This window comes from Muntiacus reevesi, chromosome 1 (assembly GCF_963930625.1).
Source record: "Muntiacus reevesi chromosome 1, mMunRee1.1, whole genome shotgun sequence".
Lineage (NCBI taxonomy): Eukaryota > Metazoa > Chordata > Mammalia > Artiodactyla > Cervidae > Muntiacus > Muntiacus reevesi.
This window is the reverse complement of record NC_089249.1, coordinates 56,439,065-56,579,055: the sequence shown is the minus strand read 5'-3', so window position 1 is coordinate 56,579,055 and position 139,991 is coordinate 56,439,065. Positions and strand designations below refer to the sequence as shown.

The 139,991-nt window shown below is 48.5% G+C and overlaps 8 protein-coding genes and 1 pseudogene across 22 annotated transcripts in view; 4 read left to right on the top strand and 5 right to left on the bottom strand.

Annotated features, from left to right (window-relative positions):
* Positions 1-1,863, top strand: part of CYP2D6 (cytochrome P450 family 2 subfamily D member 6) — an 8,746-nt gene extending 6,883 nt beyond the window's left edge. For all 5 annotated transcript variants that reach the window (XM_065944932.1, XM_065944910.1, XM_065944924.1 and 2 more), the window contains 5 exons: positions 42-218; positions 379-520; positions 731-918; positions 1,358-1,499; positions 1,598-1,863. In XM_065944932.1, coding sequence (XP_065801004.1) covers positions 42-218; positions 379-520; positions 731-918; positions 1,358-1,499; positions 1,598-1,776 — 828 coding nt within the window. In that variant the 3' untranslated portion in view covers positions 1,777-1,863. The remainder of the gene's footprint in view (positions 1-41; positions 219-378; positions 521-730; positions 919-1,357; positions 1,500-1,597) is intronic.
* Positions 1,864-19,544: 17,681 nt separating this feature from the next.
* On the top strand, positions 19,545-19,901 carry LOC136160430 (V-type proton ATPase subunit G 1 pseudogene; annotated as a pseudogene).
* Positions 19,902-30,606: 10,705 nt separating this feature from the next.
* Positions 30,607-38,939, top strand: NDUFA6 (NADH:ubiquinone oxidoreductase subunit A6). The gene is made up of 3 exons (XM_065944882.1): positions 30,607-30,776; positions 37,901-38,016; positions 38,733-38,939. The coding sequence occupies exons 1-3, from the start codon at positions 30,638-30,640 to the stop codon at positions 38,862-38,864; spliced, it is 387 nt and encodes a 128-aa protein (XP_065800954.1). The 5' UTR covers positions 30,607-30,637; the 3' UTR covers positions 38,865-38,939.
* Positions 38,940-39,972: 1,033 nt separating this feature from the next.
* On the bottom strand, positions 39,973-43,451 carry SMDT1 (single-pass membrane protein with aspartate rich tail 1). Its single transcript, XM_065944891.1, has 3 exons — positions 43,177-43,451; positions 41,532-41,672; positions 39,973-40,223 (listed from the first exon to the last, which is right to left on the bottom strand). The coding sequence occupies exons 1-2, from the start codon at positions 43,360-43,362 to the stop codon at positions 41,535-41,537; spliced, it is 324 nt and encodes a 107-aa protein (XP_065800963.1). The 5' UTR covers positions 43,363-43,451; the 3' UTR covers positions 39,973-40,223; positions 41,532-41,534.
* Positions 43,452-43,758: 307 nt separating this feature from the next.
* PHETA2 (PH domain containing endocytic trafficking adaptor 2) lies at positions 43,759-48,927 on the bottom strand. Of its 3 annotated transcripts, none has more exons than XM_065944855.1 (3): positions 48,707-48,927; positions 47,166-47,249; positions 43,759-46,152 (listed from the first exon to the last, which is right to left on the bottom strand). In XM_065944855.1, the coding sequence occupies exon 3, from the start codon at positions 46,145-46,147 to the stop codon at positions 45,359-45,361; it is 789 nt and encodes a 262-aa protein (XP_065800927.1). In that variant the 5' UTR covers positions 46,148-46,152; positions 47,166-47,249; positions 48,707-48,927; the 3' UTR covers positions 43,759-45,358. The 3 variants fall into 3 exon arrangements, with proteins under 3 accessions (XP_065800927.1, XP_065800935.1, XP_065800944.1); XM_065944863.1 differs by lacking the exon at positions 48,707-48,927 and adding an exon at positions 48,536-48,699; XM_065944872.1 differs by lacking the exon at positions 48,707-48,927 and adding an exon at positions 48,391-48,485.
* Positions 48,928-51,628: 2,701 nt separating this feature from the next.
* On the top strand, positions 51,629-60,466 carry NAGA (alpha-N-acetylgalactosaminidase). 4 transcript variants are annotated; one of them, XM_065944833.1, is made up of 10 exons: positions 51,629-51,730; positions 52,169-52,283; positions 53,029-53,164; positions 53,657-53,828; positions 54,319-54,496; positions 54,804-54,898; positions 55,622-55,783; positions 57,298-57,495; positions 59,267-59,410; positions 59,831-60,466. In XM_065944833.1, exons 2-10 carry the CDS (start codon positions 52,268-52,270, stop codon positions 59,963-59,965), a joined length of 1,236 nt encoding a protein of 411 aa, XP_065800905.1. In that variant the 5' UTR covers positions 51,629-51,730; positions 52,169-52,267; the 3' UTR covers positions 59,966-60,466. The 4 variants fall into 4 exon arrangements, with proteins under 4 accessions (XP_065800905.1, XP_065800900.1, XP_065800911.1 ...); XM_065944828.1 differs by having other exon boundaries at positions 51,633-51,734; XM_065944839.1 differs by lacking the exon at positions 51,629-51,730 and adding an exon at positions 51,763-51,967.
* On the bottom strand, positions 60,197-96,139 carry WBP2NL (WBP2 N-terminal like). The gene is made up of 7 exons (XM_065937566.1): positions 96,078-96,139; positions 88,148-88,256; positions 87,435-87,576; positions 87,193-87,285; positions 84,175-84,285; positions 79,924-80,187; positions 60,197-60,231 (listed from the first exon to the last, which is right to left on the bottom strand). Exons 1-7 carry the CDS (start codon positions 96,137-96,139, stop codon positions 60,197-60,199), a joined length of 816 nt encoding a protein of 271 aa, XP_065793638.1.
* Positions 96,140-98,569: 2,430 nt separating this feature from the next.
* Positions 98,570-121,714, bottom strand: SEPTIN3 (septin 3). Of its 6 annotated transcripts, none has more exons than XM_065923991.1 (11): positions 120,361-121,714; positions 112,707-112,898; positions 110,775-110,903; positions 110,043-110,124; positions 107,763-107,900; positions 106,386-106,503; positions 105,425-105,520; positions 103,338-103,437; positions 102,066-102,117; positions 101,689-101,782; positions 98,570-99,487 (listed from the first exon to the last, which is right to left on the bottom strand). In XM_065923991.1, the coding sequence occupies exons 1-11, from the start codon at positions 121,712-121,714 to the stop codon at positions 99,422-99,424; spliced, it is 2,421 nt and encodes an 806-aa protein (XP_065780063.1). In that variant the 3' UTR covers positions 98,570-99,421. The 6 variants fall into 6 exon arrangements, with proteins under 6 accessions (XP_065780063.1, XP_065780099.1, XP_065780108.1 ...); XM_065924027.1 differs by lacking the exon at positions 120,361-121,714 and adding an exon at positions 117,722-117,852; XM_065924036.1 differs by lacking the exon at positions 120,361-121,714 and adding an exon at positions 117,722-117,852 and having other exon boundaries at positions 103,338-103,434.
* A 13,401-nt stretch (positions 121,715-135,115) lies between these two features.
* SMIM45 (small integral membrane protein 45) lies at positions 135,116-135,322 on the bottom strand. The gene has a single exon (XM_065937041.1). The coding sequence runs from the start codon at positions 135,320-135,322 to the stop codon at positions 135,116-135,118; it is 207 nt and encodes a 68-aa protein (XP_065793113.1).
* Positions 135,323-139,991: the final 4,669 nt, after the last annotated feature.

The window sequence follows — 139,991 nt, the reverse complement described above, 5'->3', positions numbered from 1 at the left end:
GCACCAGGCGGTCCCAGGCCCCACGGCTGTGACCCGCACAGGTGGTGGAAGCTGTGCCAGCGCTCCTGCGCATCCCAGGGCTGGCCGCCAAGGTCTTCCCGGGGCAGAAGGCCTTCATGGCCCTGATTGATGAGCTGATCGCTGAGCAGAAGATGACCCGGGACCCGACCCAGCCACCCCGACACCTGACCGACGCCTTCCTGGATGAGGTGAAGGAGGTAAGGTGATCAGGACAGGGATGTGTGTTGAGGGCCCAGGAGGCAAACTCAGGCCTGTGTATCACCCAGGGATCAGACAGCTGGGCTGACTGGAGCAGAGTGGGAGGCCATGTGGGGACTTCACCTCTGTCCCTGGGCTTACCTTCCCGGTGTGACCCAGGCCAAGGGGAACCCCGAGAGCAGCTTCAATGATGCGAACCTGCGCCTGGTGGTGGCCGACCTGTTCTCCGCCGGGATGATCACCACCTCGACCACACTGGCCTGGGCCCTCCTCCTCATGATCCTGCACCCAGACGTGCAACGTGAGTCTAGGCCGGAGTGGGGGGTGGAGGGGTGAGGTAGGACGGGGCCACCCCGAGGCCCCTGAGCTCAGCTGGTTTGGCCACAGCCAGCAGTTCTGCGCAGAGGCTGAGCCCCAGCGCAGACGTCACAGCACCCTCCTCGAAGTGGCGTCCGGAGGAGGTGGGAGCCCAGCCCTTGGGTCTGACCACATGAGGACGCTTGTTTTCCAGGACGGGTCCAGCAGGAAATCGATGAGGTGATAGGGCAGGTGAGGCGACCAGAGATGGGGGATCAGGCCCTCATGCCCTTCACCATGGCCGTGGTCCATGAGGTGCAACGCTTTGCGGACATCATCCCCCTGGGAGTGCCCCACATGACATCCCGTGACATCGAGGTGCAGGGCTTCCACATCCCGAAGGTAGGCCTGCGGATCTCCCAACCCTGGCTCCGCACCACCTTCCACCTGATATCCCCAGTGTGAGTGTTGCCAGCTGTGGCCAGGACTGGAATCCGAGCCACCCCGTCCTCATGGCCGCGGGTGCCGAATGTCCCAGCCTGGGTGGGCGTGGAGAGGAGAGTGGAGCAGGGCTGGCTCTGTCCCTCTGATTCCCTGGCCGGGCAGGGAAGACAAACTAGACCATGTCACAGTGATGGCGGAGCCCGTGCAGAGGGGCAGTAAGGGCACCTGCCACGGGGACGGGGACGGTGCTGAGAAACCTTTGGGCTGCGGTTACTTGAAGAGTCCAGGTGTGTGCCAGGCATGTGTGTGCGCCCACGTGTCTTTGGTGGCAGGGGTCTGGGCACCCCCCTCCCCGCCCCCGATCGAGACCTCAGCCATGCCAGACATTTGTCACCAGGGGACGACACTCATCACCAACCTGTCGTCAGTGCTGAAGGATGAGACCATCTGGGAGAAGCCCTTCCGCTTCCACCCGGAGCACTTCCTGGATGCCCAGGGCCGCTTCGTCAAGCAGGAAGCCTTCATACCCTTCTCCGCAGGTACCTTGGGGGTGGGGAGTGCTCGGTTTGCTTGCCCTTCCTGAGGGGGTCTTGGAGGGGTAGAGCCCAGGCTCACAGAGACCCGTGCCCACCCACAGGCCGCCGCGCGTGCCTCGGGGAGCCCCTGGCCCGCATGGAGCTCTTCCTCTTCTTCACCAGCCTCCTGCAGCGCTTCAGCTTCTCCGTGCCTGCCGGGCAGCCCCCGCCCAGCGACCGCGGTGTCTTTGCCTTCCTGGTGACCCCAGGCCCGTACCAGCTGTGTGCCGTGTCCCGCTAGAGGCAGGCCCCCAGCCCCCAACCTCAGCGGCAGCCCTGATGTTCAATAAACCACTGCCTGGGAGCTCCATCCTGACTTGAGTCCCACCTGGGGCCCCTGACCATACCCTGGCAGACATGTAGCCTCAGCAGTCTCCCCAAAACCAGGCCCCACCCCCCAGACTGATTCATCCTCACCTGGCATTTGACCCCGTTTAACAGATGGGTGTCCTGAGGCTCTGAAGGTGTAGCAGGGTATACTGTGAGATGGGTGTACTGAGGCTTACACCAGACACCCTGGGAGACCCAACCTCGGTTGCTGGGTGTAGTGACCGCGCCTGTGTAAACAACTCCTGGCTTTTGCAGGGGCGAGCTCACGTAGGCTGGGGAGAGATTTCAAGCCCCATGCAATAAGGGGCCCCAACAGCTCTCACACACACATTTCAGGCCTAGTCACAGCAGCTTTGCTCTAGAGGCCTCAGGTCAGCCAGCACCTCAAGTCTGCGGGCCCAGAAGGTGGGGTGGGACAGGGAAGATATGCCGGGTGAGCCCAGAGCGCTCAGTCTCTTGAGGCCGGAGCTCTTCCCAGGAGGGAGCCACCTCCCTGGGCCTCTTTACAGGATTGACCCCCTTTCCCTGCCCCTTAGGACACTGATCCCCCAGCCCCTGCCCAGGCGGAGTTGCCGCTCACGGCCACGCTAAAGCTCGGCTCCAACCCAGGGCTCCATCCTCTGAGTGGCCAGGTGAGGCCGGGCTCTTGGGAGGCTAGGCAGGGGCCGGGAATGAGCCCCTGTGGACCGCAGGTGTGCCCTGGGGACAGGGTCAACCTTGGGTCCTGTGAACAGCGGGATGGCAGAGCTGAAGGAGGCCCTGCAGAGCTCAGAGGAGGACACCCTGGCCCTCATCCTTGCTGTGCTCTGCCACCATGTGGCCTTGCGCTTCTGTTTCCCCTTTGGCCAGGAGGAGGTTTGCCTCTGATGGCTGCCGGGTCCTGTCTTCCTGCGCCGACTCAGAGGCTGAGATCTTCTAAGCCTGGAGCCCCGGCCAAGGGCAGGGACACCCATCCTCCACCTCCAGCCCCCAGTCTGGTCTGGACTGAGCTCACACAGACACCACCCAAGGGCTCTAATGACTGTCTGCTCACCTGAGTCTCAGGCAGACTCCCTGACACATAGAGGTTAGGAGCTGGGAGATCCCAGACAGGTCAGAAGCACCAGCCGCTAATCAAGCCAGTTGTGCCTTCATGACAGTCAGCTCTCCACATTCAGGGAACCTGGTCTGTCCCTTGGCACTGACTCAGAAGACCAGCCAGGGCCCCCGTGAGTCTCCAGCATCCCCACATCTGCACCTAGTAGCAGGAGGCGGTGCTCCAGCGGCGCGTTGGGACAGCGGCTGTGGACAAAGCCACACTGAGTTTGCAGAAACCTGAGGGCCCTGAAAGGAGGTAGCCGGGCCTGCAGAAGCATCAACTGTGGTTTTATTGGACACAGTGTCACTCGTGGCTCTGAGTCTTCGGGATGTCAGAGGCGGGGAACCAGCCCAGCCAGAGCTTCCTCAAGAGCTGGGGGACCCAGCCCCCGGGCCTTTCCTCCACGATGTCCACCTCGGAAGCCTCTAAAAAGCACACACAGACATGCCCTGTGAGCACCCTGCTGGAAGGAACCTTGCCCAGGGCTAGGGTATGCTCTGTTGCCAGGAGAACGGGTCAGCATTGCTAAAAAGGAGGAAACCTTCCTCCAGCCCAAGGGGAGTGGCCAAGAAGGAAGAAGGATGCAGGGGTCTCCTTCAGGAAAGGCTGGGCATCGGGCCACCTGGGCTTCGTCCCCACCCCCTCCCTGGGCCAGGAGGGCCGGGGAGCTCAGCTATCTGTGACCTCTGGGTCCCTGAGATGAGGGAGCAGGGCAGTCCTGCTGCACAGGATGGGGTCTGCTTCTTACCAGAAACATACACAGCTGTTCTCTTTCGGGCCTTCTTGTTCTCCTAGGAAGGGAGAAGGGGCACGGGGTGGGATGAGGCAGGTTCTCCATTGTGCAGCTGGGGAGATGGGCCTCAGGTCACGAGAAATCGGGGGAGGCCGGGGTTCAGATCCCCTCGCCACTCAGACCGTGTCTGCACCTCTCAGCCGCACGCAGAGCTGCTGCTCCGCCGGGATGGCAGTTTGACTCCATGGTCTTGGGGTGCCCCGGCCTCCCCCAACCGCTGCCACGGTGGCATGGGCCTGGCCTCTCCCCTCCACCCTGCAGAGCCCGGGGGCTTCCCAGTAGAACCCACTCGGTGACTGTGTTCCAGCTGAGCCCCAGGCTTCCTTACCTGCCATCCTGGGGTCCCTGCCACCTCTTCCTTCTCAGTCACCCCCTTCGCACCAGGAATGAGGTTGGCTGCTTCCTCCCCCAGGGGCCCCACCTCGCCCTCTTCCCTAGACAAGACAGCCGTCTCCTCCTTGGGGACAGCATCGTTCGGTCCTCCCGTGGCCTTGGGGGTCATGGCCTGCAGAGGGGCACGAGGGCGGTATGTGGGCAGCGAGGCCGTCTGATGCCCTCCCCCGCGCCTCCTGCTGTGCAGACTTGGAGTCTATAGTTCTTTGTTTCTCCAAGGAAGCCCCTCCCTTCTCAGCTCGAGGTGTGGTAGGGTTGTAGGTTTCCTAAAGGAGCCCCCCGCTATCCCTGGGGCCCTGACCATGCGCTGGACGGACTTCCTGTCTCGGGGAACACGGACGGGGGCAGCCCCCAGCCCCGGGCCCTTCCTGGCCAGGCCTCACTTACCTCAGAGTCGTGCTTCTTCCCACTCCTGACTCTGCGTCTCTACAGAGGGAAACAGAGGCTGTCACATACAGCTGAGAGTGCCCGGGAGCCCGTCCCTGCCTGGCCCATCCTCTTTCCGTGTGTGCCCACCGAGGAGGCCCAGGACAGTGACCCCACTCCAGGGGAGGAGGAGTGCCCAGCCCTCACCCACCTGAGTGGTCACGGGGTAGCACTTATCCATCGGCCCCCACACTGGCCTTAAGGTCTCCCCGATGGGCTGTTTGAGAAGGAGGAAGAGAGAAGGCTGAGGTGACTTGTCAAGGGCTCAGTCATGCATTGGTCCACTGTCAATGCATGCTGCAGACACTGTGGACTACGGGGTTTAAGGACGCGCCATACTAACAAATGATCGCTATCATTAAACATAAAACGCTGCATTCACAAAACAAGGACAAGTGCTAAAATAAAAATGTTCCAACAATAATCTCTAATTCTTTCTTTCCTTTTTTTAAATTTCATTTTGGCTGCACTGGGTCTGTTGAGGTGCATGGGCTCTTCATTTTGGCGCTTGAGCTTTTTCTTTCTCTCTCTAGCTCAGTGCACAGGCTTCTCTCTAGTTGCTGGCCATGGGCTTTGTTGCCCCACAGCATGTGGGATCTCACTTCCCTGACCAGGAATTGAACTGGCATCCCCTGAATTAGAAGATGGATTCTTAACCATTGGACCACCAGGACTCCCTACAACATCTAATTCTTCAAAAACAGAAATATGATCATGGGAATTAAAAATCCAATCAGAGTGTAGAAGATAAAATTGAAAAAGAGTTTCTCCCAGAATAGAGAGATCAGGAGGTCCAGCAGCTAAATCACAGATCTTTCTAAAAAAGGAACAGAGTCAACAAACTAGGGGGGGCAGGGAAAGATCCCAAATAAATACCAGTCTTGTGTTTTTGAGAGTTTTCCCAAAGATACAGGACCTGCGTTTGTAGAGGAGAAGGAATCGCCAAGTGTCCAGGAACATGGATGAAGGAGACCCACCCCAGATGATGTCATCAGTAAATATTGAAATACCTAGGATAGAAAGAAGAACCTAAAAACTTCCAGAGATATGAAGAAAGAAGTCTATTAAGTGTCATCAGACTTTTCAACACCAACCTTTGAAGCCAGAAGAAAATGAGGATCTTCAAAATCTGTGAGAAAATTATTTCCAAAATTCTGTACCTCGCCACACTGAGTTAAATACGCAGTAAGACCTTTTCGAACAGGTAATATCTCAGGACTACCCCTCAAGAATATCTGAGGACTACCCCTCAGCACATCTGCAGGTTGTGCTGCCCCCAAATAAAAGATAACATGTGGTGCACACGTGAAAGAAGTGACGTACTCAGCAGAAAGAGAGTAAAGAGAGATCCCAGGACGGCTGAGCCTCCAGCCTCAAGGACGTCCGTCCATGTGGGAAAAGGGTGGAGGGCTCCATGAAATATGTCCCCAGGGAAATGATCATATTGATAAACCACCTAACTCGTCTTAAGTGTATAGCAAGGAGATTAATTGTTTTTAATAGAGAGTTTAGATGTATTAATTATAGGTACAGGGACAACTAAACTTTAAAAAAGAGGAAAAAGGCAAAAATCATGCACAAAGCCTGATTATAGTATACTACATGACTCAGGAATACTGTTTGCATAGTTTTAAAATGTAAACCCTCAATATTGAGCTAAACAAAATGACGACACACACCTATTAGAATGACTTTTTAAAAGGAAAATCCTGGAACTGATACGGGTCAAACGGATCCTTTCATTCACTGCTGGTGAGAATGCAAAGTGGATACCAGCCACTTTGGAAAGTTTCACAGTTTCCTAGAAAACTAAGTACACATTACCACATGACCCCACAACTCCCCGCGAGGTGTTTACCTAAAAGGAAAACCTTTGTTCACACAAAACTTGTACTAGAACATTATAGTGGTTTTATCTGAAACTGCCAAAAACCAGAAAGAATCCAAATGCTGCTTGTCTGCTCGGTGGATAGACTGTGGTACCTCCAAACAGGGGACAACTACGCGGTAACGAGAAGGTACAACTACCACGACACACAAGTAGGTGTCCTGTGCTCAATGAAAGATTCAAAACTACATATTGGGGACTTCCCTGTGGTCCAGTGGTTAGGACCCTGTGCTTCCACTGCAGGGGGCCCGGGGTTGATCCCTGGTCAGGGAACTGAGATCCCGCAAGCCTGCTGCATGGGCAAATAATGACAGACTACGTACTGGGATGTTTCCAGTTCTATGACCATCTTGCAAAGGCAAAACTCTGGGGCCAGAAAACCATTCACTGGAGGCCAGGGGCTGGGAGCTGGGGAAGGGTTGAGTATGGGGGAATTTTCTGAACTGACTGGACCTGTTCTGTATCTTGGCTATACTGGCAATTTCACAGTTGTATACATCTGTCAAAACTCACAGAACTGTATGCTAAAAAGAATGGATTTCACTCTATTTAAGTAGTTTCCTAATTAAAAAACAATTGTATTCAAAGGAGCCCACTGTGTGGGAGAGGGATTTAAAACCCAAACTGATGTAATTGTTTTGTTGTTATGAGAGCTAAATCTTCACCTTTTGTTGTAATAATTCATTAGATAATGTTTAAATCTGAACAATCAAGACAAAGCAAGATAAGGTTTTAATTTAGAACTGCAGAGGGAAAACCAATGGCTTCAGCTAGAAAGTTGGAAGCTAGAAAGATTTCCACCCTGGGCTGTGGGAATTGTGGGTGAAGAGGATCGGGAGAAACAGCAGACTTTTTCCAGGTCTTAAACCTTTGACTCATCAAACTATGTATACACATTCCTTTGATGACAATAAAGTTTTTTAAATGAAAGTTTGGTTAGTTAAAACACACACACACACACACACACAGGACGCAACATATACGCTGTCTCCGAAAGTGAAATTTGCTCAGTGGTGTCCGACTCCTTGCAAACCTATACAGTCCATGGAATTCTCCAGGCCAGAATACTGCAGTGGCTAGCCCTTCCCTTCTCCAGGGGATCTTCCCAACCCAGGGATCGAACCTAGGTCTCCCGCATTGCGGGTGGATTCCTTACCAGCTGAGTCACAAGGGAAGCCCAAGAGTCCTGGAGTGGGTAGCCTATCCCTTCTCCAGGGGCTCTTCCTGACCCAGGAATCAAACCGGGGTCTTCTGCATTGCAGGCAGATTCTTTACCCACTGAGCTATCAGGGAAGCCCTATGGCACCTGCCCACCTGGGCCTTCTTAGGGGCTCTCCAACCTCTGCCAGTCACTCCCTAACTACGTAGCCCACACGTCTCCATGTTGCTGGGTCACAGAGAAGCTTGTCCCTGTGAAAATCCTCTCTTCCCTGTAACACTAGAGGGGGAGTAGGAGGTCTCCAGAGACCAGGCATGTGACTCTAGCGTGTCATCTTGGGCAGCCTGGGTCCAGTCACTGTCCCTCTGGGAGCCTAAGTTTCCTCGTCTACAAAGTGAGAGCTGCTGGTGGGAGGCGGGGAGAATGGATACATGTGCATGCATGGCTGAGTCCCTTCACCGGTTCACCTGAAACTGTCACATGTTAATTGGCTATACCCCAATACAAAATACAAAGCTTCCCTTCACCGTTCACCTGAAACTGTCACCTGTTAACTGGCTAAACCCCAATACAAAATACAAAGCTTCCCTTCACCATTCACCTGAAACTGTCACATGTCCCCTGGCTGTACTCCAGCACACACACACAACGCCCTGGGGTGCTGCGAGGTTTCACCAGAGGGGCAACCCCTCATCCGGCACGTGGCTCTCAGTGGAAATCCCGCTTCCATGTGTGTTTTCCTGACAGAGGGCTGGGAGTAGGGGCTTCAGTCACAGGTTCCTGGACCTGGAGTGTCCGAGAGGACATGTGACCCCAGGCAGCTGTCCTGCTCACCACCACCCCCTTCAGGTATGAATGTGGAACCATGTTCCAAGACTACTCACACATTAGGGGTCATCTGTTCCTGTCGGTTCGTCTAGGCTCCTGCCACAGAGCCCTGAGCTGAGCTGACGCCACAGAGTCCTGAGGTGACCAGCCAGCCAGCCCGGGGCGGGGGGTGGCAATTGGGGGTGGTAAAGGGGGGCTTTGTTTGACACTTTGCCGAGAACACAGGGAATTTCACCAGAATCCTCTTACACACAGACACAGTTGGTCACCCATTTCTGATCAAGCAGTATGACCGCTCTTTGTGCTACATGACGGTCCCCTTAGCCCCTGACAGAGGTCCCCACCTGTGATGACTCCACAGCAATCTCATGGACAGGGGCTGTTTTCCCCACAGACCCCTGAAAATAGTAGTACACCACGCCTGCAGGGAGATGAAGACAAACTAGTTAAAACATAAAAAGTAACAATTATTTTTAAATGTCTGTATGTACAATATGGCAATAATGGTATATTTTTAAACTATTTTGATGTGTGATGAAAGACTTTAAACATTAACTTACAAATGTGTGAGGGGACAGCTATTCAAAAGTGAAAGTGAAAGAAAAGTAAGTGAAGTCACTCCGTAATGTCCGACTCTTTGCGACCCCATGGACAGTAGCCTACAGGCTCCTCCATCAATGGGATTCTCCATGCAAGAGTACTGGAGTGGGTTGCCATTTCCTACTTCAAGGGACCTTCCCAACCCAGGGATCTAACTCTGGTCTCCTGCATTTTAGGCAGACGTTTTTTACCATCTGAATCACCAGGGAGGTGGTGTTATTCAAAAGGTATAAGTAAATATTTGAAGATCACTGCTCTAGGGTATGACTTGGTTATATGTGTTTTGAGGGGCTGGTTTGTGAGTTTTTGGGGAGGATGCATGGGTTTTAGATCAGACACAGGTTCAAATCCCACTTCTCCACGGAGGTACAGAGGGAGGAAAAGGAGAAAGAAGGCCAGCCCTGGTTCTGAGCAGTGTGACCAGCCCTGGGGAGCCAGGCACATGGCGATCTCAGGAGGGGGCCTCTGGGAGTCTTGGGGAGTAGCTGGAGATTGAAGTGGCTCAGAGATGAGCACCGATTCCCTGGGTCCTGCCATCACTCCCCCAACCACCCCAGCACCCAGGCCCTCACCTGTAAGAATGAAGATTTCTATTGCGTAGAGGAGACTATAGAGCCTGGAAGGAAAGCATAGCAGTGTATGAGGCTGGGGTCTCGAGCCCTCACAGTTTTTCTCTCCCGTCCAAGTCCCAGCACCTATTCCACCAGGATGTGTCCAATCAACAGTGTGGATGAATAAATCCACAGCTGTAACAGGGCTCAGCCCAGGCTCCCTGCTGACTGGCCGTCATGACTGTGCCTCTGCTTATTCAGAAAGCCAGACTTGGAGCCTGGAGCCCACACGGCCCCTCTGACTCACTCCCTTTTCCTTTCCTTCTTGTTTACACAGGTCCATCTTGCCTTTCCAGTCTGAACACAGGGGCTTAGCCTTGGCTCAGCATTCATAGCTGTTCGTTCAAGGGTTGTATTAGCTCTTTGGCCCACAGCCCCCCAAAGCCCTCCCTCTCTCCTCTGGACTGACAAGTCCTTCAGCCTGGATTAGAAATAATATCCCATTGTCCATCTTGCTCTTCTAGAACACCTCCCTTGGGAGAAACAGAGTTTTTTCTGGCCATTCTGAATAGCACATGGGATGGTTTCCCAACCAGGGATCGAGCTTCCACAGTGAAAGTGCTGAATCCTAACCATTTGGCCACCTGAGAACCCCCTTGAACACAGCATCTTGGCACTGCCAGAATGCTGGCACCCTGTCTATACACACACACACATGCACACACAAACACACACACACAGAGGCACGTCCCATTTGTCTGTACCAGGCTCTCCACTCTGACCCTGAGTCCCAGAGACACTGTAACAGCCAAGAAAAGGGCCATACAAAACCCCGTCCTCTTGGGACCCAGTGAGAGGGTCCCCTTTCCTGGTTGATGAGGGTATGATAACAGGGCCCATGTAAACTTTACCTCTCTCTCTGGCTGCACAGACCAAACACCATTTTCAGTCTAAGGAGAGAAGATGGGTATCAGTCAGCGAATCATGTTGCCCCAGGGGCCTGATATTCCTTTACTTTATGGCTGGCGGGGACTGCAATGGGCCAGAGGCAGCTGGGGGAATGGCAGGACCCCCGCCAGCAGGGTTCATCCAAGGGAAAGCCTGCCGGTTTCAGTTTGAGGCTAAACTCAGGACGATGGAATGGGTTAGTACTCGGAGCTTGGAAAATGCTGAGGAATTTCTCCCAAGACCTCAGACCTCCCACTGGAAAAGTAGGGGTCAGGATGGGGAGGGTGGGTTGGGAGAGGATTAAGGGGAAAAGTACAGCTCTACTGATCATCTGATGTAAAATGACCGCAGGGGGTAGGCGGCTAATTATAATAGTGAATAAAAATGATTAAAAACTACCACCAGTTTAAAGTATTTTTGGTGTTATGCAGCAGATTTGGAATAATCTTGGGAGGACAGGGGGAGATTCCCTAGCCTTTCGAAATCACCCTCTCTGTCTAGAATCCCACCTTCAGCGTTGAGCTGCATATAAAGTGACACCAGGGTAAGTCAAGGTCTCCAGGGTGAGGTGGACCTCAGCGTGGCCTGGGGAGCTTCTGTTCCCTTTGAGTCCCCCATTCTCCACAGGAATTGTCAGGGAATCTCTCTGTTAACCTCCAGCCCCTTGTCCGCCTTGCTCACTCTTACTCAGGCCCACAGGCTCTATCAGACGGGTGTTCCCAGACTTTCTGCCACTAGACTCATCCATTCTCTGCTTCTCACAGGTCATTTCCTCTTCAGGGGAGGAGACTGCACCCCTTTCTCTGGGGCTCACCCCCTCCTGTACTCCATTCGTCTGGTCTTCTCACAACCTGGTGTTTGGGGGTCCCCTCTCTCACTTGTCTTTCCTTCTCTTCCCATCCGTATGTAATCACATCACCCAGCTCTTGTCCCTTCAGCCCACATCCTTTCTCCAGGTGCCATCCTAATTGTCCCCTTCCCTTCACACCATCTCCTTGGGAGACTCTGCCGTGCATGTCTCCGCTTCGCTCCACCACTCCCTCACTCCACAACCCACTTCAGGCTCTGTGTTCCCATCAGTCTCTGAGACCTCTCTCACCAAAGTCATCAATAAGCTCCTAGTCCCCAAACCCAGGGGGCCTTTCTGGGGCCTCAGCTCATTTCGTCTCTCTCCGGGGCACTACCAAACCTCCCTTCCTACTGAACCACCTTCTCTGAGAATACTGAGAAGGTGCTGAGAATACTGAGAATACTGTTGAACATACTCAACAGTAAGCTTTCGGTAAGCTTTCAAAAAGTAAGATATCAGACTTTTTCTGAACGAAGGTTTGAAGGAGAGAAAATGAGTCCTGAGTCAGAGAAGAAGAGGAGGGAAGAGAGAACACCACATGGGAAGGGAGGCAGAACAGTCAGGCTAGGAGTCAAGAGAATTATCACCTGCTTGGGTGGTTTACTGAGGGCGGCCTTTTGAAACTGCTTACCAGATCTACCAACCTTGAGGATGTTAGCGATCTGCAGAGTATCCTTTGACCGTATCAGTGCGCAGGCAGCCTGTTCACCTCCCCTCAGGCTCCCACACTGAGAAGGGCACTGAAGCTACGCCCGGGAGCCCAGCACACAGCCCCTCCCTTTCACAACTGGTGTCTGTGTGTGACATCATGTCTTTGGGGGCTTTATGACAGGACAACCTCTCCAGCCCTGACCAGAGGAGCTTGTCACCGCCTCGGGGTGGATGTCAATCCCCACCAGTCAGAGGCGGCGCCTTTGTAGGTGTCTCTTCGGGTCCGTTCAGTGCCATCAATGCTGCTTGGGCGCCCACGATGTGCCAAGCACCACACAGAATCCTGCGGGGACACAAAGGTGCATGAGACTCACTCACATGACTCAGTAATCTGGTTTTTTAAATAAAAAGCCAGAACACAACTGGACCGTTTCTAAGTGTCATCCATTTATTCAACCAATGTCTGCTGAGCTTTCAGTTTGAGCCGGGAATATGGTGAGGGTCCCAGGTGGCTCAGTGCTAAAGAATCCGACTGCCAATACAGAGACATAAGGAGATGCAGGTTCGACCCCTGGGTCGGGAAAATGCCCTGGAGAAGGAAATGGCAACCCACTCCAGTACTCTTGCCTGGAGAATCCCATGGACAGAGAAGCCTGGCGGGCAACAGTCTATGAGGTCGCAAAGAGTCAGACACGACTGAGCGACTGAGCACACAGAAAGGTAAACGAGACGGAGACTGCCCTTGGAGCTTGAAGACATCAAACAGACATCTTCTGAGTCAAGACAATAGCTTTTCCACCCTCTCCAAATTACTACAACTGTAACTAAATAATAATTACAAAACCACGGTGGTTAAAACAGAACAATACCTTTGTTCCACATATGTATGAAATATTTACCATGGAACACCATATTCTCGACCACAAAACAAGCCTCTATCACTTAAAAGTTTTAAGTAATTGCAAGTATGTTCTTGGACCACATAGAATTAAATGATAAATCAGTAACAGAAAGATCCCTGAAAAATCCCCAAATATTTGGAAACTAAACAACACACTTTAAAGAATATATGTGTGGGGGCTTCCATGGTGATCCAGTGGTTAAGACCCAGTGGTTCACACTCCCAGTGCAGATTTCCTATTCCTGACCAGAGAACTAGATCCCACGTGCCACAACTAAGACCCAGTGCAGTCAAACAAATTTAAAAATAATAACAATAAGACTTCCCTGGCAGTGCAGTGGATAAGAATCTGTCTGCCAATGCAGGGGACATGGGTTCAATCCCTGGTCTGGGAAGATTGCATATGCCATGGAGCATCCAAGTCCTCCAGCTGCAATTACTGAGCCTGCGTGCTGCAACTATAGAACCCCTCTCGCCCAGAGCCTGTACTCTGCAACAGGAGAAGCCCCTGCACCACAGTGTAGAGTAGCCCTCACTCACAGCAACTAGAGAAAGTCAAGCAAAGCACTGAAGACCTGTGCAGACAAAAACAAATAAATACACACGTGCGTGTGTGTGAAATAGATAATTCCCTGGCTGTCCAGTGGTTAGAACTCTGCACTTTCACTGTTAAGGGCCCAAGTTCGATCCTTGGAAGCTTTGCAGTGCAGCCTTAAAAGAAAAAATTCATGTATGTTTATAAAATAAAAAGATAAGAAAGAATGTTAAACAAAAAGAAAAGAAAAAAAAAAAATATATATATATATATATATATCAGGGACTTCCCTGATGGTCCAGAAGTTGGAAGCCTGCCATGCAGTGCAGGGGACATGGGTTCAATTCCAGGTCAGAGAGCTAAGAACCTGAATACTGGGGAGCAACAAAGCCCACTGCCACAACTGAAGAGACCGTGCACTGCAAGGATCCCACAAGCTGCAACTAGGACTCAACACAGCCAAGTAAGTAAATATTTTTTAAAATATATCAAAATGTGTGGGCTGCAGCTAAAGCAGCACATAGAGGGAAATTTACAGCACTAAAATGCCCATATTAGAAAATAATAAACGTCTGTAGAAAACAAACTTACGGTTACCAGAGGGGGAAAGAGAGTGGGGGAGGGATAAATTAGGAGTTAGGGATCCGTAGATATAAACTGCTATACATATAATAGATCAACAACAAGGGCCTACTGTAGAGCACAGGGAACTGTATTCACTGTCCTGTAAAAAGCGATAATGGAAAAGAATATAAAAAGGCATATGTGTACATATACATGTATAACTGACTCACTTTGCTGGGCACAGGAAACTAACGCAACATTGTAAACCAACTATATTTCAATAAATAATTAATTAAAAAAGAAAATAAAAAATGTCTCAAATCAATGACCTCAGTTTCTACTTTAAGAAAGTAGAAATGGAAGAGCAAACCAAAGTGAGCACAAGAAATTTTAAAGATCAGAGTGAAAAGAAATGAAACAGAAAACAGAAAAAGAGGGACTCCCCTGGTGGTCCAGTGGCTAAGACACTGCACTCCCAGAGCAGGGGACTCAGGTTCAATCCCTGATCAGGGGACTAGATCCCACATGCTTCAGCTAAAATCAATAAAATCAGAAGATCAACAAAATGTACAATCCTCTAGATAGAACAGATCAGGGAAAAAAATAAAATGCAAATGATCAATATCAAGAATGATAAAGGTGGAGTTTCCCTGGTGGCTCAGTGGTAAAGAATCCACATGCCAATGCAGGAGACACAGGTTGGATCCCTGGTCTGGGAGGATCCCACATGTCACGTACTGACAAGCCCAGCTGAGCCTATGCTCTAGAACCTGTGCTCCAAAACAAGAGAAGTCACGTCAATGGGATGCCCAAGCATCACAACTAAAGAGTAGCCCCTGCTCACTGCAACTAGAGAAGAAAAAAAAAAAGCCCAGGCAGTGACGAAGACCCAGCACAATCAAAAATAACAAATAGATGAATAAAACTATTTTTAAAAAAGAATGGTGAAGGTGGCTGATGTGGAGAAGATGCTATGCCAATAAGTTTGACAATGTAGATGAAATGGACAATATTTTTAAAAGACACTGAGTACTAAAGCTCAAAAAGAAACATATAACCTGGAATAATTCTATATTTATTAAAGACAATGAATTTACTTAACTTTCCCACAAAGAAAACTTCAGGTCCACATGGCTTCACTAGTAAGTTCTACCAAACTTTGAAGGAAGAAATAATACCAATTCTACACAAACTCTTCCAAAAAAAAAGGAGGAAGTGTTTCCCATCTCATTCTCTGAATGCAGCATCAGCATTATTGGATATACTAAAACCATGCAAAGATAACCCCAGAAAACTACAAAACAGCATCTCTCATAAACATTGAGGCAAATATTTTTTTTGGAGGCAAATATTATTAACAATATCTTATCAAATTGAAACCAGCAACATATAAAAAGATAATACATTACCCTTAGGAATGCAGGGCTGTTTCAACATTCCAAAACCAATCAATATAGTTTACCATATTAATAGACTAAGAAACAAAAATCATAAGATTATCTCAACAAATTTATAAAAAACATTTGCCAAAATGAACATCTCTTCCTGAAACAAAAAAAAGTCTCCTAGCAAACTAGGAGTAGTTGAAACATTCTCAACTTGACGAAGGACATCTATGAAAAACAGAGCTACCAAATATACCTGATGGTAAAATACTGAATGTTTTCTCCTTAAATTCAGGAAAAAGGTAAGGATATCAGCCCTCTTTGCTTCTATACAACACAGTACTGGAGGTTTTAGACTGTAAACTAAGTCAAGAAAGAGAAGTTATCTTCCCTTAACCCATCAGTAAACCTACCACACTCCTGAATGGAGCAATGATGTCAGATAAGAAGCATAACACCAGACTTCCCTTCCCAAGCCTCAGTTCAGTTCAGTTCAGTTGCTCAGTCGTGTCCAACTCCTTGAGACCCCATGGACTGCAGCACGCCAGGCCTCCCTGTCCATCACCAACTCCTGGAGTTTATTCAGACTCATGTCCTTTGAGTCAGTGATGCCATCCAACTATCTCATCCTCTGTTGTCCCCTTATCCTCCCACCTTCAATCTTTCCCAGCAACAGGGTCTTTTCAGATGAGTCAGTTCTTCGCCTCACGTGGCCAAAGTATTGGAGTTTCACCTTCAACAATAGTCTTTCCAAATAATATTCAGGACCGATTTCCTTTAGGATGGACTGGTTGGGTCTCCTTACAGTCCAAGGGACTCTCAAGAGTCTTCTCCAACACCACAGTTCAAAAGCATCCATTCTTCGGTGCTCAGCTTTCATGGTCCAACTCTTATATCCTACATGACTACAGGAAAAACCATAGCTTTGACTAGACAGCCCTTTGTTGGCAAAGTAATGTCTCTGCTTTTTAATATGCTGTCTAGGTTGGTCATAACTTTTATTCCAAGGAGCAAGTGTCTTTTAATTTCATGACTGCAGTCACTATCTGCAGTGATTTTGGAGCCCAAGAAGATAAAAATCTGCCACTGTTTCCCCATCTATTTGCCATGAAGTGATGGGACCAGATGCCATGATCTTAGTTTTCTGAATGTTGAGCTTCAAGCCAACTTTTTCACTCTCTTCTTTCACTTTCATCAGGAGGCTCTTTTAGTTCTTCTTTGCTTTCTGCCATAAGGGTGGTGTTATCTGCATATCTGAGGTTATTGATAATTCTCCTGGCAATCTTGATTCCAGCTTGTGTTTCATCCAGCCCAGCGTTTCTCATGATGTACTCTGCATATAAGTTAAATAAGCAGGGTGACAATATACAGCATTGACATACTCCTTTCCCTATTTGGAACCAGTCTATTGTTTCACGTACAGTTCTAACTGTTGCTTCCTGGCCTACATACAGATTTCTCAGGAAGCAGGTCAGGTGGTCTAGTGTTCCCATCTCTTTAAGAATTTTCTACAGTTTGCTGTGATCCAAACAGTCAAAGGCTTTGGCATAATCAATAAAGCAGAAGTAGATGTTTTTCTGGAACTCTCTTGCTTTTTCTATGATCCAACGGATGTTGGTAATCTGATCTCTGGTTCCTCTGACTTTTCTAAATCCAGCTTGAACAACTGGAAGTTCACGATTCACTTAAGTGTGACTTCCCTTCCCAGGCCTAGTCTAGTCCAGAAATCAACCTAACATTTGAAACTCTGATTTATTATCATTTGTTTATCTTTTTCCTGAAGTCAAACTGTATACTTTGAGTAACCAATTTCTAGAGTCAGAACCACAATTAAAAAAATATATATATGGGGGGTACTTCCCGGACAGTCTAGTTGTCATGACTTCACATTTCCAATGCAGAGGTGAGAGGTCAGTCCCTGGTCAAGGAACTAAGATCTCACATGCCCCACGGAGAGGCCAACAACAACAACAACAAAAATAGAACCTCATGATTGCAGTGATTCAGCCCTTTACATATAAAATTTACAAAACTATTGGTGTTAATTTTATAAGTTATAGCATTTTCTCCATTAATTTATGCTGCAAATTGCAAATGAGACAAAACTTTTCACTTGTATCCATATCATAAGCTTACTTATTGATTACACTAATGTTTTACAAATTTGACACAGTCATTAAATAATAATCACTTCTTTCAATGAACTAAAGATTAAAAATAAAAAATAGGGACTTCCCTGGTGGTCCATTAGCTAAGACTCTGAGCTCCCAACGCAAGGCGCCCAAGTTCAATCCCTGAACAAGGAACTAGATCCCAGATGCCGCAACTAAAAGTTCACATGACACAACTAAGGATCCTGTGTACAGCAACTAAGACACAGTGCAGTCAAAGAGATAAAAAAGAGAGAAGGAAAAAGTAACTATATTGGAAAGGAAGAAGTACAGCTACCTTTATTTGTAGACAACATGATCATATATAAAATCCAAAAAGTTACTAGAGTTTAGCAAAGTGAAGGATATATGATCAATATATAAAAGTCAACTGCATTTGCTGTGACCCTAAAACTGCTCTAAAAATGTATTAAAATCAATTATATTTCTATATAATAGCAATGAACAATTAGAAATAGAAAATTTTTAAATGTATTATGGTGTCAAAAATATGAAATACTCTGACAAAATATATGTGGAAGATCTGTACACTAAAAACTACAAAACACTGTTAAAAGAAATTAAAGACCTAACCAAGTGAAGAGATATACCATGGTTATGAATCAGAAGATTCAAAATTATTAAAATGTGAATTCTACCCTCAAATTAATCTCAATAAAAATTTCAGCAAATTTTCTTGGTTGTTGAAATGGATATGCTATTCCTAAATTTGATATGGAAGCACCAAGGACCTAGAATTTTGAAAAAGCAAAGTTGGACAATATATTGTATAATCAATACAGTATAGGATTACTGACATCAAGACAGATGGGACAGAATAAAGTTTGGATGTAGACTCATGTACTGTTAATTGATTTCAGACAATTAATTAATTTTTCCTTGAAGTGAAGGAAGCCTTAACTCTCGAATCACATAATTTTAAGTTAATTTAAAGAGGCAAAAGTAACACAAAAGTTTCCATACGTATACATATCCTGGTAAGATTTTTTAATATAAAGAACAAGAAAACATTACGATAGGGGGAAATAAAAACACAGGTTACCTAAAAAGAATGAGTCAGAAATCAGAACATCAGAATTATCACAAGAAGAACTAAATGTTAAAGCACAGTGGGATACTGTTCTATAGAGTTTTGAGGGAAAATGATTGTGACTCAGGAATTCCATGCTGAGCCAAGTCAGCTTTCAGCATCAGGACAACAGAAAGGTTCTCAGGAGTCACTAAGTCCAAGATGTCAGACTGCCACCTGTGTACACTGCTTCTGTCTCCTACCTCAAACAACAGGGGTAAAATAAAACAAATCTTTAAATAAATTCACAATAGTTCCAGAAAGCAAAAAATAATACCCTGTTGAATCAGAAGCCATAAGGAATCTCTCAAAAGTGGAAGTCAGGAAGGATGAGGTCGACACAGGAAACCAAAGGACAAAATACAGGCAGGAGAACATCACTGTGAGAGGTAGACAGTCCCTGGGTGTCTCTGTCTATCAAAGTGACAGATCTGGGGAGTGGGAGAGAAACTTATCAGGATGATTGGTTTGGGGATTCATGTGAAGCAAAAAGATGACCAACTTCCTCTCTTTCCACCCGAGGCAAGCAGACAAGATAGATGTATCAAGCACCAGGTAAGAACAGTGATTGTAAGACTCCTTGACCAGAGAAGTGCTGGATGGTTGGTAACACCAGCAGAAACAGGAGCCCCAGTGCCCCAAACTAACCACAAAGTATACCCTGACTAGCAATGTCTTATCCTGGCTCCACAGAGAATAATACTCAGTAAATAAAAACATTCAAGAAGGATCCATCAGAGACTCTCAAAGACAGACCTGAACATTTGAGCAGAACTTGCCAAATACTTAAAGAAAACCAACACTAGAAAAGAGAGGCACAACACTGTACAAAGAAACAAACAAACAAAAACAACCCTAGGTCGCAGCCGCCAGCGCCATCGCCATACCCATGGCCAGTCAGTCGCAGGGCATCCAGCGACTGCTCCAGGCGGAGAAGCGGGCCGCCAAGAAGGTGTCCGAGGCCTGCAAGTGAAAGAACCGGAGGTTGAAGCAGGCCAAAGAAGAAGCCCAGGCTGAAATTGAACAGTACCGCCTGCAGAGGGAGAAGGAGTTCAAGGCCAAGGAAGCTTCGGCTCTGGGATCCCATGGCAGTTGCAGCACTGAAGTAGAGAAGGACACTCAGGAGAAGATGACCATCCTTCAGACCTACTTCCGGCAGAATACGGATGAAGTCTTGGATAATCTCTTGGCCTTTGTCTGCGACATCCGGCCAGAAATCCATGAGAACTACCGCATAAGTGGATAGAGGGAGAAAAAAAGTGCCTGTTCCATGGACTGGCGTTTTGAATGCCTTCATGGAACATGAGGCTTCATTTAGCAAGGCTTGAGTTATATCTTATGAAAAGGCATTAAATTATTTCTGTACATTATATAGTAGGTCCCTTCACTTTTTGCAGAATCGCAAAGGTAGATTCTTTGTACAGGCTTAGAGCTTATCCAAAGAGTGTATCTTTTTACCTCATATTTCTTAGAAATTTAATGGATATATGTTGTGTGTTTTCTATGCCTTTTCACTCAAGCAGCATATTATCAACACCGACTTTTTCTCTCTTAGATAGTTTTTAAAAACCCAATTTTCTTAAGAAAGGGATTAAAATGTTTTTTTCCCTAAATCTTTCTTGAAGGTCAGCGACTTTATCTATGAAAAAGTAGTAAATAGTTATTTGTAACCCACATGAAACAGCAGCCAGCCTTAAAATAGTCCTTTTCAGCCAAGGATTAGAATAATGGGTCCTAGTGTTGGGCTGCTCTTAGTTTCTCTTACTCAAACTTGCTAGATGGTAGAGTTCACTAACTCGTTACATGTTACTACTTGGTGTACTGATATTGTACTGCTAATCACTTAAAAGTAAAGACTGTCATGCATTTCCCTCAAAAAAAAAAAAAAAAAAAAAAACCCTAATGACTAGGAAAAGAGTGAATAGAGAAAATCACAAGAAACTTTAAACATTATTAAAATTCTCAAAAAGATAAGAAAGGATGTGGCACCCCTAGAAAGTGACTTGTCTATTGGGGAAAATAAACAGCCATTGTGGAAATAAAAATAAAGCTGGTAAAATATTGGCTTCCCATTACACTTACACTTTTTGAGGACTTAAAAGTTTCAACCATGAGGGAGTGGCTCATGTTAGATTTACCCTCCCACAATAAACAAATATAAAAGGGGACAAAATACATTCAACTACTTATAGGAATGCATGCTCAGTTGCATTCAACTCTTCGTGACCCCATGGACTATAGCCCACTAGGCTCCTCTGTCCATGGAATTCTCCAGGCAAGGATACTGGAGTGGGTTGCCATTTCCTTCTCCAGGGGCTCTTCCCGACCTAGGGATCGAACACACCTGCTGGATGACACTGGAGACTGGGCCTGGCCAAAGTGAAGAGATTTTGGTGCATGTTCCAGGCATCAGTTAAGGTTCCAGAAAAGCATTGCCCTAGGAATAAGGACTACACCTATAAGTACAGGCAGAATTAAAACAGCTCCAATCAACTGGAGCCTAAATTCAAGCCTCAAAGCCCGTCAAAACAAAACTTGACATTCTTTTTTATCTTTTGTGGTTGGTTTTATTTTGGATTGGAGTATTGTTGATTTACAATGTTGTATTAATTTCAGGTGTAGAGCAAAGTGATTAAATTATTCATATACATACATCCTTTTTCTTGATACTCCTTTAGAGAAAAATTAACATAATCTACAACATATCCATGATGTCAAGCTTACAATAAAAAGTAACTAAACTTACAAAGAAACAGGAAAATTTAACTGATAATTAAGAGATAAATAGTCAGAGAAGTTGACCCAATGATAATTTAGATATTGGAGTTACCAGATAAGGACTTTAAAAATGGCTATGATTAGTATGTTAAAGAAAATAGATGAAAAGATAGACAAAATGGATGAATAGTTAGAGTAACTCAACAGAGAATTCAAGCCTGTAAAAAAAAAAAAAACAATCAAATAGACATTGTGGTAGGATAATCTCTAAGACAGTCCCTAATAATCTCAACCTCCTACTATTCATTTGAATGTGGCCTGGATTTATTGAATAAATTTGGTAGAAGTGAGATGTCACTTCCCAAATAAGTTTACAAAAAAAAGGACCATGGCTTCCATCTTGAATACTCACTCACTCTCTGAACACTTACCATGGTGGGGGAAGACAGTTGCCTTTTAATAAGGAATCCTGTGGAGAGGTCCAAGTGATGAGGGACCAAGGCCTGCTGACAACCATGATGTGGGTGCCAGCTCACACTCTCTTCCCTGGCTCAGGTGAGCCCTCAATGATACCACAGTGCCAGCTGATTGATGCCACCTCCTGAGGGACCTCGAGACAGAGGCACACAAATAAGCCTCACCTGGATTCCTGGTCCACAGGAAACTGTGAGATAATAAATATTTATTGTTTTAGCTGAGAGTTTTGAGGTAATTTGTTCATAGCAATAGATAAAATAGACATTCTAGAACACAAAATACAATATCTGACATTAAGAATTCTCTATACTTACGGGTTAACAGCAGATACAGCTGAAAATAGAGTTAATGTGGGGAATAAGTACAAGATGCTTTGTGAGTAATAAATACTCTATTCTCTGATCCCTATCCAAACGTCTTGAGTTTCTCTAGAGTGTGAACATACACACACACACTATGTATAAAATATGCTGTGTTTCCTGTTTGGAAAACTCAGCAGTATAAAGATGTCACTTCTATTTTTTTTTTTTTAGCCACACCACACGGCTGGTGGGTCCTTAGGAATTAAACCCACCAGGGATTGAACCCACACCCTTGACTGTGAAAGAATGGAATCCTAACCACTGGACCACAAGATGTCATTTCTATATTCGATTTCAATCCATATTCAATGCAATCTCAATCAAAATCCTGATTATATCATTTTTATTTAGTTTTTTAAGTTGTATTGAGAAATAACTGACATATATCACTGTAAAACTTAAACATATATAGCATGATGGTTTTATTTATGTAAAATGTGAAATAATTACCACAATAGGTTCAGTTAACATCCATCTTCTCATACAGATAAAATAAAAAATTCTCCTTGTTATGAGAACTATTAGAATTTACTTTTTAAAAGTTATTCACTATGATTTTTGGCTGTGCTGGGTCGTCATTGCTGCTTGCAGGCTTCCTCTGGGTGCAGGGAGCAGGGGCTACTCTCCAGCCGGACTGCTTGGGTTTTTCATTGTGGTGGCTTCTCTTGCTGGGCACAGGCTCTAGGCATGCAGGCTTCAGCAGTTGCAGCACATAAGACTCACTGGCTGTGGCTAGTAGGCCCTAGAGTTCAGGCTAGGAGTTAGGGTCCATGGGCTGAGTTGCTCCTTGGCATACATGTGGAATCTTCCTGCACCAGGGATCAAACCCACGTCCCCTGCATTGGCAAATGGATTATTTACCACTGGACCACCAGGGAAGTCCTGATTATTGTAGCTTTTAACTGAATTTTGGTAAAGGTACAAAAGCAATTCAGTGGAGAAAAGCTGGGTTTTCCACAAATGGTTCTGGAGTAATCGGACATCCATCAGCAAAAACAAAACAAAAATCCCTCAATCTAAGTTAATGCCCCATATGAAAATTAACTCAAAACGAACCATGTACTTAAATGTAAAACATAAAACTCTTAGGAAAACAGTCAAAGAAAATCTACTGAAACTACAGGTAGGGTTCTTTAATTTGACACCAAAAACACAATCCATAAAAGGGAAAAAAAATCTGCTTTCATCAAAATTAAACACTCCTGTTCTGTGAAAGATCCTGCTGAAAAGACAGAAAATCAAGCTACAGTGTGGGAGAAAATATTTGCAAATCATGTATCTGACAAAGGACTAGCACCTAGAACATAGAAAGAACTTTCAAAACTCAACAAGTAAACAATCTGATTAGAATACTGTCACAGACTTCCCTGGTGGTCCAGTAGTTGAGAATACGCCTTGCAATGCAGAGGATGCAGGTTTCATCCCTGGTTGGGGAACTAAGATCCCACATGCCATTAAGCAGCTAAGCCTGAGAGTAGCAACTACTAAAGCTGTCTTGTTCTGGAGCCCACAAGTCACTACTGAGGTGTGACGCCACAACTAGACAGTCTGTGTTGCAAAAAAAGATCCTGTGAGACACAGTGAAGACCTAAAAAAATAAATAAACAAAAAAAATTTTTTTTTAATTGGGGAAAAAGACATGAAAATCCATTTCACTAGAGAGAACATAAGATGGGAAATAAGAACATAAGATGGGAAAAAAGCATATGAAAGGATGCTTATCACTAGCCATAATGTAAATTAAAGCAATAATGAGATATCCCTACACATCTATCAAATGGCTAAATTAAAAAGTTGCTGCACCAAAAGTAGAACATGAACTGGGTCACTCATATATCACTAAATGGAATGCAAAATGGTACAGTTGCTCTGGAAAACAATTTAGTAGTTTCCTACACAACTAAATATTCAACAAATACATGACTCAACAATTGCATTCCAGGGCATTTATACTAGAGAAATGAAGTCTTGCATTAACACAAAGCTGTACACAAGTATGTACAGTTTTATTTATAATAGCCCCAAACTGGAAACAACCCAGATGCCCTTTAAGGGTGAATGATTAACTTGTGATAAATCCATACCATGGAATACTACTCAGAATAAAAAAAGGAAATAAACTACTGATACACAAAACAAGCTGGATAAATCTCAAGGGAATTATGTTGAGGGAAAGCAAAACAAAACTAAATCCTATCTAAAAGGTTACATATTGTATGATTTCATTTATATAATATTCTAGAGATTAACAAAATTATCAAAGTGGAGTCCCATGATTAGGGAGGGGATAAGTAAGGAGAAGGCTTCCCAGGGGGTTCAGTGGTAAAGAATCCCCCTGTCAATACAGGAGACATGGGTTCTATCACTGACTTGTGAAGATCCCCTGGAGAAAGAAATGGCAACCCACTCCAGTATTCTTGCCTGGGAAACCCCATGAACAGAGGAGCCTGGTGGGCTACAGTTCATGGGGCCACAAAAAAGTTGAACATGACAGCAACTGAACAACAGAGGAGAAGGGTAGCACGAGGGATCCTTGTGGTGAGGATAAGGTTCTGTATTTTGATTATATCAGTGTCAGTATCCTTGTGATACGGTAGTATTGTTTTACAATATGTTACCATTGGGAAAAACTGAGTAAAATGTGCATCTGACCTTTCTCTCTTATTTCTATACATATGAATCTATAATTGTCATATAAATTTAATTTAAAATGTGCAGTATGGGACTTCCCTGGTGGTCCAGTGGTTAAGAATCTTCCTGCCAATGCAGAGGACATGGGTTCAATCCCTGGTCTGGAAAGACTCCACATGTCTTGGAGCAACTAAGCCCATGAGTGCGCTACAGCTACTGAGTCTCTGCTATCTAGGGCCCATAAGGAGCAACTACTGAAGCCCACACACCCTAGAGCCTGTGCTCAGCAACGAGAAGCCAAAACAATGAGAAAACTGCGCACTACAACTGGAGAGTAGTCCCTGCTCGCTACAATTAGAGAAAAGTCCATGGAGCAACGAAGCCCCAACACAGCCAAAAATAAATAAAATGTGTAGTATATAACACAGTGCATGCTAGAAAATTATAAAAGCTTCTTTCTGGTCCCTATAGAGGCCAGAAAAATAATGGAGGCCAGAAAGAAAAGGGTCTAAGGCAATGTGTGGCTGTGTATCTCAGCCCTCATGAATCAGTTCCTGATACCTCCCCTTATTTTTGCTTTCATCTTGGGACCCCATGACCTCATATACCACTGGAAACCAAAGGACCCTCTGCTTGAATCTCTGATTGTAATGTGGTCTCCGGAAGAAGGACGCAACCATCTTAGACGAGCTTCAAATCAAGGCCAAGAGGTGAGAGGAGGTGAGAGGAGGGTGAGAGGAGGGATGGAGTAAAAGAAAAACATCAGGCCCAGGTAAAAAAGTTCTGGGATCTAGTTCTCACTCCACTACCAACAGCACAAGTCTCTCACATGCTGAAGTCTTCAATTCAACCCAATTTAACATTCACTAGGCACCAACGACAGTGGCAAGATGGGGGACAGAAAAGCAGTTATTTCTTAACCTGTATCAATATCCCCCACCAAAAAAAATATATTCTAGTGGGTGAGAAATGGTATCTTCTTATTTTCATTTGCCTTTCAGTCAGTTCAGTTCAGTCACTCAGTCACATCCAACTCTTTGCGATCTCATGGACTGCAGCATGCCAGGCCTCCCTGTCATCACCAACTCCCAGAGTATACTCAAATTCATGCCCATTGAGTTGGTGATGTCATCCAACCATCTCATCCTCTGTCGTCTCTTTCTCCTCCTGCCATCAATCTTTCCCAGCATCCGGGTCTTTACAAATGAGCCAGCTCTTCGCATCAGGTGGCCAAAGTATCGGAGTTTCAGCTTCAGCATCAGTCCTTCCAATGAATATTCAGGACTGATTTCCTTTAGGATGGACTGGTTGGATCTCCTTGCAGTCCAAGGGACTCTCAAGAGTCTTCTCCAACACCACAGTTCAAAAGCATCAATTCTTCAGTGCTCAGCTTTTTTTATAGTCCAACTCTCACACTCATACATGACTACTGGAAAAAGTATAGCCTTGACTAGATGGACCTTTGTTGGCAAAGTAATGTCTCTGCTTTTTAAATATGCATTTACATATGACTAATAATGTTGAGTGTCTTTTCATGTATTACTGCTCATTTGTATAACTTCTTGGCAGAAACAGCTACTCAAAGCCTTTGCCCATTAAAAAAAAAAAAGACTTTTTGTGTTTTTTTTGTTTTATTTATTTATTTATTAAAAAAAATTTTTTTATTAGTTGGAGGCTAATTACTTCACAACATTTCAGTGGGTTTTGTCATACATTGACATGAATCAGCCATAGAGTTACACGTATTCCCCATCCCGATCCCCCCTCCCACCTCCCTCTCCACCCGACTCCTCTGGGTCCTCCCAGTGCACCAGGCCTGAGCACTTGTCTCATGCATCCCACCTGGGCTGGTGATCTGTTTCACCATAGATAATATACATGCTGTTCTTTCAAAACATCCCACCCTCACCTTCTCCCACAGAGTTCAAAAGTCTGTTCTGTACTTCTGTGTCTCTTTTTCTTTTTTGCATATAGGGTTATCGTTACCATCTTTCTAAATTCCATATATATTTGTTAGTATGCTGTAATGTTCTTTATCTCTCTGGCTTACTTCACTCTGTATAATGGGCTCCAGTTTCATCCATCTCATTAGAACTGATTCAAATGAATTCTTTTTAACGGCTGAGTAATATTCCGTGGTGTATATGTACCACAGCTTCCTTATCCATTCATCTGCTGATGGGCATCTAGGTTGCTTCCATGTCCTGGCTATTATAAACAGTGCTGTGATGAACATTGGGGTGCACGTGTCTCTTTCAGATCTGGTTTCCTCAGTGTGTATGCCCAGAAGTGGTATTGCTGGGTCATACGGCAGTTCTATTTCCAGTTTTTTAAGAAATCTCCACACTGTTTTCCATAGTGGCTGTACTAGTTTGCATTCCCACCAACAGTGTAAGAGGGTTCCCTTTTCTCCACACCCTCTCCAGCATTTATTGCTTGTAGACTTTTGGATAGCAGCCATCCTGACTGGCGTGTAATGGTACCTCATTGTGGTAAAAAAAAGACTTTTTAAAGAGCAGTTTTAGGTTCACAGAAAAACTGATTGGAGTACAGTTTCCACATACCCCTTGCCATGCCCTCTCCAGCTTCCCTCACTATCAACATCCCCCATCAGAGTGGTACAACTTGTTAAAATGGAAGAACCTATATTGACACATCATTGCCATTCAAAGTGCATAGTTTACATTAGGGTTCAATCTGTGGATTTGGACAAATATATATGATATATATTCACCATTACAGTATCATTCAGAATGGGTTCACTGCCCTAAAATCTCTCTGTACTGCACTTATTCCTCTCTCCCTCCACCCTAGTCCCTGACAATGATCTTTTGCCTCCATGGTTTTGCCTTTTTCCAGTCTGTCATATAGCTAGAATCATAAAGGTAGCCTTTTCGGATTGACTTCTTGCACTTAGTAATATCCATTAAAGTTTCCTCCACATCTTCTCAAGGCTCATTTCTTTCTACTGCTCCAGAATATTCCATTGTCTGAATGTATCACAGTTTATTTATTCATTCACCTCCTGGAGGACTTCTTTGTGGCTTCCAAGTTTTGACAAGTATAAATAAAGCTGGTATAAATATCCATGTTCAAATTTTTGTGTGGACATAATTTTTCAACTCATTTAGGTAAATACCAAGGTGTGTGATTCCTGACCTGTATAGTAAAAGTATACTAGTTTTTTGTGTTTGGGTGATGCCTTGTGGCACGTGGGATCTTAAAGTTTCCCAACCAGGGATCAAATCTGAGCCCCGTGAAGTGAAAGATTGAAGTCTTAACCACTGGACCACCGGCAAGTCCAGAGTATGCTAGTTTTGTAAGAAAATACCAAGCTGTTTCCTACACTGGCTGTATTCTCACCAACAATGTGAGTTCCTGCAGCTCCGCATTCTCATTAGCATTTGTTGGTGTCACCTTTGCCTATTTTCAAATAGGGCCTTTTAAAAAATTGAGTTTTACCTTAGATAGATAGATAGATATATCTTAGACAGAAGTCCCTTATGGAACAGATGATTTGCAAATATTCTCCCTCTAGTTGTGAGCTGTTTTAGAGACTTTTTTTCCCAACAGACTTTATTTATTTCTGCCTGCATTGGGTCTTCATTGCTGCATGTGAGCTTTCCTCCCGTTGTGGTACATGGGCTTCTCATAGCACCGGCTTCTCTTGCAGCAGAGCACAGGCTCTAGCCACACAGGCTTTAGTAGTTGTGGCTTGCAGGTGCTAGGGCACAGTGGCTTAGATGCCTAGAAAGAAAAGTGAAAGTCGCTCAGTCATTTCTGACTCTTTGCGACCTCATGGACTATACAGTCCATGGAATTCTTCAAGCCAGAATACTGGACTGGGTGACTGTTCCCTCTTCCAGTGCATCTTCCCAACCCAGGGATTGAACCCAGGTCTCCTGCATTGCAGGTGGATTCTTTACCAGCTGAGCCACAAGGGAAGCCCCAGATGCCTGGAGGGATCAAATCCATTTGCAAGCAGGTTCTTAACCACTGGGCCACCACGGAAGTCCAGATCTTACTTTTTTTTTCAATGGATAAGAATATTAAACACTAAATTCATGATAGTGGTTACTCCTAGAGGTCAGCTAGGTCTGGGTCAGCTACCTGGGTCTCAATCCAATATTGTCAAGTAACTTGGCCACTGTGTTTCAATTTTCTCATCTGTAAAGTGGGTATAACAGCATTATCTCATAGGTGTGTCGGGAAGCTTCAACAAGTTAATGTGCCTGAAAAATGTAACACAGTGGTTAATAGGAGCACCGTACACTTTAAATGCAAGCTCTGGGAGTTGGTGATGGACAGGGAGGCCTGGCCTGCTGCAGTCCATGGGGTGGCAAAGAGTTGGACATGACTGAGCAACTGAACTCAACACATAAATCTTAACTGTACTACAACTTTTTGAGGCAGGTACTAAAGTTCAAAAGTTCCCATTCTGGTATCCCTTATAACTTACACATGTTATGTGCTTTCTTTAAATGCACGACTCATTTAAATGTACATTAAAAAAATAACACAAGGGGAAAAATCCAATTTTTTACCCTTTAAAATGGGAAAGACTGGGCTAGATGCAAGTCCATCCCCTATGGTGGCTGAGGTCTCAAAGCTAAGTTCAGCCCTGACTTCTCCTTCCCTAACACTCATAAGGTGTTGGTCAACTGCATTTTCAGAAGAGACAGACAGACTCCAGACAGCAGTCAGTCTGGGGCGGAACCTAAAATGGCAAGCTGCACCATCTCAGCTTCCTCACCTGTAACATGGGGGTGCTAACAGAACCTACCTGATCTAAGAGATGAAGGAAGACTAACAGTATCTACCCACCGCCTGACATGTTGTTAGCTGTTATTTTTCCTTTTACCCTTCCAGGCTCCCCCCACTGACGTTCAGAGATAGATAGCCTCAGTAGATAAATGTCAGGAAAGGGGCTTCCCCAGCAGTCTAGCGGTTAAGACTCTAAGCTTCCACTACAGGGGCCATGGATTCAATCCTTGGTAGGGGAACTGAGACCCCACATGCCACGCAGGCGTGGCTGAAAACTAAATAAATAAAAGAAAAATACCAGGAAAAAGAGAGGTGCCCAGAATGGACGACCTAAAGTTCCTTCCAGGTACAAAATTCTGGGTTGTTTTCACAGTTGGGGATGAAAACGTCCCCGTCTAAAATAGGAACAGATGATATAAACTACCTCCCTGGGCTGTGGAGAAGCGCAGAGAAACTCAAGGCCAGGGGAGCGCGTGCACATCTATACCGAGCTTCGAAAGAGTTGGTTTAAAGGTGGGGAAAAACAGTTGCAGAAAATCTGCAGAGGGGCCAGGCCGATGAAACAGCAGCCCAGGCGCCATTATCTACCTCAGGAGGGCCCGTGACCCGAGCGCGGGGAGCTGATATAGAAGCTCCAATAAGTGCGCGCCGCTGTACGTTACCACACCAGGGGCCGGGGCGGCTCGCGGGCGTGTTGCAGTGGACGCCAGTCAGCAGCCAGGGGGCCAGCTCGCTGCACTGCCGCCAGTCTGGGCCCGAGCGCCCCCTGTCAGCGCGGTCGGGCGACAGTTAGGATGCCCAACGGTCGACCTTACGATTCCGCAGGTGAGCATGCGCAGCCTACACCTGCCTATCTCCTCCCAGAGAGTGGCTTCTCAGCCAATCAGAGAGCCCCGTAGCCCTTCTCCCGCCCACCAGTGGCATTTCGGGGCGGGACTTTAAGTTCTAGCCAATGAGAAAAAAGATTCGTCCCTCGGCCGCACTTACAGGTCGAAACGGGGTGGAGTTGGGAAGTGATTTTCTCAGCAAGATGGCGGCGAGCGGACTCCGCCAGGCTGCTGTTGCAGCCAGCACCTCGGTGAAGCCCATTTTCAGTCGGGACATGAACGAGGCCAAGCGGAGGGTGCGCGAGCTCTACCGAGCCTGGTATCGGGAGGTGCCGAACACTGGTGAGAGGCAGCGGCTCACGCGGGGCCCGGGAGGCAACTTCCCAAGGTCGCAGCCGTCCCGGCCTCCCGTTTCTGCCGGGCCGAGCTGAGGTCACCAACTTGAGCAGAGATGATTCCGAGCGCTTCAGGCGAGTAGGGTCACACGAACCTTGGTGGACCTGACCTGGCGGCGGCGCGGGGGTCAGACCAGCCGTGCTGTGCGTCGGAGCCGCGCTTCTAGGCGCCCTCGCTGATTGGCCCCCAAATTCTTCCTGAACCCTTGGGAGGGAGAGCCGGGACTGTCAGTGACACAGTTCGTTTTGTAGATGAAGCATTCGAGGCACTTAGAGTCGAAGTGATCTGTGCAAGGCCGAGGGCCCGCCCCTGGTGGATCTGGAACCCAACTCGAGTTCCTGAATGTATTTACAGACTCTTCATTAGGTTATATAGATAAGGGGTTGTGGGGTTTCAGCGATCACCTGGTTCCCACATCCACCGCAGAGAAGCAGTACCGGAGAAGGGAAGTGAGTTTCCCAAGGTCGTCCAGTAAGACGGTGGTGCCTTTTCCAGTCCCTCCGGGTGAGGTGGCCTCCTGCAATCTCCCAGGTCTTTTTACCTAGCTCCACAGGCCCCTAATATTCCTTAGGAACTCCTTTCCTTGCGCCCCCCAGAACCGCTGTCTTCATTTAGATGTCAGAAAGCCAGTCTGTCCTCCTGAAGGATTAAAACATAAGTCCCTTGGTTCAGAGAGATTTTGTCTTGGCATCTCCATCAGTGCTGCTGCCCAATGTCCCTGACCAAAGAAAAGTTGGGCAGACTGTCAAGGGCAGTACAAATATCAGGCACTGTTGATACTTTGTAATTGTCCAATCTGACTTGGTGTGTTTTAGGGCTTCCTTACTAGCTCTGTGGTAAAGAATCTGCCTGCAGTGCTGGAGACCAGGGTTCGATCCCTGGGTTGGAAAGATCCCCTGGAGAAGTGTGTTTTAATGGAGGCCACCACTGGTGGTCTGAGAGGAGTTGTGTTTTTAAGTGACCTGAGCACCATAGCTCTCAGCGCTGCCACTTCCGTACCTGTGTGTGAGAAGCAGTAGAATGTAGTTATGTGGACTTGCCTCCAAACCCTGGCCCTTACTAGCTGTGTTACCATGAGCAAGCTATTTCATCTCACTATGCCTCAGTTTCCTCATCTGTAGAATGATAATAATAGTACCTTCAGAGAGTTGCTCTATTAAATAAGTTTATGCATCTAAAGTACTTGGCATAGGGTCTGACATTTAGACACTCATTAAATGCTGCTCCTCTTGCTGCTTGTTATTGGTACTGTTATTTATAGGGCTTACTGTCCATGCAGAACCCAGGTCTTTACTGTATGAGAGCTGTGTCTGCTCCACAGTGTCATTGCCCTCAGGTTGACTTTTTAAGAGGTTATCAAGGATCAGAATTTAAACTTGAAACCCAGAGGATACAAGGAAGGGAGAAACCTGAGTGATCCCTGGGGACTACAAATTCACGGACATCCAGGGAACAGATGGATAAGTGTAGGGCAGTGAGAGTAGCTAATGTGTGAGGTGGTGTGTGTATTCAAATGCAGATTTTAAAAATAGGTTTGCCTGGCAGAACACTTCGTGGGTGCCCAAGAATGTTTTCTTGTTACAGGGAGGACAGGAGGTGGGGGACAAGACCCAGATGACAGGAAGAATACTTTGCAAAGGGTAAAACATCAATGGCTGAGCTGAGACTAGAACCCAGATATTGAGTTAATTCAGAACCAACACCCTCCAAGACTGTCCCTCAAATACTGTTTGAGAAAAGCCCAGAGTCAGGAGGGTCCTGAGAAGAGGAGGAGAAACCAGGAGATTATAGGAACCTGTAGAGCAGTGGAGATTCCAGGTAGGGGGGGCTCCAGGGGGTGCAACACCTTTGTGGGGAGGACTGGTGATCTGTAGCTTGTTTGCTCAGGCCTGTGTACACTGGTGTCATGATATCCATCACAGGATTTCAGCTGAGGATCCAAACTGGGAATAAGTAAAAGTATTGATAATAACTAACATTCATTCATATCTGACATTCATCATTGTAATTATTATGTTCAGTTCAGTCGCTCAGTAGTGTTCAACTCTTTGTAATCCCATGGACTGCAGCACGCCAGGCTTCCCTGTCCATCACCAACTCCCAGAGCTTACTCAAACTCATGTCCATTGTGTCAGTGATGCCATTCAACCATCTCATCCTCTGTCGTCCCCTTCTCCTCCTGCCTTCATCTTTCCCAGCATCAGGGTCTTTTCACATGAGTCAGTTCTTGCTTCAGGTGGCCAAAGTACTGGAGTTTCAGCTTCAACATCAGTCCTTCCAATGAATATTCAGGACTGATTTCCTTTAAGATAGACTGGTTGGATCTCTTTGCAGTCCAAGGGACTTTCAAGAGTCTTCTCTAACACCACAGTTCAAAAGCATCAATTCTTCGGTGCTCAGCTTTCTTTATAGTCCAACTCTCACATCCATACATGACTACTGGAAAAACCAGACCTTTGACTAGATGGACCTTTGTTGGCAAAGTAACGTCTCTGCTTTTTAATATGCCATCTAGGTTGATCATAGCTTTCCTTCCAGGGAGCAAGCATCTTAATTTCATGGCTGCAGTCACCACCTGCAGTGATTTTGGAGCCCCCAAAAATAAAGTCTGTCACTGTTTCCATTGTTTCCCATCTATTTGCCATGAAGTGATGGAACCAGATGTCATGATCTTAGTTTTCTGAATGTCGAGTTTTAAGCCGGCTTTTTCACACTCCTCTTTCACTTTCATCAAGAGGCTGTTAGGTTCTTCTTCACTTTCTGCCATAAAGGTAGTGTCAATCTGCATATCTGAGGTTATTGATATTTCTCCCTGCAATCTTGATTCCAGCTTGTGCTTCATGTGTAGAGTTGTCTCTTGTGTTGTTGGAAGAGAGTGTATGCCATGGCCAGTGCATTCTCTTGACAAAACTCTGTTAGTCTTTGCCCTGCTTCATTTTGTACTCCAAGGCCAAACTTGCCTGTGGTGTTAGTTCTAGAAGGTCTTGTGGGTCTTCACAAAACTATTCAACGTCAGCTTCTTTGGCATTAGTGGTTGGGACATAGACTTGGATTACTGTGGTATTGAATGGTTTGCCTTAGAAATGAACCAAGATCATGCTGTCGTTTTTGAGATTGCACAATTGCATAATAATTATTATGTTAGTTATTAGCAATACTATACTTTTACTTATTCCCAGTCCTTAGTTTGGATCCTCAGCTGAAATCCCATGATGGATATCGTGACACCAGCGTACACAGTGGCCTGAGCAACATTCATTGGGGCTTCCCAGGTGGCTCAGTGGTAAAGAATCCACCTACCAATGCAAGGAGATGCAGGAAACCCGGGTTCAATCCCTGGGCTGGAAAGATATCCTGGAAGAGGAAATGGCAGCTCACTCCAGTATTTTTGCTCGGGGAATTCCGTGGACAGAGGATCCTGGTGGGCTGCAGTCTGTGGGGCTGCAGAGATTCGGACACGACTGAGTAACGGAACACACACGCACAGCGTTCATTGAAATGCAAACATGTGGCCCAGCACTGTGCCAGATGCCTCACTGTGGTGTGGGTTCCAGTTGTTTCCCCGTCTTACAGATGAGAAAACTGAGGCACATAAGCTTGTCTCACATCACACCATCAGACCCTGATTGTCTGCTCAGCTCCTGCTGCAGTTTTCCCTGAATCTCACAGGGCCCAGTTGTGCTGCACACTTGGAACAGACTGCCATTTGCCTGTGTGGTTGCCTCTGCATGGAAGCACAGAACAAAACCTCCCCAGATTCCCTCCTTTGAAAAAAATAATACATGCTGCTTGCTGGTTACAGTGTGACAGGAGACTTTCTATAGAAACTATTCATTTAATTTCCATTTTACTGGGTACTTCTTGTACTACAGGGTCAGTACTAGATGCCTAGAGAGATAGAAAAGTGATTAAAACACAACCCTGCCTTCAAGAGTCTTATGGTCTACTCAGGAAAATAGGCATATAACCAGATCATTAAAACCCCAAACATAATAGAGGTATGGGAAATAAGTGCTGAAATTTGTAAGTTAACATCTGTATCAGTGCGTTACTGTTAATAAGATGTTGTCACTTGATTTTTACCACATTCCTGTAAAGGAGTTAGATCAGAGGTTATTTTCTCTCCTATGTTTTAGATGAGGAAGCAGACTGAGGAGTTGTACCCCAGCCAAGGTCATCGTTCATGATGGTGTGGAGACCTTACCCAGCTCATTTGACCCCAGATCCCATGCTCTTTTTCATCACACCATGCTACCTTCCCATCTAAGGATCTCCTAGCACTTGGTATAAATGCTCCCAAAATGAATTGGAGCAAATGACTGAGAACCGTACCATTGTCATCCTTCCTCATGTGTCGAGCCTTCCTGACTCAGAAAAGCCTTAACAGTAACTTGAGGAAAACACACACCGTGGAAGTCACCTTCATCCAGAAGGGGCACTTTCATATCTCCTTTTTGAGCCTCGCAGATGCTTTTAAAATTGAAATTAAAATATTCAGGATTCAAAGAGTAAGCCAGGAATCTGTGAGTTGAGAAGGAACAGTTGGAATTGGTTTACACCAGGGCTTCTCGACAGCAACATCTGTGCTGGATAGTTCCTTGTTGTGGAGACTGCCCTGTGCCTTGTAGGATGTTTAGCATCATGCTGTCCTCCACCCAGTGATGCCATTAGCACTCTTCCCCCTCACTCTGACCGTCAAAAATGCCTCCAGACGTTGCCAAGTGTTCTGGTGGGCAGAATCATCACGGGTTTAACGGCCACCGATTTAGACCAAAGAACAGTTCGGCAGACTGTTGCTTAGCTGTTCCTGATTGCCTTCCCACAGCCTGTCTCAAGGGTGAAGGGGTGTGTTCAGGGGGGTGGGATAGGAGGACAGCTGGGACAAAGCTATGGAATTTGTCTCTTTAGAAACAAGGATTCTCAACCTGACAGGAGGGACTTTCAGGGATCTTTGAACAACACTATAAGCAAAACTTTGCCTTTGTGCCTGTGAACATTTTCCTGAGAAGATTCATACGCCCAGTGCACTGGTGTGTGGTTCGGGAGACCCTGGGGAATGGGAGTCAGGTGGACACCAGCTCCACTCGTGTGCATAGAGGCACCTTGGTTTTTTTCTCCTGAGGTTGGACCGAATTCTAGTATGAAAATGTAGGAAAGGTGAGCACTGATAGCAGGGGAAAGATTCCTCATACTCCTTTCCCTTGTAAATTAAAGAACCAACAGCCTGGATTCTTGGCCTCTGTTTGCCAGGATCAGTTGTCTGACTTCAGGCAAGTCCCCACAGCGCTCTAGTGGTAAGATTCCAACGTTCAGGATCCATGTTGGTTTGCAGTAATTTGTGTCTCTGTCTTATTGTCTCTTTTCTAAAATTCCTAGTGTGACACTGTGGTGTGTTTTTGGCTGTGCCGGGTCTTTGTGGCTGCTCAGACGTTCCCTAGTCGCCGAGAGAGGGCTGAGCTGCTCTTCTTCGTGGTTCCCCGGGCTTCTCTCACCCCAGAAGCTCGGGCTCTCGGCGCGTGGGCTCAGTAGTCGTGGCGCAAGGACTTAGTTGCCCCAGTGTGCGAGATCTCCCCGAAGCAGGGATCAGACCTGTGTCCCCTTCATTGGCAGGCGGATTCTTAACCACTGGACCGCCAGGAAAGCCCCTGCCATTTTCAGTGCCGTGAACACTGCCCCCAGGGTTGATTTTAGGCTCTCAGTGAAGTCGCTGACGGCACATTTGGGCAGAGCTGTGTATAACTGGCTCATCATGGCAGGCTGCTCCAGCACTCCACTGGAGACAAGTTCTTTAACACTTTCCTGTAAAGCTGGGGTGCAGTTTCTCCTGTTAGATTCTGCTGTTGCTTATTCTTTGGTTGAGTCAGCCTGGCATGCTCTTTCCCTCAGCAGAGCTTTATTTTTCTATTGCTGTCACTAAGCTACCTGTATAATTAAAGATTCACGCTTTGTTGTTGGTTAATTCAGTCATGAGATGGCCCTCGTGGTTTTCAGAGCTGGCTGTGATAGCTCCATAGACTAGAGTGGACCTGTCACAGGAATGGCCATACTGCAGGGTATTCTCACCAATGAGCCCACTGGTCTCCTCAACCACAGTGCTCATTCTAGCCTATGAGCCTGGTTATGCTTTCTGCTTAGCCTCATGTGCCCCTTTCTTCCCTCCTTATCCCATCTACCTACATACAAGACTCCGTTCATGTCCTTGTCATCAGCAAATCCACTGAAGGGCAACTGCCAGAGATGAGAATGAAATGACTGAAACCTAATTTTCAAAGACATATGTATGTTTTGTCGAACTCCCAGGTCACTGAGTCTGTCCCACTGTTTTAGCACTTAATCAGGGATTACTGAATATTGTGATTTTTGCAGTGTTTGCACTGGTGGATTTAAGACCTAGAAAGCAGGAGCTGTTAGATCTTAAATTTCCCTCTCCTTCCCCCTGGTAAACCTAATATGGTAGTAACTGTCTGCTGGATTGACACCTTTCCCTATCTGCACACTCAGCAGCCTCCCTCAGCTCTTAAGTTTGCGTGGTACACAAACCTATACCGTATCGTTGTACGTTAATGTCAGCCCTGCATCTCTTGCCCGTTGTTCTGTGTAACAATAATGCTGACATTTATTGAGAGCTTGTTCCATGCCAGGCACTGGCCTAAGCATCTTTCCTTCTCTCATAGAATCCTCACAGCAGCTCTGGAGTTAGTATGTGCTGCTGTCCTCCTCATTTCACCAGTAAATAAATACCCTCAGGCATAGAGAAGTTTAACGTATACAGAATCATATAGCTGATAGACGACAAAGCTGGGATTTGAACCCACGTTATTCATACTCTTGAGCTGTGCTGTGCTGCCTCTTCAAATGCAGTGGGCTTGTTTCCCCAAACAGAATGTAAGCTCTTGAGACAGTACCACCTCTCACGCTTCTTCACATCCTCAAGTACCGAGCTTAGGCTCAGGCTAATATTTGGTGAATGGAGTGAATGGGCAACCTGTGTATTCAGTGAGTAGACATTGACTCAATTTTTAAAAAACACATTTTAACCATCTCTACCCTGAATCATGTTTTCTCTCTAGTGCATTTATTCCAGCTAGACATCTCTGTGAAACAGGGACGGGATAAAGTCCGGGAAATGTTTAAGAAGAATGCGCACGTCACAGACCCCAGGGTGGTTGATCTTCTGGTAATTAAGGTAACTGACTCTCCCTGACTGATTTAAAAGAGAAGCCAACTTGTCCAGAGCTTTCCAGATGAATATTTTATCACCCAAATTTAAAAGCAACAACTGGGTCAGCAACTGTTATCTATTATAGTGTTTCAAAGGAATAATTGATTGGAGGTTCTCACCTGGTTAAATAGATTATAAGATTATTCAAGGGAAAATTCACTGGGACTTGCATTTTAAAACTAAAAAAAGAAAGAGGGAAGTTTGAATTCTTGAACCTCATCCATGCAAGTTACCACTTCACCACGTTGCCAGTTTACAGCCAGAGCAGGCCAGTTGGCTGAGTGAGTGGGGTCAGATCCTGGGCTTGATTCTGTCTCTCTGGTCTGTCTCACTAGCATCAGTGGCAGCTTCAGCACGGGCCAGTAAGTAACGTGGAAAGAATGGTACGTGTTAAGCCAGTCAGGTTAGGCAGTCATGGGGCAGAGGCCTGGTGACCAAAAGTTATCCCCTTGGAACCAGTCAGCCAGAGGGTTAAAAATATATATATTTGACAGGCCTCAGAGATTATTTAGTCCACCACCTCATTTTCCAGATGCAGAAACTATGGTCTGGACAGGCCATATTACTTGCCCAAGGTCACTCAACAAGTCAGTGCAAGAGATGATCTAACTCTGGCCTTCAGTGTTGTATTCCTTCCACCCAGCCACCCTTGACTGAGCCCTGTCCCCTCACTTGTACAGGGAAAGATGGAGTTGGAAGAAACTATTAAAGTGTGGAAGCAGCGGACACATGTTATGCGATTTTTCCATGAAACAGAAGCACCAAGGCCAAAGGATTTCCTGTCCAAGTTCTATGTTGGGCACGACCCGTGAAATCACTCAATGGAAAAGGTGCATGTTGATATTTAAATATTTTAAAGCAAAAATAAACTCAACGTATGACGGTCATTTCAAGATATTCCATTGGTTCCCCAGTGGGAAGCTCTACTTCTGTAGTCTCTCACTTTTTGTCTGAACAAGTTGGGTCCGGTATACACACCACCTGTTCTTTTCCTTTTCCTCAAGTGTGGTGTTTCCAGTAAATTAGATTCTCTTTTCTCTGAGCCTTGCATGTCGGTAAACAGAAGGAAGAGGCCATCTGCTCAGAAACTGTCATTCTGGGTATGGTGCTGGATGGCTTCGTTAACTTCGCTGTTTCTACAGCCACCAGGAGTGGAAAGCTTGGTATAATGGCACAGATTATCCAAAATTAACCAGCTCTTACTATTGGAAAGGGTTAGAGCAGCACTAAGAGGCTGAGAGGTGGAGCTGACAAGCTGGGCTCTTTCCCTGGGTTCTGAAGAAAATGTCTGCTCAGCAGCCTAGCCATCTACTTGCAACAATGCTGGTCCTTAAAATGAAGTTAACTTCCTTCTCAGGCATTCTGCTAGAGACACAGCTGTTCAGTGCACACACGGAACAGAAATATTCCCTTTGTAAACTGAGGTGTAGCTCAAGTGACAGGAGTACATTTTGACCCCACTTAAAGAACTGTTGGCTCTGGATGGTGGTGGTCTAAATCCCTGGACAGTCTAAATGTTGGAAAATTGGCTTCAGTATCTATAGATACAATCACCCTGAGGAGTCCCAAATTTTTCAGCACCAACAACCCCTTTATTATTTTTTCAGCTAAGGAACCCATGTTTTGCTAAAAAGTGGTATTTCTCAAGGACTTACTTAAACACTCAGAGCTGCTTCTGATTGCGTGTGATAGCCAGCCAGTGTCACTCAGCACAAGAGCTTCAGCCCTGAGTTAGCCTGTGCAACTGTTAAGCTTTTATAAATAATGAAAATTTGTCCCAGGTTCCCCAAATTACTTTGTGGATCCACAGGGGCCTGAAGACCCTGGGTTGTAAATCAACCTATTTGTTCAGCGGACAGAGACAGGACAGCAGGGACAAGAAACTGCAGCTACAGCCAACTTGAGAGACTTCAGCCATCATTCAGTGACACAGAGTTGATGTTTATTATGGTTTTTCATAACCTGATTATGCTCAGTGGACAGCACATCTCCGGGAACCTCCCAGAGCCTGGGGATTTGAGCTGTGGTCACAGACCGTGTAGGGGTCTTCACTGGAGTTGGGAGGCTGAGGGCTTTCCCCGGGCCCATCTACTGATGGGAAAGGAGGAGAGGCTGCAAGCATCACCATTTCTTAAGTTAGGGCTTTCTCTTTTCTGTCCTTTCTCCATGCCCTGCAAAAAAGGAAAGCAGGAATGAGCTGGCTGACAGAACAGACCTCTAACCATATACTGAGAGAGAATTCCACAGAGGTTCTACCAAACATGGCAGGAGAAAGGCGGTTTTGAGTACATTCAATTATTCATTCATAAATTTACATTCACCAGAGACTGGGCACTGGGGCCCCAAAGATTTTTAAAAAAAAGAAAAAAAAAAGTTTCCTGCAGCAAGAATGTAGTCGAGTAGAGTTTAGGATGTATCTTAAGCGTATAATACTGAATACCACAAGCGGTACTGATCAGTAAGGGGGCACAACAGTCACTTTCAAGTGGAGGAAAGACTTCATCAAAGATAATGAAGAACTGGTAGAAATAAGCACAGTGTGAAACAGTCTTTTGGTTGGGAGGGATAATGGGCTACTGCCTGGGAGTGGGTAAGAGTGTGGGGAATTCAAGAAATAGTGAATAACTGGGGATAGGTATGTGGTTGGGAATATGAAAGATGAGGCTGGAATAACAGGTGTAACCAGATCATGGCAAGCCTTAAAAACCAGACCAAAGAGTCAGGAGGGTTCTTATTTACAGAAGTAATACAGCCAATCAGCACTTACTGGGGCAGTCAACACAAGAAAGCTGAATGGAACTGGCCCTGGGGCAAGCTGTGTGAGCAGTGTGTGAGCCAGGCTGCAGTGCCTGTGCACAGACTGCACTGCTAACCGGAGCTCACCGATAAGGGCCTGTAGTTTCTAAATTTCAATGTGGAGCTGATGAAATGAAGCTGTGGTGGGTGTGTAAAGCATATTAAATTGTCTACAAAGTTCGTGGGTTGAGAGAATTGAAGGTACATAAGGGGCAATTGGGCTTCCCTAGAGGCTTAAACTGCAAAGAATCTGCCTGCAATGCAGGAGACCAGCATTCAATCCCTGGGTCAGAACGGAAGATCCCGTGGAGAAGGGAATGGCTACCCACTTCAGTAGTCTTGCCTGGAGAATTTCACGGACAGAGGAGCCTCAAGGGCTACAGTTCATCAGGGTCACAAAGAAATCAGACACGACTGAGCGACTAACACTTTAAAGGGCAAACAGAAAAGGGTGGTTGGGATTCAACCTGGTTGGAAGGGACCCCAGTGAATTTTGTAAGTCAATAAGATAGTTTCCTTCATCCAACATAGAGAAAAGGTGACATAAAAGATGTTAGTCAGCAAGTGTGTAAATTCATTAAAAGTCTGTGCTCCTGCGTGGAGTGTCCAAACCACATCACAGTTCAGATGCTCCACCCCACTTCGCGCTCCTGGTCCATGTAGGGGTGAGAAGCAAATCTTACCTGTTAATCATCATCATCGTCGTCCTCTGGAACAAAAATGTCATGTTCCTCAAGTAGAGCAGCAAAGTTCTTGCTAATGAGTGTCCCGACATAGAGAAAGGGGATCACAATGGAGAACACGCGAAGAAGGCCAAAGGACATCTGCAGAGGGTCAGAGTGGTGGCTGTGAGTTCCAGTGCCCACTCTAGCAAGACCACAGGCCTGGCCCTCTCGGGGGCATTCCCTCCTGTGGACCTCAGATTCATCATAAGCAACCTGATTTTAAACTCCTTGAAAAAATTCGGAGCAAGAAAAATGATTAGAAGAAGAGAGAAAGTGATTCTATGGCCACCAAACTGTACATCAGAAAGAAAAATACAAGGCACTCTTACATCTAAAAATTAGGGCTGCTGCTGCTAAGTCGCTTCAGTTGTGTCCAAATTAGGGCAAGAGCTATTAATTACTTGCAGATGCTTTTAAACATGTGAGAAGGTACTAGGAGGTGGACTAGGGAAATAAGAGTTCAGTTTTGCTTCAGTAAGTCACTAAATACATGCAAGCAGATTACAAAATTATGAACATGTACAGTGGAGATAATCTGTGCAGTTCTTTAACTGGTTCCCTGGTGCCTGACCAATTTAACTTCACTATATTACATTTTAGAAACGTGTATTTTAAAAACTGAGTATGTCTTTATAGTAAAAGGCTAGCTATTTAAATAGACTTGAGAAGTTTCAATAAAATCTCAACATTTCCTCTCATTATTTCTCTACAGGGGTTCCCCCCCCAAAGAAATTTTTTTTTCAATCGTGCCTATTTATAAAGGCAGCTCTTTCCTAACATGGACCCGGTTTCTTGCTGTGAAACAGGCTTGAATTCACTCTATGTAAGCTTGCGTTGGCCACACTAGCTTTAAAAGAATTTGTTTTTGTTTTGTAACTCTCACACAGCCCTGGAATTAAAAAAAAAGCAAACTTATTCTGTATAAGGGATTGTTCTTATTTTACTGAAAAAACTCCAAGGGTACTGAGGGCATGTAATAACACTCAGTAGTGGGAAAACAGGACGTGGTGGGGGCTGTACCAACAGGAAATCTGAATTCCAGAACCTAACTCAGCTGCGAGCTTTGCACACTGGCTTCACTACTCTGGCCCCTCATTTTTCACTTGTAAAAACACTGATTGTAATAATTCCCTGCACACCTAGTTACATGAATTAAATACTAGGTCCAAACTCACAAAAAGATAAGGTCTGTCCCACGACCCGTTTATTTACCCCTGCGTTTTTCATCCCATCAACTACGAAGTAGTTAAGTTACAAGACTTGTCTATACTGTATGCATAAAGCAGATTCCTTTGGCTCCAAACAGCCAGGGCACTGCGCTCCTCTGGATGAGCTAGTGCAAAGTGCCGTCTTTTTCCGCTCTCGACCCCCATCTTCTATCTCCCTGTACCCAGCTCAACAACGACCACTAACTAAACCGGCCACTTCCTCCCATTTGTCAAAACTAGCAGTGCATCAGCGCAAAACTTTGTCCTTGATCCGGCTTCCGGTCTAAGGCAGTCATTCGACTGGCCTTTGCACCTGTCAATCAGCGTCAACCTGCACACACTCCCCACAATGATTGGCCTCGGCCCCTTCGCCCCGCCTCCAGGCAGACACTCACTTTCACCGGTTTGGGCAAAATGGCGCCGCTGCGAGTAACGATGACTGACCTCGACGGTACCAGACTCCGACCTGAGCAGCTCCGTCCGGCAGAGACATCACCACCTTTCCTCAGGATCAGCCCGCTCCGGGAAGCCCCAGATCCGACGCGTACCAGTGCGAGCCACCGAGCTGCTCCGGACGCCATCTCCCAGCTCCGCCCCTAGTTCGGGTCCCAGAACCCCAGTGCCCGGCCCCAGTGACGCCCTCGGGAAGAACGCCGCCCTAAGCCTCGCGAGACTGTAGAGATCGGACGATTCGGCTCACAGACTTGCGCAGTGCGCCTAGTTCCTGCTGCGGCTCATGGTGACGTCACGAGGATGACGCCAAGGCCCGGGTACACGCCTCATTCCAGGCTTGGTGGGCGGGACCATCTGACTGGGGTAGTTTTTGTGAAACTTGCAGATTTCTATTATTGTTCTGGCACCCAGGACAGCCAAGGCTTGTTCGAGCAGAGAGTTACTGAAATGAAAGACCACTTTAATTGAACTTCAAACTATCGTATTTTTTTAAACATTTTAAAAATACAATTCAAATTTATTACTTGTGCTTCTTAAATGATTTTGGAATTTTATTTCATGTCACGGTATATGTTATGTACAACAAAGTGGAAAATATATCTGAAAAGGGGGGAAATATATCTGAAAGGGGGGGAAATGGGGCCTTTCACACAAACTGCTAAAAAAGGAACCAATACGAGTAATAAACACGGTGTTTTTAATCGTATAAAAAGCACTGTAACAATAAGAAATACAACCAAAAAACCTATAATATCTGTGTATAAAACAAGAGACACAGGCTGTGGGACTCCCGTACAGGGCTAGGAAGGTAGCCCCTCTTCTTAGGAAACAAACAACAAACCTAGCTTCCTCGGAGCAGGTCCTGGACCCTGAGCAGCATCGCAGCCTCCTGGACTGAAAGAGGCTCTTAAGCTGAAGCCAAAGGCTCTAGGTCTAGCTGGCCCCTCGTCAGACCTCATAAGACCCCATAAGACCCCAGTGAGGGAGAGAATCTAAGAAGGGAGAGACTGTATATACTGGACGAGGCTCTGAATCTTCCATCCAGTCGCTGCCACCAGAATCCTTAGGGTGCCAGGCTGATCGGCCTCTGGCCCTGTCTACCCAGTCACTTTGCCTCTGAGAACAACTGGTAAAGAAAATGCTTGGCACCATGCTTGTGAGAGTAGGAACCAGAGGGTCTTGGCAGATACACACTGGGTAATAAGAAAGACTGAAGGAGTTCCTAGGGGTGTCTGGATCAGGAATACCTTTAGGGGCCCAGTCAAGAAAGAAGAGTTTATCACAGGGTGCCAGGAATCCTATGTCCAAGCTCCTAGAATGCCCAGGACTGAAATTCAACGTCACTGACTTTCCCAGGGAGCCCACTTCAGCTTCCCACTTGGCAGCTGAGGACAGAGTTTCTGCTAACAGAAAAGCTACTGACCCCTCCTGGGGCAGTGACCAGCACCATCTGTTGACAGGGCAGTCAGGGAAAGAAGAGGGGCCCTAACACTTTCTAATCAGGATAAATCCCTCTTTGCTACCTAAAGGCCCTCTCCCTCCAAAGAGCCCTGTCTTCACTGCAGGATAGGGGTCCCACGTTCAATCTTCTCACCACTCAGGAGGAGCCAGGCCCCAGAAACCCCTGTGACATAGTAAATCCACTTTTTCTGACAATGTCAGTCCCTCAAGCCAACTTGAGGTATTTACTTCGGGTATTTACACAAGATTCCCCATGTTGGAAACTGTAGAATTGTATAGGTGAAGGCGGAGTGGCCTGTGGTCATGTGATATTACCCACTTCATTAATATCCCCTGAGAGAGGGGCAGTCCAGTGCAGAGTCAGCAGACCTGAGTCTTGCTCTGAGACTGCTGAACAAGCCATGTCTCCTCTCTGGGCCTCAGGAAATAAATGGGTTGAAAGTTAATGATTTCTCAGTTCCCTCTAGGCATGAAGGTGGACTTGGTTTTTCCCTGACAGAAAAACCTAAAAAGCAGGAAGGAGAGAGCTCACTTCAAAAGCAACTTCAGAAACCAGTTTAAAAAAAAAAAAAAAAAAAGAACCTGTAAAACCTTAAACTCCTGAAAAAGCACTGGCCCTGGCGTCCTGACCAGCAGGACAAGGACCCCCCAAAGGGCCCAGGATCAGGGTCTGTCCTGGTCCTTGCATTCTGGCTGGTTCTCCTGGGCCCTCTGCAGCCAGGCCCGCCTCAGCTCCATAATCTCCCGGCCGTACCACTCATGCAGGGTAGAGAAGCAGGAGGTCTCAGGGGACACGGGGCTCTGCCCCCTGCCTAGGAGGAGGCTGGCAGGGCCCTGCAGCTCCCACTCGGCCAAGCCCCGCCCTGCTGACCGGCTGCCCCCTTCTTCCACCAAGCCCATTGGGCTGCAATCTCTGGAGAGGGAGTGGCCGTTCTCCAGGCCAGGAGACCAGCGGTCAGGAGCCTGGGGCTTGCAGCGGCTGGAAACGGCCTTCCAGGATGAACGGCGGTGCAGGTCCAGGCTGTGGCGGGCTTCACGCAACTGGCTCTCCAGCTCGCGCACCACCAGGCGCATGTAGCCAAAGCTTGCCCGAGACAGCGCCTTCACCCAGGCCTCCTGGGCCGCCGGCCCATCTGCCGCGAGCAGGTGTGGGCGCACCCCAGGAGCATCGAAGCGGATGGCGAAGGCAAACTCTTCAGGCACGGGAGCCTCAGCCAGCTCCACCGTGCAGCCCTCCAGCACCACCAGGCTCAGAGGGGCCCGGCCCTCTCGACTCTCAAAGGAGAACAGCAGGTTGCCCTTGAGGACAAACCAGCACCTTCGGCCAGCGCCACTGGGGGTGGGTGGCATACCTGCGCCTCCCCAAGTGCGCAGGAAGCCTGTGTGATCTGCGGGGGAGTCGCTCAGTGCGTAGTGGGCCACACTTCTCTCGTTCAGCTTCATGGCTCCCATGAGAACTGTGAGATGACAGAGGCGAACAGCGATTAGAGGGAGGCAGCCCTTGAACCCAGTGGGAAAAAGAGTCCTGGCTCTGGAGAAGACCTGGGCCCCAGCCCCGTAGCCTCTTCTTACTTTCTGTGCCCCAAGGTTCTCAGTGTCTCTATCTCTGAAATGGGCTAGTCTCCCTGCCTTTGCTCTCTAAGGGTTGTGAGGATCATGCAAAACAAAAAAACAAAAAAAACTGGATATCAGAGGACTCAGAGAAAAGGAAAATGTCATTTGTGTCAGACCAGGAAGTATGGCAGGGCTGTGAACAGCTTTTTAAAACCCAAAGGAAAAGGCATCAGCTGGGCTGAAATGGACCGCAAACTCATAAAAACCATTGTGCTTACGTCACCCCTTAATCTGAGGGCCCCTTAGCTCCAACCCTGAAGCCAACCATCCAGGGTTTCCATGGGTCCCTGCTGGCCTTTCATTTGATAATGGCACAGTTGTCCTTTTGCTGCCTGCAGGGCCAGATAAGGCTGGAGTGGGGCAGGCCTGCCTCATTCCTCGATCAGTGTGGGTTCAGATAGGGACCTTCTCGGTAACAAGTACAAACATAGGGCGTGGTGGAGTAAGATCAACCTCAGCTACCAAGTGTTGATGCCCCATATGTGTGTGCTAAGTCACTTCAGTTGTGTCCAACTCTTTGTGACCCTATGGACTGTAGCCCACCAGGCTCCTCTGTCCATGGGATTCTCCAGGCAAGAATACTGGAGTGGGTTGCCACTTCCTTCTCCAGAGGATCTTCCCGACCCAGGGATCGAACCCAGGTCTCTCATGCTGCAGGCAGATTCTTTACCATCTGAGCCACCAAGGAAGCCCACACAAGTGGCATATAATCCAACTGTTCTCCTGACTCACAGAAAACTGAGACCAGAATGGTGAAGGTGAACTTCCCAGGGTCACGTGGCCAATGAGAAGCAGAGCTTGGTCTCCTGATTCCCTCACCTCTTTGGGGGGCAAGTCCTGGCAGTGACCCACTTACCCGCAGAGCTCCCTGGGCAGGGGTGGGGGCCTCTCTTGTCTGGCCACACGGCTCAGCCCTTCGACTGTGTGGTTTCCAGGACACCTGCAAAAGAATTCTCAAATACAGTCAATCCATCCTAAAGGATTGGATTTACTCCTACTCAGCCTCCTACTCCGCCTCAGGTCAAATGAAACCACCACCTCCTCCAGGAAGCCTTCCCTGACCCCTGATAATCTACTGCCCTGCCCAAAACACACATATACACACACAGGTCCACCCAGGCCCAGCACTTAAAAGCAATTTAAGGATCTGAGTCCCATTGTCCTGATCATCACTCTTTGGACCTCAGCGCCCTGCCCTCTAAGGCTAGGTCAGAGTTAAGTGCCCACATAGCTTGTTACTTTTCCCTTTTATTACTTGCCACATAGTTTATCTGTGGTCTTTAAGTAACCTAATTTGAGAGGCCTGCCCTGATCACTATATGTAAGGTGGTCCTGATTAGGAAGGTGGTCTGATCTAAGGGGACCCAACAGCAGCCTTCATCCCACAATGATCTCCTTTGTGTTTACAGCGCTGTCCCCAGCCCCAGAATGTCTAGAACCAACCAACTGGACTTGGTTCCAGCCCCTTGCAGGGCTTGGGGAGGCCCTCAGAAAGTATTTATTAAAATAACTGAATACAATAGTGGACAAAATAAAGCCCCTCCTTCCTAGACCCTACATTTCCGAAGGAGAGGCAAACTGTAAAAAAAAAAAGAAAAAAGGACAAAAATAAATAATAATTAATGTCTTTTAAAATCAATTCAAAAATAAATAAATAAATAAAATCAATTCAATAACGTGAAGACCCGTCTTGATAAGAGCTATGGAGAAGCAAGCAGGGTCCTGAGATGGGGGCAGGGCCGGTCTCCGATGGTGGTCGGAGGAGAAGGAAGAGAAAAACACGGTTGGTTGGTTCCTTGAGCAGTGGCCTCACCTCCCGGCCGTCCAGCACTGGGGCGCGGAGAGGAGATCCTGAGCCGAGCTAACTGTCTCCCCTCCCCGGGGAAGGGCGTCTCCTCCCCACCCGGTTGCCGGGTTAACGGGGCCCGCATTTCAACCCCGGCGGGAATCCGCTGCACCGCATTTTTCTAGATTCTTTTGTTAGAGGAGCGGCGGGCTGGGGCGTGGGACGCACTGGCCATGCCACCGCGGGGGGTTGGGGGTGTCTGACCCGCTGTCGCCCAGAAACGGGGTGGCCTCACCGGGAACTCCGCGGCCAGAGCCGCAGACTCAGGGCGCGGCTGCCACCTCGGTTTCCCCATCGCGCGGGGAGCGGCCCAGCCACGTCCCCGCGGGCCACGCCTTCCCGGGGCCGCCTCCTCCCGAGCCCGCCGGGCCCGCTCTCACCTCCACGCCCCCGAAGCCCCGGAACGCGGCCCGCGGGGTGGTCCGGGGCCATTTCGACTCCGGACCCCACGCCTCCGTCCGTCCGGGTCGCCAAACGTGGCCGCGGGAGCCGAGAGACCCCGCCTGGGCGGCTCGAGTTACCGCCCGCACCCCTCCCCGCCCACGACTCACTAGGCCCCGCGATCCACGCCGGGGGGAAACTGAGGCCCGGACGGCCGTGCCCGGCGTGAGGCCCAGTGCTGGTCGGCGGTGGCCGGCCTCGAACCCGGAGTCCCTCCTCGGGCCATCCGGGGGCCTCGGACCCAGGCCACCTCCCAAGAACTTCGAGACCTTCTCTTTCCCCCTCTCCAGCCCCCCTCTCTCCGCCCGGCCCACTTCTCACACAGAGCCAAGTCTGGGACGGCCTCGGCCCAGACGCCTCCTCTGGGCGGGCTCCTATCCAGTCCGCGAAGCCCAGCCCAGCTTCCCAGCCACCCAACCCAGCCCCCTGGAGTCGGCTGGATCTCCGCTTCCGGGGTGGGGGGGATTATCCATTTCTGCTCCCTTCACTCCTGCCAGCCTGCAATCCATCTTCAACGCCCAGGCTCTGCCTGGGGTCAGTGGACAGCTAGGCCTGGGGTAAAAGGACGCAGGAGTGCACAACCAAACACTGGGGAGGCTTTCCTGACAGCCCCGGGAACCTGGTGAGCTCACAACATCTGCCCTTGAACTTGCTGGTTGTCACCTCTAGAGAGTTCTGGCCGTGGCAGTTCCTGCAAGAACGCTCCAGCTTCCCAGCCCTATCCCAGGGCTCTTAACTCCTCCGAGCTCCTTCACATTTTTTAGGCCTCAGTTCCTGTCCCCTCCCCAGCCATGAGAAAGCAGCCTGTCTGCAGGTCTCTACCACATCCCTGGTTTGTATTTGCATGATAACACTAACCACTTATATAAAAAAAAAAGTTCCCTACATTCATGCTTTTGTTTTCTGTTTATTATGTCTCCCCCACTGACTTTTATTCAGTTACTAATAGACACCATAATAAATGAGATAGAAGGCAGTAAGTTCTGTGAAAAATACAGAGCAGGGTTAAGGAGTCTGGGAATGGTGGGGGGGGCCAGGGTGGGAAGGTTGTAGTTTTAAATAGAATGGTCACGGTAGGCCTCACCTAGGTGACAGGTGAGAAATAATTGAAGGAAACGAGGGAGCCAGTCATGCCAGAATCTGGAGGGAGGAGCATTCCAGGCAGAAGGAACAGCTAGTGCAATGGCTCTGAGACCTGTTGTGTTTGAGGAACTGAAAGGAGGTGTGTGTGTGTGTGTGTGTGTGTGTGTGTGTGTGTGTGTTGGGGAGTGGCAGGAGCCGCAGAATACTAGGTTAGAATGTGTGGGGTGGGGCTTTGTAAATCTGTGAGGGTTGGTACTCCAGACTGAAATGAATAGCCATCACCAGGTCTTGAGTGAGGTTTTTTTTTAAAATAATTGTTTATTGTGCTCTATCTTCATTGCTGCTGGGGCTTTTCTCTAGTTGAAGTGTGCAGGCTTCTCATCGCGGTGTCTTCTCGTTGATGAGCACCGGCTCTAGGGTGAGAAGGCTTCAGTAGTTGCAGCCTGTGGGCTCAGTAGTTCAGTCCCCAGGCTCCAGAGCACAGGCTCAATAGTTGTGGCACCTGGGCTTAGTTGCTGTGCGGCATGTCCAGTCTTCCTGGACCACGGATCAAACCCGTGTCTCCTGCACTGGCAGGGAGATTCTTTACCACTGAGTCACCAGGGAAGCCTTCGAGTGAGGTCTTGAGCTATATTTTTAAGGATTTCTCTGGCTGCTAAGAAGACAAAAATATGAGTGGAAGCAGACCAGTGAGGAGGATGCTGGAGTAATCCGGGGAAGATGTGATGGGGTCTGGGAGAGTAGAGATGGCCAGATTATTTTTTTGGATGCACTGCATGGGCATACAGGATCTTCCTTCCTCAGCCAAGTATGGAACTAGCGCCCCCTGCGGTGGAAGTACAGAGTCTTAACCACTCGACCGCAGAGAAATTCCTCAGCATGGGGGGGGGGGGGGGGAGGTGTGTGTGAGTGCTCAGCATGGGGTTTGAAGGTGGAGAGTACTAGGTCTGCAGAGACTGGACGTAGGGAGTGAGGGGAAGAGGAGCCAAGGAGAACTCTAACGATTTGGCCTGAGCATCTGGAAGGAAAGTTGCCATTACCTGAGATATGAAATTGGCAGGTGTTTGGAGCCAGTGCTGTTTGAGACGCCTTTGACCATCCAAGTGAAGGTGCCAAGAATAAACTGTTTGGTATCTAGTCGTTGCTCAATAGGTATGTGATGAATGAAAGAGGAAAGAATGCAGAGTGTCTGGATGAGGATAACAGGTGGCCCAAGTGTCAGGCAAGGTAGGAGAGTCTCCTGGCTTTAAAAAGCGGTTTGTAGCACCTATTCATCTTCCACTACAGTTTCTGAGCAGTTTACTAAGGGCTATACTCCAGGACATGCTCTCATTTTTCTTTAAAAAAAGCCCTCAGCAAGTATCCACGCCACAGCTATTAAATAAGCATCTACAGTGCCCTATCCAGAAGACTCTTGAGAGGCAGGGAGATCCAACCAGTCCTTCCTAAAGGAAATCAGTCCTGAATATTCATTGGAAGGACTGATGCTGAAGCTGAAACTCCAAAACTTTGACCACCTGATGCGAAGAACTGACTCCTTGGAAAAGATCCTGATGCTGGGAAATATTGAAGGCGGGAGGAGAAGGGGACGACAGAGCATGACATAGTTGGATGGCATCACCGACTCCATGGACATGAATTTGAGTAGACTCCGGGAGGTTGGTGGACAGGGAGGCCTGGCGTGCTGCAGTCCAATGGGGTTGCAGAGACATGACTGAGCGCCTTAACTGAACTGAACTGAATCCTCGCCTCGGCAGAAGTGAAAGGACTAGCTCGGCGGAGATGGGGACCCTGTGCTGTGGGCGCGCGCCTGCCTCAGGAGCGCGCAGAGCCGGAGCTCGAAGGAGAAGGGGCTTTGGGAGGTTCCGAGGGCTTTCTGGACCCGTGTAGGGCGGGGCAGGACGTTGCTAGGGGGATTCTGATAGGTTCCGCCGGAAGGTTTGCTTCCGTCAGGCCCCGCCCCGCTAGAACGCGGTAGACGAATCAGGTGACTGCGGCTGTAGTCTACTCGGGAGGCAGAACCAGGCGGCGGCTCTGATCGCAGCGGAAGAGTCAGTAAGCTGGAGGGCGGGCGACTCTGGGTTGGATCCCTGGGCTGGGGCGCCGGGCCTGCGGTCTTTGAGGGCGGGGGCGGCAACTCAGCCCTGGTGGGAGTCCGGAGGCCTGGCCCCCGGCTCGTCACCTCCATTCTTCCTGGGCGTCCCCGAGTCTGTCGCTGCCTCTCTGTGACCCTAGCCTGACAGAGGGGTCGCCCTTGGGCACTCGGGGTTCCCAGCACGGCAGAGGAGGTGAGGTCTAACGTCCACGATACCTTGTTGAGTATTTCCGACGGAAGAACCCAGGCTTGGAGAAGCGATGGCTGGGGGGAGAGATTGGGGGCTGTGAGGGCGGCTTGGGCGCCCAGCGTGGGATCCACACCCAAGGTTAAGGGCGGCAGGGCTAACCAAGCAGGAGGGACCCCAGTGCTTTTCTTTTTTTCTTTTTTTCAGTGCTTTTCTAACGTTTCTTAGCTTCCAAATCCCGACATACGGGAGCTGGTAAAAGCAGAGCAGGTCTGGTCAGGTCCTGAGACCGCTCAGTCCAGAGCGATGTTGCTGAAGACAGGTACCTACGCGGATGGGGGTTGGGGGGTGGCTTTGGGAGGTAAGTGACCACTTGGGGGTGGGGGCTGCCTGGAGGAAGTTCCAGTCCTGTGGTTTCTGGGCCTCCTTCCCTGATGTGGGCATATGGGGAGACATGTACCTCTCTTATTCCCGGAGGTGGGCCAAGAAAAGAGGAAATCCTTCCCACGCAAGAATCAGTTCCCCTCCAAAGAGACCTCTTCTTTGCTCACCCCCTCTACCTCACAGCCAGAGACCCTATCTTCTGTAACATCAAGGTGTGCTGAGACAAGCCCTGTAAAGTCAGTATGGAAATTCCATTTTACAGATAAGCAAATTAAGGCCCTACAGTGCTCTTCCCACCGGCTGACCTCTTAAGCCCTCCCGAAGCCTCCTGGGTGCCTACAGAGAACATTGAGCCCTGGATGGGGCTCGGGAGACCTGAAGCCTGGCTACAGTGGCCTGCCAAGTTCTGTGTGAATGGAGTGGGGAGAGCTGGTCAGGGTGTAGAAAGGCTGTGACCCCAGGTGTTAGATTTGGGTGATCCCAGCACTGCTGTGGCGACAGCAGGGGGGAATCCAGGCCTCAGACACCACCCTACGCCTGGGACTGTCCACCCACTCACAGCCTGGTGGGAGCCAGCGGTTGCAGGAAGAGCCCATTCCACCTTAAGCTGGAGAGTCTAGTTCCCCTAACGTGTGGGGCTGGGCGGCATGCTGTGGGAGCCACTCACAATCCACCCCCTGCAGTGCTCATGCTGGCCTTGGTGGCCCAGGTGCTGGTCCTGGAGAATGGGCTCCTGCGGAAGCCTCCCATGGGCTGGCTGGCTTGGGAACGCTTCCGCTGCAACATCGACTGCGATGAGGACCCGAAGAACTGCATCAGGTGAGTCACCACCTGACACAAGTGGGGGCAGGGAAGGGGGCTCAGCTCAGAAAGAGGGCAGGGTTAGGGCCCCGCCCTATCCGAGAGGAAGCAACCCAAGATAACTTTTGAGACATCTGACACTCAGCCTCATGACCGGCGTGGGGACATCTGTGGTGACCTCAGGCCTATAGGGGACCCAGCCCCTGAGATAAGGAAAAGGAGATCACAGTTAAGGGTCAGATCTGACCCCACGTGCTTCCCACTGGCCCAGTCCTGCTTCTTGGCCTGGAAGCCAAATCACCCCTTTCGCTCCACCCTGCTTGTGGCTCGGGACGTAACCCTTGGTTGCCCGGCTCAGTCTCCAGCTTGACAGCAAAGACCATGGTACTTGCAGGCTGGATCTACACTCAGAGTATCTGAGAAGTTTGAAACGCTTCTGAGGAAGGGGGGGCGGTTAGGGCGAGGCCCATGCTGGGCCACTGAGCAGCGCTCTTCCCTGCCCCTTGCCAGTGAGCAGCTCTTCATGGAGATGGCTGACCGGCTGGCACAGGATGGATGGCGGGACCTGGGCTACGTATACCTTAACATCGATGACTGCTGGATTGGTGGACGTGATGCCAAGGGCAACCTGGTGCCGGATCGCAAGCGCTTCCCCCATGGCATTGCCTTCCTGGCTGACTATGTGAGCCCCCCACCGCAGCCCTGTCCTGCCCGTTGGCCTGCGGGCCAGACCATTCTGTCCACCCCCTCCTACTTCGGGCTCATTTCTATAATCCCTGCCTGAGAACAAACAGTCTGGTGGAGGAAATAGATACGTGAACAGGTAGTTATGAGCCACGGTTGTGAGCAAGAGCAAGGAAGGACCTCTCATTCAGCCTGGGATTTCAGGAAGATTCTCTGGAGGAGGCTGATCCCAGGGAGGGCATTCAAGGCAGAGGGGATGGCAGGAGGAAATGCTTAGAGGCCAGAGACAGCCCACGCAAGGTGTGTGTGTAGGAGGGAGAGGAAGAGGTGGCCTCTGTCGTGGTGGCAGAGGAGAGGCCAGGCCAGAAAGCTGGGACCCTTCTCTCCGGGCTCTTGGGAGTCCGAAGGTTGTAATGGGGCCTGGTTAGCTGTGTCTGTGAGTGGTTCCCTGAGGTATCCACTGTGTTCTCAACCCCTCCCCGCCCCAGGCTCACTCCCTGGGACTGAAGCTGGGCATCTATGAGGACTTGGGCAACTTCACCTGCATGGGTTACCCGGGCACAACACTAGATAAGGTGGTGCAGGACGCGCAAACCTTCGCCGAGTGGAGAGTGGACATGCTGAAGCTGGATGGCTGCTACTCAAGCCCCAACGAGCGGGCCGAGGGTGGGTCCCGCAGCTGGCTGGGAGCCATTAGTTAGGGAGGGGTGGCCGTGGAAGGCCCCCCCAGTGCCCGTCTGTATGGCCCCTAGTGGGTAGTGTTTCCCAATTCCTCTCCCCCAGGGCCTAGGGGTATCTTGGCTCCCAGAGGGCTGGTGCCTTTTTCCACCCAGGGTGTGTGTGCAGGTCTGGGTGCAGGGGAGGTGCCTCCTCTTTTGAGCGTTAGTCTCCTCACGTGTGGGGAGGTCTGAGCTGAGGCCGGAGATCACCTTGGGTCTCTTCATCCTAAAACATGGTGGTTGGACTTCTCTAGGGTACCCCAAGATGGCTGCTGCCCTGAATGCCACAGGCCGCCCCATCGCCTTCTCCTGCAGTTGGCCAGCCTACGAAGGCGGCCTCCCTCCAAAGGTGAGCCTTTCTCCGCACCCCCTGGCAGTGCTCCCCGTACCCAGGCCTTCTTGCCCTCTGTGCAGCCAGAGCTGCTGTTGTCCTAGCTGCTCACATGCTGATTCGTAGGAGGGTCGTAAGTACCGGAGGGGCCTGAGCCAGCCCAGGGTCTTAGAAGAGACAGTTGTCGGGTGGACTGAAGGGCGTGGGAGCCGTGTGTCAGGTGCCGACATGGACCGCTGCAAGCAGGCAGAATCCTGGGTGGTACTGCGTGGGCTTGGAGGGCCAGAAGACCGGTGAAGCCAGGCAGGTGGGGCCTAGCCTCCGAGAGGCCTCGTGGGCACCTCGCCAGGGGCCCGCTGGAAAGAGTGGAATCAGACATGCAGACTGGAGGGAGAACCCTGATGGAGGGTGGGACTCTCCCTGAGAGAACACGGGGTGGGCATGTGGGAGGACGGCTCTGGGGACCCCAGCCCGGGTTTCTATACCCTGGGCTTGGTCCCCGCTGGCATGAGAGGGGAGGGTCAGTTTCCAGCAAGCAGCACGCCTGGAGGGGAGGCCTGGGCAGCCCCAAAGGATGCACGCTCCCTCCAAGGCCCTTCCTCATCCTGAGCATGCTCAGAGCCTGATCTCTTCCCCCTCCCACCCTCTGTGTCCCCTGCTGAGTCTCCCCAGCCCCTGGACGGTCTCCGGGCCACAGAGCATGACGCTGGCCCGGGACTCTCTGCCTGCCCCCAAATCCAGGTGAACTACACCCTGCTGGCAGACATCTGCAACCTCTGGCGCAACTTTGATGACATCCAGGACTCCTGGAGGAGCGTGCTGTCCATCCTGGACTGGTTTGTGATCCACCAGGATGTGCTGCAGCCGGTGGCCGGCCCGGGGCACTGGAACGACCCAGACATGGTACCAATATGGAGGGGACTGGCCCGAGGCCCACGGCCCCGTGCTGTCTTCCTGGATGCTCTTTGCCAGGCTCTAGCTCGGCACCTCTGAAGCATGTCCTTGAACCACCATGTGGGACATGCCGTGGGCGCTTGCTTACCGTTCTTTTCCCAGGGCCCCACCCCCACCTCTTGGATCAGAATGTTCAGGGAGGGCCTGGGAATGCCCATTGTTAACAGTCTTCCCAGACGGTTCTGATGTTGCCTGAAACTTGAGAACTTGGTCTGGAGAGACTCTGGTGCATCATCCCTCCATCGGGTGGAGAGCACCATGAGCCCCCGCTCTCCTGTCATTCCCTCCCTAGACTGTCTTCACCAGTTCTGTCTCTGAGCCCCTCCTCTACGCTCTGTGCTCTTCCCTCCACAGGCAGAACTGGCCCCTCATACCTACCTCACTCATAGCCCTGACCACTTAAATTCCCTTGCAATTTTTCCTACAGTTTTAAGGCTGTCTCTTCACTTAGTCACCAAGTATTTACCCCCCAGTGATGGTTATAATAATTACAAATACTAGGCCAGGTGGAGAAGGTGAGAAATGGACCTGCTTTACACAGTTCGAGCTCCAGCTCTGCCACTTACCTTGGGCACTTGACTTCATCTTTTCTATGCCTCAGCTTTGTCATTTGGAAAATTGAAATAATAATAGTAGTTCCTGTAATAAGGTTGTTTTAAGGGTTAAAAGGATGATCCTTTATTTTAATTTTTCTAGGCCAGTGCATGTCTGTTATTGTAAACAGGACTCAGCTCCCCAGGGGTCAGGGAGGAGCTGACCTTCACTGACCCACTAAGCACTAGGCCCAAGGCCAAGTACCTTTATTTTTTGGTCATGCCACATGGCATGCAGAACCTTAGTTCTCCACCCAGGGATCGAACCCGTTTTCCCTGCAGTGGAAGCGTGGAGTCTTAACCACTACCGCCAGGGAAGTCCCCAAAAGGATGATCCTTTAAATGCTTGGCTCCATTTGGCACATATGCAGTGTGTAACTAAATTGGTCTCGCTAAGTACCCAACAGTGTTGCGTTAGCAATAATCGTTTGTGTCCTATTGGTATACTGGTTGCCCTGGGGGCAGGAGTGCCCATTGGTGCAACTACCTTTAGGGCAGGTGGGTAGCTAATGGCAGGAGCAGACACTGTTCAGGTCTGACTTCTACCACCCTGGCTGTATTTCTTCCATGTTCCAGTTTATAAATGCCTTTGGCAGTAGGATTTATTGGATCCTTTCAACAACCTGTGACATGGTCAGAGCATATTATCACCCCTACACTCTTGGTAGGAAAAAAAAATACTGAGGCTCTGAAAAGTGGTTTGACCCACCCCAAAGCCACAGTGCCAGGGAACGGTGTTGGCAGAACTAGGGCCCATACCTGGCCGTCTTCCCCATCTCTATCTTGTCTAGCTGCAAAAATTTAGGGTTGGTCCCCATGCCCACCGCTCTGTGGAGGCCAGAGCTGAGCACTCCTCTCTCCTACCCCCAGTTGCTCATCGGGAACTTTGGCCTCAGCTTCGAGCAAGCCCGAGCCCAGATGGCCCTGTGGACGGTGCTGGCGGCCCCCCTGTTCATGTCCACGGACCTGCGCACCATCTCTGCCCAGGACATAGACATCCTGCAGAATCCACTCATGATCAAAATCAACCAGGATCCCTTAGGCATCCAGGGACGCAGGATTCTCAGGGTACTGGGGTATGGGAGCAGGGAAGGAGGTGAGGCTGAGAGACTGGGCTTCCCTGAAAACAAGGCTGCTAGCTGGAGGTTAAGGGGTCGGGACCGGGGTCTCTGAAATCCACTCAGTCCCTCCTGGTTGCATTCAGTTGGAGGCTCTACTGGCAGCTGCTCTGACTGTCCCCTACTTAGCCGGATAATAGCAGGGCCAGAGCAGGACAGCTCATGGGACTGGGGGAAGGGAGACATCACCACAAGTGCATGTGGGAACAGCGTGGCCCCCTGGCTTGGAAATATTAATACAAGACGTCCGCACAAGTCTGATGTCTGGCAGAGACCTGGGGCTTACCTTAGAGTTGAGGAGTTGCTGGAACCAAGGAGTATAACTAAGTCCTAGTAGCAGCGTTTACTAGTTTTTGAGCACCTGCTGTGTGCTAGGCATTCTAGACACATTTTCTCAGAAGGTAGATGCTCCTTCCTGGTTTTACAAATAAGGAAACTTAAACTCGAAGAGTCTCGATGACTTGGTCCCAGGGCCACATGTTGGTCCTTTAATGGACTGGAACCTAGTGGTTCCGAGAGTAAGAGAGAGAAAGAGGCTGATATCCCCTGCTTTATGCGGAAAGCCAATAGAGTCCTGTTCTTAGGGCTCATGCTGCTGCACTAGGCACCAGGCGCCCTCTCGAGTGGGTGAAGGCACAGTGCGCCTTCTCGAGAGGGTCTTAGAAGCCCGGGCAAGAAAGTGAGCTCAGTGGGCCTCGGTGCTCCAAGGAATTAGCCGGAAATAGAGAGAGAGAGAGAGAGAGAGAGAGAAGGAATAGAAAGAAAGAAAGACACGGGGAACAAAGCTCTGATGGAGCAAAGGTGTTTTAATCAACATGGCGTGGGTATATATACTGTCTTACCAGGTGGTTATTCTCAGCAAAGACAAAGATTAAAATTCCAGACTTACAAAACATAAGATGATCTCTATCAAAGAGAGAGTTGCAAACAATCACCTTTTACCGTATGGCTCATAAAAAGGAAGAGGGTACTTATCACTGTAATGAGAAATGCCTGGATTCCTCAGCCCCGGGAAAGGCGCGCCTCTCCTCTTAATTCCTGAATATTCAGGAATCAATAAGGGCCAGGGGGTTCCTGACAGATCCAGAACAGCACACAGGAAGCCTCTTGTTAAGTGCTTCCTGACAGCCACGCAGTTGGTAGGTGGCACAGCAGGACTAGAAGCCGGCAGCGTCGCCTCAGAGCTTGTGCTCTCTGTGCAGAGCCCCTGCCCCTCTCGTGAAAAGGAGCCTCCAGCACTCTAGAAGGCACCCGTTGAGCTGGTGATGCCCAGAGGAGGCGTCTGATCCTGCAGAGGGGCCGACAGTGGAGCCAGGCCCCGAGACCTTCTGGAGGATGGGGCCTCCCTGTCCTGGCTCCTTGGGGCAGAGCTCGTCATTCCCACTGGACAGTGCCCCCCGGTCTAGTGCCAGGGGCTGTCCACGGGGGTTGCTCCTGTTACCCTGTGAGCTCGCTGACGTTAGGACCTCAGGCAGCATTTGTCGCGTCCAAAAAGGGGGCCTGGCACAGAGGAAGTGTCCAGGAGCGTCTGTGGAAGCAGGGAAGAAAGAGAAAGAAAGGAGGAAGGAAGGTAGAGTTAGAGGAGTTGGCGCTGGAGGGCTGTGTTTTCCCCTCTAGGCTCCTGTGGGCCCGTGGGCCCCAGAGCTCAAGGGAGGGTTGGGAAGGGGGCTTCGGGGCCTGCTGAGCAGGGCGCCAGCCAGTGAGCCATCTTCCGTGCCCAGGAGAAATCCCACGTTGAAGTGTACTTGCGGCCCCTGGCCAGTGAGGCCAGCGCCATCGTCTTCTTCAGCCGCAGGACGGACATGCCTTACCACTACCATTCCTCCCTTGCCCGCCTGAACTTCAGCAGCTCCATGGTGTATGAGGTGAGTGCTCTGCCGTCTCAGGACTTCGGGCTTCCCTGGGGGCGCTGCTGGGTCCTCACTCACACACCCACCCCGCTGAGCCGTGGGTCCTCCGGCTGGCGCGGCTCTCTGCTCCGGTGTTTTCAAGCTACACAGGTGAACTGCTGTGCATAATCGAGTCCTGCCAGCCCCTGAGGCCATGGGCTCCCCTCTTCGGTCTTGCTGGCACGCTTCTCGGGTTCTCACCCCCGCCTGTGCTTGGGCACCGCTTGGCTTTGCCAGAGGGGACGTGATTGGGGGTTCACGTTCCCACTTCCTGTAGGGCAAACTGGAGGCTCCACAGAGACAGGCCAAAGTCCAGGCGTTTACATCCTCTGCGGGATGGGGTGGGGTCCGTGCAGCCATTCTTAGGGTGGCATTGGTGCTGTCCTCCCCCTGCAGGCCCAGGACGTCTACACGGGTGACATCATCAGTGGCCTCCAGGACAAAACCAACTTCACCGTGATCATCAACCCTTCGGGGGTGGTGATGTGGTACCTGTACCCCATCAGGAAGCTGGGGATACCCCAGCAGTGAGGGGCTGGGGCCAGTGACAGGCTGTGGCGGCACCACCGAGCCTGGACCACGGAGGGTCCACGTGCTGAGGGCCAGTGCAGTGGGGTTCTCTGCTACCCAGGCCCGCTCGGCGACCCGACCTCATCAGACTCGGGCCAGGTCCCGCGCCCTGCCGGAGCGCGAACTCTCCAGGAAACTTGTCTCGGGGAGACTTCCTGTGGCTCTGTCGGCCTCTACGTTGTCTGCACAGCCCTACAGATACCGCTGACCAGCCCGGTCAGCCTCCCCTGTGGGGACAGGCAGGGACACGAGGATCTGTCAGGACACGAGCCTCAGACCTTCTGTTTGTTGACTCTGAAATCAGGAATTTGGGGAATTTTTCTTGTAATTAGGAGTGGAGCTCTGATCTCTTGTCAGGAACCCCCATGAATTATGTGATTGACTTTCCTGCCCGGAGAAGGCCTTGCAGGCTGACGCGGCCTGGGCTCCTTCGGGTCACCAATAAAGCTGTTCTTCTGTCAAGTAGTTGCGACATGGGCCTGGGGCCATGGGCACCTTCAGGTAGTGACTCTGGGGAGCACGACACAAGGTGCTGGTTTCAGATTTTGCCCCACAGGGAAGGCATACGGCATCTTCCGGCCCCTCCCTCCACAGCAACCGGCAGATTGTACTTCTGACCATGCCAGGCTTGCCTCCCACCCCAGGCCATCCCTGCCCCACCCAGCATCGTGGTGGTGACCACACAGTGCGGCCGGCTAGTGATGTCCCGGGCCCTCTCCCCCACCCCGTCCAGATGTTACAGGGCCTGCCTGCCGGGACCACGCTCAGTGGCCCCCTCGGCTGCACATGGAAAGACCCTGGTCTGCTGAGGGATGCTGCGGTATTGCCCGGGGCGTCTTTCAGGTGCCCTCCCCCTTTCGACAGGCCTTCAGTCAGTGGTGCCCCGGGCTGGGAGCAGCCACGGGCAGTGAGCTCTGCCTCTCCCCCACAGGGCCCACACGGCCTGCCCTCTGCCCATCAGTGCTCCCAACGCCCCCCTTAGCTTCTTCTCTCCTAACTTGGCTGAGAGGACTTTTCAGATCCCTCAACTGTGTCCAAAGAAAGGTCCAGGGGCTCTCTTTGTGATATGAAGTATATTTCCTGCTCCTCCTCCTAGGGAAAGGGGTATCCACAGGACAGCTGGTTCTTAACTTCGGTTCCTTGTTCCCAAGCCCTCTCTTTAGCTAAGGCCTCAGGGCCCCTGTCTTCCGTGGTGGCTCTCGTTCCCCTTTGGAAAGGGGCAGCAGAGCAGGTGAGGTAGGTTCTCCTTGTGCTTTGGGGCACCCAGGCCCCAGCTTTGCGTGGTCCTCCCTGTACGAACTCTTCTGGGGGCTCTCCCATGTTCCCTTCCTCAGGGGTCTGAGGTCCTTATGTTTAGAGTGTGGTGGAAAGAACTCTCAAATGTGCATTTTATAGTGTAATTTAATATCTCTGGAGTCCAGGGTCATCAGAGGAAGCTCTCTTTTCCCAGTTGATGTCTTGAGGCTGTGGGTCACTCAGGAGGACTGACGCCTACTTAGCCCAGGCCTCTGCCCTCTGAGGTCTGGAGCTGTCAGCTCCAGCTTTTGGTAATAGTGCTGTTTGAGCCAAATGGAATGGTCTGGGCAGGAACACTTCATTTGCCAGTCCCAGGAAAGAAATCTTTTCCACCACCCTGGGATGTGGTGTATAGTGGTTGAGAACAACAGACTTGGGACTTAGGGCCAGGGATCAGCCTGAATTTGACCAGTTGATTACTGTGCCCTTCCAGACCCAGAGATAGTTTTTACTTGCTGTATAAGTTTATCCTGAGGTACCTGATCGATACTATAGCTTTAGCCTTTATTCTCTTAACACGCAGTGTGCCTGTCTTCTACGACATTGTTTTACTGCCTTTCACCAAAGGCCAGTTTGGGACTCAATTATTTTTCCCAAGTTTAGCCTTGTTTGAACCCAAGGGTACCCCTTCTGTTTTTTAAAAAAAATTTTATTATGGAAATTTTTTAAAATAAAAATAAACTGGTAATTAAACCTTCATGTACCCATCACCCGGATCCAACAACCATCAACCTGTGCCATTGTTTCATATCTCTCATCCCACACATACTTTTTTGTATGTGAGCTGGAATATTTGAGAGCAAATCAAAGAAAACTTTAAACACCACTGTGTAGCTCTAACTGATCATAGGGCCTTGAAAAGATGTGCCCTTAATAAAAAGTTTAATCTGATCACCAGTCTATGTTCAGTTTTTGCCAAATGTGGTTTTTTAGGGGTTTTCTGCTTTTTTATTTTTGGCCACACCGCGCAGCTTGAAGGATCACAGTTCTCTGACCAGAGATTGAACCCAGGCTATGGCAGTGAAAGCCCGGAATCCTAACCACTAGGCCCCCAGGGAACTCCCACTGGTTGTCTCTAATATATTTTTCTATAGTTTATTTGGATCAAAATCCAAGCAAAGGGTCAAAAAAATGGTCCAGTAAGGACCACTGAAAGTTTCTCATTCTATAAAAGCAATGAAAAATCTGCAGTATATAATCAGAATTAGCTTTAAACTCTGGAAATTAACCAAAGGCTTCCAGTAACCCAGAGAGTTCTCAGTCAAGAAAGTAGAGTGTTGGTAAGAACAGTAAGCTTTGTAGAATTTTTAATTTACCCTAGTACCAGATATTGTCTCGGGGCTAGACAGCATATTAAAAAGCAGAGATATCACTTGCTGACAAAGGTACATATAGTCAAAGCTATGGTTTTTCCAGTAGTCGTGGGTGGATGTGAGAGTTGGACCATAAAGCAGGCTGAAGAAATGATGCTTTCGAACTGTGGCGCAAGAGAAGACTCTTGGGACTGCAAGGAGATTAAACCAGTCAATCTGAAAGGAAATCAACCCTGAATATTCATTGAAAGGATCGATGCTGAAGCTGAAGTTCCAATACTTTGGCTACCTTATGCAAAGAACCGACTCATTAGAAAAGACCCTGATGCTGGGAAAAATTGATGGCAGGAGGAGAAGGGGGTGACAGAGGATGAGATGGTTGGATGGCATCATCAACTCAATGGACATAAGTCTGATAAACTCCGGGATATAGTGACGGACAGGGAAGACTCACATTCTGCAGTCCATGGGGTGGCAAAGAGTCTGACACGACCAAGTGACTGAACAACAACAATAGTACCAGATTTTAAGTCAGCTATTTAAAATATGTTCAAGGAACTAAAGGAAACCATGTCCAAAGAACTAGAGGAAAGAATAAAAACAGTGTCTCACCAAATAGAGAATACCAGCAAAGAGAACTTACAGAAGGGAACCAAATAGAAATTCTAGAGTTGAAATGTATAATAACTGAGATAAAAATTTCACTAGAGGGGCTCAGCAGACATAACCACGCAGAAAAAAATCAACAAACTTGAAGATAGGTCCGTAGAAACTAACCTATCCAAGGAATAGAAAGGAAGATGAAGAAAAATTAATAGGCTCAGAGACCTGTGAGATACCATACAGCACAGACATGAGGAGAGAAAGGGTGAAAGAATGAACAGTGGATGAAAACTCTGCATATTTGATGACAAACACTAATCTACACATCAAGGAGCTCAATAACCAACCAGTAGGATAAAGTCAGACACATTATAATCAAACTCAGAAGACAAAGTCTTCCCTGGTAGCTCAGCAGTAAAGAATTTGCCTGCAATGCAGGAGACCCAGGTTCAATCCCTGGGTGGGGAAGATCCCTTGGAGGAGGGAATGGCAACCCACTCCAGTATTCTTGCCTGGGAAATCCCATGGGCAAAGGAGCTTGGGGGGCTACAGTCCAAAGGGTCACAAAGAGTCAGACATGACTGAGCAACAGACCATACCATTATATCCTAAGCAGAAGATAAAGGGAAAATTTTGAAAGTCAGACAGAAGTGACTCATCACATATGAGGGAATATACTTTGAGATGAATTAGAATGAATACAAAACAACAAAAATACTAAAACAGAACATACTAAAGCTTATAGAGTCAAAATAATAACCAGAGGGAAATTAATAGCCATAATTTGCCCATGTTAAAATCAGTGAAAAAACAACCTACACAATGGGAGAAGATACCTGCAATTCATGTATCTGATAAGGGACTCGTATTTAAAATATATTAAGAAATTTTAACTCAATAAAAAGGCAACCTAATTTCAAACTTGGCAAAGGATCTGAATAGACATTTTCCCAAGGAAGATATGCAAATGGCCAATACTCACTAAATGTAAATAAAAACAACAGTGAGATACCACTTCACACCCAAAAGGGTGACCAGAAAGAGTCAGATAATAATAAGTGTTGGCAAGGATGTGGAGAAATTGGAACCCTCATATGCTGCTGGTAGGAATGTAAAACCATATGTCAAACGACCCAGAAGACTTACCCACCCATGCATCAGGTAATAGGCACAGACTCCAGTCCTGACTGTAGAAAGTGGCCTCTGAACTGGCCCCAGTCCCTCTCAGCCACAGCCTGGGAGACCCTGGAGAACGAAGGCTATCTGAGACAATCACCCATAGACGGGAGAGCCTTTGTGGAAGTCTAGGTTTCCAGTGGAGACGTTCCAGCACACCGCTGCAGAAAGGAAATAGTGGTCTGGACACACTGGAAGATTTATCACATCACCCCTCTCCCGAGGCGCACAGCTCTGCCCAGGGAGACACTCTTGGCCCTTGATTTCTCCCACAGGGGAAGCACGCGAGCGCACACCTGACTTCCTGGCTGTGTCACGGAGGTACACTCCGCTCACTCCACCCGGAGGCCAGGGTCATGGCTGCCTGATGCGGGGGTGGGAAGAGGCTGGGAGAGGGGCCGTGGAGGGCATTAAAGGATGCAGATCCCACTACCTGTGCTGCAGGCTCCATGGAGCCTGCGTGAGCTGCTGGGGACTCCTTGCCTGCAGGTCCCCACACCTGGCTCATAGGCTGCCCACCCCCTTCCCCTCCTCACGCCCCCAACTCCGTGCACCTCGCCCACTCACACTGCTACCCTGCGGCCATCTCTCTGTGCACACTCCTGACGGTGGTGAGTGTGACCTTTGGCAGATGGCTTTTGAGCGCATGTAGAAAGCCAGCCTGAGTCTGCAGGCCAGGGAGAGACCACAAACTTGAGATTTTAACTCAGAGCTTGGGCAAACGAAGTGGAGGCTGTCAGCTCCTGGCCTGGTGTATCTCAGGATCAAGGGGAGGCAAACAAGCTTAAGAATTCTGCCACAAGGGGGAGCAACAAGTATGGTGGCGGTGTATCCATAGAGGTCTGGGAAAGTCTCAGATTCTAGCAGCACTGACCGAAGGGCTTTCTCTCCCAAAGTTAGCTGGTAAAAAATGTGGAGGGGTGACTGCTACTGCAAGTGTGAGGAAAACCATTCGAGACTTCAAGGAACGTGAAAAACCAAGGAAACATGAAACGACCAAAGGATCACAACAGTCTTCTAGGAACTGACTTCGTTCAAGGCAGTGCAAACCTCCTTCAAGCTAGGCTCCAACAGTACATGAACTGAGAACTTCCAGACGTACAAACTGGATTTAGAAAAGGCAGAGGGACCAGAGATCAAATTGCCAATATCCATTGGATCATAGAAAAAGGAAATTTAAAAAGAACATCTACTTCTGGTTCGCTGACTATGCTAAAGCCTTTGACTGTGTAGATCACAACAAACTGAAAAATTCTTAAAGAGACAGGAATACCAGAACACCCGCCCTGCCTCCTGAGAAACCTGTAACAATACAAGAAGCAACAGTTCGAACTGGACATGGAACAACAGACTGGTTCCGAACTGCGAGAAGTACATCAAGGCTGTATATTGTCACACTGCCTATTTAACTTATATGCAGAGTACATCATGCGAAATGCCAGACCAGATGAAGCACAAGCTGGAATCAAGATTGCTGGGAAAAATATAAATAACCTCAGATATCCAGATGATAACACTCTATTGGTGGCAAGTGAAGAGGCTGGGAAAGATTGAAGGTAGGAGGAGAAGGGGCCCACAGAGGATGAGATGATTGGATGGCATCACCGACTCAATGGACATGAATTTGGGTAAACTCCGGGAGTTGGTGATGGACAGGGAGGCCTGGCCTGCTGCAGTCCATGGGGTCGCTAGAGTCAGGCATGACTGAGCAACTGGACTGAACTGAACTGAAGAGGAACTAAAGAGCCTCTTGATGAGAGGGTGAAAGAAGAATGTGAAAGAGTTGGCTTAAAACTCAGCATTCAAAAAACTAGGATCATGGCATCCAGTCCCACCACTTCATGGCAAATAGACGGGGGAAGAGTGGAAACAGTGACAGATTTTATTCCCTTAGGTTCCAAAACCACTATGGATGGTGATTGCAGTCACGAAATTAAAAGATGCTTGCTCCTTGGAAGAAAAACTATGACAAACCTAGATGTTGTATTAAAAAGCAGAGACATCATTTTGCCACAAAGGTCCATATAGTCAAAGCTATGATTTTTCCAGTAGTCATGGATGGATGTGAGAGTTGGACCATAAAGAAGACTGAACCCCGAAGAACTGATGCTTTCAAACTGTGGTGTTGGTGAAGACTCTTGAGAGTCCCTTGGACACCAAGAAGATCAAACCAGTCAGTCCTAAAGGAATTCAACTCTGAATATTCATTGGAAGGAATGATGCTGAAGCTGAAGCTCCAATACTTTGGTCACCTGATACAAAAAGCTGATGTAAAAATCTTTTCATTGGAAAAGATCCTGATGCTGAGGAAGATTAAGGGCAGGAGGAAAAGGGGATGACAAAGGATGAGATGGTTGGATGGCATCACTGATTCAATGGACATGAGTTTGAGCTAACTCTGGAAGATAGTGAAGGACAGGGAAGAATGACATGATGCAGGCAATGGGGTGGCAAAGAGCTAGACATGACTGAGTGACTGAATAACAACAATAACAACTCAAAGACATGGAGATCTGCAGTTTACCTGATGGAGAATTTAAAAAAATAGCTGTTTTAAGGAAGTTCAATGAGTGACAAGAAAACAGAAAGGCAATTCAGCAAGATCAAGAGAACAACACATGAAAAAATGATAAGTTTAATAGAGATAGAAACCATTTTTAAAAAGAATCAACAGAAATTTTGGAGGTGAAGAATACAACGAATGAAATGAAAAATTCAATAGAGAGTGTCAGTGGACCAGCAGAATGGTCTCTCTTCAAGTAACTGGTGTGGTTTCTGATTCCTGGCTGGACCTTGATAGGTACCCAGGAAGCCTGGAACTGGCCATTCAAAGGTCCAGGTGAGTGACAGGAAGACAGGGACGGGGGTGATTGTAGTGAAGATGAAGAAAGAGGGACCGGCCAGACCCGCATGACTGAGTGGCAGTGGGCAAGGGACACTGGTGGTAAATAAAGACAGAAGTGTTAGGGAGTGGCTGAAAATTACTTATTTCATAACACTGCCTCTAGCAACAGTTTAACATTTCTAGACTCCCCTGATAAAAACAATAATACTGGATTCCTGTTTAAAAAAACTCAACCCGTTTTCAGAAACTATTTCCCCATTCAGTCCCTGGAGAGGCCGTATATGGGAGGGGTCCTGCAAAGACTGACCTCCCAGCTGAAAGAGATCCTATACTGCCCAGGTTGGAACAGAGGTTATTTGTACTGAATCAGAATGTGCAAAATAAGAAACTAGGATGATTTGCCTCATTAAAATGGACTGTCTAGTTTATAGAATGAGAAAAAAGTTGCATATGGTGATTTAGTTATATATTCTAGTATCTAGATCTAAATCTTGGCTCCACTTACAGCAGTCTTGAACAAGTTACTTAATTTCTCTGTGCTTCCACTTCCTCTTCTATGAAGTGCGGCTGTTAATAGTTCCTACCTCATAGGATTGTGCTGGAGGATAAAATGAGATCATTCATGTAAAGCACTTTAGAAGGGCACCTGAATAAGTCATTATTTAGGGCTGATGTTTCCACACTGTGGTTTTTGCCACTAAGCCCAGAAGAGCTCTGTGGGAAGCCTTGGGAAGGACAGGCTCTCGCTCTTAATGGGTTTCCCAGTCCTCATGTCTCCCCGCTATCCCCTTTTTCAAAAGAGCAATTTTAGGCTTACTGAAAAATCAGGAAGAGAGTCTCCATACACTCTGTCTTCCCTCAGGTCTCCTCCAGTATCTTGACTGCTGGCATCTTGCATTAGTGTGGTGCATTTGTTGTAACCAATGATGACACTGATGTATATGACTAGCTAAAGTCCTTAAGGGAATTCCCTGGTAAGTTCAGTGGTTAGGTGCTTTCACTGACGTGACTAGAGTTCAATACCTGATTGGGGAACTAAGATCCTAAAAGATGCATGGTGTGTACAAATTTTAAAAAATAAATAAAAATAAAGTCCATAATTTACATTAGGGTTCACCTGTTGTGTTGTACATTCTATGGGTCTTGACCTGTAGCCACCATTACAGTCCTGCAGTTTCACTGCCCTAAACTCCTCTGTGCTCTGTTTACGCATCCCTCCCTACCCCCATCTCAGCCCCCAAACCACCCATTTTTTCAGTCTCCATAATTTTGGCAGTCTTCATAATTTTTCCTTTTTCAGAATGTAGTGAATTGAAGTGAATGCAACTATGCGGATATTGAATTTTTTTTTAATGGATTGAATATCCATTAAAATGGATTTGCTCAGCCATTTACATTAATGAGCATTTAAATGCAGTAGATATCATTTCAAGTGACAACATGAATGAATAAAGGTCAATGCTATTGGATTTTTTTTGTTGTTTGAAAAAAAAGAGATAGAATTATACAGTATGTAGCCTTTTCAGATTGGCTTCTCTCACTTGGCAATTTGCTTCAAGGTATGCTTTCATGACTTGATAACCCATTTCCTTTTATTGCTGAAAATATTCCATTGTATGGATGTACTACTGTTTATCCACTCGAATACTCAAGAACAGCCATCTGGTTGCCTCTGTATCTTGGCAATTACGAGTAAAACTTATGTATATAGTAATAAACATTTATGTTGAGTTTTGTGAGGATATAGTTTTTCAACTCATTTGGATAAATATCAAGGAGCTTAATTGCTGGATCATGCGGTAAAAGTATGATTAGTTGTTTTTTGTTTGTTCGTAGGGGTTTTTTCCCACCAAGTCACGTGGCATGCAAGTTTCCCGACCAGGGATCAAGCCCAAATCCGCTGCGTATAAGCACGGAGTCTTAACCACTCGACTGCCAGGGAAGTCCAAAATATGTTTAGTTTTATAAGAAACTACCAAACTGTATTCCAAGTGGCTATGCCATTTTATATTTCTCCCAGTAAATGAATGGATGCTTCACATCCTTGCCAGCATTTGGTGTGGACAGTGTTTTGAATTTTAGCCATTCTAATAGATGTGTAGTTGTAACTCATTGTTTTAATTTGCAATTCCCTAATGACATATGATGCTGAGCATCTTTTTATATGCTTATTTGCCATCCATATATCTTCTTTGGTGAAATATCTGTTCAGATCTTGCACCCATTTTCTTTTTTGCTGTGCTGGGTCTTCGTTGCTGTGCACGGGTTTTTTCTCGTTGTGTCAAGTGGGGGCTACTCTTTTGTTGAGGAGCACAGGCTCTAAAGTGTTAGGGCTTCAGTAGTTGTGGTGCACGGCCCTTGGAAGATTCCACAAGATTTCGTGGCAGGTGGAATCTTCCCAGACTAGGGATCTAAGCGGTGTCTTCTCCATTGGCAGGTGGATTCTTAACCACTGGACCACCAGGAAAGTTCCCTCTGCCCATTTTTAATTGGGTCATTTTTCTTATTATTCAGTTGCAGGAATTCTTTATATAGTTTGTATGTTAGTCCTTTACCAGATGTCTTTTGCAAATATTTTCTCCAAGTCTGTGGCTTTTTTCATTTTTTTAACAGTGTCCATCACAGAGCAGAATTTTTAAATTTTAATAAAGTCCAACTTAACAATTTTTTCTTTCATGGGTAGTGATTTTTGGTGTTGTTTCTAAAAACTCATTGCAAAGCTAAGGTCATTAGTTGTTCTCTTATGTTTTCTTCAGGAGTTTTATAATTTAGCATTTACATTAGGTCTTTGATGCACAGTGAGTTAATTTTTGTAAAATATCTCTGTCTAGATTTTTTTTACATGTGCATATCCAGTTTTTCCAGTGCCATTTGTTGAAAAGACTATCCTTTGCCCACTGAATTGTCTTTCTTTTCCAAAGATAAGTTGATTAGATTTGTGTGGTCTGTTTCTAGGCTCTCTATTCTGTTTCATTGATGTTTGCCTATTCTTTCACCAACACCATACTGTCTTGATTATTGTAGCTTTATATAAAGTCTTGGAGTTGGATAGAGACGGTTTTCCAATTTTGTTGCTGTTCTTTGAAATTGTGTTGGCTGTTACTCGTCTTTTGCTTCTTCATATAAAATCTGGGATCAGTTGGTTGATATCTACAAGATAACTTGCTAGAATTTTGATTAGGATTATGTTGAATCAATAGACCAAATTAGGAAGAACTGACATCTTGACAATATTGATTTTTCTTATCCCTGTACATGGACTAGCTTCCTTACTAAGACTAGACCACAAAGGCCTTTCTGGTTGGGGCATCAAAACAAGACAGGTGAGACTTCCCTGGTGGTTCAGTGGCTAAGAGTCCAAGCTCCCAAAGCAAGGGGCCGGGGTTGAATCTCTGGTCAGGGAACTAGATCCCACATGCTGCAACTAAGAGTTAGTGTGCTGCAACTAAAAGATCTTGCATGCAGCAACTAAGACCCAGTGCAGCCAAATAAATAAATAAATAATTTTAAAAAACAAAACAAAACAATGCAGGCATCCCCTTCTTCAGGAAGCCTACAGAGCCAGCTCAAGCTGGCCAGAACTCCTCCTCCAAACCCTGTGCAGACCTCTATCAACTGCACTTTTGTCTGGAATTAGAAGTGTCTCTCTTACTGGTCATCAGGTTAAAGCCAGGAGTCTATGCCAGAATTGGGTCTAAGGGAGAAACCCAAGCTTGAGCAGAAATATTTCTAAAATAGTTCCTATATTGAGGTATGCCAGGGCCATATCAGAGGTCTGAGGACCAGGGAAAATAAGACCAGCAGAGCAAGCCAACAGGGGGAGGTCTAGGTAACCTCCCCAGGAGGACCACACAGAGGGTGCAGTACCTACCTGTTTCCATCTTACATTTTAGGAGTGGGTGGAGTCCAGGACAAGGTGGACACTTGGGAAATGTAATGAAATTATCTCTCTCTGGAGCAGTCGGTGTAGTCCTCAAGATCAGGCCGTGTCAGATTCCTTAGAGCACAGGACAGGCAGAAAACAGCCTCAGTGCGTACTTAACCTGAGCTGACCCTTAGGAAGCCCACGGCAATACAGTATGGGGTAGTACAACACACAAGTGGTCACCCCACAATTTACTGTGGCCCTCCTCTCCACGGAGACTCAGAGAATAGGCTTCCCTGACTTGGACAAGTGCTCCATCAAGAGGATTCAGAGACCTCAGCACTAAGACCCAACTCTGGGAACCAGACAAGTGCGGTGCCCACCCTGAAGCTGAGAGCCTGGATACATCCAAGCTGCCCTCCTGGGAGGCCCCAAGGGACTAGCACCAGGAGATGCATGTCAGAGATGCCCTCAGAAACAGAGAGAGCCAGGGCCACGGCCAAGGTATGCAATAGCAAGCAGGCTTTAATCGAGGGTGTCTAAGCAGGGTGACCCTAGCCTCTTTGGTTCCAGCGACTTCTCTTTTCTGCTCAGGTCAGAGGCAGGAAGAAGGCCTGTTTCCTAAAGAGAGTCAGTCTCCATCCCCAAGCTGTTTTATGTGCCGGTTCACATCTCTCTCACTCTAGTTGGCTTGCAGTCTGTTTTCAAGCATCTTCCTTCCTTGAGAACAGGAGTCATCTTCTCACCTTCATCTATGTTTTGAGGCACTAGGTATAAGGGAAGGCACCTGGAATTAAGCTGCCTTTACACTAGCTGTTCCCTCTGTCTAGGGCACTCTTCCCCAGATACCTGCATGGCCACCTCCCTCATCTCCTTCACCCTTCAGATTGTTACTGAAATGTCACCTTCTCAACAAGGTACAATCTGCTCCCTTGGCCAACCCCCAGGGCTCCCAATCTCCCTTACTTTGCTCTATTATTTTTCACAGCTCTCAATAAGTTCTCTGTCTTTGCTTTTTCTGCAGTTTGAATATGATATGCCTGGTTATATCATCACATTATATACTATATAATATATATAGTGTATATACATATAGACGGTGTTTTAGTATTACTAGAATGTTAACTCCATAAGAACAGGAATTTTCATTCATTTTCTTGAATACAAAGCATACAGAAGGCTTCCCTGTTGGTTCAGTGGCAAGGAATCTGCCTGCAATACAGGAGACTCGGGTTGGATCCCTGGGTTGGGAAGATCCCCTGAAGAAGGAAATGGCCACCCACTCCAGAATTCTTGTCTGGGAAATCCCATGGACAGAGGAGCCTGGTGGGCTACACTCCATGGGGTCGCAAGAGTCAGACACAACATAGTGACTAAACCACCACCACCACCAAAGGTCACAGAAATGGCACACAAAAGCACTCAACCAGCGAGCGTGTGAATGAAAAGGGAAACCCAAGTTCAGATCCTGCCCTGTCAGTTATTAGCTGGCTGTGTGCCTTTGACAATTTGCTTCTCCCTCAACTGCAGTTTCTTCATTTATGAGACACCCACCTCACTGGATTATGCATGTGAAGTGCCTGTCAGAATGCTAGACATGGAGAGATAGTTAATAACCATTCTGGCCAATTGATATAATTACTGCCTCTCAAACTCTTCATCTTCCATCTGTTGTAAGTACCCGTTACTCAGGGCCATCACAGAGGCAATTAATGCATCAGAGCCTTCAATTCTGAGGCTGTGATGAGGGCAAGAGGGCATGAGGCCGTGAATTGCCAAAGATCTCGGGATTCTCTTTTTCCTAGGCTAGTTGAGCTGACTCAGGGGCAGCTGACCCCAGACTCTCAGCTCTCATTTACATGGCAGCCACAGATCTGGAACCAGTCTTCAGGTTCCGTGAGAAATCTGAGCCCTCCTTTGAGCTGCTAAACCACCTCTGACACTCGATTTTCTAAGCCCTCTGATCAGGTCTGCAGCAGGGAAAGGAACTCAGCTCACCAGGACCTCGCAGGTGTGTGGAGAAGATCAGGCTACTGCGTGCACACGAGTACCTCCTACCACTGGGCACCTGTGGGATGAAAAGGAGATGCTCAAAGAGCAGTTTCCAAGTCAGAGGTTAGGGTCCCATGTTCCGCCTCCACCGCTCAACAGTTGGGATTCTTTGGTTCCCTAAGGTCTCCGAGCTTCACTGCGCTAGCAGTAACGTGAAGACAGTAACACCTCACTGGGTTGTTACGGTGAGATACAGTTCTGAAGTGCTTTAGCATGTGCCTGGCACCTCATTAGGTCATCTGCAAACACCAGATGAGTTCTATAGGACCACCTTGCCAGTGGCGGCTTAGGCCAGTAGGAAGCATACAGACTATGGCTGTGAGATTGGAAGGAGGGAAACACGTCATGCCCTCAGGACTGTTTAGCTCAGTCAGCCAGAGAGGGAACAGCTTTCTTCAAAATCTGAAAAAATAATTTTTTTGTCTGTCAATTTATTTACTAATTTTTAATTGGGGTATAGTTGATTTACAATATTATATGTTTCGGGGTACAACATGGTGATTCACAATTTTTAAAGATTATACTCCATTTGGGAATTCCCTGGGGGTCCAGTAGTTAGAACTTGGCACTTTTAAGGCCAGGGCCCTGGTTCAATCCCTTGTCGGGGAATTAAGACCCCACGAGACATGCAGCACAGCCAAGAAAAAAGATTATACTTTATTTATAGTTATGGTAAAATATTGGCTAAATTCTCTGTACTGTACAGTATATCCTTGCAGCTTATTTTATACATAGTAGTATGAACCCTACCCTTATCTTGCCCCCCTCACCTCCCCTCTCCCCAGTGATAATCACTAGTTTGTTCACTATATCTGTGAGTCTGTTTCTTTTTTCATTATATTCACTAATTTGTTTTATATTTTTATCTTTTAGATTCCACATATAAGTGATATCGTACAGTATTTGTCTTTGTCTGACCTAATTCACTTAGTATAATATCCTCCAGGTCCATCCATGTTGTTGCAAATGACAACATTTCATTCTTTATTATGGTTGATAGTATTCCATCATGTGTGTGTGTATGTGTGTGTATCACATCCTTTTTATTCATTCATCTGTTGATTGACACTTAGGTTGCTTCCATATCTTGACTACTGTAAATAATTCTACTATGAACACTGGCGTATATATATCTTTATGAAATAGTGTTTTGGTTTTCTTCAGATAATGAAATTTCAGGAGTGAAATTGCTGGATCATATGGTAGTTCTACTTTTAGTTTTTTGAGGACACTCGAGATGGTTTTCTACAGTGGCTGCACCAATTTATATTCCCACGAATAGTTTATGAAGGTTCCCTTTTCTTCACATCCTCACCAACACTTGTTACAAAGTCTGAAATTTTAATTTCTTTTTAAAACATATTTATTGATTTGGCTGCACCGGGTCCTAGTTGAGGCATGCAAGATCTTTGATCTTCATTGTGTCATGTAGAATCATTAGTTGTAACATAAGTACTCTTATTTGCTGAATGTGGAATCTGGTTCTCCAACCAGGGATGGAACCTGGGCCCTCTGCATTGGGTGCCTGGAGTCTCAGTCACTGCATTGGACCATCAGGGAAGTCCCTGAAATTTTAATTTCTAATCCTCTCTGTCTGCCGAGCAAAACTGATTCTGCAAATTATAATCTTCAGTTGATGACCAGAACTCAGGGAGGTATGAATGTATTGTATGTGTATATCATAAATCAAGAAACACAATTTATTCATGTCTTTATTCACTCTAGGAATGTTTATTCACCCTCTGTAGGCTGTGCCTTCTGCTAGGGGCCCCTGCAATGAGATACAGGCTCTGCTTTCTAGGAGCTCACAGGTTATGGAGGAGATGAGCACACAGACGATCCCAATAAGATTGACACAGTATTTCACGAGAAACACTCCAGGGTTACAATACAAGTTCAGCAGAAGTGCAATTATCCTGGACGGCGTGTGTGTATGTGTGTGTATGTGTGTGCGCGCGTGCGCATGCACCCACGCACATGCGCTCAGTTGTGTCCGACTCTTTGCAACTCTATGGACTCTAGTCATCCAGGCTCTTCTGTTCATGAGATTTCCCAGGCAGAACACTGGAGTGGGCTGGCATTTCCTATCCCAGGGGATATTCCAAACCCAGGGATTGAACGTGTGTCTCTTGTATCTCCTGCACTGCAGGTGGATTCTTTACCTCTGAGACACCAAGGAAGCCCAATTATGCTAGAAGGGAAGTTCAGAAAAAGCTCTTCTGGGCTCTTTTGAAAGATGAGTAGAACACGCAGAGAGGAAGGAAGAGGCAAAGGTCATGCTCTGCTGGATCACTCGGCTAGAGAAGTCACTGGAAGGGCCAGACCGTGCAGGGCCTTCAATATTAAGGAGCACAATGTGCCAGTCTGGACATACTGGCAGTGCTATTGCAATTCCCTTGTGCTACTGACATTCCAGTTTCCTAGACTCATACATGACTCAATGCTGGTAACTTAAGAGGAAAAGCAGCAGCCAGCTGCTCTCTATATCTTTTTTCTAATTTTAAAAATGTTATTACTTTCCCCATATAAATTTTTAATTTGGTATGTTGTATTTTCCTTTTTATTCAATTCAAGAAATTATCTATTTATTTTTTTGGCAAAGTGGCATGCAGGAGCTTATTTCCCTGACCAGGGATCAAACCCATGCCCCCTGCAGTGAAAGCACAGAGCCTTAACCACTGGTCCATGCCATAGCATGGACATACTATAGTTATTTAATATTTACTATTAACAGGCATATAGGATATTTTTAATTTGGTGCCGTTAAAAACTTTGAATGTAATGAAATCTTCCCACATACAACTTTGTGCACATGTGCAAGTATTTCTTCAGTTCAGTCATTCAGTCGTGTTTGACTCTTTCCGACCCCATGGACTGCAGCACACCAGGCTTCCCTGTCCATTACCAACTCCCAAGCTTACTCAAACTCATGTCCATCGAGTTGGTGATGCCATCCAATCATCTCATCCTCTGTCGTCCCCTTCTCCTCCTGCCTTCAATCTTTGCCAGCATCAGGGTCTTTTCCAAGGAGTCAGCTCTTCGAATCACGTGGCCAAAGTATTGGAGTTTCAGCTTCAGCATCAGTGCTTCCAATGAGTATTCAGGCTTGATTTCCTTTAGGATTGACTAGTTTGATCTCCTTTCAGTCCAAGGGACTCTCACCAACAGTCTTCACCAACACCACAGTTCAAAAGCATCAATTCTTTGGCACTCAGGTTTCTTTATAGTCCAACTCTCACATCCATACATGACTGGAAAAACCAGAGCTTTGGCTAGATGGACCTTTGTTGGCAAAGTGATGTCTGATGTCTCTGCTTTTTTAATATGCTGTCTAGGTTGGTCATAACTTTTCTTCCAAGAAGTAAGCGTCTTCTAATTTCATGGCCGCAGTCACCATCTGCAGTGATTTTGGAGCCCCCCAAAATAAAGTCTATCACTGTTTCCATTGTTTCCCCATCTATTTGGCATGAAATGATGGGACCAAGTGCCATGATCTTAGTTTTCTGAATCTTGAGCTTTAAGCCAACTTTTTTACTTTCCTCTTTCACTTTCATCAAGAGGCTCTTTAGTTCTTCGCTCTCTGCCATAAGGGTGGTGTCAGCTGCATATCTGAGGTTACTGATATTTCTCCCAGCAGTCTTGATTCCAGCTTGTGCTTCATCCAGCATGGCATTTCTCATGATGTACTCTGCATATAAGTTAAATAAGCAAGGTGACAATATACAGCCTTGATGTACTCCTTTCCTGATTTGGAACCAGTCTGTTGTTCCATGTCCTATTCTAACTGTTGCTTCTTGACCTGCATACAGATTTCTCAGGAGGCAGGTCAGATGGTCTGGTATTCCCACCTCTTTCAGAATTTTCCACAGTTTATTATGATCCACACAGTCAAAGGCTTTGGGGTAGTCAATAAAGCAGAAGTAGATGTTTTTCTAAAACTCTTGTGCTTTTTCGATGATCGAATGGATGTTGGCAACTTGATCTCTGGTTCCTCTGCCCTTTCTAAATCCAGCTTGAACATCTGGAAGTTCATGGCTCACATACTGTTGAAGCCTACTTGGAGAATTTTGAGCATTACTTTACTAGCGTGTGAGATGAGTGCAATTGTGCGGTATTTTGAGCATTCTTAAGCATTGCCTTTCTTTGGGATTGGAATGAAAACTGACCTTTTCCAGTCCTATGGCCACTACTGAGTTTTCCAAATTTGCTGGCATACTGAGAGCAGTACTTTCACAACATCATCTTTTAGGATTTGAAATAGCTGAGCTGGAATTCCATCACCCCCACTAGCTTTGTTCGTAGTGATGCTTCCTAAGGCCCACTTGACTTCAGACTACAGGATGTCTGGCTCTAGGTGAGTGATCACACCATCGTGATTATCTGGGTAATGAAGATCTTTTTTGTATAGTTCTTCTGTATATTCTTGCCACGTCTTCTTAATGTCTTCTGCTTCTGTTAGGTCCATATGATTTCTGTCCTTTATTGTGCTCATCTTTGCATGAAATGTTTCCTTGGTATCTCTAATTTTCTTGAAGAGATCTCTAGTCTTTCCCATTCTATTGTTTTCCTCTATTTCTTTGCATTGATCACTGAGGAAGACTTATCTCTCCTTGCTAATCCTTTGGAACTCTGCATTCAAATGGGTATATCTTTCCTTTTCTTAGGGATGGATATTGAGTGAAGCTGCTAAATCAAGAGTAGAAATATTTTAACTTTTAAAAGGTACTTGGGGACGCTTCCCTGGTGCTCCAGTGGCTGAGACTCCACACTCTCAATGCAGAGGCCCCAGGTTCAAGCCCTGGTCAGGGAACTATATTCCATATGCCAAAACTAAGACTCAGTATAGTCAAATAAATAAGTATTTTAAAAAGAAATGGAATTGCCCAGTGAGACTAAGTTACCATAGTTCTCATTGCAGTACAACTTTGGAACAAGGTTGAGAAATTCCAACTTAAGCTGAAAGAACTCTATGGCCACATACCTGAATGTTATTGGTCCATGGGCCATGGTTTTAGACCTACAAGAGCTGGGTTCCTTTACTAGAAAAATACAGAGTCCAGAAACCCAGACCATCCCTTACCAGCTGGGGCTACCTTTGTGCAGTGATTTCCATGGCAGCCTATACCAGTTTCTCACTTGGATGGATGCCACTCACAAGCAGTTTGTAACAAGGAGCATGGGAAAAGGCCCAAGGTGGAAGTCACCTCATCGACTGTCTCAATCTTTTTAATGCTTCTGAATCTTTAGAGATAAATATTGTTTCTCATTTCAAGTTTCATTTATCTAACACAAGTCAAGTTCAACATCTTTTCATGCTCTGTGGCATGTGGAATCTTCCCAAACCAGGGACTGAACCCACGTCTCCTGCATTCGAAGGTGGACTCCTATCCACTGTGCCACCAAGGAAGTCCTCAAATGTTTCTTGAGGCTATTGCCTCAGTTAATTGAAAATTCACATCTTTTGTCCATATTTTCTTTTGAGTTGATTTGTAAAGTTCTTCTTATATTTTGACTACAAATTTTTTGTTTAATATAGATGTTGGCAATTAGTTCCTCCTAGTCTATTGCCTATCTTCTAACTTTGGTCATACAGAAATTTAAAATTTTGATATAATCAAATTTATCACTGTTTTCCTTTATTGCTTCATTGTTTTTGGTCTTCTTAAAGAAGGCCTCCCCTACCTTTAGATACCATTTTCAATGGTTGCACAACATTTCATTGTATAATTTGTGAAATTCTCTCTTACTACTGAAAATTTAAGTTGTTATATCCTTTCACTAATATAAAGAATGCTATGAAAAATAAGTGTTCAACTTGATTTTTAAAAAATTTTTGGCCATGCCACATGGCATGTGGGATCTTAGAGTTTCCCAACCAGGGATCAAACCCATGCCCTTTGCATTGGAAGCATGAAGTCTTAACTACTGGATTTCTAGGGAAATCCCTCAACTTGATATTTTTAACATATATCTTAGTTCCTAGCAAGCTTAGCATAATGGATGTTTCTTGAATTGGAGAGGGGAAAATGCAAAACAGTTTTGCCAAACTGACTCAAGGCATGTTTTAAAAAAATGTAATTAAAAAAATGCAGCCAATGTCAACCAAATTGTTGGAGAATTAGCTGTACAAATGTACTTCTCCTTTAGCCCATCTAATCAAGAATTGGTGGTGGTGGTGGTGGTTTAGTCACTAAGTTGTGTCTGACTCTTTGCAACCCCATGGACTGTAGCCTGCCAGGCTCCTCTGTCCATGGGATTTCCCAGGCAGGCATACTGGAGTGGGTTGCCATTTCCTTCTCCCAGGGGATCTTCCCAACCCAGGGATCAAACCTGCATCTCTTGCATTGCAGGCAGATTCTTTACCAACTGAGCCACCAGGGAAGCCCAGTCAAGAACTGACTTGGCCTCTAAAATCTAGGCGTGGAAGTAAAGCTTCATCTTCCCTCTAAGGTTGCCCTTCCAAAGGGTATGACAACTACCTGGGATGGGACTTCAACCACCTACCTGAGTCTTCCTTCTTACGGTGACTTCAGTTTTAGGGTGCCCTTTGCTTGGTGAGTCTTCAAGGTTTAACTCTGAGAAGGTGGTAAATGGACCTGAGAAGATGAGGTAGAGGGAAGAGAAGTCTCCTGCTGAACTGCCACAGATCTGTGAGAGGCAGCTGTATTTCCAGCAGACGGAGCTTCGTATGCTGGTGGTAGGGCTTCATTTCCAACTGGTGGGGCTCCATATCCTGCAGGTGGGGTTCCATATCCCCCAGGTAAGGCACCATATCCCCCAAGAGGGGCTCCATATCCCCCAGGTGGGGCTCCATATCCCCCAGGAGGGGCTCCATATCCCCCAGGAGGGGCTCCATATCCCCCAGGTGGGGCACCATATCCCCCAGGAGGGGCTCCATATCCCCCAGGAGGGGCTCCATATCCCCCAGGTGGGGCTCCATATCCCCCTGGTTGGGCTCCATATCCTTCTGGTGGAGTTCCATATTCCCCTGGTTGGACTCCATATCCTGGTGGAGGGGGTCCATAGATCACAACTGGATATGCTGAGAAGGAAAAAAAAAATCAGTTACTCATTTTTTAGAGCAGATAAGGAATAAGTAAGAAGGAGGTGGAAGATAAAAAAAAATAACTGAAGCAGACAAACAGGAAGAGAATTCAGACAGAACAATGCAAAAGCCTTATCCTTCAGCCATCATCAGTTGGATGCTTTAACACTTCCTGTTGTGGAGGAATTCAAATTAGCATCAAAATAACCTATAGCTAAATCTCTACATACTAATAGTTGTACACAGATATATATTAACTCAGTAAAGTTTGTTTTGATCATAAAAAAATTCTCAATGAGGAATATGTATTTGGAAAATAGAGAAGAGATAAATTTTTTAAAGTCATCTATAATTCCATCATCAAAGACAAAAACTTATTATTTTGGTATATTTATAAGTATGATCTCTGTTAATATTTTTTACACAGTCATGATTATGACAATCATACAATTTTTAAAAATATGGCTCATTTTACTTGAGATTGTGAAAATGTTCTTTATATTATTTTTTCTTTTTTTCCTGGCTGCTCTGCATGGCTTGTGGGATCTTAGTTTCCCAACCAGGGGTTGAGCATGCAATGAAAATGTCAAGTCTTAACCACTTAATGTATTTCACAAATTAAAATCTGGACAATATTTTATCATATGGATAGATGCTACTTATGATAAGTGCTACCTGATTGTCAGAGAGTTATGTTGCTTCCAACTTTCCAATTAATATTATAATAAACATGGGTTTTATTTATTTCCTTGGCTACATTCCCAAAATGATTTACCTGTGTCAATGTGAATGGATAACTGTCAAGTTATTTTTCTAAAATCCATATTTAATATTTAAGCTATCTAGAAAAAAATTAAAAGAATCATCATTAAGATGCTCAAAGAACAAAAGGACAAATGTATATAAAGTCAAGAAAAGTGATATATGAACAAAATAGAAACAGCAATAAAGAGATACAAAACATAACAGGAACAATTATAAACATTTGCACAGCTGATAACAGACCATCACATATATGAAGCAAAAACTGACAGAATTGAAAGAAGAAGCAATTTCACAATAATAGTTGAAGACTTCAGTATCCCTCACTCACACTGATGGATAGAACAACCAGAGAGAAGATAAATAAGAAAGCAGAGGATCTGAAAAAGCGCAACAAGCCAACTGGATCTAACAAACACAGGACACTCTACCCAACAACAGAATACACATTACTCTCAAATGCTCATTTGATCAGACGTGTCCAACTCTTTGTGACCCCATGGACTGTAGCCCACCAGGCTCCTCTGCCCATGGAGTTTTCCCTTCTCCAGGGGATCTTCCCGACCCAGGGATCGAACCTACATCTCTTATGTCTCCTGCATCGGCCGGCAGATTCTTTACCACTCGTGCCACCTGGGACCCTGGTACTCTCGAGGACACGTGATATTTTTAGAATAGACCATATATTAGGTAACAAATTAAGTCTGGATAGATTTTAAAAGATAGATGTCATACAAAGTAGCTTCTCTGATCACAAAGGGATTAATTTATAAACCAACAACAGAAGTAAAACTGGAAAATTCACAAATTTCTGGAAATTAAACACCATACTCAGGCTTCCCTGGTGGTCCAGTGGTTAAGAATCCGCCTGCCAATGCAGGTGACATGGGTTCGATCTCTGGTCCAGGAAGATCCCACATGCTGCAGAGCAACTAGGCCTGTGCACCACAACTACTGAAGCCCACACTCTCTAGGGCCCGTGCTCTGCAACCAGAGAAACCACTGCAATGACAAGCCTGCAAGAAAGCACAATGCAAAAAAAAGGTAGCCCCTGCTTGCTGCCCAAGAGCAGCAACAAACACACAGTGTGGCCAAAAATGAATAAATAAATAAATATTTTTAAATGGGCAGAGGACTTGAAAAGATCCATCTTCAAAGAAGATACACAAATGGTCAACAAGCACATGAAAAGATGTTCAATACCATTGGTCATTAAGAAAATGCAAATTAAAATTATAATGAGATATCACCTCACCTCACTAGGATGACTTTACTATAAACAACAAGCAAAAAGAAAGGAAAATAACAAGCGTTGACAACGATATGGAGCAATAGGAACTTGCACATTGCTGGTGAGAGTAAAATAACAGTGCAGTTGCTGCGGAAAAAGAGTTTGGTGGTTTCTCAAAAAAGTTAAACATTGAATTACCATATCACCCAATAATTCCCAACCTAAGTATGTACTCAAGAGAAATGAAAACTTATGTCTACAGAGAAACCTATATACAAATGATTATAACAGCTATTATTCATAATAATCGAAAGGTGGAAACCAGCCAAATGTGCATCAATGCACGAATGAATAAACAAACTATGATATATACAATGGAGCACTGGTCAGACACAAAAAGTGAAGTACTGATACATGTTACATCTTGGAGGAGCCTTGAAAACATCATGTTAAGTGAGATAAGCCAAACACAAAGTCACATGTTGCTTGGCTTCTTTTATGTGATATACACAGAACAGGCAAGTCCAAAAAGACAAAAAGCAGATTAGAGGAAACCAAGAGACAAAGGAGAGAGGACAAGGAATGATTACTTCGTGGGTATGGGGTATTCTTATGGAGTAATGGAAAAGTTTTCCATTTTGTTTGTTTGTTTGCTTTTTGACTGTGCAACACAGCATGCAGGATGTTAGTTCCCCGACTAGGGATCAAACCTGAACCCCCTATGTGAAAGGACAGAGTCAACCACTGGACTGCCAGGGAAGTCCTGGAAAAGTTTTGAAACTGGAGAGAGCTGATGGCTGCACAGTATTGTGATACACTAAATACCATTGAATTGTAGGTTTTAAAATGGTTAATTGTATCTTATACAAATTTCAACTTAAAAACATTTTTATAAAACCTTAGCAATACTTACTTCAAAATTTTGAATGTCAGTTGATTAACACTTAAAAACTAAGGTAACTATAAAGGCTAGAAATAACTACCCATGAGTTGTATACAAACTAAATGCTGATGAACATGCATGTCATGCTCTAAGGAAAACCCAAGAAATGGCTTGCATCTGGGGGTCTGTTGGCAGCCTGTCAGGAGACTTTTCATGGTCCACCCACAGACTGTGAACCACATTTGAGAATACTGATCTACATCTCTGGGGAATATGGCTCAGCATCTGTGGACAGACACAGCTGCTACAGGAAAGGGTACAGATCACAAAGCCCAGGATGGGAGTTCTCAGTGAGGATGAAAGGCGTGGCACAAGCATGATGGCTGTGCTTGTGTGAGACAGGAAGGGGGAGGTATGCAAGAGCACACGTTTCTGCTCAGGTTGTCAGCAGAAGTGACTTCCTACTGATGAGAGTTGCCCAAAATCCTCCATATTTGTACATCTAAGTAAGCCTGAAATTGATGCTTTTGAACTATGGTGTTGGAGAAGACTTTTGAGAGTCCCTAGGACTGCAAGGATATCAAACCAGTCAATTCTAAAGGATATCAATCCTGAATATTCATTGGAAGGACTGCTGCTGAAGCTGAAACTCCAATACTTTGGCCACCTGATGCAAAGAGCCAACTCATTAGAAAATACTCTGATGCTGGGAAAATTGAAGGCAGGAGGAGAAGGGGACGACAGAGGATGAGATGGTTGGATGGCATCACTGACTCGATGGACACGAGCTTGAGCAAACTCTGGGAGATGGTGAAGGACAGGGAAGCCTGGCATGCTGTAGTCCATGGAATTGCAAAGAGTAGGACACAACTGAGTGACTGAACAACAACAAAAAAGCCTGAAATGGAAAGCCAGTCACTTACTGACTTGCCACTGGGTTTGCATCTGGAAATGAAATAATGGACTCAACTATTTTCCAACCCCCAAAACTCTGCTGCTTCTCTTGCAGCAGAGTTGAAGGCAAGCTATCAGTGATTAGATCTGCGAGCCTTGGGCACACCCTTTTACCTCCCAGGAAGAACCTCCCTGCCATACTTACCTGGACAAGATGTCTGTGGGGAGCACACTACAGCCCCTGGGACAGTAATTATGTACAGTCCTGAAGTGTCGAACCAGTAATTTACACTTCCAAGTGGAATTCCTCTGGCAGCTGAGAAGACAAATTTGGCGAAATAAGGGCTCTTTAATTCTTTTAAGACAGATATACAGCAACTATCAACCAAATAATTAACAGAGTATTAACCAACATGTTACATGAGTGTCCAGCAATGTTCCCAGGATACAAGATTTAAAATATACTCTGTCCTTGTCCTCAACTGTATGCTTCCTGAAGAGAGTGATTGTGTATATTTTCCTGTGCTTATTGAAGGCCTAGCATAATACCCACCATAATAGGGATTCAGAAAAAAATTTCAAGTGAAGATTCTATCAAGTTGTCAGGATAACTCCATTAAAAGCCAACATAATGATAGTACCCTGCAGGTGGTGACTGCAGCCATGAAATTAAGACTCTTGCTCCTTGGAAGGAAACCTATGACAAACCTAAACAGTGTTTTAAAAAGCAGAGACATCACTTTGCCAACAAAGGTCCATATAGTCAAAGCTATGGTTTTTCCAGTCGTCATGTATGGATGTGAGAGTTGGGCCATAAAGAAGGCTGAGCACCGAAGAATTGATGCTTTTGAACTGTGATGCTGGAGAAGACTCTTGAGAGTCCTTTGGACAGCAAGGAGATCAAACCTGTCAATCCTAAAGGAAATCAACCCTGACTATGCATTGGAAGGACTGATACTGAAGCTGACACTCCAATACTTTGGCCACCTGATGTGAAGAGACGACTCATGGGAAAAGACCCTGATGCTGGAAAATATTGAGGGCAGGAGGACAAGGAAGCGACAGAGGATGAGATGGTTGGATGGCATCATTGACTCAGTGGACATGAGTTTGAGCAAACTCTGGGAGATGGTGAAGGTCAGGGAAGCCTGGCATGCTGCAGTCTATGGGGTCATAAAGAGTTGGATATGACTTACCGACTGAACAACAACAATGGCATTACCAAAGAAAGCTACTGTTGGTCTCCTCTGCATCTCGTTTACAAGGACACTTTAATGGTATTTAATATTTGATGGTATTTGAGTAATCTAGAGTAATTCTCTCATCTCAAGATCCTTAATTATATCTGAAAAGCCTTTTTTTTTCTTTTTTTACAAAGCAACATTCAAAGATTCTGAGGCTTATATTTTCAGAGCCATTGTCAGCCTGCCACATTAATTTCTGCCCTATGGCATATGATCAGAAGCAATGCACACAGCTTCCACGCCTGGCCCATGAAAACTTCCAAAGTGAGATCTTTACTCTCTTCCTCACTCTGCTGGCCACCCAAAGAGGCTGTGGAAGCCATGTGTTACTGATGAGACTCTACTACCCTGGGTCCCTGAAGGGCTGTGTGGAACAGAGATCCCTTTAGCCCCTGCTGATTGGTCTCTTTTTTCAGATTTATTTTGATGTGAGCCATTTTTAAAGTTTTTATTGAATTTGTTGCAATACTGCTTCTGTTTTATGCTTTGGTTTTTTGGCCCCGAGGCATGTGGGGTCTGAGCTCCTGACTAGGGATAGAACTCACACTGTCTGTGATGAAAGGGGAAATTTTAACCACTGAACTGTCAGAGAAGTTCCCAACTGGCCTTTATATAAGCAGTAATATCCATTACCTTATTGTTGTTTGTTTAGTCACTTAGTTGTGTCTGATTTTTTGCGACTCCATGGACTGCAGCCAGCCAGGCTCCTATGTCCATAGGATTTCCCAGGCAAGACTACTGGAGTTGTCATTTCCAACTAATGGGTTGTAATTTCCTTCTCCACCATTATCTTAAGTCACTGATAATTTGGGGTTTATCTGTTTCAATAGCTAGCATTATCTTAACTGGGTGGGATGTGCTTAGTTGTGTCTGACTCTTTGTGACCCCATGGACTATAGCCCGTCAGGTTCCTCTGTCCATGGAGTTTTCAAGGCAAGAATACTGGAGTGGGTTGCCACTTCCTTCTCCAGGGGATCGTCCCAGCCCAGGGATCAAATCCACTTCTGTATTTCCTTCTGTATTTCCTTCCTATCACTTCTGTAAACTGCATTGCAAGCGGATTCTTTACCTCTGAGCCACCAGGGAAGCCCCACCATAAGATAGGATAATGTATTATTCTTGCATATGTCTATTTCCACTAGACCATATGCATCTTAACTAGATTGGAGTTGGTGGTGGAAAGCAAGGGAGAAAGAGGAAGAGCATTCCAGACAGAGCAAATAGCCTGAAGGCTCAGAGATGGGAGAGCAAGGTGCAAAGAAATCCAGTTGGATTAGAATATAAAAACTGAGAGTGAGGGATATAAAGTGAAGCTACATTGAATTAAAAGATTACTTGTATTCTAAGTTTGAAAGAGTCCTCTGGTACATCTGTTAGATCAGTGCTGCAGGACTTAACAGTATCTCTTCCCATGCTTTAGTCCCATGAAAAATGAGAATTAAACCCAAGAAAAACAAAGGTATAGACAGAGAGAAGACAAGAAGGCATGCCAGAGGAAGAAGAGCCAAGGTAACTCTACCAAAAACAAGAGTACTCAATGATACAGCCACTTAAATGGACAAGAGACTATCAGGTATAATCATTCGGGTGTCTGACTGTAAATTCCCACTAGATTGTGAACTCCTTCAGGTTAAGGAAGGACCAAATCTTATGTTCCTAGCATGTAGTAGGGTACTTGGTACATAGTTAGTAGTCTCAGGAAATACCCACTGAATACGGGTGAAATCTGGAGAAGGAAATGGCAACCTGCTGCAGTATTCCTGCCTGGGAAATCCCATGGACAGAGGAGGCTGGCAGTCTACACAGTACATGAGGCTGAAAAAAGTTGAACACAGCTTAGCGACTAAACAACAACAACATGGGCAAATACCAACGTCCTGACCACAGAGGCCAGAAGTCTTCGCCAGTTAACAGTCCTACTCCAGTTATACAGGTCCCCAAACCCCAAAGCACTCGATATCTTTCTCAGCATCGCTCACCAGCAGAGGCAGCTTTTACCATCAGTTGGGCAAATTCGATGGCGCCTCCTTTCCTGAAGGATAACTTAAAAACAGCTTGTCCTTCCCAGCCACCTGGGGGCAGAAACAGCACACTGAGAGGCTGGCCCACGGTCACAGACACGCTGCCAGAAACACAGAGAGAGACACCACCCAGTGAAGTCTGAGTCTTCAACTTTCTCTACGCTTTGGAGAAAAAATACACTTCTGAGGGGGACACTTACCACCCGGAGCTGCCTGAATGGTTCCTTTAATGTAGTTGGGGGCAAAAATTGGTTGTTCAATGGTGCAGTCACCCATCAGGCCAAACGGCATCATAAAGGAGAGCATGGGGTCATTGACTAAGTGTGACGTCACGAAGACCACCTAAGAAGGGAAAGAAACTTTGGGAAAGGAATGCAATTCAACCATGGGTTGAGACATAGAAGAGCAATTCTAAAGTCAAGGCTGCTTTGGCTCCTGGCCTAACTGAGAAACATCACCGATTTTCTTCTATCACTCTTCAACAGGGAAAATCTCCGAGTGGAAATGTTTCAAAACATTTTGAAAGTCAATACCTCTCTCCATTTTAAGGGAAACAAACGGAGAGTTAATTAGATCAAAGGAGAAGCAGAAATTACCTGGTGTGGGACTTTCCTGGTGGTTCAATGGTTAGGAATCTGCCTGCCAATGCAGGGTACATGGGTTCGATTCCTAGTCCAAGAAGAATCCACATGCCACAGGGCAACTAAGCCTGTGTGCCACAACTCCTGAGCCCGAGTGCCCTAGAGCCTGTGCTCCTGAACAAGAGAAGCCACTGCAATGAGAAGCCCAAGCACTGCAACTACAGAGTAACCCCCACTCACGACAACTAGAAAAAGCCCGCGCATAGCCATGAAGACCCAGCACAGCAGAAAAAAAAAAGAAAAATAAATTAGATTAAAAAGAGAGAAATTACCCGGTATGAAGTGAGAAACAACGTTCCTTTCTTTGTACCATTAAAGAGATAGGATTCCACTGGTTTCTGTAGGAAGGAGAGGTCCACATCCTCACACTGCTTCAAGACACTGCAGAAGAGAAAGGGCAGACAGCACACGGTTTGTTATATAAAAAAGATACAACCAAAGCTCTCGGCGCAGTTTTTAGCCTGAAGGGAGATTTTAATAAACGTCATTTGCTGCTACTGGTGCTACTGCTACTATTTTATTAAAATAGAAAGGAACTGAAATGCTCTTATTCTCTGACAACTCACACTTGCTTGTCTTCCTCTTTATCACTGGGTTCTTTTTTTTTTGCTTTCTTAGCAAAACTAATTCTGTTCTTAAAGTCCACTAATTCTTATATTTCTTGTGCATTTTATATAAAGCACTGTGTTAATGAAACTGGACTCTGGTAAAGAAGGTGAGACATATGAAGTGTGCTACAGAATCCTCTGACATGTCTGCCATGTTCTCCCTTCACTCCTAACCTGAAAAACCTGGACTCATCCTACTCTTACAGAATCCTATTGGATTTTTTAACCTGTTCTTAGTTATATATATACTGTTAATATTTATTGAAAGAATGAACGAAAACATGAATATAGGTAATAATGCAAGAAAAACATGATATGCATCACATAAGCAGAAAAAATATCATGGCAGGTAGAGATCAGCTCTTGGTAGAAGTAATTAGGAATGATTTTATAGAACAGTTGAAATGTAAGCTGATTCTTAAGAGATGAATAGTGTTTCAGCGGGCAGAAGTGAGGGTAGGGGACAGTCCTGATGGGTGCAAACAGCATTAGTGGAGGTGCAGGAGCAGCATCAGTGGAAAGAACACTGTATACTTGGGAGCAGCCTACCTGTGTGAATTTATCAAAACATCATGGAAGTGGGATTAGGAGGAATAGTGAGATAAAGCTGGACCCGCGTTGGGAATAGAGATAGAGACACCATTCAACAGGCAAGGCAGAACTGTGACCTGCAGCTGTCTCAGCGGGTAGGTCACGTGACCAAGGAAATGGTGATATGTCAGAGGGATCCATTTAAGAACTGACATAGTCCTGATATGAGGTAATAAGAACTAGAACTAGGGTGATAGTACATGGCTAAAAAGCGCTTAAGAGACGATGAAAAGAGAACAGCATCGAAACATGTATATTATCAAGTGTGAAACAGATCGCCAGTCCAGGTTGGATGGATGAGACAAGTGCTCGGGGCTGGTGCACTGGGATGACCCAGAGGGATGGGATGGGGAGGTAGGTGGGAGGGGGGTTCAGGATGGGGAACACATGTAAATCCACGGCTGATTCATGTCAATGTATGGCAAAAACCACTACAATATTGTAAAGTAATTAGCCTCCAACTAATAAAAATAAATGGAAAAAAAAATAAAGTCACCAAGCCAAAAAAAAAAGAGAGACTATGAAGAAATGGATGTTAGCAACAATAGTGGAATAGGGAACTCTAGAAGTCAGTCTAGAACTCTAGAATCTAATCAAAAGCTTATAGCAGAATGTTTAATCAAGAAAAAAAATAAGAGCGTCAATAAGAGCTTTGTTCACTTCAACTTACCCCGGTACTCCTCCACTCCCTAGCATGGCACAGCTCTGAAAACAACAACCCACATTCTCAGTATAAGTACAAAGTACTGGGGTGAGGGGAGGAGAACAAACCTTACTGTGGTTTTCTGTTTTGACCTGTCCAGGGGTTTCCTGGAGGACTAGCTCAGAATTCCCTCAGGATTAAGGCACATTTATGTACCCAGGGCACATTTGTTAAACAACATTTCAAAATGCGTGAGAACTGTTAAGTGGGGCAAAAGATGACTTTGGGGGGAAAGACATATACTTAAAAGACAGGAAGAAAAGACTGGGGAATGAGATGCTTTGAGGAATAAAGGCTTTGAAAACCTCTGATATGTTCATGGGAATCTAGAAAGTATCACAGACTGGGTGCTTTCTCATATCAGGGCTGGGGTCATGCTCAGAAGAAACCTGAGAAGGCTCTAGAACTGTTACCTCTGGCTGACAATGAGGCTTTGCCCAATCAAGAAGTGAAAATTAAGACAGTTTTACACTGCCTGACTGAGTGACGAAGACTGGCACACACACACACACACACACACACACACACACACCCAGAGCCCATCTAAGATATATAAAGGACTCCTACAACTCAACAACAACAAATCTGATTTAAAAATGAACAAAGGGATAACCAACAAGGACCATGTATAACACATGGAACTCTGCTCAGTGTCATGTGGTAGCCTGGATGGGAGGGGAGTTTGGGGGAGAATGGATACATGTATATGCATGACTGAGTCTTTTTGCTATTCACTTGAAACTATCACATTGTTAATCGACTATCCCTCAATACAAAATAAAAAGTTTAAAAGAAAAAAAAATTTTTTTAATGGACAGAGGACTTAAATAGACATTTTACCAAAAATGATATATAAATAGAAAAAATATGAGAAGATGCTCAACATTATTAATCATCAGAGAAATGCAAATCAAAACCACAAATGAGATATAACCTCACACCTATTAGGATGACTACTATTGCAAAAGATATTCTAGGTGTTTGTGGCCTAGAATATTGACAGGTTGGAAATTCTGTGCACTCTTGGTGGGATTGTAAAGAGGTGCAGGCATTATGGAACAGTATGGAGTTGCCTCAAAAATCAAAAATAGCATTACTCCATGATCCAGCAATCCCACTTCTGGGTATATATCAAAAAGAATTGAAAGCAAGGTCTCAAAAAGATATTTGTGCACTCATATTCATAACAGCACTATTCATAATTAATATGAATAGCCAAGAGGAGGAAGCAATCTAAAAGTCTATCAGTGAATGGAGAAACAAAATGTGGTATATACATACAATGGAATATTATTCAGTCTTAAAAATGAAGGAATCTTGTCACATGCCACAACATGGGTGAATCTTGAGGACATTATGCTAAATGCAATAGCAGAGACAAAGACAGTTATATGATTTCACCTACATGTGGAATCTAAAACAAAATCAAATTCATAGAAGCAAAGAGTATAACAGTAGTTATTGGGGGTTGAGGGGATGAGGAAAATGGGGAAATGTTAGGCAAGGATACAAATTTAGAGTTATGTAAGATGAGTAAATTGAAGAAAGTAGGGAAAACCACTAGACCACTCAGGTATGACCTAAATCCAATCACTTACAATTATACGATGGAAGTGACAAATAGATTCAAGGGACTAGATCTGATAGAGTGCCTGAAGAACTAGATGGAAGTTTGTAACATTGTATAGGAGGCAGTGACCAAAACTATCCCCAAGAAGAAGAAATGCAAAAAGGCAAAATGGTTGTCTGAGAAGGCCTTACAAATAGCTGAGAAAAGAAGAGAAGCAAAAGGTAAAGGAGAAAAAGAAAGATACACCCATCTGAATGGAGAGTTCCAAAGAATAGCAAGGAGAAATAAGAACACTTTCCTAAGTGATTAATGCAAAGAAATAGATGAAAACAATAGACTGGGAAAGACTAGAGATTTCCTAAAGAAAATTAGAGATGGTGGGAGGGGTGATCGGGATGGGGAATACGTGTAACTCTATGGCTGATTCGTGTTAATGTATGACAAAACCACTGAAATGTTGTGAAGTAACTGGCCTCCAACTAATAAAATAAAATAAAATAAAATAAAATAAAAAAGAAAATTAGAGATACCAAGGGAACATTTCATGCAAAGATGGGCACAATAAAGGACAGAAATGGTATGGGTTTAACAGAAGCAGAAGATATTAAGAGGAGGTGGCAAGAATATGCATGAGAACTATACAAAAAAGATCTGAATGACCCAGATAACCACGATGGTGTGATCAGTCACATAGAGCCAAACATCCTGGAGTGCAAAGTCCAATGGGCCGTACAAAGCATCACTATGAACAAAACTAGTGGAGTTGATGGAATTCCAGCTCAGCTATTTCAAATCCTAAAAGATGATGGTGTGAAAGTGCTGCACTCAATATGCCAGCAAATTTGGAAAACTCAGCAGTGGCTACAGGACTGGAAAAGTCAGTTTTCATTCCAATCCCAAAGAAAGGCAATGCTTAAGAATGCTCAAAATACCGCACAATTGCACTCATCTCACATGCTAGCAAAGTAATGCTCAAAATTCTCCAAGCCAGGCTTCAACAGTACCTGAACCAAGAGCTTCCAGATGTTCAGGCTGAGTTTAGAAAAGGCAGAGGAACCAAAGATCAAATTGCCAACATCTGCTGGATCATTGAAAAAGCAAGAGTGTTCCAGAAAAACATCTGCTTTATTGACTACCCCAAAGCCTTTGATTGTGTGGATCACAACAAACTGGAAAATTCTGAAAGAGATGGGAATACCAAACCACCTGACCTGCCTCTTGAGAAATCTGTATGCAGGTCAAGAAGTAACAGTTAGAACCGGACATGGAATAATGGATTGGTTCCAAATCAGGAAAGGAGTACATGAAGGCTGTATGTTGTCACCCCACTTATTTAACTTATATGGAGAATACATCATGGGAAATGCCGGGCTGGATGAAGCACAAGCTGGAATCAAGACTGCTGGAAGAAATATTGATAACCTCAGATATACAGCTGACACCACCCTTATGGCAGAAAGTGAAGAGGAACTGAACAGCCTCTTGATGAAAGTCAAAGAGGAAAGTGGAAAAGATGGCTTGAAGCTCAACATTCAAAAAATGAAGATCATGGTATCTAGTCCCGTCACTTCATGGCAAATAGATGGGGAAACAATGGAAACAGATGGTGACTGCAGCCATGAAATTAAAAGATGCTTGCTACTTGGAAGAAAAGCTATGACCAACCTAGACAGCATATTAAAAAGCAGAGACATTACTTTGCCAACAAAGATCCTCTGGTCAAAGTTATGGTTTTTCCAGTAGTCATGTATGGATGTGAGACTTGGATCATAAAGAAAGCTGAGTGCCGAAGAATTGATGCTTTTGAACTGTGGTGTTGGAGAAAACCCTTGAGAGTCCCTTGGACTGCAAGGAGATCCAACCAGTCCATCCTAAAGGAAATCAGTCCCGAATATTCATTGGAAGGACTGATGCTGAAGCTAAAGCTCCAATAGTTTGGCTACCTGATGTGAAGAGCTGACTCATTTGAAAAGACCCTGATGCTGGGAAAGATTGAGGGCAGGAGGAGAAGGGGAAGACAGAGGATGAGATGGTTAAATGGCATCACCGACTCAATGGACATGGGTTTGGGTGAACTCCAGGAGTTGGTGATGGACAGGGAGGCCTGGCGTGCTGCGGTTCATGGGTCACAAAGTCAGACATGACTGAGTGACTGAACTGAAACTGAAACTGTAGGGGGATTTTTCAATAAATATATTTCCACTTATAAATATGTTAAATATAAAATATGTGTAATATTTTAAAATATTTTTACAAGGATTTTTATATTATAAATATATTTAAAAAAATTTTTAAAGTCTATGTCCTCTGGGGACTTCCCTGGTGGTCCAGCACTTCCCTGCAAGCTCCCAGTGCAGGAGGCCCGGGTTCAATTCCTGGTCCAGGAACTAGATCCTGCACACCACAACCAAAGGTCCCACAGCCCACAACAAAGGTTTGTGTGCCGAAGTCAAGACTTGACACCGCCAAATAAATAAAAATAAATATTTAAATAAATAACAAATAAATACTTTTTAAAAAGTCTATGTCTTCTGACCCCACAATTTCACTTTCAGGAATATATATGAAAGAAATATTTTGACAGGTGACCAAAAATAAATCTTTAAGAAATTCACTGTGGCAATGTTTATAGCAATGACAAATTAAAACCAGACTTATCCCAGATATGGCTTGAGCAAAAATGTCTGCATATTGGAGTACCAGATATTGAAAACAATGATGCATTAATAGATGCTAATACTGCAAAGCATTCTCAATACATTCGTAAATGAGAAAAACAAATTACAAAGCAGTCTGATAAGGGAAGGCGTGTGTATTTCCACAGGGGGACATGCAAAATGATACATATCAAAATATAAAAAGCACTGAATGTAAGAATTTGGGGTAATTAAATGTTTCCCAATTTTTCTACATGGTATTACTTGCACATTTTAGAATATGGATTAAAAAAAAAAAAACTCAGTATCTTCCTTTTTACCAATACAGTCTGGCTCATACATTTATGACTTTTCAGCTGGGATCAGAAAAAATATCTCCACACAACATAGCCAAGCTGTTATGAATTTCTTAACTGTGTATTGTGAATACTCAGAAGAAGTTAAAATATAACCAATCTTCTCCCTCTCAAGCTATTTCTGTAAATTAATTTCTACCCAAAAAGCTAGAGCACTGACAGAGCCTTGTTTGCAGAGGAGAAAAAAAAGACATAGTCCTCATCCTTTTCGAGGGGTAGCCAGCCTAGAGACATGAATACACACTACCAAAATTCAGAGCTCTCCCACATGCCTGATCATATGATTTTAAGCAAATTACTTTTTGTTTTAGTTTTTCCACCTATGAAATGAGGAAAATAGTACTGATCCTCATTGCAGATACAGCAGTTATAACCATAAAGCCCTTAGAACAGTGCCCCAATAAGGTCAACCATTGGAGAGCACAGAAAGGACTTCACAAAGATAACTGACATAAAATCAATATTTGGTATAATTTTAAGACCACGCTTCATTCCTTGCCTCCAGCACAGAAACAGAAAAGCAGAGAGACAAACCCATAGCCCAGCTGAGAAAACACCCAAACACCAGATTAGAAGTGGCTTCTAGGTACAGAGCCACAGGCATACAGGTCATAGTTCTCTAGGCCAGCATGCAGGGAGTCAGCTTGGTGGGCAACCATCTCACTACTAGGAGAACGGTCCTAGCAGCGGTCCTTCGTGGTCAAGGGAGGACGTACAGCCTTGACAGAGCGTATAAATCTGTCAAGAAAATATTCTCGGCAAGGAAACAGAAAAAAACAGATCTGGACATCAGCATGATGTACTGTCTTCAAGGATCTTCCTGACAGATGCATTCAAAGCAATCTGGGTGTGGTTTGCCTCACCTGAGCAATGTGTTGGGCTTCAGAATCTCACAGCTAGGCGAGAGCAAAGGAAAAGGACGGCAAATCTGATCACAGAGGGGAGCATGTTCAAGAACTGTTGGGGAGTTCGAACAGGACTCTAACAGCCTGGGCAGGGGACCGAGGAGGGGAGTGAGGCAGGGGCCGAGGTACTGGGTAGGGAAGTAAAAATGGGCAACCCTGGGCTGAACCTGACAGGCTGGAGGAAACGGGTGAGCGGCAGGCACTGCTGGCACCACACAAAGCCAGGGGTGCAAACCCCAGGGCCGTCATGGGAGATGAGAGAACATCACTCTTCCCAGACGTGTCTTCTTTTGGTCCCCATCTTTTCAAAAAGCAAGACCAGTCATCTCCTTGGTTGGGGGCGAAGAAGAGAGAGGGCCTTTTGAAGTTCTGAGGGTGAAGAGAGGCCCCGGACAGCTCAGGATCTTTCTAGAAAGATCCACCCTAGTGCCTCTTCTACCTCCCAGAAGCCTGGGATCTTGTTGCCGTCACTCTACAAAGGTAGCGCACTCCTAACGGCACCGCATGCCACCCCGAGGGTCGGCGTGACTTCCCTTTCCTGCCACTGCACTTCCAACTTTTTTCTGAGGCAGCACACGGCTCACTCGCTGCGCACGTGCCCTTCACACGTGCGACACCCCTATTCCCGCCTCCACCACGTTCACATCTAGAACACCCGCGAGGCAGCACTGGCCCTAACGGTCGGGGAAGAGCTACGCTTGCCGTGGGCGCAAAAAAGGCGGGAAAGTCTCTGATTGGCTGAGAGCTTGCGCGCCGCCAATTCTCCTGGCCTCTCCTCCCTCTGACAGCTGCAATGGCTCCCTTTCAGGCACCTTTCGCCAGAGGGGATGAGGGCCCCACGACGGCTCTCGGTGTGGCTCTGGTTCACTGCCATCCTGCCCAGGCCCCCTCCTGCCGCCCCGCAGATGGGAAGGGCGGGGCCTGCGCCAAGCGGTTGGGTGGGGTTCTGAAGGGGAGGCGGAGATTATGGCGCAAGGACCGGAGTGAGTGAACAAGGCGGCTGGTCACGTGAGGGACCTCTGTCAGAGGACCCCGCAGAGTCAAGGTTGAGACAGCCCTGAGGGGGAAGTGGGCCGGTCCAGGGGGTTGGCTACGCCCCCAGAGCGCTGAGGAGTAAGGGATGAGGCGGTGATCGCCACAGCCAACCGCAGTCTTGGCCGCTATTCTGTCACCCCTGCCTAGCAGCCCCGCTGCCCGCGAGTATGGACTTGAATTGGTCCTGTCAGGAACCAAAATTAAAAGCCGGATTTTCCTACGCCCTTCCTGACCTAGGTCAGAAAACTGTTGCTCTTTGGAGAAAGAGTTCGAAATGATTTCTCACGTCTCCTGAGACCAGCAGAACTCTCTTCCCCCAGGGAAAGACTGAAATCAGAGCCGATTTTTTGTGAGGCAGCGTCCAGGAAATGGTGCAAGAGCTGAGTGAGGAAATCCAAGGGGGGATTTCGACCCTGAGTGAGTCCGTTCCAGCTCCAAGATGAAGAGAGCCCTTGTCTCTGTGTCTCCCATCATACCTGCCCTGCCTCCTCCAAAGGGTGATTGTGAGGATCAAGTGATACATTTTGTCAGAGTTGCTTGTAAGACTAAAATGTGTGTTTGCTTATTTCCTTGAACTTCACCAATAGCACCAGAGGTCTTCCAACAAAAAGATGTTAACATCTGGATTACCTATCATATATTTCATCAAATTTAAGATGTTGTCAGTTATAAAATAGGGGCTTCCCAGGTGGCTCAGAGGTAAAGACTGCCTGCCAAGCAGGAGATACTGGTTTGATCCCTCGGTCAGGAAGATCCCCTAGAGAAGGAAACGGCAACCCACTTGAGTGTTCTTGCCTGGGAAATCCCCTGGACCAAGGAGCCTGGTGGACTACAGTCCATGGAGTTGTGAAGAGTCAGATACAACTTAGCAACTAAACAACAGTTATAATATGCACCATTTTAAAGTGTAACTCTAAGGGGAAAAGCTGCTAAATCAACTGACATCTGTTGTAAGATGTATCCTGATTTCAGAAATGTATATGTGTATACATATATTTTTAAGTATGGCTACCATAGGAATGGTGTGAAGCAGTGGAACAAACATTGTGCATTGCTCTCTAGGTCCTGTCCTGCACTGTTAACTAAGTATATAACCTTGGGCAAGATGATCATGCTTCCTAGGCTTGTTTCCTTATCTGTTTGAAGAAAGAACTAGAAGAACTCTTAGGTTTCTTTCAGCTGTAATATTTTATGTTTGCCAAACTGTCTCTCAAATCTTCTCACTTTTCTCCATCTCCTTGAGGCTCCAATTCCAGCCTTCATCATTTAACTTGAATGACTACCAAGAGCCTACTGACCTCGCTTCCTCTAGTCTTGACCCCCACCATTCATTTATGCCTTAAGATCATCGTACAGAATGTTGAGGACCCAAACACAATTGCATATGGTTGTCACATTCAAATTCAGAGAAATAATGTGCAGTTAGAGTTGTGTTATTTGCTGGCTATAGAAGCGAGTGTAAACCTCATAGAGAAGAAGGACTGATTTAAGTTCAAAAAAAGACAAGAGAAAAGCTAGTTTAAATTCTTAACTCATAAAAAGTCTTCAGTGCAAAATAGGCAGGTTTCTAGCAAGATGGATCCACTCCTCTCACAGCTTTGGTTTTATGCCTTTATACCACATCCCTCAAGGTCGTATGAAAGATCTATAACTCATTTTGGATACAAAACTCCAGGGAATAATGCCTGGCGACCAACTTCTTGCCAACTGAAGATGAACAAAATTTTTCCATCTCTAATTTCTGTGTCTGCTTCTTACCAACATGGTCCTGTCTCACCCTCCGCAAGAGTGAGATGATGTAATAGCTAATTTGGCCAAGAATGAGGAGCACAAATAAAACACAGTTCAGACAGTTATTGTTTAAAGAGCAATGTTTAGTTGTACAACACATAAAGTCTAACAACATTTACACAACCAGTTTGAGTGTCTGTTGGCTTACTTTCAATTGGGTAAATTAGCTGTAATGTCACCAGAAGGTTGGCTGGGACTGGTAACATTTAAGAAATGGGTCGTTCTTGCATCCCCTAGGCTTGGGCCTCTTGCTCCATCAGGACTTGGTTGTAGATGAATGGCCCACAAGTCACCAGCCTTTGAGCAAGTTGTGTCCAGGTGGAAGTGGTTGGGCAGTGGGCAAGGGGTAGTCCATAAAGACACAGTGCAGGGGTGGGCAGTGGCAGCCGACATTCGCAAACATTCATGCATCTGATGGGAGGACTTTGCCCTCCACTGGGGATTTTCCACTAGCCTACAGTAACCGACTGTGGCCAGGCTAATTCATTACTCACATTAATGGAGTAGGGGAGGGGTGGGGTGTAGGAGTAGCCAGGGTATGTGGGAAAAGATTCCCTCTTATTGCTAAGTGAACAGAAGGGTGCTTTTTTTCTTCCTAGAGTTCACATTTTGTGAGCTTCTGGAATTCGGTATGTGTGTTTAGTTCTTATTTAAAATCTAAGGATAAGGAAGTCAACTCCAGGAATGTCTCTTCAGGAAAACCACCATTCCTAAATGGCTGCTATATGGGGTAGGGAGGGTGTGTGGCTGCAATCTGGGCCAGTCACCAGCGGTGATTTTTTTTAAAAAAGTGATCCTAGCCCTTGCTCCCCCACAACTGGAGTGACCAATCCTTACAAATAAGCTTTAAGCAATGAAGGAGACACCCTTGTCCCACGTTGGGGCTCACACAGCTGATGTCAACAAATCCGACAAGCAGAAAAGTTGCTTTCTTGACCCTTTAAGGAAGTCAAGAGCAGCTCATGCAGATGAATGGACAGGGAGCAACACCATATCCCTTGGAGATGGTTACAAGTAGCTGATATGGGTTTGCAAGGGCAGAAGAAGCTCTTGGTGAGTTCTTTCACCCTACAGATGGGCTAGGACCGGCTGACACAGACGATGGAGGAGGGCAATGCTGGCGGGAACTCCATTCCAACTGGGAGGAGAGGGGTGGTGTGGATAAATGGAAGCGGCAACTGTCCTAAAGAGGCAGCTGGCCCCTCCCATCTGCTGAGGGCTGAGAGGGGCTGTGGCGGTGGGCCCGACACGCACAGCACTAAAGAGCGCGTGGCCCTGCAGCAAGAAGAGCTGAGAGGAATGGAGGGAGGAGCGGCGCTTGGAATGGCCTTCATTCGGCAGTGGGGCAGGGGGTGGCTGGCACGGGTGGAAGGACAGTGCCCAGGAGGCCTTCTCCCTGCAGGGGGGGTTGAGAACGGTTGAGGGTGTGGAGACCGGCAGCTGACAGCAGACATACAGAACAGCTTCTCCAGGGAGGCTGAGATCATGGTTTAGGAGCACCAAGCATTATTCTCCTATTCTCTTCCTCAGCCTCACCAGTCCCCCCCGACTCCCACCCCAGACCTTCCCTGTGAGGTCAAGGTGTCTAGTCCCACGTCTTCATATAAGCCAGGGGTCCCTCTTCTGTTGAAACTTAGCAACCTCTGGACTCTAACTCTGCACTGTTCTGCTCTGACTGGTGCCTAACCTGGAATAACTGTGTGGGTGAGGGAAGACGGGGGTTGGACTGGTAATGAGCTTCCAGGAAAGATTGGAGACTGTGAGTTTGGGGCCACTAGCAATCTGATCACCCACCTCTTTCTCCTGGTCTGCTGAATCTTGGTCTTAAGTCTATATGTTTTCCTAGCACCTGAGTGATAAGGGCCTATAAATGCTGGGATTTGTAGAGGACCAGTAAAACACCTCGGGTTGGACCAGGAGATGAAACAGGAGGTTGCAAGAGGTTACTGTAAACTGTGTCAAATTTTCCCCTTGCCTAAGGCTAGGAATTGTTTCTCCAGCTTGAAATTTTAGCCACCTTACAGAATAAAGGAGAAAGAGTAACTTGTGTGTCAAACAACATGGAAAAAATATGCATTAATAAATATAGGGCTGAAGGGGAAGGCAAGAGAAGGCTACACGTAGGCTTGTGAATGTCATTGGGCATGTCTAAAGGGGTGAGGAAGAGGAAGTGCAGAAAGCAGAGAAAGACAGACAAAAATGCAAGGAGCTTCAACACGAGAAAGAGAATAGAAGAGAAGTAAAGGGAGGTCAAGTATATACAAGAAGGAGGAGAAACAGAAGCCAGCTTTAAGGAGGAAGAATCCCAATGGACAGAAGGGAGATGAGGTTCGAAACTGTCTCTGAAGCCAAAGGACCAAGAAAGACAAACACTGTATATTGTTCTTGATACTTCTTTAGACTCAGTTCTGCTAGGACCTAACACCTAGAAGAAAGGTTGTCTCACTTGACCAGCACACGTGTTTCTTTAACCAGTCAGTGGAAACCACTTAGCTCACTGTGTCCGCTCCTTTGCTGGGCTGCCCACAAGCTCAGGGCCCTTTCCATCACTCAACTGCAGAAACCTTGTCTCCCATGCTTTTCTACAGATCTGATTTCCCTTGTAATCTCCTTTTTTACTGTCCTGTGATTTTACTGGGCCTAAAGTTAAGTGGCCTAAAGTCACTTTTGGAAGTAAACTGGACATAAATCCTAAATATAGGAGTGCAGCTCAAGTGGATTAGGCTAAAAGGAAATGAAAGAAGTCAGAGGGGGCAGGACAAAGGAAGGAGGGAAAGGGGAGAAAGAGAGAAGGTAGGAGCAGAGGAGAGTGAGGCGGGGGGCAGGGGGCGGGATATGTGGAAAGCAGCAGTCTGCGACAGAGACAGGTGGTAGCTTCTGGACAGTGAATGCCACACAGACCGAAGGGTGGAGCTCTCTCCTCCACGTGTAGGCACTAATTCTTCAGGAGCCCAGCACTGGCCAACTTCTCTGCTCTCCACTGATCTTTCTTTTCCCAAAAAGTCCTAGCCTCACCACAGATCACCGGGCTTACAGAGAGGGTTAAGTCCTCAACTCTGCCGCCGCCTCCCCCCCACTCCCCAATCCCAGGTCAAGCTCCACAGGCCGTCTTTGGAGAATCTCTGTGGTCTCTGCTCACAGGTGGGTTCAGAGATAAGAAAGCGTTACCTGAGGCTCACCTGCTCCCATCATTTTTAAATGAAGCCTCCCCCAGACCTCTTGAGTGAGGCACACGCCTTGTTCTGGGACACAAGGAAAGGAGACAGATAATGGACAGCCATGGAGGAACCAAACTTACTAGGAACTTTCCAGGGAGGCAGTATAAATACCTCAGCCCTGCACGGGCGCACACACATACACACACATGAGCGCGTGCACACACACACTCATCTCTCGCACACACACAACACACACACACACACACTGTAGACAAGATGCTCCACAATTACCAGACAGGCCTGTGGGACAGAGTAGAAAGGAAGAAGGTGGTGGGTGGTGGTCTGAGGATGTGTGTGTGGAAGAGTGGGTATGTGTGATGATACAGAGAAAAGGTCGTCATGGGTTACTGTCGTGGCTTTCCTCTGTGTCCACGCTCACCGGAGGGAGGCCTCCATTGTCATTAAGACGCTTGGCCCTGTAGGTCTCGTAATGGATGTTGTGTGTTACTTCCTTGAGGTCCTGGAGGTGGGTCCTGAAGGACACAGGGCAAGAGAAAGAGGGATGAGATTAGGGGCAGGAGGAGGAAGAGAGGACCCACGTCTGAGGTCAACACGTCGCTTCCAGGGTCTGGACCCAATGACTGGGACCAGAGAGCCAATGACCCCTCTTGAGCCCCTTGTCCTTCAAGGTGGGAGCTGGGACTGCAGCAGAAGCTCTGTCAGAGGCACCTGGGGACCGAGGAAGTGGATCTGAACAAGTGGCCTCTGGACCCCAAATAATTAAACCTGCCGTTGGATGGGAGGGGTGTGTCTTACCTGATGACAAAGTCTCGGAGCAGGGCAAACTCACAGTGGTTGAGGTTTTCCACTGTGAACAAACAAACAAAAACAGGTGGTCACTTCACTAATGCAGATACCAGCAGGTGAATTTCTGTTCAGGTCACGGACTGAACCATGGGCCGGGCCACTGTCACCTTCCAGAGGTGTGCTCATCTTGGCACTCGAGCGCACTGGATTTTACTCATTGAACAAGGATTCATGAAACAGTGACAAGGGCACAATACTATTCTAGACTCTGTGGAATAATATCTCATATGTAGTATTATATTCCCCATTTTATAGGAAAAGAAACTAATACACAGGGAGTCTAAGAAACTTGCCCAAGGCCGAAGACACAATTTCTATCTTTCAGGAGCTTGTAATCTGATTGGAAGACAATAAACACACAGACAGAATAATCAAGCCATCTTAAAAAGGTCATGATGGCTTGATAAATCTAATTCAACATAGACTGAATGCCTACTAACTGCAAATCACTTGACAAAGACGATGGAAACCAAAGAGAATTAAGTCATGAGCCCTCTTTCTCATAATCTATGGGTAGGACAGATATTCTTATAATTTCATTCAATGCAAATGATGAGAAAAAGGTTATTTTTTAAAAATCCCAACAAAGGATAGAAAAATGAGAGACAACATGATATAACGGGAAGAACTTGGTTTTGAAATCAAAATATCCAGGTCTAAAATCCAGGTTTCACCACTAATAAGTCACATGATCTTGCGCAGGACACTTAACCTGATACCCAAGTGCCTCAGGGAGGATGATCTGAGAACAGTCATGCCTACTCTGCCCCACTCCGAGGGTATCATGATGAATTCATCACTGAAGTGATTCTCTGAGAGCTCTTAGAATCACTGTGACCTTCTCAAGGTCACATCATTCCTAATAAAATGAAAATGGCAACATCAGAACAACCCTTCAGCAGCTTTTCAGATCATGCCTCCTTTCATGTGAAAACCTTTCTCTGGTTTTTCTGATCCTTATTAATCTCTCCATGTTCTGAGCTCCTTTGACCCTCGAGCTAGTGCCTCCCGGTCAGGTGCTAAATCCATCTTTTATTGCTTCCTGCTCATGAGTCTCAGCTTCTCAATTAGACTGTAAGCCCCTTACGGCAGGGTCTGGCTGGCTCTGGCTGGCATTCATTTTATATCTTGCATCCTAGGACTGTGCCTTGACCTACAGATACTTAATTAATAAGCATAATTGACTGGCAACCAGTTCTTCAAGAAGATGCACTGAATTACCTTCAATGATGCCCCAGGGAGTTTTTCTGCCGAGGACCCGCTTGCCATTCACTTGGTACTCCTTGTCACTTCCCACCACAGCGAAAGGCATGCTCTCCTGCTGACAAAGCAGACACATACGCATGTCATCCTTCTACTCTTTGCGCCTCCAAGGGTAGGATGGCATACGGTCCTGGGCCTCTAACCTTGAACTGCACATTTCTGAAGCTCATTCAGTGATCCCACTGATGGCAGAGGCCAGGCACTTGTCTCTGAAAAAGAGCACTGGACTGGGAGTCTGAAGTCCTGGGATCCAGACCTGATTGCTCCCCTGCCTGGCTGGTTAACCTCAGTAAGTCAGCTTTCCCACAACTGGAGAATGCTTTGTACTCTTGAGCACTTTTAAGAGGTTTGGTTTGATTTGGAACAACTCTGAGCTAGCCAAGAAAGACAGACCTCTTAGACAACACCCACCCAATGGACAACCAAAGTAATGAGTTTTACATGGTCTCCCACACACTGGCAGAGGCCCATACCTGCTGCCCTGCCAGAGGTCAAAGGCCACTTTCTGACGTACCTAGGCTCCTCTATTCCAGCAGGTGTCTGTTCCCAAGTTGATCTGCTTGGTGTGTGCTATTATTGCATTTGGGTAAATTAACTATTATATAAGCTGAGGACATATCAGTGTGGAGATCTGTTTCTTTGAAAATAGAATGTTTCAGAAAGACCTGATAAAGCTGAGTTCCTTTTGCATTAAGAATGGGTTTAGCAGGACTTCCCTGGTGGTCCAGCGGTTAAGAATCTGCCTCCCAAAGCAAGGGACGTGAGTTTGATCCCTGGTCAGGGAACTAAGATGCCACAGGGCCCAAGCGCCTCAACTAGAGAGCCTACATGCTGCAAATTACAGAACCCATGTGCTCTAGTCCCAACTAGAGAGAAGCCTGCATGCTGCAATGAAAAGCCTGCATGCCACAACTAAGACTAGACGTAGTAAAAAATGTATTATTATTTTTTTTAAAAAGCACAGAATTTAAATAAAGAGTGGACTTATCTCCAAAGAAGAGGCCTTGTCTCTATATAAAAAGAATGCTTAATGAACATGATATGTTTTTGATCTTTTAATAATTCAGTAAAACATCTATTTTAAAACATTTAAGATTTGTATGCTTCATTTTTAAAATGATTTCTTCAATTGATTTTTTCAATGAACTACCTGTCTCAACTATATCAGGCTTCTCCTAGGTTACCACACTTGATGGAGAAGGAGACTCAAGGCCAAAGCGAGGGATTTGTCCCAGGTTACAGTGATTAGTGGAAAAGCTCAGACTAGAACCCAGGATTCTAATGAGGAATCACAGAACAGTAGAAGTTTAGAATTGAGAGGGATCTTGGAAATCATAAAGGTCAGGGGTTTCCCAGCCAGGTTTCATGAAGCCTTAAGATTCCCAGGAAACGCCTCAGGGGCTGCTCAGAAAAGACCCTGATGCTGGGAAAGACTGAAGGCAGGAAGAGAAGGGGGCAGCAGAGGATGAGATGGTTGGATGGCATCATCGACTCAGTGCACGAATTTGAGCAATTTCTTCCGGGAGATAGTGAAGGACGGAGGCCTGGCGTGCTACAGTTCATGGGATCGCAAAGAGTTGGACATGACTGAGAGACTGAAAAACAACATACTAGAGTCTGACACTTAGCTTTTTTTAAAGGGTTCTTCTAGGGGAGCAAAAGAGCCGATAAGCCACTCATCTAGCCTGATCTCTGAATTTTAAAAAAGGAGAAACTGAGGAGGAGCTCTGCCTGAAGCTTTTCCTGCCTATATTCTTCCACCACCCCATACTCTGGTTTTGCTTGGCCAGGTGGGGGAACCAGAGGCTTTTGTTGGCTCTGGGCATGAACAGGAGAATTTGGCTTTCTGGGTGCAGGATTCACAGTCACAGCCAGGGCACCCAGTCCTCATCCTCTCCCATGCCACTTCTGGTCTGGGTCAGGCAAGGTGGGGCAGGGAGTTTGGAAAGGGGAAAGCAGGAGGCAAAACAGAAGTGGTACATGATACATATCCCAGGGGGACCAAGGCAGGCATCTATGTGATGAACAGAGTCCTAGGCACCTACCCGGATTTTGTCATTCTCTGTCTTGTCCTCCAAATCCTCATCAAATTCCTTCTGGGGGTAGAATTCAATGCCATTCACTTCAAGCTCCTTTCGAACCTGGAGGCAGGCAGGAGAAGCATGGTAGCCAAGCATCCGGATTCAGAGAGGGCTATGTGTGCACGGGCACGCGTGTGCAAATGTGTGCACACTGAGGCCAGAGGGGTAAATAGCAGTCCGGTCATCTTTGAACTCTGAGGCCCTGGGCAGCAGGAGGATCCTGAATGAATGGGCGCCCCAGCCCTACAGTTACCACTGCCCACCCCAGCCTGCCACGAGGAAGAATCAGGGGATGTGGTCTGTTCCCCTCAGGGTCTGTAAGATCAGGATCCAGACAAGCAGGACCACTGAGAACAGACTCCACGTGGGCAGTGTTCATGCCATACTTGTTTCACGCCTCTTGGCAGGGAAGAGAGGTCCAGCTCGCCACCCGCAGCCTCTCCCCGTTTGTCCTCTTTCAAAGCTCAGCTTAAATCTCCTCCAGGAAGCCACCCAGTGCTTTTCAGCAATCTCCTTGATGAAGTTTCTTAAAGGCAGCAACCGTCTTTATACTTCTCCGGCATTTCCCCAACCCAGTCCCCTGTGTGTCCAGCACAGGACAGAGCTTATGGGAAATAACGATAAAGAACCAGTAAGTGGTTGATTGATTAGTCTCGTCCTTCAAGCAACCTAACAGTGTAGAGTGGTTTCTTACGTTCGAGGTGATTTATGCATTTAGTGGTATTTGCAGGCAAGTTTGGAGGGCGAGAAGGCTGGAGCCACACTAACTTCTCTTCTCCACCAGTCTCGCCTCTTTAATAGTTGAGTAGGAGCCGGGTGGGAAATGGGGTAGGAGGTGGATATAGTAATAAAGGAGAGGAGAGGGCTTGGACCCGAGGGGGAGAGGCAAGCATGGGGACAGGGAAAGGAGAAAAGACCTTCTCACCCTTTGCTTGAATTCAGACTTCTCCTCCAGGGTCATGGTGTCAGCCTTAGCAATGACGGGGATGATGTTCACAACTTTGCTGAGGTGTTTCATGAACTCCAGGTCGAGAGGTCGCAAGCTGGGGCCCAGAGAAGGCGGGGTGTCAGAGCCACCAGGCCCTCCCCACTCAGCCTCTGCCACCACTCCAGGGGCACCCTTGGGACAGGAGGACTGGGCTGGGAACTGGCTGGGTAGCCACCATCTCCCGTCTGCAGAACAGAACCCAACACTCTACCCACACGTGGTCCACCAACTCCCTTTCTCTCTCCCTTGGCTCTGGGGTATATCCTGGCTTTCTTTAAGCCCCACTCAAACCACTCCTTCACGACACCTTTTCTGACCTGAGATCTCCTTCTCCTGGGAACAGCCATGGCCTGCTATCCCTACCCATGCATCCTCGTGTCATGGTTATACATGTGTCTATTCTGCCTACGGGACAGCACTTTTGGACAGGCCTCCCCCTGGTCCCCAAGTAGTCCTGCAGGGGTCCAGCTGGGGCCTGGCCCCTCACCTCCCCGAGGGCCTCTGGGCTCTGGGGCTCCGATCTGGCTGTAGTTTGAAGTCCACCAGACTCATTTAAGTCAAGCTGCCTGCTGGCCTGCTCTGACCTTGGGTCCAGGCTCTAGGGAGGGATAAATGTGAAACTTCCTGCTGAGTTCCTGACCTGCACCGTCGAAAACCTGCTGAACATCTGGCTCCTCCACAACTGAGGGCCTGCCGCGCTGGTGCCACCATCTCAAGAATGAAATTCTTGCCTAGCCGCTGGGCTCAATGACAGTTAGGAGACCTCCCCAGCAGGAAGGTGGCCTGCCTGTCCATTTGCATGGCTCAGCCCCACCTGATACTCACAACCAGAGTTCCCGACATGCCTTGCTGATTGTCAGCCTTCATCACTGGACACCTGGCTCCTCTTGCTGGGCTGGCAACCCTCCAAATGGCTACAGCTGGGTCCCCCCTCCCCACCTCTACCTAAACACCAGCCCCAACCCAGTAGCCCAGGCCCTCCCCATCTCATCCTTCTTGCTGCCCCTGACCCCAGGCCTCTGCAAAGCAGGTATCTACTGAACAAACGAGGAGCCCTTTGCCCACAGCAACCAACTTCTGTCTGCTGGCACAGTCATGCTATGGTGCTAACACACGGATGGGCAGCATGGGGGCTGATGGTGGTCAGCCTCTCTCTCCTGTCAAGAATCTCTGGGGGACTCCCAGGGCCATGACTATGTGGGGGCCCACCTGACCTCCCTAGCTGAGTCTAGATATTTGTCATTCACTATGGGTTGGGATCAAATGATGCAAACCAGAGGCAGGTCCAGGGACGGGGGCAGGACTGATACATACGAGTGTCCGGTCGGGGAGATGAAGTAGAGGCAGCAGTGGACGCGAGTGTCAGGGATGCGTTTCTTCCTGGCGATGTTCACCTCCTCCTTCAGGAACTTCTCGTACTGCTCATTGATGTACTTCTCAATGGGCTCCCAGCTAGAGGAGGGGGGAAGAAAGCAGATGGAGGTCCCAGAAGGACACGATCTGGGAGCTCCTCTTACCAGCATCAGGAGTCAGGCTCTCACATCCGTCTCATTCCCTGCCTCCCGAGGGCTCTAGGTGACCTGTTGATTATTCTCCCTCGGCCCCCATGGATGGCTTTCCCTGTTATCAAGGGCAGAACTCCTCTGGGGTCCGAGCCCTCTGACTGACCTATGGGAACCTGCAGAACCCCACCCTACTCCTGATAGCAGTGCACACTTTCCCTACATCCAACACTTATTAGCTGGGCCACTCTGGGGAAGTCTCTGCCCTTCTCTGAAGCTCTTTTCTCATAAGTGAAAAGAGAGTAATAACAGGTGCCTGGAGAGATTCATGTAAGAATTAGAACAGAGGTATAATACTGAACGGGGCTTTCCTGGTGGCTCAGTGGTAAAGAGTCCGCCTGCAATGCAAGAGATGCAGGTTCGATCCCTGGGTCAGGAAGATCCCCTGGAGAAGGAAATGGCCACCCATTCTACTATTCTTGCCTGGGAGATCCCATGGACAGAGGAACTTGACGGGCTACAGTCCAAGGGGTTGCAAAGAGTTGGACACGACTGAGGGACTAAACAACAACAACACAGTACAGAAGAGAGAAATGGGACATAGAAAGTGCTCAATCCTGGCACTATAATAATTCATATTATAATCATAGGCGAAAAATAACCCCAGCACAATAATTCATCATGGTCATGGCTGTTGCCATAATAGTAACCTTTCCCTGTCTAGGAGTATGTGGATAGCCAGAGAAGAAGGTGACCAGCCACTTTCTAAGATCAACACAGCCAATTCCAAGGTGTGTTGTTGACAGGCCCTGTCTGTCTGGGGCAGCCCCAGGCTCCCTCACAGAGGTACAGCTGTCTTCATCCCTGTATGGGAGCAAACTTCTGCCCAGAACCTTCTGTAAAGCAAAGAATGTCACTTGCCATCTGGTTTTACAAGGATTAAGTCATTAGTCACTGTAGTCACTGACCTACAATATATCCTGGAAGGAACAAGATAAGGCTCTCTGTGCTTTGGGGAAACAGGCCCTTCAATAGTTGTATTTCAGGGAAAAAAAATTTGGACCCAAATTCTTGCACCGTCCCCTATTTAGAAAAGCACTAAAATCATTAACAGAGATCTCTGTTCCTCTTGACTGGCAGAAGCCTTCTGCTGAGATGTATGCTTGGCTACACGCATCCCGTCAAAAATCACTCGTACACTGGCCTCCACCCACCTTTTCAGAGCACGTCCTCCGAGCCATCTGGGAGGCTGGCTCTCAGGCTACAGGCCTCAGTGTGTGTGTGCGTGCGTGCTCAGTTGCTAAGTCAGGTCCGACTCTTTGTGACCCCAAGGACTGTAGCCCGCCAGGCTCCTCTGCCCATGAGATTCTCCAGGCAAGAATACTGGAGTGGGTTGCCATTTCCTTCTCTAGGGGATCTTCCCGACCCAGGGAATGAACCCACGTCTCTTGTGTCTCCTGCATTGGCAGGCAGATTGTTTACCACTGAGCCCCCTGGGAAGCCCTCAGTAAGAGTGTGAATAAGACCCAACTCAGAACACTTACATTCTGCTTTTTCTTCTTTTTTTTTTTTGGCTGCACCATGAGGCAGGCACTGTGCATTCTATTCGCAGCCGACACTTCCATCCTCACCTGGGCAGTGTACTTCCCCTCTTTTAGCTGGACACTGGATCCCCAGAGGCTCTCTCCTCATGGAAATTGCCCTCCCCCTTGTCTTCCTCCCATCCTCTGTTTGTCCAGGTGGCCAACACCTGGCCCTCAGGCTAAGCTCTCTGCCACAACCTTCAGGTCTGCCTGGGTTTGCACCCCAGTTTCCCCCGCTCCGTCACTCCGGCTCCTGACCCACTCTCATCTCCAGGCAATGCCTCGGCTGACATTGCCTCTGCTCTGTCCCCTCTATCCTCACGCCCGGGCCCCATTTGGTCCTCTCCGCTTGCTTCCTGACAACCCCCCTCCCCTCTTTCAGCAAGTCTTGCCACTTAAGCCCTCAGCATGGAGGGCACAGATGGTTCTCAGTTTGAGTGAATCTGCTCTGCATTCAGTGTCTGCCTTGCAGTCTTTAGGGTGGAGGTCTCACACACAGGCAGACATACCAGTTTTCATTGTTGATCTGGTCTCCAAAGCCCGGGGTGTCAATGACAGTCAGCTTCATCTTGACACCACCTTCCTCGATCACTGGGGAGCGAACAGAAAAGGCACCCGGGGGGTCACTCCTCCAGCTGACGCCAGGTGCCCCACTGCCTACCCGCTGGGGAGATCTGGGCTCCTTACTTCTACAAGACCAATGACTGCAAAAATCAAGTTCAGGGTCCTCAACACTTCAACACCTTTGTTCATACTGTTCCCTACACCTGGAATGCCCTCCTTACCCCTTTTGTCTGTCTAAATCTACCCAGTCTTGGGACTTCTCTGGTGGGCCAGTGGCTAAGACCTCATGCTCCCAATGCAGGGGGGCCCAGGTTCAACTCTTGGTCAGGGAACTAGGGTTGCAGACGTGAACTCTGTATGCTGCAAAGAGTTTGTGTGCCCCACTAAAGATCCCTCGTGCTGTAACTAACACCTGCTGCAGCCAAATTAAAAAATGAAAAAAAAATCTACCAGGCTTTATCATCCCACTCAAATCCTACTTCATTCCTCTGTAATTCCCTCACCCCCTTCTCTGGACGTACAGTCTAAAGAGTTGGCTCCATCGTGTTCAAGGGCTTAATTCTATTCTGTCTTCAGGTTGTCTTTCACTTATCTCATCCCCCAGATGCCCCATTCTTCCCCTTTTCTGGCAGAGGCCCTTGGAACAATGCCCGTCAGGGTCCCTGCCGGGTCCTCACCATGCCCAATAGCTTTGATCTCCACCGTCTTGGGAATCTTCTCCTCCCGGTTCCAGCTGGAGGCCTTGCGGCTCACTTGGGATTTGAAGAGGGTGTTGACCAGTGTTGACTTGCCCAGTCCACTCTGACCTGCAGCAAGACAGGAGGAGGATGAGAAGGCCGGGAGAACCCAGGCCCAGCTCCCAAGCCTAGCATCTCTCCCCTGAGCTTATAGAATTCTAGAGCTGTGATCCAGGTCCTTGACTGAATGCTCACTGGAGAGGCTAGAGGCTGAGCAGGGACAGCGAGTGGGTGGGAATGCTTTCCTATTTACTGATGAAGGACCTGGGGAAACGTTAGTCGTATTGCACATTCTCTCCTTCTGGAGCCCTGGGAGCGGTGGGAAAGGGGCAACCTCTGCACTTGTGTACTGGTTTTCCATTTCGTTTTTGCTTGACCTAAGTTTTTAGTCTTTAATCACACTTAAAGATGGAATTACTTTACATACTGACACTGCACTTCTGAAGAAGATTTCACTCCAAGGAAGAGCTCCACAACTAAAAGATAGGTGAAAACCACTGGCCTGGGCAGAGTGTTTCTCAAACATGCACAAGAATCACAGGATAATAAAGAAGGCTGAGTGAAGAATCGACGCTTTTGAATTGTTCTGGAGAAGACTCTTGAGAGTCCCTCAGACTGCAAGGAGATCAAACCAAACAAACCCAAAGGAAATCAACCATAAATATTTATTGGAAGGACTGACACTGAAGCTGAAACTCCAATACTTTGGCCACCTGATGCAAAGAGCCGACTCATTGGAAAAGACCCCGATGCTGGGAAAGAAGGCAAAAAAGAAGGGGGTGGTAGAGGATGAGATGGTTAGATAGCATCACTGACTCAATGGACATGAATTTGAGCAAACTCTGGGAGACAGTGAAGGAAAGGGGAACCTGATATGCTGCAGTCCATGGAGTTGCAAACAGTAAGACATGGCTTAGTGACTGAACAACAACAAAGATGCTACATGGGAAGTGCTAAGAGATGAGTGGAGAAGTAGTACCAGGCCAAGCTAGGAATTCAAACCCTTAAACTTATGAAGATTGTTAAGTAGGATGGGTGATGATGAGCTTTGCAGGCTGGAAAAATTATTCAGCCACTGGTAGACAATGGATTGAAAAAGACAGAGAACCAGGAGACAGAGAAGTTATATCACACACGCTGTCTAGTTTAGCCAGTGTGTTTTAGAGCAAGACGTGCCAGATGATTTACACTCTGGCCCAGATGTATGAGCAGCTCTGAGTCAGGTTGCCGTGGTAACCCAGGGTAGTAGCAGCTGGTAGCTTGGGTGCTGGCAGTGGAGATGGAGAGGGTAGACAGACTGGAGAGATATTTGTGACGTAAAACTGACAGCATTTGATGACTGGCTGGATTGGGGATAAAGAAGGAGGAAGAACGATGATTCCCAGATCCCAGTTTCAGCAACTGAGAGAATGTGTCACTACGATCAAAGGCAAAGGTCCCTCCCTGCTCTTATATTCTGTGGCCCAGTGACCCTACTTAAGTGACCAATGTCCTGAAAATTCTCTTCAAGCTTGAAAGCACTACCAAAGATCAGAAAGAAGGCCACTCTTCCTCTGATCCTCTCCCAGCTCTTGAAGGTGGGGAAGAACAAGGGTGATGCTCCCAGGCCTTGAGCGCAGCTATAAGGCTGCCTGCGTACAGACAGGGGGTGACGGGGCCAGGCTGACCGTCATCCACCCACATCTCCCACCCTCAGAGCAGCCAGCCTTGTGGGGAGAAAGGAGTCAGAAGGAGTCAGGCCTTTGTGATCAGCACGCTAAGATCTTTTCTCTGAGGAAGAGCTCAGGGCTGAGGCCATCCTAAAGAAAGAGGTGGGATTCTAAAGGGTACTGCCTGCCACGAGGGTCTCCAGGGAGCCAACGGCCTCCGTACCAACCACCATGATGTTGAAGTCAAAGCCGGTCTTCATGGTCTTCTTGCGCATCTGCTCAATGATGGTGTCGATGCCGATGTAGCCCAGCAGGTTGGGGTTGATGCCGACAGGCTTCATGGGCACTGCCGGCTTAGGCCTGGGTTCAGGCACCAGCTCTGACATAGCTGCGTCCGTCCTGGTCTCCGGGAGCCCTGCAAAGCCAAGGTGGGAGAGGCGGGCTGAGGTCACGGGGACACCACAGTTTTATTCTCTGGATACAAAATTACACAGAGTTAGGCCTGGATGGGACCATGGATGTCCTCCAGTACAGGTATCCCATCTCACAGATGTGGAGACTGAGGCCTGGGGATGGGAGGTGGTAGTAAGGTCTCGCCCGAGAACACAGAGCAAGTTAGATGCAAAATCTGGACCAGTACCCAGTTGCTGGGGTACTTTCAAATGCACCTCACTGCTCCAAAGAACCAGATCTGTGTCTCCCACCCAGGGGTTTCTTTGCCTTGGCACTACTGACATGCTAGGTCAGATAATTAGAGTAGGCAGCTGTCCTGGGCATTGTAGACCATTTAGTGACATCCTTGGCCTCTACTAGCTGCCAGTGCATGCTTAGTCACTCAGCTGCGTCTGACTCTTGGTGACCCTTTGGATTATAGCCCACCAGGCTCTTCTGTCCATAGGATTTTTCAGGCAAGAATAGGTGGGTTTTCATTTCCTTCTCCACTAATAGATGCCAGTAGTACCTTCCAATTTAATGATCAAAAGTATTTTCAGACAGTGCCAAATGTTGGCTGGCACTGCCAACAGTTGAGAACCACTGACCTAAGAGATGTCTGGGGTTATTCCAACCTGAGTCCTGCCTCACCCAAATAAAGGGCAAAGCAAAGACCTTTTAGGATTCTGGACCTAAAATCTATTGCCTGCCTGTCCCTGACCCAGTTGCTTTGTCTTTTAGAAACCCATGGGTCAGGGACGTCCCTGGTGGTCCAGTGGTTAAGAATCTGCCTTGCAAGGCAGGGCATGTGGGTTCGATCCCTGGTAGGGGAACTAAGATCTCACATGCTGAGGAACAATTAAGCCTGTGCACTGCAAATAGAGCCCGTGAGCTATAATGCAAGATCCAGCGTGCCACAACTAAGACCTGATGAAACAAAGTAATTAAAAAAAAAAAAAAAAAACAGCACATGGGGCTCTACCTCAACTCAGCAGAGTGAGCATCACTCCTGTCTCCCAGTCTCAATATCACCTCTATTCCATGGGCATTGCTGCAAAGTAGGGGTCTCTGTGCCCTGAGGAGTCCCAGACAGCCTCCACACTCTATTCTTAGTTTTTAAGTTGTTTATTGCTTTCAGATTTTTTGTTTGGCTGCACTGCATAGCATTCGGCACCTTAGTTCCCCGACCAGGGATCAAACCCATGCCACCTGCAGTGGAAGCATGGAGTCTTAACCACTGGACCACCAGGGAAATCCTCTACAAGCCTTAGTTTTAAATCTGAGGAGGAATAAGCCTCCCCTGCTGACCAATGAGGAGAGGATGAGGCCCAAGTAGGGGCAGTCATGGGCCTAAGATGACATGACATGCTGTGTTCTTGGCGTGGTGTGTAACAGGAGAAAGGAAAGCCTGAGATCACAGCCCTTCCCTGGGGGAGAAAGGCAAACATCCTACCGGGTCTGGCACATCATGGGTATGCTCATATACATGAGAAATCTGTGTGTTCCCTCATCAGGGCACTGTCCTCCAGGGTGGGTTTCGGGACATGGCATCTCCACTTCCATCCCCATAAGACGCGGGTGTGAGGTGACGTGGGAAGAGCCTGGCTCTGTGACTTGCCTTCTCCATGGCCTTGGGTGAACCACCTGCCCCCATGTACCTGCTTCCTCTTCTGTAAACTTCTTAGGATAGTGATTAAGGCTGTGGGGGGCCCCGCATGTGAGATGCACCCCGGCTCTGCCTCACTGCTGCAAACCCTCTCGGTCCTGCCCCTTTCCGGTTCCCAGTCATGAGGGGGAATGAAGTGGTGCATGAGAAAGCACTTGTTACAGGGAGGTGCCCTAGATGCTAATTGCCCAGCACAGTGACTGGACTCCACGCTCTCTGGAGGCCCCCTTCCAGCCTGGCCATTCTAGAATCCTATGGCTCCTGGTTACCCCCTGCAGGGTCTCTGGTTCCCAGGGAGAAGTGATGGAGCCGCAGACGGGAAAGAGAGAGAGGGGACAGGAGTACCTCCCTCCCCCACCTGCAAAGCCAGCCAGGAGTCTGTTCTTGCACCCCCACCACCTGGTCCCTTCCCTGGTCCTGGCATGACTCTCTCTCCCCACTGGAAACCATTCTTGTCATCTGCGGGCACAGCCAAATCTGACGGAGTCTCGGGACCTCCCCAGGGCCTGGCGTGGTTCCCTCCTGCTTCCCAGGAAGTTGTTGCCAGCCAGGCGGCTCCAGAAGGCACCCAGATTGGCTCGGGCCTGAAGCAGCTGACTATCAGCAGCCTGGCCTGCGCCTCCACTCCGCACGTGGTTCCGGGCCCAACTCAGCACACCTGCACTGGGGCCAGTGCCCCGATTTCCCTGTCCAGCTGCTCACCAGGCCGGTCCTCTTCATCCCCCAGACACTACGGCCAGCCCACTGGGTCGCCACAACCACTGTTGTGAGATGGAGTCATCTGTGTGCATGTGTGTGTTTTGTGGGGGGGGCAAGGTCTTACTCTACAGACCTGGAAATGAGTCTGGTATTTATTTATGGGAGTTTTTATAAGGGTTTTTATAAAGTCTGTATCCTCACCCCAGCCTGCTCAGCCCCGGCCTGTCAACCGCAGCATCCTGAAAGACCACTCCCCGAACACAACCTGGTTTGGAGAAGAGGCCAGCTGACCAGATTCCCGGGCAACTTCAAGAGGCTCCAGCAGGCCAGGGGCAGAGTCCACTTTTATTCCTCCATCGAGCCCCTGTTACCACCCACAGAACTCCTGCTGGCAAAATGTCCCTCCCAACCACACGGCGATTACACACCAGTCATGTGCTAACGACAGCCACCAGCCACAAGCATTGCAAACCTGCAGCGGGTCACAGTGTCACGGCCTTTGCTGAAAGACCCTTTGCCCGCTCCAGCCCCTGGCGACCTCCCACTCTTCCTTCACTATACAGGAAAGCCTCCGCTTTCCCATCTCACATGGATGCCTCTCTTCTGTGCTGCCTCAGCCCCCTGAGTACCTCTGTAGTCATTACATTCATTCATTCACTCACTCACTCACTCCATCCCATCTGGGCCATTCTATAGGCCCTCCAGTGAGAGCCGATTCCAGCCAAACCCTAGACTAAATGCCAAGGACACTGCTAGACCCCAGACAAGGTCCTTGCCTCATACTGTCTGGTGAGGAGACCTCCAGAGCACAGGGTGTAGACAGCTCCAAAATTGATTTCTGTAGCTCCCTCCTCTGCCCCTGCAGCCCCTCCAGGTCCGGCCATGCCAGCTCCAGATGGGCAGCTGGCCCATCCTTGACTCCCAGCCGGACGGCCTCCGGGAGCCTCAGTGGTCTCCTCGGGAAGACAGGGACAGTCCCGACCTCACTGGGTTGCTTTGATGCTTACACAAAAGTGTGGGCACAAACCTGGCACTGAAGACAGGCCAGTTGCCACCCTTCTTCAGGGCAGGAGCCATGTCTTACAGATTTCTGTGCCCCGATATACCTAGTATAACAAGGCATTCAGCAATGAATGAATGAATGCAAGCCTCACTCAGCAATATGAATGAATGAATGAAGGTAAGCCTCATTCAGCCATGAATGAATTAATGCAAGCCTCACTGCAAGGCCGATGTTACTCAGAGCCATCACCTTTCTCCTCCTTTGGATGCTGCTCCCTTGGTGGAGCGGCTGACCTCCAACCCAGCAAATGGCTCTTGGGTGGGCCCCAGGCACGGAGATTGACTCTGTGATGAGACCTTCTTCCCCCTCCACAACAGGGATTGGAGGAGGGGCTCCCCAGGGGTGGGGAAGAGCTCCAGATGGGCTCACAGCCGGATGTAACTCAAAAATGCCATCCTGCCTACGTGGTTCCTGGGGCTCCTTCTGAGCTCCCAGCTTTCTCCCAGCCCTGCCTGCAGCACCTCCTGCTGGGAGCCACCTGCCCCAGCCGTGCTCCGGGAGAGACCCTGTCCACCCCCTGCTCAGCTCTGGCTTAGCCCCCACAGAGATGGCAACATTCTCCCTCCACCCCACCCCACCTCCCTGACAAGCAAGGGCCCTGGTGCTTTCTCTTACAGGGAAATGAATGGGCTTTGTCTTTGTCCGGCCCAGAGACCCCACCCCTCTGCTGGGAAGGTGGCCGCAAAGGAAGAGGACCTTTCCAGAATAGCACCTGCCTTCCTGGCTTCGCGGGGATCCAGGAGGTGGGGAGGCTCTTCCTTCCGGAGCCGAAGATCATTCCCAACCCCCAGACCCCAGCAGTCTTTTAAGACTCCACCCCCACCCGCAGAGGCAATTTCAGCTCCAGCCCCTGGCTCTCAGTGGGAGAAATCTCAAAAGCTATCTTAGTACTTTCCCATTCACAGAAGCAAAGGGCCCTGAGATATATACCCCTTCCTCCATCCCAGTCTTCTGAAGGCCAATGAGTTCCCTTGGAGACCACCAGCTGGTGCCTGTCTCAGCGTGCGCCCGCCGCCCCTGTGTGTGGGGGAAGGGGTCTGTGTGTCAGCGCACAGGTCTCTGAGCCCGGCCGTAGGTGGTCCCGATACCTGTGCGTGGTGTGCATGTGTGTGCACGTCTTAGTGTGCTCCAGCGCGCATCGCGGTGCCCGCCTGCGTGTTCGGGGGTCTCCGTGTCTCTCCGCCTTCGGGTCTGTGCATTTCTCCGGGCTTGGACATCTTGGGGAGTGTGCCCCCGTGTGTGTGTCCGTGCACATATGTCACCATGCGTGGGCTCCTTCGCGCATCAACTCTCCCCCTGGTAGCATCTCCAGCTGGGCTGGTAGGGGCCGCAGCCTCCGCCTCCCGGCGCGCGCTGATGGCCCGGCTGGCCTCCTTACCTTTGGACATGAATCCTCCTTTGTCTCCGTTTCCTCCGGGAAGATGCTCAAGGGCGCGGGGCTGCAAGGCTGAGCGGGACGCGGGCTCCTCCTGGGCCGAGTAGCCCCTGCAGCCGGGCCTCGCCCTTCGGCGCTCTCCGCCCACCCGCCCGGCCCGCGGCCCGGCCGCGCCGCCCCTGCGCCCCGCGCCGCCGCGCCCGCCCGAGACTTCGACTCCGTGGCTCGGCGCCGCGCTGCCCCTGCCCGCGCGCACCGATGCCGCCGCCGCCGCCGCCGCCGCTGCCACCCGCACCACGTGACCCGCGCGCCGCCCGCCCCGCCGAGGGCCCCTCCCCCTCCCCCTCCCACGGCGGCGGCGCCCGCACCGGCTCCCCGCCCGCCCGCCCGCACGCGGGAGCGCGGGCACCCAGCGCCGGCTGAGCGGGGGCGCTGGGCCTCGCAGTCTCGAGATGCCGGGCGGGGGGCGGCGCCCCCATCCCATCCCTCCGCCCGGATCCCGCTCCCGCCTCTAACTCTCTGAGGCTGGGGTGGGGCGGGGGCGCGGGGGACCAGTGACAGCTGCGGGATGCGGTGCGCGAGCGAGCGTGAGTCACGCGGTGGTTGGGATGTTAGGCTGGTTCCGTGGGGTTCTGCCCAGGCGTGGGTGCCGGTAGAACCCTGCCAGGTTCAGGAGGCCGGGCCTGGCTCTGGGATGACGAGCTCTATGACCTTGAACTGGTCAGGAACTTTCTTTCCTGGGCCTCAATTTACCGGTCAGGAAAAAAATATCTTTCTTGCATTTAATCCACATGAATGGATAGCATATTGCCAGGCCAGGTGGGCGCAGGAATGAGGACCATCGTTTATGTCCTCAAAGGGCTTTGGGTCTGGTGGGGTAAGACAGAAAGCTGGACTGTCCTCATACAGAGAGTGGGGTGTGCCCAGGGAAGCTGTGGGTGCAGGCAGGTGGGCACCCTGGGGAGAGGGGTTTTGTTGGATTTCTTGGAGGGGGTGAGGGCCGAGATGGAAAGACAAATGTAGGTGGGAGGGAAGAAGGGAAATCATTGCATGGAAAGAAGAGGGCCGAGGTGAGGAGACCAGAGGTGAGAGCTGCCTGGTGCTGGGGACAACAGGGCTCCTGGGTGCAAGGAAGCAGGGAAAATTCCAGACAGGGATACAGAGCGAAGTCCACAGCCTTGGGAGTCAAGCTAAGGAGCTGGACTTTAAAAGAAGATAATGGTGAGTCACCAACAGCTGTTAAGCAGAAAGTGCTCCCATGAGATGAGTCCCTCATCTCATGCCAGTTGAAGAGGACGAGTGGCCTTGCAGGGGCAGAGGGAGGGAAAGAAAGGGACACAGAGCCTGGGACTGAGGAGGTTGGGCCACAGAGTTGGAATCAGACTGGCTGGGATGAAGGAGAGAGAAAGAGGAGGATGCCCGAGTCTCTAGTGGGGTGGGGCAAGGGAGAAGTCAGGAAGTAAAGGGCTGCCTCTGAACCTGCCTGGGAGCTGTCTGGGCGGAAGGGTCTGGCAGGCCACTGGCTGTCCACACCTACATTTCAGAAGAGAGGGCTGAGCTGAAGATGGAGAGAGAGCTGGAGGGAGGAGGGAAGACGAGAGCCTGAGTGGGCTCCCCAGACGGAGTGTGCAGAGTGCAGTGGGAAGGGGGCTGACAATCCCCAACCCCAGGTAAGCCACAGGACCAGATGCTTTCTGAGCATCCTCCAGACCCAGAATCTCTGAGCCTTTGCAAGGTTGGGAATGAGACTGCCAGAAGAATTCCAATCCCTGGGTTGCCGTTACCTTGCCTGGATGCTTGCTAAGTCACTTTAGTCGTGTCCGGTTCTTTGAGACTCTATGGACTATTGCCCACCAGGCTCCTCTGCCCATGGGATTCTCCAGGCTCCTCTGCCCATGGAGTGGGTTGCCATGCCCTCCTCCAGGGGGCCTTCCCATCCCAGGGATCAAACCCGAGTCTCTTATTATACATCTCCTGCACTGAAGGCGGGTTCTTTACCACTACTGCCACTTTAGACATGCCAGCTATGTGATGTAGGCAAGTCACAGCCTCTCGAAGACCAAATGAACTTTTGGCCCTTGTGTTGACCTGTTTATAGTTCCATGTAGGACTTCCAACATACAAATCTCCAACTCACCCTGTAGGACTACAGCGCTGGGGCTAGGGGACCAAGAAAGAATTCCAGGTAAGACACTTTTAAGCAACAGCTAACAGCGCTCCCCCCAGTGGCTAAGACTCCAAGCTCCCAATGCAAGGGTTCTGGGTTTGGCCCCTGGTCAAGGAACTAGATTCCACGTGCTGCAAGAGTTAAAATCTTTAACTAAGAGTTAAAATCTTCCCTCCCAGGACTTCCCTGGTGGTCCAGTGGTTCAGAATCCACCTTCGCATGCAGGGGACGGGGGTTAGATCCCTGGTCAGGGAACTGAGATCCCACATGTTGCATGTGCGACAACTAAGACCCGGTGCAGCCAGATAAATAAACTAAATACATAGATATTAAAAGAAATGTCATTCTCACCTTAAAAAACACTTCCCTTCCTTTCCAGATCTAGCCAAACACAATCTATTTCCAGGTCCTTACACCCCTGCCCCACCCACCCGCCGCAGTCTGTTGCCTCCCCAGCCCAGCTCTTTGCATTTACCTTTGGTTTCTCTGGCCCGGTCCGGCTCTGTGGCCCAGTCCGTGGCAGCATCTGCTGTAGGGTGACCCAGGGCTGTGTCTGTGCTTTGGCTCAGCATTGATGGGTGAGTGGCAACGTCTGGTGTCATCAGGTTAATGACATTGTCCAGTGTGGTCTCGCCAGCGGCCGGGTCTGGGGCGACTGGCACAGCTGGACCCATGGCTATGACCAACCTGCTTGTATCCAGAGCTGGAGAATTCGTAGTCACGCCCAGCTTGGCTGTGTTCGCCAGCATGACTGTGTCCGGCCTGGCTGTGCCCAGCCTGACTGGATCTGGGGCGGCCCGTTCCATGGCTGCACCCCCTGTGGTTGTTTCTGCCTTGGCTGTGCCTGCTGTAGCTATGGCTTTGCCCACCTTGTCTGGGTCTGGGGTTACCGAGTCCATGCCCCCTCCGGGCTTGGTTGTGCCTGCTGTAGCCATGTCCATGGCAGATCCCAGATTGGTATCCAGATCAGGGGACTCAATGCCTGTGTCCAGTCTGGATGGATTTGGTGTAGCCAAGTTGACAGTCAAGCCGGGTCTGTTGGTGGCCCTTGTGGATAAACGGCTGGCTGTGCCTGGCCTCTTATCCAGAGCAGCCAAGTCCATGGCCATCGTGGGCCCCGAGGTAGGGGAGGCCCTTTGGAGATGCACCCGGGGTCTGGGAATACCCCTGCACCGGGGCTTGCCTCTTCCTGGAGAAGCTCTGGCAGGCACGTGTGCAGTCACTGGGACGGGGTGCCTCGGACCCACTGAGCCCGGCCCTGCAGGACCTGGTGGACTCGGAGCTAAGCGGGACTGGAACGGTAGGGTCAGGTATGAACTCACCAGGGGCTTCTCCACTGTGGGCATCCTGCTAGGTTTGGCCATACCTGGGTTCCCTGGGCCCTCAGAGTGGACCCTGGCCCCTGGCCCTAGGGTCACCAATGACGAACCAGCTGTGGGCAGCCTCCCTCCTCCGTGGGTGGCCGCCTCCTTGCCTGGGCTGGACAGTTCTTCCCAGTGAGAAGGTAGGGGGCCCAGGGGCCGTGCCTGTCTGTGCGGATGGACTGTTAAGGAGATGGAGCTGAACTTCCTGGATGCCAGGCTCTTGCCAGTCTCCTGGGAGGACACGCTCCAGGCCCTCACCCCGAGGTCCGACCGGCTGGAAGCCTGCGGGATGTGGCTCGGGGAAAAAGCATCCAGATGGAAGGTCTTCCTGAGAACAGGGATGAGAGGCGACACCCCACCGGGGAGCTTCGAGGGGCGGGCTGGGCGGCCCAGCAGGTGGCTACGGGAGAAGGAGTTTCCTGGGCCGGGGGCCCCATGTGGCTGCATCTCAAAGTCGTGGTCCATCCAGGTCTTCCACCTTCCCCTGATCAACAGAGCAAAGGGGCCAAGCAGGGGTGAGGTGCCAGAGCCTGGAGGTGCCGGCCCTTCCCCACCTGTCCAGCCGCTAGCCCTCCTCTGAAGGGGCCTTATTTGGAGGGGGCGGTCAGGTCCTCAGTGGGGTACATGCATCCCTTCCTACAGCTCCCACCACTGCATGCCTGCACACGCCACACACACACACACCTACCTGGACGCCAGGTGAAGATGGCCCCCAGTGAGCAGGCTGCCTGGCATGATGGATGAAACCTCTCTCTTTACCTGGGCCCCTCTCTCTGTGGACAGCTCCGTGGAGGTCACATATACATGTCTGGGGACCCCAGGGGAGGACAGTGGTTATTGGAGGCCTGTCTGCGTCTTCCAGAAGGAGCCAAAGGACTCTGGGTTCCCACCCACAGCCCCCAAAATGGGAGTGCCAGCGTCCAGGTAGGAGGCCAAGACGACCCCTTTGGCTTGGGAACAGGGTCAGATCTGGGGCTCCTCCCAGAACCAGGGAAGAGCCCGGGGCTGCCTGCTGCTGGAGCTGAAATGAGAGCTGTTATTGGAGCTGAAGCAGGCCCTGGAAGAGGGGAGGCTTGGGAAGTGCAGAAGTAACGAGCGTTCACAGGAGACTCGTCTGGTGAACACACCTCTGTCCCCTCCCCGGGGGACCTGTGGTCCCCAGAGTTGCAGGGCAGCGAAGCAGGCCGAGCTACATCAGAGGTGAGCCCTGTGGCGGAAGCGTTAGCTCAGCCTTTGGGGTTCAAGGAGGGAGGCTGACCTGGGGCTGGGGGAATTCACACGGAGGACCCAAGGGCAAGGAAATGTGGTGTCTTTCTAAAAACCCTCCATGGGGCTTCCAGGCTGTGTCTGGGGGAGAGGGGAGGCCAGACCGCAGGTATGCTGGGACCCGGGCCAGGCCACCACGATGCTCGGGCCCTGGAAGGGGACCTGGTGGGATCTTGCAGGTGGTCACTCCGCGGCTGTGTGGCATAGAGTCCGAGGAAACAGAAGAGGAGGCAGAGAGGGAGTCCCCTGGTGTCTGGTGGTTAGGGTGTGCTGCTTTCACGGCCGTGGCCCCAGTTCAACCTGATCGGGGGGACTGAGATCCCACAAGCTGCACGGCAAGGAGAGACGCCTCTCTGTGGGCTGGGGTGGGGCTGGAGAAGGCTGAGCAGCACAGAGGAAGAAGCAGAGGGGCCACCTGGCCGTGGGGAGTAGGGGCAGGGGTGGGGGGCATCCAGGAATCTGGCTGGTGGTCTGCATGGGTGAGCCACCCCCCGAGGGGAGCTCCTGAGCGAGCGCTCAGATGGCCAGCTGGTGCACACTCTGGGCTCCTTGGAACCCTCCTTCTGGAACAAAGTTGTTTCTGTTGCTTTCAACACAGCAAGCAGGGATGTGATGCTGGGGGGTGAGGGTGCAGGGCTGATAGCAGGGTTCACGAGGGAGTGTGACTCTGTGGCTAAGACCCTAAGGTCTGGAGCAGGAACAGGGCAGGACACCAAGGGGTCTTCATCATCCCTCACGACGGCGCCCCAGCCCCACGTCCCCTCTAGTTGCATATTTGTCCCCAAGGTTGTCCCAGCCTTTATCACGTCCCCACTTGACATGTCCCCGCAGCCCTGGTTGCAGGCCCTTACTCACAACGACATGCACCCGGGCACAGGCGCGCTTACCCTGCACTTAACCACAAACATCTACCCTCAGTGTACACACACACAAACACACACACAGCTGGCCAGAGGACAGAATTTCTGAATCTGTTCTAATGTCCCCAGATCCTTTCCCGTCACTGAGCCTCTCCTCGCCCCCCATCGATAACTTGGTCCTGTCCTCCCACCAGCCACACTCACCCACCTTGATCAGAGAACAAGGAAGGTCTGATGGTTCTCGGTCTGGGAAGCGGACCCCAGGGCAGGGCCCTCACCTTCTCCGCACCCAGATTCTGGCCAGCTCAGGTGGCGACCGGTTCATGGGCCTCATCCCTCTGGTCCCCTCACGGGCTTTCACTCAGTGTCCAGGCTTGTGGTCTTAGGCCCAGGGCCCAGTGCTCTCCTGACCTGTCCCACCAGCGACGTCCCCAGCTGGGCTGGGCTCCGGGGTAGGGAGGGGCTGGCTTCCCAGCCGTGGGCGTCAGTGAATGGCTGCTCTGAGCCTCTGGAATCCCAAAGGGCCATGGGAGGCTCCTAACAGCCAGGCTGGGCCGCCCTGGACTCAAGGGCACCTGGGGGGTGGTGCCTTGCTGTCTGCCCTCCCCAAATCTCCTCTGTCTCCCCCAGACTCTGACCCTTGGAGAGATGTCTGCAGTAGGAACAGGGAGACTCCAAACACAGCCACACTCTGGTGGTCCCAGAGCTGACCTCTCTTCTGCCTGCATCGCCACGCACCCTGATTAGTTCTCTGACCCTCAGACCGTCTTGCCCACCCGTCTGAGGTCTTTTGTGGAGCATGCTGGAGACTAAAGCAGGGGCCGTCTGCTTCAACAACTGTCCCCCTGAGCCTGTGCTCACTCCAGCTGGACCCTGTACTGAGCCCCTGAGCCTGTGAAGATGACCCTCCCCTGGGGTTGAGGAAACCCACAAGGCCTCCCAGCTTGGCACTGGCATTGTGGGCTGTCCGCAGACCCTGGCCCTTGGGCTGGGCTAGGTGTCTTCTTCTGTCTGTTTCATAGGAATCAGTTCAGTTCAGTCTCAGTCATGTCTGACTCCTTGCAACCCCATGGACTGCAGCACACCAGGCCTCCCTGTCCATCACCAACTCCCAGAGCTTACTCAAACTCATATCCATCGAGTTGGTGATGCCATCCAAACATCTCCCCCTCGGTCATCCCCTTCTCCTCCCGCCTTCAGTCTTTCCCAGCATCAGGGTCTTTTCCAGTGGGTCATAGGAATAGTCATAATAATTATGGTGCTAATGATAGCTACCATTTACTGAACACTTACTATGTGCCAGCACTGTATCAGGGCTGGGAAGAAGCATGCAGCCTGCTCAGAGAGATGATGTAAACAATCCTCACAGTAACCGTAGGGCAGTGACGGCCGACATTGTCTGAGCACTGACCCTGAGCCAGGAACTAGACTCAGCATTCTTCCGGCATCTCCTTCACTCTTTGCCTCATCCCCTGCTTTCTCCTGATGAGGACGTTGCGGCCCACACCATCCTGTGTGGTCTGGTCCATCTTCTGGCGTGTCGCTCCCCTTAGCCAGTGAGCTTCTGGAGCCGCGATGGCCAATAGAACTTTCTGCAATAATGGGAATGTTCTATATCTGTGCTGTCCAATGTGATAGCCGCTGACCACACGCAGCTGGTGAGCACTTAACATGTGGCTACAGTGACCATGGAACGGAATGTTTATTTCATTTTAATTTATGGTTATCGTATTGGACAGCACAGTTCTGAAGGACCTGGATTTTATTCTTCTCTGGGTCTTCCCCCAGGGCCTGGCAAGGATTAGCCTCTTAAGTTTCTGTAGAATAAATGAATGAAAGGAAAAAAATGATTCAATGAATGGCGGATATGTGGACCTAGGAACTGTCCCTCTTCTTATCCATTCTCTCCCCCTCCAGCTTTAGGTTTTCAAACTTGGCTGTGCTCTGGTTGCCAGGGCAACCTGCTGGAAGGTTGGGTGGGGGAGGGGATCTGCCTGGAGTTCTGCCCCCTTCTCCCCTGCCTTTGAGGCCTGAGGACCAGCCTGGTTCCCGGAAGAACAGAGGAGGCTGGGGGAGGGGCTGGCACAGCTCTTTCTGGATAGGTTGTGTGTGGGGGGAGATTTTACTGCCCACCCCACTGGATCACATTATCTCTGAGATGCAGAAACCCCGAGCTGGAGTCAGGGGTCTTAACTTCTCTCCTCTGTTCAGCCAGTGACTCAGTAGCAGCTTCTATCATATCTCTTGCCCATCTGGGCCTCAAGTTGCCTTTTTAAATAGGGACCAGATGCCTTCATGTGGCCTCTTGAAGGTCTAGAACTCCTCTATCTTGCTCCGTGCCGGAATGTTAGGGCCTTGAAAGCAAGGTATGAGTCTTGTTCATCTCGGTATTCCTACTGCCCATCTTCCCCAGCTTGCTCTTCCATTCTGGGGGTCCTAGAGAAAACTGCCTGCCCTATAATTCCTAGCTTGGGTTCAGCTGCCCTCTAGTGGCCCAAAATAGCAATGACCACCCCCCTTGTGCCTCTACCCATTTCTTTGCTGCTAAAGGAAAGATTGACAGGTCTGAAAGCGGCCTCAAAGGACAAACCTCCACCCAAGCAAAAAATCCTCGTGGTAGCCTCCCAGACAAGTGACACGAGCTCTAGAGTCTCCAACCTGGGTGTGTTACAGTTTTGCAAGATTTTGAACAAGTGGATCTCTGTGAGCTCCTGTTTCTTCATCTGTGAATTGGAAACTGTATCAGTCAAGACAGGTTAAATTATGTGGCAGTCACAAACAATTCCAAAATCTCAATGACTTGTAATATTGAATGCTTGTTTCTGATTCATGCCTGTGTCCACTGTGGTTTGGGTCCACTGTGGTTTGGCTCTGCTCCGTGTCATCTCAGGGACCCAGGCTGATGAAGCAGCCACCTTCTGGAGCTGGGCTGGTCATTGAAGCAGAAGGAAGGAGACAGTGGTAAAGCGTGCAGGAGCTATGAAATGAATTGGCCTGGACTTTTCGGATCACAACTCACCAGCAAGAACTAGTCGAATGATCCCAGCCATTACCAGGAAGCAAGGAGATTAACCCTACCGTGTCCAAGAACTGAACAGCCGGAAGTATTTGGTGAGCAGCACTGCTGGCCCACATGCACGGCTATGAGGATGCAGTGAGAAGTGCCAATGCATAACCATCATACAATGAATTGAGTCCTTCGCCATTGAAATTACTGTCTTGGGGACTTCCCTGGTGGTCTAGTGGTTTAGACCTCGCTTTCCCATGCAGGGGGTGTGGGTTTAATGCCCGACTGAGGAGCTAAGATCCCATGTGCCTTGTGGCCAAAAAACCAAAACATAAAACAGAAACAATGTTGTAACAAAGTGAAGACTTCTAAAAACAGTTTACATTAAAAAAAAGAAAACTCTTTAAAAAAGGAAATAATTGCTCATAATTCTGATTTCTTCTTTTATTTACCCTTGTGATTTCCAGGGACCTCTGCATCAATTCCAGCTGTTTACAGCTGCAGATACAGAGAGGGTAGTGGACTCTCCAGGCTTTACCTGATGAACAAGTAGCTGGACACCCACATCTCCAGGGCTCCAAATTCTGAGCCCCACATCCCTCATTTGATGGGGTGTAGGAGAAGGGGCTTTGCATTCCCAGGGTTCTCGGTAAGGATGCTGGCTGGCCGTATGATGGTCTTTTGTGGGGTGGGGGTGGGGGGGGTAGCTGCCACTCTCCTCCCAAAGCTGGTCCCTCAAGCCTTTCCAAGGCTGGCTCACTCAGTCCGAGTGGAGAACGAGGGGGTAGAACAATGAGCAGCCTATGCCGCCCTCCGGGGCCAGAGTCCGAACATTGCAGTCAAGCCTACGCAGGGACCCTGCACATTCCCGCCTCCTGTCCTGGGTCCAGCCCAGACACACCCACTGTTTCCTGACAGCAACCAGATGGTGGGAAAGGAGAGACCCCAGGGCTCTTCAAAACCTCCCAAAGTGTTTTTAAAACCTTCATAACAGCTGACCTCTAAGAAGCTTCCAAGCCTCTCTAAAATCTTTGTCTCTCAGCAGCTGGGCAGCCCCTGGCAAGACAGAGACGGGTGCCATTCATCCAACAAGCATGATGCCCTGTGCCGGCTCTCCATAGACACGTGCACAAAATCACAGTACAAGACTGGGGCCGAAATGGGGAAAGCTGCTAGTGGGGTCAGAGAAGGCTTCCTGGAGGAGGTGGCAACTAGAGAATGATCAGGTTCTCTCCCTGGACCTAAGCCTTACTTGAAACACAACTTTCGGCTTGTTCAGCCTCTTCTCCCACCACTTACGCACTGGTATTCTGTGCCACGGCCACGTGACACCCGTCACAATCTTCAAAAAGGACTGGGTCCTCCCTAACCTCCACGGCTTTGCACTTGCCGGCTCCTCTTCTCTTTACAGGGAATACTCTTATTCAGCCTTCAAAACCCACATCGGCAGTCATATCCTCCTTGATAAACCCCTTCCCTGGGATTCAGTTCTATTTTCAGTTTCTCACCCATCCTTCTCTTGCTACAAGTACAGTTGTTATTTGTTTTCATATCCACCTGCCCCTCTAGTCTGTGAGTTCCTCTGATTGGGAGATTATATCCTGTTTGTCTTTGAATTCTTGGTGCCGGTCCTAGTGCTGGCTTTGAGCAGGTATGTGACATGCCTCTGTAGGGTCCAGGAGAAGAGCTATATTCTGTATACCATTCATACACTGCTTTCTTGCCAACTATCTCTTTTGACGTTTGCCACAACCCAGTGAGGCAGGCAGGGCGGGAGCAATATACAAATAACCAGGGCGCTACAAGAACCTGACATGAGCCAAGCACAATCCCAGGCGCTGCAGGGGGCATTTCTCTGAGTTTTAAACATCTATGAAATCTCTGTGCCTGGTACACAGAAGTGCTTGGTGAACTCAGTTGTGTGTCTGAGAACAGGAAACTTGCCCCCCAAAATGCAACTGATTTTTATTTTATTTTTGGGCACACTGGGTCTTCATTGCTGTGCACAGGTTTTCTCTAGTCGTGGTGAGCAGGGGCTCTTCTTCATTTTGGGGCACAGGCTTCTCACTGTAGTGGTTTCTCTTGCTTCAGAGCACAGGCTCTAGAGCACCGGCCTAGTAGTTGTGGCTTTCAGGCTTATTTGCTTCTTGGCATGTGGGATCTTCCCGGACCAAGGATTGGGCCTGTGTCCCCTGCATTGGCAGGAGGATTCTTAACCACTGGACCACCAGGGAAGTCCCCCTAAAAACACAATTTAAATGAACAGCTTTATAGGACTTACTACTGTCGGGCCCTGACATCAAACTGCTCCCTGGGAAGCCCTGGCAGATGGAAAAATCTGCCTCCATGGACCCTGGCCTGTGTCTGTGACCTCTGCCATCTGGGTCAACCTTGTAAAAGTGATGCTGAAGGCGCCATCTACTGTGTTGCTGTTAACATCCCATTTGAGACATTTCTTTTTTAGTATTTAGAACCAGATCACTTGTCTTTCATTAAGGGTCGACCTCTCCCTCTTATCACCTACTGGGAATAAAATGACCTCTTTGTGTTTCCTCTTTCCCTCTGGCTGCCAGGAAGCTCAAAGACAAGGAGCAAAAATACAGCAGGAGTCAGAGTCAGAATATTTCCTTCTCACCCCTGTGTACGTGGCTCCTTCAGCTGAAACTTCTTAGGTCCTTTATGGGAAGAGCACATATAAATAAACATTTGCATATACATGGAATCTAGAAAAATAGTACTGATGAACCTATTTACAGAGAAGAAATGGAGATGCAGAGGTGGAGAAGGGACTGATGGACACAGCAGGGGAAGGAGAGGATAGGACAAATTGAGAAAGTCGCACTGACGCATGTGCACGATCACGTGTGAAATGGATAACTAGCAGGAAGCTGCTGTCTAACACGTGGAGCCCAGCCTGGTGCTCTGTGATGACCTAAAGGGGCAGAATGATCCTGGGAAGGACTGAAGCTGAAGCTCCAATACTTTGGCCACCTGGTGCGAAGAGCCGGCTCCTTGGAAAAGACCCTGATGCTGGGAAAGATTGAGGGCAGGAGGAGAAGGGGGCGGCAGAGGATGAGATGGTTAGATAGCGTCACTGACTCAGTGGACATGAATTTGAGCACACTTCGGGAGATAGTGAAGGATGGGGAAGCCTAGCGTGTTGCAGTTCATGGGGTCACAAAGAGTTGGACATAACTTAATGACTGAACAACAACAAAAAGAGGGAGGGGAGATATATATATACACACATATAATTATGGCCGATTCTCACTGATGTATGGAAAAAATCAATACATTGTAAGGCAATTGTCCTCCAATTAAAAAAAAGAAAGACTAAATAAATAAATATTAATGTGATAGGCCCTGGGGAGAGCACTGGGAAAGGATCCAGCCTTAAGAGCAGAAAGCTTGGGTAAATCCCCTACCCTCTCAACCTCAGTCTCCTTGGCAACCCGAGATGGTAGATTCTGCCAAGACTCGGGAATACAGCCAGCCTTACTGTGAAGACTGGCCACTGCTCAGGCCTCGGGTAGGGTCACAGTCAACCTCCCCCTGTTTCTGTACACCCATTTCACTACCCGCCCAACCCCGCTCAGGCTGTGAAGCTCGTAACCTTGAACACCTTCACACTTTAGATCCAGGATGGCCAGAATTTTCATTTTTAAAGAGGAATCGGGATTTTCCAGGCAGTGCAGTTGTTAGGACTCCATGCTTCCACCCACATAGGAGGCATGGGGTTGATCCCTGGTCAGGGAACTAATATCCTGCAAGCAGTGTGGTGCAGCTTTAAGAAAAAGGGGAGGGGGGGAGTCAGAAAAAGACTTTCCTGTGAAATCTCTTGACTTAAAAAGGTTGCCAATTAATTTGCATTTGTTCAAACTTGGCTGCAGGCCAGATCTAGTCTGAGGCCTTCCCTGACTCAGTCAGTTAAGCCTTATAGTCCAAGAGGGACTATCTGATGAGTCTGGGCCAGGGGTGAGGGGAAATTGTCATCATTCCTTCTGAGCCCTGGCTTCCTCCCGTTAACATCCCAAGAGACCTGACCGCAGGAGTCGGAGTCAGGTTCTGAGAGGACCTGAGCTCAGGTCATGTGGGCGGGTCCAGAGGACCCTGTTCCAAGCTGGACCTTACAGAGGACCCTGCCCTAGCCTCAGGTGGTGAGTTTAAAATGGGCATCTGACCTAGGATGAGCCATGAATCCTTCCCCTGAGATATATGTGCTTGCAGCCAGAGAGTATGTGCGTGCGTGCAAAGTCGTTGTAGCCCACCGGGCTCCTCTGTCCATGGGATTCTCCAGGCAAGCGTCTGGAGTGGGTTGCCATTTCCTTCTCCAGGGGATCTTCCCGATCCCGGGATTGAACGTGCATCTCTTATGTCTCCTGTTTTGGCAGGCAGGTTCTTTACCACAAGCGCCACCTGGGAAGCCCTGCAGCCAGAGAGAGAGATGGGTAACTCTCTCTCCAGTGCCTAGAGCTGTAAGACATAAAATTTGCCAGCAGTTGGCTACTCATTTTCCATGATGGGAGCAGCAGGGGTGGTTAGTGAAATGGGTATACAGAAACAGGAATAAAAAATGTTTTGAGTGGACTTCCCTAGTGGCCCAATGATTAAGACTCTACACTTCCACTGCAGGGGGCATGGGTTCGATTCCTAGTTGGAGAACTAGGATCCCACAGGCCACATGACGTAGCCAAAAAAAAAAAAAAAGATTTGAAAGAGAGTCCTAAGGGGGAGTGCCTGCCTAGCTGTCCTGAGTCCCTGCCACTCTCTTGTCCTACAGGGCTGGACCACCCCAGTGTCTTTGTGATAAATTTCCCCTTCTTACCCAAGTCAGTTAGTGAGTCGGGATTTTTCTGTCCCTGGCAATCATTGGTCCTAACTCATGCACGTGGCTTCTGCTAGGGCACTTTCCTCTTTCCTGATAAACAGAGGCAGCACCCAGCTCCTAGTCTCGGCCTCCCAGCCCCGTCCCCCATGCCTCACACCTCTACCCACTCAGCCTTGTAAAGGAAGACGTTCATGACCACCCCCCCTGCAGGGAAGAAAGCTCAGAATACATTGGGGCTGGCCCTGCAGAGACACCGAGGCGTCTGGAACTGGACTGAGTGGGTGGTGTGGGTGGTGCTGGTTCCCCCCTCTTTCTGGTGTGGGGCGATGAAAGACACCGGAAGACCCTGCCCTCCAGTGGGTCCCTACAGAACCCACTCCCCTGCTCACCTACCTCCGCCGTGCCCTGCCTGCCCTGAAAGTCCATACAGAGAGCCCCGACTCACATACCCACCAAACTCCCCATCCCAGACTCCCAGTCTCAAACCCAGGTGCTGGTAGCCCCCTGGGCCACCCTGGTTCACTTCTCTCCACCCTTATATCCTCCTCCATAAAGCAGCAGCCTCAGTCCCTCTTGGTTTTCACCCAGCAGCCCTTCCCTTTCCCCTCCCTTCCCTTCCAGCTGCAACCTACCCCTCAGACCATGAGCTCAGCAGAGCAACTCCAGCCGTGTCGCCTGTGATAGGAGTTGGAGCTGCCTGGTGATCAGCGCACCCATCCCCTGGGCTCAAGAACCCGGGGGCTGATGGGGACTTTTTGCTTGAACACGACGTGTGCTCCCTCCTGAGATCAATGCACTAGGGCTGTGTGAGCCTGGGACTGTCTAGGCAACTTACCACCTCATGGAGAAGAAAAATCCACCTGGATGAAACCCGCAGGGCTGAGCGAGACGGGGAGAGAGAAGGATGGCTCGATGGAGCACTGGTGACATCCTTGAGCCCCAGGGTCCAGCTGAACCTGAGTCCAGGACCAAACCCTTTTATTGCAGCTATTTTCAGTTTGGTGCCTTGTGGCTGCAAGAGTCTTGGGCGGTAGTGTGGTAGAGTCTCTGAAAGCTGCAGAACGCTCTGCTGGGTCAGACGGAGGTCAGGGCAGTGAAACTCAGAAATAACAGAGCTGGGCCGGGTTGAGACAAGAAAGGTGCCCAGCACTGGTGCCCCTCTTGCCTCGCTCTAACCTGGTTCTGCAAAATAGCCCCTGCAATTCCCAGGTGGGCTCCAGGGGGGAGGGTAGCCCCACCCCTCAAGGTGAGAGAAGATAGCTTTTGTCCTGGCTGACTCCTAAAATGGGGCTTGCTCAAGAGCAAGCCTAGGCCTGGGGTAAGGAGATCTGATCCAAATCTCAGCCCCTTGCCCAGTACCCTTGGCAAATCCCTATGAAAACAGAATGGCAGGGATTCCCTGATGGTTCAGTGGTTAAGATTCTGCCTTCCAATGTGGGGAGCATGGGTTCAATCCCTGGTTAGGGAACTAAGATCCCTGGTTGCAGGATCCCTGATCCTGTGGGGTACAGCCAAAAATTTAAAAGAAAAGATGGAATGCCAGCTGCCTCCATGTGTTCTCCCCCTTTCAAGGAGGGAGGACTTTTTTTAATCTTTTTATTTTATATTGGAGTATAGCCAATTAACTGTGCTCTGATATTTCAGGTAAACAGCGAAGGGACTCAGCAATACATATATTAATACATGAACCCATTCTCCCCCAAATTTCCCTGCCATCCAGCCTGCCACATAACATTGAGCAGAGTTTCATGTGCTAGACAGTAGGTCCTTGTTGGTTATCCATTTTAAACATAGCAGTGTGTACATGTCGAACCAAAATTCTAAAGGAGGGGGACTTTTTTTAATGAAGATACAGCTCTTCCCAGACTCCCTTGCAGCTAGGAGTACCCATGTGACTAAGTATTGGCTGGTGAAGTGTAAAGGGAACTAAGGGTCCAGCCGGCCACAGTATCCCTCAAGAGGGCAGGTGACCACTTCCAACATCCTTCCACTCTGCTCCTCAGGGTATAGAAGACCCCCCTGTTGGGGGAGGTGCACCAACCACAACATCCCTTCAGCAAGAGAGGAGCTACTTGGGTCCCTGAACACTGTGTAGACCTGGCTGCCAGACCAGTCTGGATAACTTCCATATGAAAGAGCCATGAGAAAGAAAAGATGCTCTATTTGGTATCAGGCTGTATTGTTTTGCATCTCTGTGCCTGAATTTATGTCCTCACTGGTTCTCTACCCCAGGGATTCCAGTTAGCATTTTGGTTGTCCCGAGTCAGGGGAGGGCACAGGGCTACGGGTTTCCACTGCGTGGAGTCCAGAAGTGCTCACCACCCTACTGCATGCACAGGACAACCCCCCACAGCTAAGAATGAATGATCTCATCCAAAAAGTCAACGACACACCCGCTGAGAAATTGCTCTTTCCTTCTGGCAATTTAGTTCCCATCCCCCAAATGGGGGATATTGAATGATCATGGGGTTTTTTGTTTGTTTTTGGTTGTTTCTGGTTGCACTGGGTCTTCATCGCTGGGCACGGGCTTCCTCTAGTTGCGGCAAATCGGGGCTACTCTTTGTTGTGGTTCTCGGGCTCCTCACTGTGGTGACTTCTCTTGTTTCAGGGCACAACTCTGGACACGCGGGCTTCAGTCGTTGCAACATTTAGACTCAGTGGTTGCAACTCACAGGCTCTAGAGTGTGGGCACAGACATTGCAGTGCGTGGACTCAGTTGCTCCGTGGCCTGTGGGATTTTCCCGGACCAGGGATCAAACCCACGTCCTCTGCATTGGCAGGAGGATTCTTATCCACCGCACCACCAGGGAAGTCCCTGAACTATCATGGTTTTTATGAGGATCCGGTGAGATGACAGACATGAGCCTACTTTTAGGAAAGGAGACAGTCCTGCTGAGATAGTCATGGAATCTTTATTATTGCAATAAATTAAGGTGGAAGCCCCGGAGAAGGGGAGTGAGGCCAATAGATGTCCAAAAAGGAAGGGTGGTGCTCCACAAAGGAAGGGGCTCCAGGGTGGACTCGGGGGAGCAGCACAGGACCAGGAGAGGAGGCAGGGCTTCTGCCAGCAGCCTCAGTCTTGGGAAAGGAGAGAAAAGGGGAAGTCCAGCCAAGGAAGGGGGGCGGGAACTGCTGCTGGTGGCCCCCATAATGCCCACGGAACTCACCCCGTCCCCCACTTCTCACCCTGCCTGGGGCCCCCCTCCCTCTCACACATACATGCTTCACCCCCCCACCCTGCCGTCTCCAAGGCTGCTTACTCCTCCAAAACTTTCTCTCCCTCTATGACACACACACATACACACACCTCCTTCCTCTATGGTCTGGCCCCTGGCACGCCCCATCACATACACTCATCCACGCTAAGTTTGGGCCCAGAGCAGTAGAGCTGGGCTGCCCTGAGCTGACTTCCCTCCAAAGGGGGCCCTTTCCTTTCAGCAGACTTGAAGCCTGGCCCCTGGAGCTGCAGGGTCGAGATCATCGGCTGGAGTGGGGAGCTGAGTGTCACCCAGGATCCTGAAGGGACGTGGGAGACCTGGAGACTCAGGACAGGCAGAGTGCCTGGCTCTGGGTGGAGGGCCAGGAGTGCCGGGCAGCACAAAGGCACTGGGGGGAGCAGGACGGTGTCCCCGGAGCTGGGGAGGGCAGCTTGACCTGGAGTGTGTACATGTGAGCCGGCTTGACCTGGAGAGCAAGCCCCGGGGCCATCAGCAGCAGCGACATCTCAAGGCACCCCAGGTGCCCCATCCCTGCACAGCCGGGTCCTCCCGGAGCACCTCCTCCTGGAAGGAGCCAGGCTGCAGAGCGATCGCCCGGAGGCCAGGGGTGGCCTCCCTCTGCCCCAGGGTCTCCAGGCTGGGCGGCGCGGGAGAGGGCACCCCCCACCGCCACCAGCACAGGTCAGCTCAGACCTCGGGGCCCCCGAAGGCCAGGTTGTCGCGGACCATCAGCGTCTTGCGGAAGTCGCGGTCCACCAGGGGGCGCTGCATGCGCCACTTGTGCGCCTCCTGCAAGCCGGGCTCGAAGTAGTAGATGCAGGCGCCGAAGCCCACCAGGATGAGCACAGAGATGAACAGGTAGACAGGCACGAACCAGTCCAGGAAGTGCGGCATCGCGGCGGCCTTGGCTGCTGAGACACGGTCGGTGAGAACCAGCAGAGGGGCGGCTCGCCCACCCAGCCACCCACCCTCCCTCCCAGAGGGGGCACCCGCGGTCTTCACGGAGCCAGGCGGCCAGCGCATCACCTCGCAGGTGGGTAGACCGACACCCGGAGAGTGGAGGGCAGTGACTCAGCACCTTGGCCCCTGAGCAAGCACACAGCCATCCAGCCACCCACCCACCAGGGGCCCACCCAGCTCCTACTCACAGGGAAGCTTATAGCGGAGGGCCCCCTATGCCTCAGTCCCTCAACAGAACTTGTGGCCTCAGGCCAGTTGCCTAACCTCTCGGGCCTCAGCATTGTCCCCGGCAGAGGGGGACAACTACCAGAGACTTGAGGGGACGGGGTGAGGTGACTGACCTCTCAGAGCTCTCAGTAAAGGACGACTCGACCAGTCCTCCTTTGAGCCCCCTCTCCCGGCTCTGAAGCATCTGCAGAGGCTGCCGCTTGCCAGCCCCCTCACAGATGAGTGGGTCCCCAGCCACCCGTACATCCTGGCCAGGGGCCGCTTGGTGAAAGCGGGGTGAACAGCCACACATCCCCAGGGAACCTGGTTGATATCAACAAGGTCTGCACAGGCTCCTGAATTCAGGCCCATGCCCCATGTCATAATTATAAGAGTGTGGACACGGGCAGCAGCCCCCAAAGACGGGCCTTGATTTCCACATCCATAAAAACGGGAAATTATAGGGCTGTTGTGACTGTTAAAAAAGATAATTTATATAAAATGCTCAGAACCAGAGCCTGACGCTTACTGAGTGCTACATAGTACTTTGTTCTTGTTCTCTGAGCCTCAGTTTTCTTATCTGTAAAATGGGCATAGAAATAGGACCCACTTCTTAAGGTCTCTGTGAATGTTTAACAAGCCAATGCCTAAAGTGCCTTTAGCATCATGCTGCCTGGAGCAGAATCAGCACTGGATGAATACTAGCTGATGTTATTTCCAGGGCACCAGAGGTGGGGAGAGCAGGAAATGGAAGCTGGCAGGTTTAAGGTGATTCACAAGCGTTACATGTATCCAGCTCCTTAGAGTGGTCCACCCCTGCTCTCTGCCAACCTTGCCAGCCGCATCTCCCGCACTCCACGCCATCAGAGGGAACGACTTGTCAGTCACCTGCGTGTGCCTGCATGTGATGCAGTCTCCATCTCTGCATGTGCTTTCATTTTCCTGGAATGTCCTTTGCCTTCATGTTCATCTGGCAAACTCCTATACATACTTCAAAAGCCACACCACAGATTATCTCCTCCAGACATGGGACAAATCAGGACCCATTTAATCCACCCTCGAATGGTTCCTGAGGTATGAGAAAGGGGTAGGGTGAGGAGCCCCAGCTCTACCCTCCAGGCAGGGAGACCACGGTCAGAATGGAGTCACGGACCTTACAACAGGTCTCTGGGGTAAGTATCATTGTTCACATTTTATAGATGAAGAAACTGAGGCCTGGAGAAGCTCGCTAACTTGCCCTGAGTTACCCAACTGAGAAGTGACGGAGTTGGACTCCGGTCCCCCAGTGATGTCCTGAGGTTTGATGGGGAAAGACACCTGAGCTGAATGAAATGAGCCAAGGCCCACCTTGTCTTCTCGGGAGGGAAGAGTGACCTCTAGGGCTGGCTGAGGAGAAGCCCCAGGTTCTCAAACCTCGGGCTCCAGTCCTCTCGCCCCTCTACTGCTGGGTGTGTCTCCGAGGAGGGCTGTGGCCCCAGGGGAGGGAGAGGTGCTGTTCCCCAATCCTGCATCCCCCCGGAAGCCCTCCCGTGCCCTCCAGGGTCCCCACTGGCCGCTCCAAACCACAGAGTCTCAAGGTGCCCTATTCTCTTCACCGAGGAATAAAATGGAGAGTGTGCTAACGGCCCAGAGTCAGGGCAGAGCCTGTCCTCCTAACCATCTGCCTTTCTGGAGAGCCAAAGAGAGGGTTCTGAATTGCTTGGTGTGGCCTGGGTTTGGGGGAGGTGGAGAAGGGGACCTACGAGCAGGAAGGCTGCTCCAAACTAGCCTGACTGAGACCGAGAGATTTGTGCCCCCTCCCCTGGCCCACCCAGGACCCCAGGCTCCTTTGCACTTAAACATGAGGATGGGGGACTTGGACAGAGCAGGAACCGTTTCAGCTGCAGTGCCGAGGGCCTGTGGAGAGGTGGTCTGGGTCTCCCACCCTCTCCAGCCCTGTGAAGAAAATCCCAGGCATTCTGGGGCAACCGAGGACCCCAGACCTTCTCCTGGCTTCTCAGAGGGCTGGCTCAGCTGAAGCAGAACCTCCACTGGCCTTCCGTGTGACCTTGGGTCGCTCCTCAGCCTCTCTGAACTTCAGCGTGTCCCTGCGCAATGATGAGGTAGGCATGGGGGCTACCAGATGACCTATAAGGAATTTTCTAGCCCCCATTCCAGCAAAAGTCCCATCCAGGACAGTGCGAGGGTTGCAGACCTCCTTTCCCTGCCTCTCAAGCCGCTGGTACCTTTCAACCTGGCAGCCCAACCCCCGCACCCGCAGACCCACCTCAAGCCCTGCAGAAGCCTGTTCCGGGGGCTCTGGGCTGAGCGCACCGCCTCGGCCCAAGCAGCTCAGTGTCGGCCCGTGGACTCAGTCGTAGCTGCTGTCCCCAGAGATGCTGCCATCTGCAGCCGCCCTGGGTGCGGGAAGCAGAGAAGGGGCGAGGCCAACACCCCCCAGGAGAGACAGTTTCTCAGGCCCAGAGGCTCTGCCTGGGCGGAGGGGGGCGGTCCTGGGCTGGGCAGCCTGTACCTCTCCCTGCCCATTGGAGACCCTTCCCTCTGCCCCCCACCCTCAGGATAGCAGGAGGTGGGACCCGTCTCAGCCAATCAGCAGCCTGGCAGAGCAAGGGCTTTATCCTCCGTTGCCCTGGCAACCAGCCTTCTCTTCTGGATCCCCCGCACTGTGCGCGTGGTACAGAGATGACAGGCAGGGCAGGATAAATTTGGGACGGATGGGAGTCACCCAGCAGGTTGCCGGACCCCAAGAGGAAGCGGCCCCGACCAAGATAAGTGGGACGATTTGGAGGCTTGTCGTCTGAGGGTACGGAGAGACTGGGGTCCCTGGCATGGGGGTAGAACACCAAAGCAATAGCAAATAGAGCCAATGAGGGTCATATGCTAAAGAGGGAAGAACCACAACTGAGAGTCTGGACACGTTGGTCCGATGCCGCGTTTATCATATGCCAGGCTCTGCTTTAGTGCTTTGTTTATATTAACTCATATTGGGCCTCCAAGGTCACATGGAAAGAAAGTCTCAATGCCAGGGTCAGAGCCCTAGCCTGGGCTGCAGGCTCCCTCGCAGGGGCTGGGTTCTTCCTCACCAGCCCCAGAGCCCCCCAGGCTGGGGCACAGCCTGAGGTGGTCGTGGCTTTCAGGCACCGAGCCCTCCCTGGCCATCCAGGCCTTGCCCCCACATCACTTCATTTGCTCCTTCAGCTGGGTGGGTGTCGAAGCCCATTTTGGGGATGATGCAGCTTCAGCTCAGAGAGGTGCAGCAGCTCACCGTCTCCTTCTCCAAGATCATTCAGCTTCTCAGTGACAAAGCCAGAGGGGCCGGGGGTGGGAGGGGGTCCTGTGCAAGCCTGGGTCCTCCCTTCTGTGCTATAGACAGAGTGTGTGCAGAGTTTCACATGCCTGGTGAGCATTCCGTGAACAGCAGTGGTTACTGTCTCAGGAGGAGAGAGCAGCCCCGGAGGCCCACAGGGCGGGGAAGAGGCTCAGAGGAACTGTCTCCCTGGGGAGTCCATTTCCAGAAGCTGAGGACAGGCAGGTGGGAATGGCCATAGGTAAAATGGTTTTGGGTCTCTGGGTCCCCCACCCGATTCCACACACACCCTGCCAGCTCTGAGACCACCTGGGAGTCCTGCAAGGGTCCTCTCCCCTATATGCAAGGGGAGTGAGTTTGAGTTTCCAGAGGGATTTTTAAAAAAAATAACGTTGACATCTTTTTGGACTTCCCTGATAGCTCAGTCGATAAAGAATCCGCCTGCAATGCAGGAGACCCCGGTTCGATTCCTGGGTCGGGAAGATCTGCTGGAGATGGGATGGGCTACCCATTCCAGTATTCTTGGGCTTCCATTGTGGCTCAGCTGGTAAAGAATTCGCCTACAATGTGGGAAACCTGGGTTCAATCCCTGGGTTGGGAAGATCCCCTGGAGAAGGGAAAGGTACCCACTCCAGTATTCTGGCCTGGAGAATTCCATGGACTGTATAGTCCATGGGGTCACAAAGAGTCAGACATGACTGAGCAACTTTCACATCTTTTCAAAGACTTTTTAAATTAATTTTTAATGTTTATTATTATTATTTTGGCTCTTCTGGGTCTTTGTTGAAGCAAGCAGGGGCTACTCTTCCTTGCTGTGCAGACTTCTCATTGCGGTGGCATCTCTTGTTGCAGAGCACAGACTCTAGGCACACAGGCTTCCGTACTTGTAGCACACAAGTTTAATTACTCCACAGCATGTGGAATCTTCCTGAACCAGGTATTGAACCCATGTCCCCTACATTGGCTGGCAGGTTCTTATCCACTGTACCACCAAGGAAGTCCTCCAGAGGGGTTTTATTAAGATATAAGGTGTGAAAGTGTTAGTTGCTCAGTCGTGTCTGACTCTTCGCGACCCAATGGACTGTAGCC

Coding starts and splice junctions, on each gene's coding strand:
- NDUFA6 (XM_065944882.1), top strand. CDS start 30,638: ATGGCGGCGAGCGGACTCCGCCAGGCTGCTGTTGCAGCCAGCACCTCG. Junction 30,777..37,900: donor TCGGGAGGTGCCGAACACTG/GTGAGAGGCAGC, acceptor TTTTCTCTCTAG/TGCATTTATTCCAGCTAGAC. Junction 38,017..38,732: donor TTGATCTTCTGGTAATTAAG/GTAACTGACTCT, acceptor TCACTTGTACAG/GGAAAGATGGAGTTGGAAGA.
- SMDT1 (XM_065944891.1), bottom strand. CDS start 43,362: ATGGCGTCCGGAGCAGCTCGGTGGCTCGCACTGGTACGCGTCGGATCT. Junction 41,673..43,176: donor TTTTGCCCAAACCGGTGAAA/GTGAGTGTCTGC, acceptor GACCCTCTGCAG/ATGTCCTTTGGCCTTCTTCG.
- PHETA2 (XM_065944855.1), bottom strand. CDS start 46,147: ATGGGAGCCATGAAGCTGAACGAGAGAAGTGTGGCCCACTACGCACTG.
- NAGA (XM_065944833.1), top strand. Junction 53,829..54,318: donor TTGCCTTCCTGGCTGACTAT/GTGAGCCCCCCA, acceptor TCCCCGCCCCAG/GCTCACTCCCTGGGACTGAA. Junction 57,496..59,266: donor AGGGACGCAGGATTCTCAGG/GTACTGGGGTAT, acceptor TTCCGTGCCCAG/GAGAAATCCCACGTTGAAGT.
- WBP2NL (XM_065937566.1), bottom strand. CDS start 96,139: ATGGCAGTGAACCAGAGCCACACCGAGAGCCGTCGTGGGGCCCTCATC. Junction 88,257..96,077: donor CTCATCCCCTCTGGCGAAAG/GTGCCTGAAAGG, acceptor TCTCTTCTGCAG/TGTCTTGAAGCAGTGTGAGG. Junction 80,188..84,174: donor CCCACAGACATCTTGTCCAG/GTAAGTATGGCA, acceptor CAGCATATCCAG/TTGTGATCTATGGACCCCCT.
- SEPTIN3 (XM_065923991.1), bottom strand. CDS start 121,714: ATGGACCACGACTTTGAGATGCAGCCACATGGGGCCCCCGGCCCAGGA. Junction 105,521..106,385: donor AGTCTGAATTCAAGCAAAGG/GTGAGAAGGTCT, acceptor GCCTGCCTCCAG/GTTCGAAAGGAGCTTGAAGT. Junction 103,438..105,424: donor CAGAGAATGACAAAATCCGG/GTAGGTGCCTAG, acceptor CTGCTTTGTCAG/CAGGAGAGCATGCCTTTCGC.
- SMIM45 (XM_065937041.1), bottom strand. CDS start 135,322: ATGCCGCACTTCCTGGACTGGTTCGTGCCTGTCTACCTGTTCATCTCT.